General features: G+C 33.2%; 13 protein-coding genes, 2 non-coding genes and 1 pseudogene across 28 annotated transcripts; 8 read left to right on the forward strand and 8 right to left on the reverse strand.

Moving 5' to 3' along the window:
• Positions 1-3,076: 3,076 nt before the first annotated feature.
• Positions 3,077-4,907, forward strand: LOC100785802 (phosphoglycerate mutase-like protein AT74H). Of its 3 annotated transcripts, none has more exons than XM_003538644.4 (5): positions 3,077-3,854; positions 3,935-4,054; positions 4,154-4,367; positions 4,438-4,518; positions 4,618-4,907. In XM_003538644.4, the coding sequence occupies exons 1-5, from the start codon at positions 3,332-3,334 to the stop codon at positions 4,733-4,735; spliced, it is 1,056 nt and encodes a 351-aa protein (XP_003538692.2). In that variant the 5' UTR covers positions 3,077-3,331; the 3' UTR covers positions 4,736-4,907. The 3 variants fall into 3 exon arrangements, with proteins under 3 accessions (XP_003538692.2, XP_040862485.1, XP_006590506.1); XM_041006551.1 differs by having other exon boundaries at positions 3,146-3,854; positions 4,690-4,907; XM_006590443.3 differs by having other exon boundaries at positions 3,146-3,854; positions 4,711-4,907.
• A 392-nt stretch (positions 4,908-5,299) lies between these two features.
• Positions 5,300-5,372, reverse strand: TRNAA-AGC (transfer RNA alanine (anticodon AGC)). The gene has a single exon. It is a non-coding gene; the product is annotated as a tRNA-Ala (tRNA).
• An 11,084-nt stretch (positions 5,373-16,456) lies between these two features.
• On the forward strand, positions 16,457-17,448 carry LOC102665617 (brassinosteroid-responsive RING protein 1). The gene has a single exon (XM_006590444.3). It carries the CDS (start codon positions 16,841-16,843, stop codon positions 17,321-17,323), a length of 483 nt encoding a protein of 160 aa, XP_006590507.1. The 5' UTR covers positions 16,457-16,840; the 3' UTR covers positions 17,324-17,448.
• Positions 17,449-18,762: 1,314 nt separating this feature from the next.
• LOC100786320 (uncharacterized) lies at positions 18,763-22,012 on the reverse strand. 2 transcript variants are annotated; one of them, XM_006590445.3, is made up of 8 exons: positions 21,727-22,004; positions 21,622-21,643; positions 21,021-21,077; positions 20,838-20,919; positions 19,880-19,975; positions 19,651-19,775; positions 19,519-19,537; positions 18,763-19,421 (listed from the first exon to the last, which is right to left on the reverse strand). In XM_006590445.3, the coding sequence occupies exons 1-8, from the start codon at positions 21,824-21,826 to the stop codon at positions 19,416-19,418; spliced, it is 507 nt and encodes a 168-aa protein (XP_006590508.1). In that variant the 5' UTR covers positions 21,827-22,004; the 3' UTR covers positions 18,763-19,415. The 2 variants fall into 2 exon arrangements, with proteins under 2 accessions (XP_006590508.1, XP_025980125.1); XM_026124340.2 differs by lacking the exons at positions 18,763-19,421; positions 19,519-19,537 and having other exon boundaries at positions 19,647-19,775; positions 21,727-22,012.
• A 1,796-nt stretch (positions 22,013-23,808) lies between these two features.
• On the forward strand, positions 23,809-26,050 carry LOC100786853 (uncharacterized). 2 transcript variants are annotated; one of them, XM_006590447.4, is made up of 5 exons: positions 23,811-24,156; positions 24,283-24,615; positions 24,953-25,105; positions 25,359-25,493; positions 25,637-26,050. In XM_006590447.4, exons 1-5 carry the CDS (start codon positions 24,067-24,069, stop codon positions 25,676-25,678), a joined length of 753 nt encoding a protein of 250 aa, XP_006590510.1. In that variant the 5' UTR covers positions 23,811-24,066; the 3' UTR covers positions 25,679-26,050. The 2 variants fall into 2 exon arrangements, with proteins under 2 accessions (XP_006590509.1, XP_006590510.1); XM_006590446.4 differs by having other exon boundaries at positions 23,809-24,615.
• An 8,576-nt stretch (positions 26,051-34,626) lies between these two features.
• On the forward strand, positions 34,627-34,698 carry TRNAT-UGU (transfer RNA threonine (anticodon UGU)). The gene has a single exon. It is a non-coding gene; the product is annotated as a tRNA-Thr (tRNA).
• Positions 34,699-36,321: 1,623 nt separating this feature from the next.
• Positions 36,322-41,242, reverse strand: LOC100808415 (uncharacterized). 5 transcript variants are annotated; one of them, XM_006590450.4, is made up of 4 exons: positions 40,435-40,870; positions 40,036-40,096; positions 39,790-39,921; positions 36,322-39,512 (listed from the first exon to the last, which is right to left on the reverse strand). In XM_006590450.4, exon 4 carries the CDS (start codon positions 39,468-39,470, stop codon positions 36,444-36,446), a length of 3,027 nt encoding a protein of 1,008 aa, XP_006590513.1. In that variant the 5' UTR covers positions 39,471-39,512; positions 39,790-39,921; positions 40,036-40,096; positions 40,435-40,870; the 3' UTR covers positions 36,322-36,443. The 5 variants fall into 5 exon arrangements, with proteins under 5 accessions (XP_006590513.1, XP_014619260.1, XP_006590512.1 ...); XM_014763774.3 differs by lacking the exon at positions 40,435-40,870 and adding an exon at positions 40,234-40,381; XM_006590449.4 differs by lacking the exons at positions 39,790-39,921; positions 40,435-40,870 and adding an exon at positions 40,915-41,242.
• A 9,128-nt stretch (positions 41,243-50,370) lies between these two features.
• Positions 50,371-53,171, forward strand: LOC100787393 (uncharacterized). Its single transcript, XM_003538647.5, has 2 exons — positions 50,371-50,721; positions 51,474-53,171. Exons 1-2 carry the CDS (start codon positions 50,608-50,610, stop codon positions 52,596-52,598), a joined length of 1,239 nt encoding a protein of 412 aa, XP_003538695.1. The 5' UTR covers positions 50,371-50,607; the 3' UTR covers positions 52,599-53,171.
• Positions 53,172-55,885: 2,714 nt separating this feature from the next.
• Positions 55,886-63,733, forward strand: LOC100787920 (mitogen-activated protein kinase kinase kinase YODA). 3 transcript variants are annotated; one of them, XM_006590452.4, is made up of 13 exons: positions 55,886-56,133; positions 56,248-56,315; positions 57,870-58,631; positions 58,931-59,608; positions 60,280-60,367; positions 60,623-60,685; positions 60,965-61,125; positions 61,246-61,321; positions 61,486-61,545; positions 61,628-61,735; positions 61,870-62,106; positions 62,397-62,488; positions 62,907-63,733. In XM_006590452.4, exons 3-13 carry the CDS (start codon positions 58,102-58,104, stop codon positions 63,346-63,348), a joined length of 2,535 nt encoding a protein of 844 aa, XP_006590515.1. In that variant the 5' UTR covers positions 55,886-56,133; positions 56,248-56,315; positions 57,870-58,101; the 3' UTR covers positions 63,349-63,733. The 3 variants fall into 3 exon arrangements, with proteins under 3 accessions (XP_006590515.1, XP_040862486.1, XP_003538696.1); XM_003538648.5 differs by having other exon boundaries at positions 55,894-56,123; XM_041006552.1 differs by lacking the exon at positions 62,397-62,488 and having other exon boundaries at positions 56,248-58,631; positions 62,907-63,044.
• Positions 63,734-64,891: 1,158 nt separating this feature from the next.
• Positions 64,892-66,922, reverse strand: PIP1-4 (aquaporin PIP1-4). The gene is made up of 4 exons (NM_001254219.3): positions 66,552-66,922; positions 66,008-66,306; positions 65,364-65,504; positions 64,892-65,275 (listed from the first exon to the last, which is right to left on the reverse strand). The coding sequence occupies exons 1-4, from the start codon at positions 66,874-66,876 to the stop codon at positions 65,180-65,182; spliced, it is 861 nt and encodes a 286-aa protein (NP_001241148.1). The 5' UTR covers positions 66,877-66,922; the 3' UTR covers positions 64,892-65,179.
• A 3,313-nt stretch (positions 66,923-70,235) lies between these two features.
• LOC100815915 (signal peptide peptidase-like 2) lies at positions 70,236-75,825 on the reverse strand. Its single transcript, XM_003538285.5, has 14 exons — positions 75,361-75,825; positions 75,009-75,167; positions 74,793-74,904; positions 74,495-74,614; positions 74,154-74,305; positions 73,865-74,047; positions 73,582-73,616; positions 72,873-73,029; positions 72,663-72,716; positions 71,563-71,655; positions 71,329-71,471; positions 70,926-70,996; positions 70,659-70,742; positions 70,236-70,522 (listed from the first exon to the last, which is right to left on the reverse strand). Exons 1-14 carry the CDS (start codon positions 75,505-75,507, stop codon positions 70,401-70,403), a joined length of 1,632 nt encoding a protein of 543 aa, XP_003538333.1. The 5' UTR covers positions 75,508-75,825; the 3' UTR covers positions 70,236-70,400.
• An 886-nt stretch (positions 75,826-76,711) lies between these two features.
• On the reverse strand, positions 76,712-80,640 carry LOC112998369 (uncharacterized). Of its 2 annotated transcripts, none has more exons than XM_026124343.2 (3): positions 80,338-80,640; positions 77,725-79,595; positions 76,712-77,341 (listed from the first exon to the last, which is right to left on the reverse strand). In XM_026124343.2, exons 2-3 carry the CDS (start codon positions 79,582-79,584, stop codon positions 77,030-77,032), a joined length of 2,172 nt encoding a protein of 723 aa, XP_025980128.1. In that variant the 5' UTR covers positions 79,585-79,595; positions 80,338-80,640; the 3' UTR covers positions 76,712-77,029. The 2 variants fall into 2 exon arrangements, with proteins under 2 accessions (XP_025980128.1, XP_025980127.1); XM_026124342.2 differs by having other exon boundaries at positions 77,725-79,603.
• A 3,976-nt stretch (positions 80,641-84,616) lies between these two features.
• LOC100788457 (uncharacterized) lies at positions 84,617-89,196 on the reverse strand. Of its 3 annotated transcripts, XM_026124344.2 has the most exons (8): positions 88,914-89,196; positions 88,767-88,829; positions 87,864-88,622; positions 87,582-87,716; positions 86,801-86,884; positions 85,359-85,415; positions 85,182-85,268; positions 84,617-85,089 (listed from the first exon to the last, which is right to left on the reverse strand). In XM_026124344.2, exons 1-8 carry the CDS (start codon positions 89,187-89,189, stop codon positions 84,982-84,984), a joined length of 1,569 nt encoding a protein of 522 aa, XP_025980129.1. In that variant the 5' UTR covers positions 89,190-89,196; the 3' UTR covers positions 84,617-84,981. The 3 variants fall into 3 exon arrangements, with proteins under 3 accessions (XP_025980129.1, XP_040862487.1, XP_025980130.1); XM_041006553.1 differs by lacking the exon at positions 84,617-85,089 and having other exon boundaries at positions 85,176-85,268; positions 85,359-85,420; XM_026124345.2 differs by lacking the exons at positions 84,617-85,089; positions 85,182-85,268; positions 85,359-85,415; positions 86,801-86,884 and adding an exon at positions 86,957-87,095.
• Positions 89,190-96,269, reverse strand: LOC100788985 (glutamate--cysteine ligase, chloroplastic-like; annotated as a pseudogene).
• A 722-nt stretch (positions 96,270-96,991) lies between these two features.
• On the forward strand, positions 96,992-115,086 carry LOC100789512 (lysine-specific demethylase 5A). The gene is made up of 33 exons (XM_006590457.4): positions 96,992-98,521; positions 99,764-99,821; positions 100,972-101,094; positions 101,500-101,557; positions 101,651-101,787; positions 102,078-102,239; positions 102,325-102,411; positions 103,739-103,912; positions 104,176-104,328; positions 104,421-104,612; positions 104,698-104,763; positions 104,933-105,028; positions 105,774-105,860; positions 106,193-106,309; positions 106,394-106,601; positions 106,708-106,772; positions 106,950-107,008; positions 107,108-107,239; positions 107,531-107,681; positions 107,772-108,101; positions 108,705-108,878; positions 109,156-109,217; positions 109,880-109,958; positions 110,475-110,624; positions 110,703-110,836; positions 111,522-111,639; positions 111,741-111,814; positions 113,253-113,397; positions 113,494-113,643; positions 113,806-113,901; positions 113,992-114,087; positions 114,191-114,378; positions 114,457-115,086. The coding sequence occupies exons 1-33, from the start codon at positions 97,200-97,202 to the stop codon at positions 114,701-114,703; spliced, it is 5,490 nt and encodes a 1,829-aa protein (XP_006590520.1). The 5' UTR covers positions 96,992-97,199; the 3' UTR covers positions 114,704-115,086.
• Positions 115,087-117,052: 1,966 nt separating this feature from the next.
• LOC100790045 (putative pre-16S rRNA nuclease) lies at positions 117,053-118,829 on the forward strand. Its single transcript, XM_041006778.1, has 5 exons — positions 117,053-117,250; positions 117,514-117,588; positions 117,672-117,726; positions 118,090-118,182; positions 118,768-118,829. The coding sequence occupies exons 1-5, from the start codon at positions 117,053-117,055 to the stop codon at positions 118,827-118,829; spliced, it is 483 nt and encodes a 160-aa protein (XP_040862712.1).
• The last annotated feature ends 1,523 nt before the right edge of the window (positions 118,830-120,352 follow it).

Raw genomic sequence — 120,352 nt, forward strand, 5'->3', positions numbered from 1 at the left:
AAGTGTTTGCTGGCCCAACGACAATTGGAATATTTGGGCCATATTATCTCAGCCAGAGGAATCGAACCAGAGCAGACGAAGATCACGGCAATGCTTTCTTGGCCCGTGCCTTCGTCACAAAAGGCCTTACGTGGGTTCTTGGGTCTCACCGGGTTCTACCGCCGCTTTATTAAAGGATATGCTTCCATTGCCTCAGCCTTGACGCCTCTTTTATGCAAAGATAAGTTCCTCTGGTCGTCCACAGCTCAGGAAGCTTTTGATCAACTAAAGAAGGCTATGACCCGTGCCCCTGTGCTCGCTCCACCGGATTTCACCATTCCTTTTGTGCTAGAAACGGATGCGTCCGGCAGTGCCATGGGTGTCGTCCTTATGCAAAAAGGTCACCCTATTGCTTTCTTTAGTAAGCAATTCAGTCCACGCATGCAGCGAGCCTCAACTTATGTGCGCGAACTCCATGCAATGACCACTGCCATTCGAAAATGGCGTCATTATTTACTGGGTCACCAGTTTACCATACTCACCGACCACCGGAGTTTGAAGGACCTCATGTCTCAGGTAATTCAAACCCCTGAACAGCAATATTACCTAACTAAACTTTTGGGTTATGATTATCAGATTGCCTACAAGCCAGGAACATCTAATGTAGTGGCTAACGCGTTATCGCGCATTGACACTGATCACGACAGTACCCTCCTCATCCTCTCATACCCTCATTTCGACTTTATGACCCAACTTCGTCAGAGCCTTCAATCGAGCCCTGATTTTCAGCAAATGCGCGATTCCATTCTTCGTGACCCCTCTGCTTACCCAGACTACCGGATTCAAGATGAATTGATTATTTGTAAAGGTAGCATATGGTTGGATTCACGAAATCCTTTCATTCAAACTCTTCTTTCGGAGTTTCATTCTACCCCTTTGGGAGGGCATCTTGGTGTTGCTAAGACTCTGCATCGTCTCCAAGCCAATTTCGTATGGTCCTCCATGCGCGACGATGTTAAACTTTTCGTCCGTCAATGCTCCACCTGTCAGCAACTTAAGCATCTTACTCGTCGTCCGGCGGGCCTCCTCCAACCACTCCCGGTGCCGACCGGAATTTGGGAAGACCTCTCCCTTGACTTCATCACGCACCTACCAAAATCCCACGGCTACACTGTCATTCTAGTAGTTGTCGACCGTTTCACGAAAGGCGTCCACCTCGGTGCTTTGCCGGCCCAATTCACGGCGTCTAAAGTTGCCACACTGTTTTTTGATATTGTATGCAAAATTCATGGTTTTCCCCATAGTCTCGTCTCGGATCGCGATCCCGTGTTTGTCAGTGCATTTTGGCGAGAACTGTTTAAACTCAGTGGCACCCTCCTTCGCCTGAGTACCGCGTATCATCCTCAGACGGATGGTCAAACAGAGGTTATGAATCGCGTGGTGCAGCAATATCTCCGTTCTTTTACTCATTCTCGCCCGTCAGAGTGGTATCAGTTTCTGGGTTTAGCCGAATGGTCATATAATACTTCCTTATATTCCAGCACCGGGATAACCCCTTATGAGGCAACTTTCGGCAAACCTCCTCCTTCTATCCCTGATTATGTCTTTGGGTCTTCCAGAAACGAGGCCATTGATTCCTTGTTGACCAATAGGCAGCTTATACATGCCTCTTTGACTCGCCGGCTACTCAAAGCACAGACCGATATGAAGAAATATGCTGACGCTAAACGCCGGGACGCGGAGTTCACAGTCGGACAGTGGGTCTATGTCAAACTCCGGCCTTACCGACAAGGCTCTGTTACCAAGACCACAAATCAGAAGCTCGCCAAACGCTATTTTGGTCCTTTTGAAGTTTTGGAGCGCATTGGAAACGTTGCTTATCGTCTCAAGCTCCCGGCTGACTCCAGGATTCACCCCGTTTTTCACTGCTCCTTGCTCCGTCCTCATTCTGGTCCGCTTCCCTCACACCACCATGATCTTCCACCCCACGCAGTTGGTAATCAGCCACTCCTGGAACCTCTGTCCATTATTTCCTCCAAAATGGATATGAACACCACTCCTCCCACACCCTTGGTTCTGGTCCAATGGGTGGGTCTACCACCCGAGGAAGCAACTTGGGAGTCGTGGAGTACTATTCGCGATACCTTCCACCTTGAGGACAAGGTGGTTTTTCCGGTCGGGGGTATTGATAGCAACCACCAGAACCCAACTGAGGACATACCAGTACCACAAGGAAACAACACACCCAGCGAAGTCGAGACCCATAACGAGAGGCCCAAACGCATTACCAAACGCCCCACGTACTTAGAGCAGTATACCTGAGCAGATGAGATAAGATAGGAGTTAGTTACAGATATTTTCATTCCATTATAGCTAATTCTGTTAGGAAATTGTTAGGCAATCAGTAGTGCAATTGTGAGTGTAATTTTGCACGTGTAATTCTATCAGCTCACCAATTGTATTTAAATAAGATTGCAAAAGGAATGAAAAAGGAGACAAGAAGAATTATCCATTAGCTTATCTGATAGTGTAGTAAGGAGGCCCCCTTGCCCTCGAATCCAAGGAACTCTATCCTCTAGACTCTATCATAGACAGTGTGTTGTTAAGACTTTTGTTACACCTTTTGAAAAGGCTTGTACGCCAGGTGCAATAATCAGCAATCAAAAGATTAGACAAAACAAGCCATTCCTTGTTTATCGTAAGTTCTTGTTGTAGTATAGTATTTTAGTTAAGCTATCTGTTTGCAATCTGAGCCATTCCTTGTGTAAAGGAAGGAGGGCTTATCTGTTTGTTTGCAAGAGATGAAACTGAAAACGATCCAATATAGCCATAGGTCAAATCTAGTGAAAGTCTCTCAACACTGAATTAAACAGAACAGAACAGGGGCCCAAACCAAAGTGGAGACTTAGATTGCACAGAGCTACGCATTAAGTAAATCCCAAAAACAGTGGGTCATCGAGACTTTTATTCGCTATGGCCCAAAATGAAAGGCAAACACAAAAAGGCGATAAGTTTGTCCTCCAAAAACATAGCAACAAATTAGGAGCCACACCTATGATGCCATTTGTCATTCCATGATCAGGATCTGGGACTAAGTCTCAGTACTCAATACCCATCATCCATAACAGTACATAATCAATCACACCGCAAACTCAATAGACACCTATGAGGCTGTTATTGCTTAACAACAATCACATTTGGTTGGTAGCTGAAAATGAATACCACACAACACACAGGAATTCAAGAAAGAAAAAAAAAATATGAGTTGAAGGGCAATTGGAACATAAAATAAACATATTCATTTTTTTGAGGCTCTAATAAATTTACCATCATCATCCACCAATTCCTGGGCATGGCCGTGCTACCTTTCTCATACTCAAGATCTCCCACTTTATCTCTACCATCATCTCAACAAATAAGGCCTAAAACAAAACCAAATTCCAAGACAAACACATGCTCTCTAATCCACTGCTGCCACAGCCAAACAGAACCAATCGAACTAAATGGCCAAGCCAGATTTCGAGAGAAGAACCCTGCCACTGCAGTTGCATCCCCCGTGGTTGTTCCACCAAGGCCTCGAAGGATAATCCTTGTTAGGCATGGAGAGAGTGAAGGAAACGTGGATGAGAGCGTGTACACAAGAATACCTGATCCAAAGATATCCCTCACTGAGAAAGGAAAGGTCCAAGCAGAGGAATGTGGCAACAGGATAAAGCAAATGATAGAAAATGACCATGACCAACATTGGCAGGTTTACTTCTACGTCTCTCCATATAGAAGGACACTTCAAACCTTGCAGCACCTCGCTCGTCCTTTTCAACGCTCTAGAATCGCTGGCTTCAGAGAAGAGCCTCGCATTCGAGAACAAGATTTTGGTATTAGCTAAACTTACCACTTTTCTTGTGTTTGTGTATGTCTTTTATTTCCTTCACTAATTGATTCTGTGATTTAAAAGGGAATTTTCAAAACAGAGAAAAGATGCGAATGGAAAAGGAATTACGCCAGCGTTATGGTCGTTTCTTTTACCGGTTTCCAGATGGAGAATCCGCGGCTGATGTATATGATAGAATAACAGGTAATAATAATGATAATAATATCAAATATGTATTATGTTTTTGGAAATCAAACATAAAAAAATATAGTAGTAATTATAGAGTTTTATGTATGGTACAAGGATTCAGAGAAACGCTGAGAACAGATATTAATATTGGACGGTATCAGCCACCTGGGGAGAAGAAAACAGACATGAACTTGGTCATTGTGTCTCACGGTCTAACACTTCGAGTTTTTCTCATGAGGTGGTACAAATGGACGGTTCAACAGTTCGAGGGTCTCAACAACATGGGCAACGGAAATATGCTTGTTATGGAAAAGGGTTTTGGTGGAAGGTACGTTTTGTATGCATATTATTATATTAATAGCTTATGATGGAAATCTAAAAGGAGTGAGCATGACCAGGTATAGCTTACTGATGCATCATGGAGAAGAGGAACTAAGACGGTTTGGATTCACGGATGAAATGCTGATTGATCAGGAGTGGTAAGAATTATGATACTATTAATTGCTCCCAGTTACTTTTGCCCTTTTGATTTATCTGAATTTGCTGTTCTATGTGGTGCCTGATATTATACATTGAAGGCATAAATTTGCAAAGCCTGCTGATCTGAATTACGATTGTCCAATGGTGAATTCCTTCTTTCCCCACCTCAGTGACAGTGAAGAAACATGCAGGTACGATTACGAACAAGGAGGGTGATCAACAATTTATACCAACTTCATAGTCAATGCATAGGCTACAACTACAAAGAATATTTTTTAGTTAAATAACGATAATGAGGAGTACGTTCTTGTAACTAATTAGTAGAAAAAGTTGTACCCAAAAAATTAAATATATATATATAAAGGAAGAATCAGATGTCTGTATGTGATACTGTACACAATGCAGTTCCCGTATGAGCTACTTCATAATCACGTGGGGCTATCTAGCTCCTTAATTATTCACTTACAGTTGGGTAGGATAATTGGTTCGTTACCATCCTAATTCGGCAATTGTACAGTACATAGCAGGTATAATTACAAATTCTTATAAGATTTCTCAAATCACGCTCTTAACAAGTAAATCAGAAGATTTCTTCATCTCTGTGATTAGAAAAAGGAAATCAAACTTATTTGAATATAACACAAATCTGACGCTGTACAATAAAATACCTCGTGTTGTCGAGGAAGTGCAACATTTCACTTGTGCTGAGATGATGATCTAGTGCCGCTATCTTCAAATGTATAACATATAAAAAATCAATAAATCAATAAATGAAAAATGTGGAGATGCGGGGTATCGATCCCCGTACCTCTCGCATGCTAAGCGAGCGCTCTACCATCTGAGCTACATCCCCGATTCATAATAAAACTTCGTCAATATTTTTATCTTTTATCTATCTACAAATGCATGCCACGTATTCACGTATCTACTTCATTTTTTCTTAAAAATTAATGTAAAAAGCTCAATCAGAAAGTACAATTGCAAGTGAGTAGTTTTTTTTATATACAATATGATCTTATTAAAAGTTATTTAATATCGTTAATGTAAACTTAGAATTCTTTTTTAAGTATTGAAAATGCATTTCGACTTGATGTATTTAAATTTCTTTGAAAATTTTCATAAAGTGATATTTGAATTTGATGATCAAAATCACCTTTTATCAAAAAATGTTGAATTGTGACAAAGATTAGAGTGAAGTACTCTAGTGGAAGTTGTTGACGCTACCAATAATCTCATCAGATCAAGACTTGTCAAATATTGTTAGTTTTTTCAAGTTAGTGCATGTACTATTGTATTTCATTTCTAGCTGTTGAAATACTTGGGCAAAATACTTTCTAATGCATATCCTGCATCACACATCAATGACTATTAGTTTGATGGGTCAACGTATATTTCTAACCTTTATTTAAACAAAAGTCTTTATATTTTTATAACTCATTCTTCTGTTAATTTATTTTCATGTTACTTTTCCAGTACTTTTATTCTTTGCTCCCATTCTCCTTTAATTTTCACTTAAAGTTTCATTTTTAGTCATTTATCTTGTTTAAGATTTACTTTCATGCCACTTAGTTTCACAAGTCATTTACTTTTTTTTATGCATACTTCACCTTCATTTCAAAGTCTTAATTAAAATATTAAAAAAAAAATTACTCAAACACATGTCATTCAACTAAAAATCAAATACTTCTAGCTTAATATAACTCAAAATAGATCTTGATTCTAAATTCCTAATTATCATTAAGAATCAAATAGTGAAAGATATATTAAAATTTTGAAGTCAAATATAATTCGAAACTACACAAAACTCTTGGAGCAAATTTTATTATCGATAAATATTATATAAAATATTTGTATGTTATTTTCAAATTAAAAACTAGACTAGATAAGATATAAGAATTTTTTTGTCCATATCAAAGCTCTGGCTGCATCGAGATATACGGTGAAATTCCAGCATGTTTTCAGGGAGGCTAATCGTTCTGCAAATGAGTTAGCAAAGCGCGGGTTGTCCGATCAATGTAATTTACTTGTTTATTTCTTATCCATTAACGTGTACAATTGAAACTGAACACTGAAACTAGTAGATGATGGAACTAGAGTTTGTTTCTTGGACCAAGCCCAAAGCCTTTGCGTATAACATCATAAACCCTGACTAGGAAAACAAGACAGGACAGAGAGAAAAAAAAAAAGACAAAAGAAAAATTCTTTTGTTTTTAATGTGCAGCAAAGATATTTTTCAGTAAGAAAACAATTAAAAGAATAACTATTTTTTAGATGTAAAGATATTGGCTCCAAACAAAGTTTGTATATATCGATAGAAGAGATCGAAATTAATTTGGCATTTATACCAAAATATGAAGAAGTTATCAAGATCCGGTAAATTTGATAGTGCATATATACACAAATATAAATATATAATAAATTATTAATATAGGTGTTGTGTAACTATAAATAAGCAAACAGTATAACCCGCCCAAGAAAACAGCAGACATATCCCACTTGCCTACATGATCATGACCTACGTTTCAAAATGCGTCTCAATATCGTTACCTCACACTCCCAGTATTGAGTCCATTCCTAACCCAACTGCTTAGACCTACAAATCTAACTCCTACATTGATACTGGCCTTTCAAAGTGAATAAATTGCAATTGCAAATATGCACACAATTTCATATATACGGATATGTTGAAAGCCTGATATACAAGTCAAAGAAAAATTATTAACAGGGGCATTTCCTGCAAATCTGATAGGAATACAGTTTCTGATATTGCTGAACCTCAAGAGCTATTTCAATTGAAGTGCCTCAAATAATAGCCTATTTTCTGCTTTTTGCCTTTTTAAAGGAGGTCCTCCCCCCCGCCAAGAGATGATTCTCACTTTTCATTCTATCAAAATCACTGTAGATAAGTTTGCAGTGCATCATGAATCACCAACAAGATCACACTGCTACGTATTACTTGTTTTTCCCACTTGGAAACATCTTCAGATACAAATAATATTGTTAAAAAAATAAAAAGTAGTAGCACATTGTACTAGCTAGTGATAACTAATGCCTGACAAGGACATTGTACTAAGGTGCGTGGAGCTAGGCCAGATATTGTACCCGTATGTTGTCCATCAAATGATCACACTACTCGCTATAGTTTCATTTCAGTTATTGAAACGTGCGCATTATATATATATATATATATATATATATATATATATATATATATATATATATATATATTAATCAGTTCTTATTCATGAATGTAGTAAGCTTTTAAGGATTTTAGATGTAGTCGACAATTTTATTTTTTCAGAAATAAGAATTATTCCAACCACAAATAAGCCATTATAGCAGTTGAAAAGCAATTCATCCATAAAAACTACCACGGATATCTCACTAGACACAACCTATTTTTCTTTCTTACGTTTTTACTCTGTACTTCAATTCACCTTTGAAACGCTCGTTGAAAAGAATGTCATGATGCAAATGCATAAAGCCAATGGAAAGAAGAGGCACTAAATAAAGAAAATGGACTACATCGAAGGCAAAAAGTATTCATGGAATTAAAATTTATATGATTATAGCTTAAGTTAACAAGGATAAGTGATTTCATGTGCTGGAATTAACTAGAATGATCATGTGTTGCATTAAACTACAATCCCAGCTCATTCGTTAGCTAGAACATGCTGTTGTAGCTAGTTCTGTGGAAAGATTCCACTATTTCACGGGTTCTCTTCCACAAACAAAACGTGCAGACACAGTAATATTCTGCTTAATTAAAAATGATTTCAGAAGCAAATCCTGGATCGTACAAGCATTTATCTTATTTACTACAGTACTTATTGCTAAGATTCATGTAGGATTATTTAAAAACACGTTATTAAATATACCAGCTACCGTAATTTCAAGTAAATGTTTATTTGTTGAAACGACTTGTAACTATCTTTTATATTGGATAAAAATTATGTTATGCTAAATTTTATTAGTATTAACTTATTTTTAAAATAAAAGACCCAAATATAAATAAATTTTCATCCAAATCAATTTTGAAATACTCAGCCAAAGACATATCTAGTTCGTATATAACCACAAGCCAACAACCGAAGCAAGCAATTTAATTTATGGACAATTTATATATATATAGTTAAGTCACTTTCTACCTAGCTAGCGATAATATTATTAAAAGATGCCCGTATAGATATTTATTTTACTTAATTTAGCCAAGCTTTTTAAGAAAAAACTGTTTGGCATATATGCTTCATGGTATGGTTAACTAATGAAATTTTAACTCCAAACGTACTTTTTAAGATGTACCTAATGAAAACCCAAACAGGCTGGCCAAAAGTTTTTGGAGATTTCTGAACTGCAATACAACCTCAATTGTGATCTTATCAACTGCATTTATCTGGTGTTTTTTCACAATATATATCAAGGATCACAACGAAACAACACAGCAGTTGTTCTTGTTACAATAATCCAGTACAGACATGTTTGTACTTAATCAATTGAATACCTACCTGCTCGCAAGAAGTTATTTTTTTTAAGATAATTAACAGAGCTAGTTCATATTAATTAATACGCTAGCTATATATAGCAGCCCCCCTTATACTTGTTTCTATTTCGGGATCCGACGGAGCCGTATCATTGTCAGCAGCGCACGTCTTGCTTGACTTGAATGCTTCATTATTTGTTATGACTCTGATCGATCTGAGTGCGTACGTGGGAGTGCCTATATATGCCTGTGCTTTTAAAAAGAGATAGATGGCAGTTATGAGAAGTACCATATGTATTATATAGCTAGATTTATTGCATAGGAATAGAACTTTTTGGGTTAGGTAGTTGTTTTTCACTCTATCATGTTATTTTGAGCACCACCCTTTTCCAGAAACTTATAATTATTCAAGACGTATGCACGTTTTGTATTACTAAAATGTTTACATAAATTAATGCCGTCCAGCTCTCACTATGTTTGGTTGTGAGGAAGGAAAATCAGAAAATGGAAGTGAATAAGTGAGAGAGAAAAAAAAGATGGAAAATAGATGGAAATATTTGATATTATTTGGTTGAAAATAAATAGAGTAAGATAAAAGGAAAAATATTTAAATTGATATATTTTCATTATAGTAGTAATTTTAAATACAGGTTTTCTATTTATTAATTCTTTATAATTTTTTGAGCACACGTCAGTAGGATTGAATTTTAAATTATTTTATACTCCTTTAATTTATTTCTTTTTATTATATGTCCGCTTTTGAAAGCAAAATTTATTTTTATGTAATTGATATATTGGTCCTGGGTCTTATAGTAGAGCCTTAAATCTGAACCAGATGTTAAATTGTTAATACATGGCTTCTTAGCTAGGATAAAGAGTATACTACTGGTGCTACCAAGTTAAACGGTATAATTAAGATGGATATATCCTGGCATTGATTAGTGTTTCAATATATAAACATAAAAAAGAGAGGACTACATACGAAGGAAGAAAGTGCATATACGTGGTCCTTTTCTGCCTTCACATCTTGCTTTGTCTTTTTTTTTTTTTTTTTCTTTTTAAATTCAAACATTCTCTATATATCTTCCTCACCAGTCACCAATCATTAAACATGCTCTCACATGTCAATTTAAGAGTAACGGAAAAAGAAAATAGTGACGGCACAGAAGCAAGTTGATTTGCGGTATATTATTAAGATATGTGCAAGTTGATGTTAATTGTCTCCTAAGGCATTTCCTTGCCTTTGTGGATTGTCATGACTCATGAGTCATGAGGCACAGAAGGATGTGACAAGTTTGGCTGATTGGAATTTCGGCTCCAACTTCTCTCACTAACACACACAGGTTACCATGCCCCGTTTCTTAACTCTTCAACCTAGTGGCAGGCAGCTTCTGATACACAAACTCAAGGTTTTGGCATTAATAGGGAACAAATCCGGCTTTTTAATTAACTTTAGAATGACCAAATTGACTTGGCATTAATCGATCACAAGTAAGAATCAAATTAAAATAATACTACTACAAACATAAGTGGGAAATAAATGATTAAATGCTGCTACTTTTCGTCCTGGTGCAAAGTCATCATACTTAGACTTAATTAGCTGGCCTAGTGACCTGCTACGGTGCTCCTCTTAGAGTAAGTTCTATGTGGTTAGGGAATATCTAAAAGACTAAGAATTTCATTAGAGTAAGTTTTATATAACACTAAAACCGAAGAATTTTATTAAAATGTATTAATAACGTGAAGATATTATATATAACATTTTTAATAATTACTTTTAAATTTATACTTAAATTAATGATATAAAAAATTAGCCAGTGTATTAAAATTTACTAAAAAGTCTAAACTTTGCATTTCATGTTATACTAAATATGACCACAATTATGTCATTTACATTAAGAATGTACTAACTTTTTTTTAGTAAATTTCATTTTCCTCCTTTTAGAAATGTAAATAATATTAAGAATGTACTAATTTTTTTTAGTAAATTTCATTTTCCTCCTTTCAGAAATGTAAATAATATAGTGTGTCATTCATAACTATAAAATTTGAGTTAATTTGATATTCAAGAATGATTATAATTTATTTACTTTACTGTTGTTTTTAATGAAATAATAAAGAAATTAATATCTTTATAGTTTTTATTAGCAGAAACTAAAAGAAGATTATTTCAAGTGTTTTGGAGAAAAATTGATACAAAAACTTGAAGAAAAAATCTTGAAAAAAAAGTTGAAGATTGAGACAGCTCACTTAGCGCCCAAGACATGTCCAGCGCATCTCCTCGCTTAGCGGCTAGCTCACGTTTAGCACGAAAAAATCTAAAGGCGTGCTTAGCACGAAAGCCCATGATAAACACAAGGTCACATGAAAATTAAGTTACCTTAAGTCTATAAAAAGAGTAGGAAGCAAAGGAGAAAGACACCAATCATATCTCTGCACACCACACCTACAGCACGAGCTCTCTAATGAATACATCCTAAAGCCTGAGTATCTCAAATAGGAGAAACCCTCTATTTATGTCCATTATCCCCTTCTCTTCCTCTATTCATCTGTCTTCTTCTATATACACATTAGCCCCTGTAATGTAAAGTTTCTCATGGTAATGAGAGGCTAAACCTTATTGTTGGGAGCCTCGTAGATCAACTCTTGTAATGTAACTTTTTCTTCTTATCTATTTAATGCAATTCTGTTTGTTTCTATTGCTCTTTTTTGTGCTTAATTGTTTATTATGGTCTGGTCATCCATATAGTGTTTAGGGGATAATGCATTGAAAAATTGTTATTTTTCTAAAGAATTGAGAAATGGTATCTAAATGAAATCATTGCTAGAGATAGATTGATATTCATTTAACATATTGCACGCATCTCTAATCTTAATGCGATTTATTATTTTTATCTTTGCAAAGAAATTTGGGAGAAAAAATAGATAAATTAGGTACCAAAGATAGAGTGTCTTAGTAGATGTGGGTGAAAACAATAATATCATTAGATAGAGAAAATCATTAGTTTTGACATGTTAGGCCCCAACATATTTGCATTATGAATTATCTTTTTATCATCACCTTTATCTTTTACTTTTCTTATCTTTTCTTTTAAATTTTTATCTTATCTCTTACTTCTCTTTATCTTCTATTTTAAATTCCATATCAATCTAAGTAAAAACAAAAATTCTTGTGGATTCAAACTTTTGAGTATTTTACTACTTGAGATAATTTGATTCACTTGTTAATGAGTTAACAATTATCTCCTTTTATACTGAAATGTACCGTATAATTTAGTACTACATTTAACTTAAACATTATTAAATATTTTTATAAAGATGAGCTAATACAGTTTTCTCCCTCCAAACACATAAATATTATGCCCTCTTATATTAAAATATACAATCTAATTTAACACCATTTATGAATATATATTTTTAAAAGATTTTAAACTATATATTAAGATATTTTAAATTTACTTAGTTATCATTCACTCATATGATGTCCTAACATTTCAGCTTTCTTCCGGCTTTGTTGTTGATCTTCTCCATGTATTTTTGTTTCCCTTTTAAGCTTTAATGAAGAAAAAAATCATGACAAAAAACAAATATTAAAAAATCAAATAACTTAGTAACGTATATTTAAAAAACAACGATACACAAATATATAATTTTTTGAGAGGGATGCCCAAATATATTAATAAATACTTTTTTTGTTAAAAAAATTTTCAATCGAAATTTTTAAGTTTTTATAGAAAATATGCAAATGGTAATAAGCGTGGTGTACTTTTATCTATTGAAAGAGAATTTATGTTATTTAAAATAAGAAAATAAAAAATGATATTTAGATCTCACGGGATAAGAGAGTTTCAACCATATTTTAGTCATAAAATCATTTTAATAAAAAAATATATAGTAAAATGTAACATATTTATATTTGTCAATGAAGAGGAGTATATAATTTAATAAGAGCAAAGGATAATGTAATACTTGCATAGTAAAAAATATTTTGATAATTTCTCTTAACAATTTTTTTTTTTAAAAATAGAATAAAGTATCATATATTTAAATCTATTCGAAAAGATGAGTATATATTTTAACATAGAATAGTATAATACTCATATTTTCAAAAAATATATATACATATTTAGAGAACAACTATAGTACCTAATATATTTTTCTTGACAGACTATAGTACCTAATATACTACAAAAAGAACCCACCAACATTATTAAAGGTTTTTATAATCAAATGAAATTAGTGGTGGGCTCGGGTCTCAAACCTTTTATTCCAAAACCCCTGCTACCATCACAAACCCCAAATAATTTGTACGTATCATCAACTCTAGCACAATTAATATTTAAAAGTGCTGCAGGGCATGTAGAAAATTACTTGAACAAATATTTCACCTAATTTTTAGGCTCCAGCGTCAAATTGTCGTATTTATATAAAGTGTCGTGTTGATAGTTGTGGATAATCAGTACCTTAATTCAAATGTATCATATATGAAGATGAATAGGCAAGGGCTAACCATATATAGATGAATGACCGAAAACTAAAAGTCGATGATAGCAAACAATTGAGAAGAACCAAAGTAGAGTAGAGAGAGTAGCAATATAATGTGATTGGGATAGAGAGGGTAGACAAAGGATGAGACAAATTAAAAGGAAAGATGATGGGTGGTGAGAGAATGGGTACGTATTAGTAAAAGTTGGAGTGTGATTAATTAATTTTGGCGATTGAGAAACAATGAATGTGGACCTATAGTGTCTTGGCGGCATCAGACAGCAATGTCAGAGAAGATTAGAAATAGGGACTTTGGTGGGTACGTGGTGGCCGAAGGCAATGCACATTCTTACATATGTCCACTTTGGCCAAAACTGTTGCCACGCCCACGCCTTCTCTTCTCTTCTCTTCTCCTTCCAGCCCATTCATATATGTTTGGACAGAATTTTAAATTAAAATTAATTGTTGCTAGTGTAAAAGAAAATCAAGAATATTGTCACCATCAAGTCAAGTCTGGTTGATAATTATCTCATTCAATTGAAAGCCTACCCCAAAATAGGCAAAAAGGTAATATTAATGTCTTCACGGGTTTTGCTCGTAAGTGAAGTGACTTCTCGCCATCAATCTTTTTGTACCTAAAATTTAACGCTACTTGCAATTCTGAAACATGCTTTAAACGCATACGGAAATATGGCTAAGTGATGGACCCCTCCCCCCGCAAGCTAGCATTTATTATTGGCTAATGGATCTCATTCATATGCGTCTTCATGCTCCTCTCTACTCTCAAATGGTTTTCAAACGATATATACATAAAGTAATTTCCTTAGATCTTCTACATTGACGTGGGGTTCTCCAGATTATGATATTTAAGATGCTACAACTACAAGTGAAAGAAAGGGATAAAGTGATTGGGGACAGAATTCTTTACTTTTGCTAAAAAGAAAAACAAATGGAAATTCATTGAAAAAGACTAAACCGAAGGCAATATAGTATGTCTCATCAGAGATGCATATGAGTGTCAGAATAAAAAGAGAGGATAAAAACTTTGAAACATGGTCTGAGATCAAGCCAGAAGTCCATCTGTGATGCCCCAATAGAGATGGGACAGCGACTCAATGAACAGTGATGTGTTAAAAAAAAAAAGGCCCCATCTTTTGTACATCACCATCGGTCTCACACCCCACCACCATGTCAATTACTGTCACTCGTGTCTTCCTTTCCCATTCTTTGGCGTATTCATGACCTGCTTCATCGGCCACCACTCTCAAGTAGAGAAGTGGTCTTCCGAAGAGAAAGATTGGTGGAACCACACTAATTACCTTCATTTTCGTCTACAAATACCAACTAATTAAACTCCGTTACGCTCACCAATTCTCCATCCCCGTTTTTCTATTCATTCAGAAAGCTCATGAATACTACTATTCTTTAACATATTATTTAAAGAGCTGAATTCAGTAGTAAATTGGCTAATGACTAGTGAGTACTATTTTGATAATCTTTTGATTTTTTTTTATAAGGGTACTAAAACACAAATTGGTGTGAAAATAACAGTCTCGATTAGGAACTGTCCTCAAAATTTTACATTTGATTTTCTCAACTTTGACAATACAAAATTTAACATTACATGCAAATAACTTCTTAATTAAATGCAGAAGGATAATTCGATCCTTGTGTTCTATTTTTTTCTTATTTATTTTATCACATTTGTACGCCTGTACCTTTATAATAATGCATGTAGAAAAGGGAAAGTAACACATAGCGATAAGATGGGGAAAAAAGCAGTGACAAATTTCATCGTCAGGTGATCAAAATTGGTAGTCAAACACTCGGATGGATTAATGATCTTATCTGGAAATTGATTATAACTTCCAGGCCCCTCTCCGACCCAAAAATTGATGTCGCCAAGAAGATATTTCAAGTATAGCTAGCTATATATATACCTGGCAAAGCTATCATGCCAACTGATCAAAGAAATCATCCAAGTCGTTGTTTTCAATAGAAGAAACTTTATTGAGTTTTGACATCTTCCGCTCAAAAAATAAATAAATGCTCCTAATGCAATTGAATATCTTGTCCAATTCAACCAGTAGAATTAAATGGCCGAATTTACTGTGCTTCTCGTGTGTGTGTGTATGCACGATGTATACAACGCTGAGCGGTTAAGATTACAGACAGTAATATATGTACCCCAAAAAGAATTTAAAAGACAGAATGCATCCCAAGGTTCCATGATTTTCGTGGAAAATCTTCCTGTCATCGTGACAATGTTTAGCGTATTTCTTGATCGTTATTGAAATTATGATAGCTGTAAGTCTGTTCATTCAGAAAAAAGAAAAAAAAAAACTGTAAGTCTGTTACTTAGCCAAGTCCTAACATTTAGTTACCAAATTAACCAAACCATCACTTCACGTTAAATTTTTGCATACTTTTGTGTACAAAACTACAAATTATTAAAGCTGATCCTCCAAACCTTTTACTATAGTTTTATTGATATACATAAATATCTTGTGAGGAGATGTTATTCTCTGAGGTATTTAATGACATGTCACTTCATGAGCTAACGTAGTTCTTTCATGTAGTAATTACAAACGTTGACACGGCGACATGACTACTTTTGAAACTTATCTACAACATCATCTAGCATTTTTTTTTTCTTTTGGTGAGGAATTTTACTCGGTATGATTATTGAAAGGTATTTCGCATCAGTTTCTTAAAATATTACTAGCTAGTAATTATTTTCAATGACTTAAAAACACTGATTTTTTTGGTAAGTGTTTTATATATATATTCAGTATATTTTTATTGAATAATTTACTTTTGTTATTCTTTATGATTATTATTTTACTTCAAATACCGACTCACAGGACCTCAGAAGAAAGTGGTGTTTAAATTTTAATAATAATATAAAATTTAGATTTTAATTAGATATACAAGTATATGCTAAATAGATGAAAGAAAAGGAAAGTGAGGAGAACGTGAAATGGAGGGAGTTGGGCGCAGAGAATCGATAAGAATATTTTTTTGCCTGGATTGAGTAGAACAATGATTCAAGCAAGGTGCGAGAGAGACATAAAATAATGAGAGAAACCAACGAATAAGACAGCAGTTAAAGGTAGAACAAGGCACAGTGTACATACTTTATGATGAAAAAAAAAATATTGTCCCATTTCATCTCATCCATGCTCCATGGGTCATGGGTGTCATTCTCAATAAAACCAAAGCCCATTCTTGGTATTTCCGCATCTCCCAAGTTCTCGTCTATTTAACGCCTCCATCCATGGAAACTCTAACCTCTTGCTCTTGCTTATACTAACTAACTCTTCTTGAGAAACTCTTTCTCACACGCCAAGAGTAACATGGGATTTCCAGTGGGGTACACAGAGTTGATGCTGCCGAAGGTGTTTCTGCAGGTGCTATCCGTATTGGGCTTGATAAGAAAACTCATCACCGTCCTCTTGTGCTACATGGGCTTCCACGATTTCTTCGAATCCGACATTGCGTGGCCGGAGAGGGCGCCGGAATTCCAGTCGGTGTGGGCGGTGCTCATAAGGGAAATCCTACCGGTGGTGAAGTTCTCGGAGATGGAGATGGAGATGGCGGAGGCGCCGGAGAGCTGCGCGGTGTGTCTGTACGAGTTCGAGGGAGAGGACGAGATCAGACGGCTGACGAACTGCCGCCACATATTCCACAGAGGGTGTCTGGACCGTTGGATGGGATACGATCAAAGAACGTGTCCCCTGTGTCGGACACCCTTCATACCCCACCATATGCAAGCTGCCTTCAATGATAGACTTTGGGCTGCTTCAGGGATTCCTGATTTCTATTACAATCATGAATGACTCTAGGGAAAAAAAATCCTAGATTTGGGGACGGGAGTGTTCTGTTTAGGTTGTTGAGTATGTGTTCAGTGTTCAATGTTCGTGTAAATATTATACAAAATGGAAAGCGGAGAATTGTTGTTAAATATATCCATTTTATTTAGATTGTTAATTAATTCCAGCTAGCTGCGTTGAGATTTTATTTTTAGTGTTAGGGTCTTTTTGGATTACTACTATTTTCAGTGTTAGGGACTGATCTTACTATTGTTAATTATTTATTTGTTTATTAACCGATTGGTAAGATTTGCAATCGTTTATTGATATAAATGTTGATGGAACTTGATTTGGATGGAAGAATTGTGAAGACGTCTTTGATTGGTTGGAGTGGATGGCACATGCCAGATTGGGTAAACTGAGTGTTAGGAAGAAGGGATAGCTGTGTGTTGCGTAGAGGTAGCCTATGAGAACTTTACCGACACTGGTAGTGGTAGCTTACTTTTCCAGTTTTATCTCCATGCAAGTCAGAGAAAACTTAGCGTTTTGCAACTCCAAGAAAAATAATTCACTACGTACTAATAATTATTATAATCAATTATTTATACTATAATTTTAAAATTATCTTTTTTTTTAATTCACTTACTTATTCTTAATTTAGAGGAAAATAATTAATTAAGAATATTTAAGAAAAAATAATTAATACATTTAAAAATTATAAAAAAATCTTATAAAACGTTTTTTTTTAAATTATAATTAAAGACAAAAAATTACAATTAGAGAAAAAAAATAATCATACATTTACACCTTTTTTTAAGCAAATCATACATTTACACCTTATTTCAAGATACTCACACACTACTATTTCCCTTATACAAAAAGTAGAGAAAAAAGAATTCATACCGTTTCATTTTATTTTCATATCATACAATTTTATCTCTGAACTTCATAAAAAGATGTTTTTAATCCATGTATTTATTTCTTAATTTTTACACGTAATTTAACTTCATATCGTGAGAAGGAACTTAAAACACTTTTTTTCCCATAAGATTCAGGAACTAAACTACGCAATATAAATATTTGGAGACTAAAAATAGGATTAAATAAAAATATAAAAACAAACATATTTTATCCTTTAATTTATTTATAAATGGACTAAAAATATATTTTATTCTTTAATTTATGAAAAAAAATTAACTGTTTAAATTTTATTAAGTTGGATTGATGTGAATTATTGACTTAAATATAGTTAATTTTTTTTATAAATGATTGAATTTTATTGTAATTCATAATAAAAAAATTTATTATTTTAAATTTTCAATATATTAAAATTTTGTTTTAAGTCTCAACACAATCAATAGTTATCACTTCATCATTTAATTAATGACTCAAAACAAAAGTTTTACTATATTAAAAATTTAAAACAATCAAAAAATTATTATCACTAAAAATAAAATTCAATTATTTATTAGGAACCATAACATATAAAATATTTATACAATTCCACGAGGGAGGTCACCGGTCAGCCCCAATAGGTATTGTTAGATACTAACGCATTAACAGACCAAGTGATCACATTAATAAAAGAAAAAAAAAAACCTGAATGATCACACCACATATTATATTTGATACATGGCACCCATTGCGCACAAGAATAAATTTAATACAACCATGGGTGAACAGTAATGAGTCTAATGACAATATGACCTCAATTTATGCATAGAAGGCAAAGTATAATATGCTGGTCTTGTATAAGGGAAACGCAACCTGATAATCAATGTGACTAATTTTACCACACATGTATGACTTGAAGGAAATGCAACCCAACCAATCCATGCTACAGACCAACCTAAAGCATTCTTGTGAAAAAAATCACCAAAAGTAGCTAGCCAGAAACGGGATATATATCTATAATCTCTCTCTCTATATATATATATCCTGGTGGATGATGAGAAGGTTCTAGGAATGTGAATAACCATAGCCCTGCCCGTATGCTGGTTGTGGTGCATACCCAACAAAAGGGGGGACTTGCTGATCAAAGCGTGACATTTGTTGAACACGGGGAACACCCATTACTGATTGGGGTCCAAATTTCCCATCACGTTTGTCCATTTCAATCTTATGTCTGCAAATCATATTCATTTCCCATTTATCATGTAATTCTAAACACTTACAACCATAATCATTAACCATTTGCGAGTAATTATAAATAACAATTTTACCTGCATGCAAGCACACACCCTACAAGATGAAAAACAATAAAACATAAATTTAGTAACAATGAATTCCACTATAAAGTGCACAATCAAAGGAAAAATAAAAATAAGCAGCAGCTAAGAAAAGAGAAGTCTTACGTGCAGTAGACGAAGTCAGCCAAACAAGATAGCAATTGAGAAGCCTGTCGAATTTCACTATTTCCCACAATTAAAGCAATAATAGAAAATATGCAGGCAAGTCGTTGAAGGACAAACATGAAAGCCTAAACATGAGAATTAGAAAATCAGTAAACAAAATACATAAGAAATAGTAGTATATTTCAATGTGTAAGTGTGTGGGTGGGTGAGAGAGAGAGAGGGAGAGTACAATAATGCAATTATCACATTGCGTAGTTTGAATATTAAATTCATCTTGTAACAGAAATCGAGTTGAGGCGACTGAATTTCCAAAACAGCAGACAACCTGAAGAAATGAATGACAGAGTACATGTAAAACGTAGCAGAAAAATGCCATATAAAATAAGCACAGAAAATACATGTAAAGTGACATAGATACCAACATAAAAGAAATCTTGCTTGCTCTTTATTTAAATGATAAATACAAACTTCAAGATAACAGCTCAAATGCTCTTTTTCTAAATTTTCTAATTCATCGACAAGTTTAAACATATATCTAAATCTATGGACCTGTTAATTTAAACCTATTTCAATGCATTTTCATCTTTTTAACTGTGGTAACCGAACAACCAAAACTTAAAGATGAGAAGAAAGGTTAAATATAAATGTATTACATTACAGCTTATTAAACATAATAAACTAATTATAGATGGGTTAAGTTTAATTGACTGCTTATATATCATCATTGTCACCACCATGCACCATTGATTTTGTAATACAAAAGAATGAAATAAGGATTTCCAGAGGGAAATCAATAAATTTATTATAGAAACTAGATAGGTATAAACAAAGGTTTTAGTATGTCAAATTTTTAACAGTATAAGAGGAAAAAATTATCAGTCATGATCATGAATTTATTGATCTATTAGCACCAGTATGAGAAAGAGAAGATTGACCTTAATTTGAATAGCAGTCGAAAAGGAAGGCGAATCGGGTAAAACATTCTTAATTCACCAATAAAGTTTGTGATCAGAAAAAAATCTATTAAGCCTATTTTTATCTTTTCCTACCTCAGCAAAATACTGAGTGAACTTGGCGTTTAAATATGAGCTTGACTTCTTGTCTATGAAATCCAAATATATACCTCCGTGGCATATTCAGATATTCGTTCTAAAATGAAAGCAAAACATGTAAAAAAAATGCTATACCTCCACACCAAGGCAGAGTTCAGGACATTTACTTTCTCCACACCGACCACTGCAGGGCATGTAACCAGCACAACAAGTGTATCTGGAGCAAACAAAAGAAAACCATATCAATCATCACACATTTAAACCATATAATTCAATTTTGAAATTTGGGAGAACTTGAACAGAATTAATTATTATTACCTTGACAGATCATCGTAAAGGGCTCGTTTGCGGAGCAGATATGATACACACGGTGCACTGTCATGTGACAACAGAAAATTAGCATGAAAATTACATGAAATAATTACTTTTATGCCATGGATAAAGTCCATTAAAATTGTGATTCAACTAACAAGGCATTGGAATGGAGAAGCAAAACACCAAAATGTAAGGTCAATGAATTGACAAGTAAAAAACTGAGATGATTGACACAGGCCGATCATTATATATACAGAAATCTAATTTTGTATAAAGAATACATCCTTATTAAAAAAAGATGGGCAAAAAAGCACCTCAAAAGAACATAATAACATATTTTTCGCATGGGATAAGATTATTTTCCAATATTAAATGTTGGTCAAAAGGCTCGATGTGTAAAATAAATCCTGTGGAGGACCAAATTCCCTTCTCAGGCGATCATTTACGAAAATTGGTTAGAAGTCAACCATAATTTGTTACCTCAAAATATCAAATAGAATTTAGAAAAAGATGCAGAAAAATTTGGATAGTGAGGATAAGTCAATGCAAGTCAACGTTGATCAATGACTGAAAAATTGCAAGCAGGAAGGCGGAGAAGACTTACCACCACAGAGAAAAGCAACAATCTGCATATAAATGAAAAGATTGAGAAACAATGTTAGACACTGAATATGTGTGTGTTTGCAACTGCAAGTTAGAATGAACTTACAAGGGGTGTCAGCTTGAATGGTACTAAAGAGATCAGAGTGCCAGAGATTGCGGAAGTTCTGGCGGAGTTGCATCTTCTCGATGTGCTGCTGTGAGGCCATTTCCTTCCACTGTTTCAGGAATCAGGAATTATCACAATCCTAACAACAACAAGTGTTACAACCACAATGATTTAATATAAGGAAATACAAGTGACAAAAGTCTGGTATGTGCGTTTAATTTCGACGTTCACAACTAGGATGACTTTGAACTTTTCAAGTGATCTCCAATTGGCCTATTGTTGGATCATAACGAGTAAACTTTACGATAAGAGGAATGCAAATCTATTGGTTTAATTTTTTAACAAACTAATGTCTTTAAATTAGAAAATAATTATCAAATTTATTATTTTGAGTTACAGTTTTTTATTTTTCATAAAAGTAAATATTATGATGTTTTAATTTTTTTTAAATAATATAGTTAAATTTTTTTTTACAGCATTAATATAGTTATAGTTATTGTTATACCTTTTTTTAATATACTAAGATCATTAATGTAATTAATTAATAGAGATAAAAAAATAACGATATAAAAATACGATATAAATAATATAAGTCAATTTAAAAGATTACTTCCAATGTATCGAGAGAGAAAAAATTACTTTGTACACCTATGGCCTTTTCTAAATACGTAATCAATAATGTACTTAATACTTTAATTACAACCCGATCAGACTACAAGTGAGCCTTCGTATGTGGTTTCTTATTTTTTGAACACCCAAACTAATGTACTTTATACTTTAATTACTGTGAAATTAATTTCATAAAATAAAATTTCTAAAATACTATTAGTGACACATTGATTTTTAGACAACGAAATGTAAGCTTCGTTAAAAAAAAAAAAAAAACTTCTTCCTTAAAAAGATACTTCTACAAAATTATTTGAAAAAGGACTTAACAACCTAAGTTTACAATAGCAAGATTAAAAACTCAAAGTTGGGTAGTTGGGTTGGGCCCGCCACTAAGTTTTTTTGTGCTTAATTAAGTGTAAGGGTCTATTAAGGTGTGCGTCGCTCTTATATAAATGATTATAAACGACTGCTTCTGCTGTTAAAAATAATATTTACTAAATTACTACTTTAAAGACATCACTTAGTAAAAAAATAAAAATAAAAGGCAACTAATAGTTTATTTCAGTTCGTTGATAAATGATTAAATTTTATTTTAAATTCTTAATAAAAAAAATTATTATTTTGACTATTTGATATATTAAAACTTATATTAAGTCTATGTTATGTGATGACGCCATATATAAAGATTAACTTTTGTGTTAAATGATCAAGATGATCTGTTTTAATATATGGAGAACTCAAATCAATAATTTTTTTTATTAAGAATTTATAATAAAATTTGGTTATTCATAAAACCTTTAACATATTTAAGTCTTTAATATAATTAGGTTTATTTTGATCAAAATTGTAATAAAATAATTATAATTCATCGTAAAATAATAATATTTTATAATTTAAATTTGCGTAATGTGTGCATCTTAGCATATTAGAGTGCGTTTGCATAAGAGCTAAAAGCAATACAACCAGCATTCACAGGAGAGCTTCAGCATCCTTGCTTTAGTATTTTTGCTTTGGAAAACATTTTTTTCGATGAACATAGATACAATACATTTCTAAACACATCCTTAGTCTATATATATTGTGAAGTTGACAAGCCTACTTGAATTGAATAGCACCATCGTGGATAACAATTTTTTTTACTGCACATGAATAATAAAATCTTCATCCAAGTATTTAAAACATACACAATGTTTAACATGCGAGACCTCTAATTAAACTTTAAAAAAAAAAAAAAAACTTGTGTTAATTAATCCTTATGCTCAGTAGTAAAAGATACATTCCTTTTAATATTAAATACATATTTCTGTAAACATCCATTCTTTTGTATTTAATTTCATTTGCTTCAAAGAAATAATTATTTATTTTCAATGTCTTTCTAAAATAATTTAAAAACAATAATGTTTTGCTTAATATAAAATAAAAGGGCAATATTATTCGGAGAAAATGACTTCTTTATATAGGGAACTAAGAAGGAGAAGCATGGACTCACGCACGCACTCATTGTCTCTTCCTGTGTCATGCCATTAAAGAGAGACAGAGATGTGTTGTTGCTGCAGGCCTTCCATTAAATAAGTCAGAGCTCTGCAGCTTCTCATAAACAAACACACAGAAAACAGCACTCCCTCACCAGCCAAGCTAAAAATAACTTTGTTAATTTTTATTTTTATTGTTATTTTTTCATTGAGGCAAGCAAGGCAAGGCAACTAGTAGTTTCTTTCAGTTGTAATTTCAATGTCTTCTGATCTCTATACTTTTGACATTTCTTACCAAAGACATTCAAGCCCAGACAACATGGTCTCCTATGATGGAAATGGAAACTTTGTATTTTTCTCTGACCCTCACTCTTTCCCTTTCCTCACTGGCTCACCAATTGATGATGTTGTTCAAGGGAATTTTAACACTTCTCTTGACCCTTTTTCCTCTTCTTTCTGCTCCTTTTCTCCTCAGGAAAACCCTGTGCAACCTCTGTCTAATATAAAGGGTGAGTTTAGAAGTTTCTCTTATTTGCATGGCTCCGAAGTGACAAGTAAGGAATGCCAAATGGGTGTGGATTATACCTACAATCAGCACTTTATTTCTCAAACTTGTCATGGTTCTGAAAGTGCATCAAAGTTAATTCAAAGGAGCTTCAGCTGTACCTCTTTTGATGAGAAGCCTCGTTTCCCCTTTGAACCTCACCCTGACACTCTCATGGATTTTCAATGGCATGCTTTGAACTCCCCTGAAAACACTTTCTTCGCAGCATCAATGAGGAGAGTGTGCAGTACAGGAGATTTGCAGGTATAGTATTTCTTTCATTGTTAATTTTTATTTGAGAAAATAGTTTATGTAATCAAATAAAAAATTTACATGTATGGTAAATTTGTTCATTCCTGTACTAACTACTTTTAAATTTATATTCATCATGATTTATGATCAGATTTTTAATTAGTTGATAGTATAAAGTCTTGAAAACATAAATGGAAAGTGTAAAAAAAATTACCATAAAATTATATCAGCTGTAATTTCTGATTCATTGATAATGTATAACAGTTAAACTCCATAAATTTTTACACTCATAATGCATAGAAATTAAACTCTATTTAGTTTTATTAAACTTTGTTTAGTTTTTGTTCAGAACATGAAAGCAGCAGATATGTCTCAAACGGAGAGCCCCTTGTTGGAGGAAGGAAACTTCAAAGTAAGGCGTTATAGTGCCGAAGAAAGAAAAGAAAAAATCTCTAAATACAGAGCTAAGAGAAGCCAGAGGAAGTTCAATAAGACTATTAAGGTAAACAAAAAAGCACCAGCTATTTGACTATTTTGATTATTTATTTATTTATTTATTTGGACGTGTATTTGACTATTTGTTTAGTGCTAATAATTGAAAGACAAGAATGAGAATGATGTATTAGTTTATAAAAGATACGAAGGAATTTTTAGGCAAATATATACGAATGCATGATTAGGAGAAGAAAATAGATAAAAGAAAAGAAAAAGGTCTGAATGTGGCTGCTTTGTTGTTTTGTGTGGGTACCAACCAGTATGCATGCCGAAAGACACTAGCCGACAATAGAACCCGCATACGTGGCAGATTCGCACGCAACGACGAAATCAGAGAGATTCCGAAAGCACCTTGTTCAAGTTCAACCACAGAAGAATATGAAGACGAGTTCTGGGTAAATAAGATTTTAATTTATTGCTCTTCTTAAATCTCAAGCTATATACATTAGAGTTAGACAACACATATTGACATACTCCATTGTTGACCAGTTAAATGGGGTGTCGATATTTATGATTTTTATTTTTTATTTTTATGAAGGTTGAATTCATTGAAGGATTAAATGAGGAGGTCAACGGTTAGAGCAGAACAATGTGCAGAGATAGTTATGGAGCTCCTCAGTTTCAGTAGCTGTGTGTGTCTTTGGAGTCTTGACAGAAGCATCTTTCTTTTTATGAGTTTTGGCTGATAGTCACTTGACAACGAAACAGCCTTTTTGTATGCAAAGGAAAGAATTCCGAAAGGCTTTTCAATTTTAATTTTTTTTTAATAAAGTCGCTATATTTAAGATCATAAGCTATGGAAGTCAAATGTAAGTTGGGTAGTTATAGGTTGCTTCCACTTAGCTTTTTGCTTAATTGTATTTGATTTTGATTTCTCTTGGTTGCGATTTGTTCAGTGTATATAACCATGTATCATATTCAATAATCAGGTAATGTATTTTATTTTCTTGTACAGAGTAACTAAGGTTATTCTCTTTTCTATGTTGTGTGGATATTACTACAAATCCAATAGGACTTGAATCTTGACCCAACAATTATGTAAATAAGGATTAAAGTTGTTACTATGCATAAATATGAAGGCAGGAGCACGTAATTTTTTTCAAACACATATAAAAAAAAAAATAGCATGTAGGGGTGCTTTTTTTCAGACACAAATTAAATATTATAATACCCTAGTTGCTATTAGCATTCGTAATTAACCAAGAGCATGTAGGACTCATAACCGCAATTCTGCCTAATTCCAAGTGATGTCTAGTGAGTAGTGAGGAGCTCCAACTTTCCAAACAACAAATATGTCCGCTCTGTAATTAACTAGCCCGTTGCTGACAGTCGCAAACGCAATTAAATATTATTCGAATTTATTGTGTGGAATTAATATACTGAGTAGCTTCTACATTCAGCTATTTTGTTACTGTAGTTTTAATCGTCAACTTGGCTTAGTTAGAGGAAAAAACCTGTTGGTCTACACAATTTGTTGGCAAAGGGATTAAAAGATTTTTGTTGAATTTTTTAAAAAACTATAAATTTGAACAGAGATTAATTAAATATGAAGTGAATCTATAAAAATTTGTGATATTCCATAAATAAATTTATTTCTATCAATAATAAAGTGTATATTCAAAATAATGTGTTTTTTTATAAGCTAAGGTTTTATTATAAAAAAAATGCTGGAACAAAACATAAAATAATGTGTTAAAGAATATAATGTTAATATTTCTCAGTACTTTTAGTCTACTTAACCAATCTGTTAAGATTATGAATAAAACATAATTGACTATAAGAAATTAATACTAAAAGTGTGCTTCATTGTGTTTTTGTTTGTTACTTTTAAAATTTATCTTAATTTTTTTTTTCAAAAATCTAATTGATAGAGAGTAGAAATGAAAAATAAGATGTAAGGGAGGAATGAAAATCATGAATAATAAGAAATTAAAAGTAAAAAATTTAAACAATTACGAAATTATCTAGTTTCTTATTATTTCAAAATAATTTCAAAAACTAGATTTATCAAACATTTTTTATTTTTAAAAACATGAAAAAACAACTTTATAAAAATGAAACAAACAGAACCCACTACATAAAATATTTGATTGTGCAGCAACTGGCTTAAAGCATAAAAATTTGGCAACCAACTGCACAATTTGACTGCCATAGCCCATAGCATATGATGCTATTATTGCAGCAAAACAAGGCTCGGTTGGATGCAATTCTTGTTGGTTCTTTCCTAGAAACAGGAACTGATAAAGGCTGAATACCTAAGTTTTAGGGGGCGCCAAAAGAAAAAGAAGCATCCACTTAAAGAAATCATTCGTTTTCTACTGTAGTGGCAAATATAGTATTGTTGCATTAATTCAAGATATCAATTTTGTTAAGTGGGATTTTCCTTTTCCAATCAGATACTAGTCAAATAAATTCCAAGGATAAAGGACGGTTAATCAGTAGTTTATGTTTACACATTTTTATGCTGTCAAATCGTTGCCCATAATAAGCATATTTAACACACAACAATCTCAGGAAAAAAAAAAAAAAGGGCTACTTATAATTAACTTCAGTTTCAAAACACACAATTTTCAATCCTGTTCGTCTATAATGGCACTTGATTAATAATCTAATATATCTTGTTGAAAGTGAAAGTCTTTTAATTTTAAATATAAAACAGTCATGAACTCAGTATTGATTTTTTTTTTTGAGAAAAATCCAAACTTCTCTGTAAATATTTAGTGGTGAATACTAAAAGCATTATTTATAATGCAACACAAAAAAAAAAAAACTCATTATAATTCTTAATAACTACAAATGAATCCTTTTTTTAATATAATTAAAATTAACTTGTGATTTTTAAAAATCAATGTAAAACTTTTTGTTCTCAAATATTAATTTGTCCGTTGTCAAATTTTTAAAAGACAAATTTGAAGATTTATTCAATACTTTTTCGTCCAAAGGATTTACTCATTTTCTAATTATGGACTTAAAAAGAAAATATAAGATAGGAGGAGCTGTAACTTAATTCAAATATTCTTTAGGCCATTAGACATTAGTGTGAGTTTACCAAAAATAGATTTTTTTATTTATTTTTGTTTACAATTCTTTCATGACAGCTCAAATTTAATTAAATTTAAAGGGGTGATAAATGTTTTTCATTTGACTCATTTTTGTTCCCATTTATTCAGAATTTTAAAAGCATGCACCAAAATATATGTACTGTTGCTCTCGAGGTCATAAAGACACAAATAGGCTACTAACTAAAACCATGCCTAGATGATTATGCTGTATACAAATGTACCATATGTTGAAACAGAGGTTGGCAGCAATGCTCACAATCACAAAGACACGATATTACATGAACAGTAGAATAAGAGAAAATATGCTGTATAATGATAATATAAAACAGTTTATATTAGTATTAATCAGGTTTTTTTTTTCAAACTACAATAAAAAATAATTTATTAATCTTTATAATAATTATTTTGAAAGACATAATAACAGTAATTTGTTATTAGTTTATAGTATAAAAGTTTTTATAATGAAAATACATAGCCATTAAATTTATGGAATAATGAAAGGAAGCTCCATCTATCTGTAGGATAATGTCACTTTATAATAATAAAAAATCTTGAAGATATATCAACAGACGACTAGATACCAGCACTATAGATTCTCTTCTTAAATAATGAGGTGTCAGTACAAAGAGATGCTTCTGATCGTAAAGTTTATATGTTTCTTCTTTTGATAATATCCATTTTCATAGCCCTCTTCAAGTTTTGCATCTTTTTGTACGTATAATTTCATGCAAGTCATCAAGTTTTGCATTTTTTTTTGTACAATTTCATGTAAGTCGTCATGTTTAAACTCGAAGCAATTAGTTGAAAATTTAAATATACTAAATTCATATATTGATTATTTTTTTGCAAAAGTATATTAAATTAAATGATAAATATTTGCTCAAAATTTTTTAAAAGAATTACATGATTTTCATTCTCATCAGGATACGTAAGTGTCATGTGCAAATAATTCTTTTTTCTTTCAATTTTCCCCTTATTTTTATTTACATTTCTTTTTGTTCTGGGATATATATGCATTGTCAAAATTTATTAATGTGATTTGAAAAGAACAATAGTAAGTTACTGTAAAGTTAATAGTTTTATCTTTTTTTTTTTTTATTTCATGTATAATCAACTCTTGAAAAGTTATTGTAAAGTTAAAACCAACTCCTGAAACGAATTAGTTAGCGACAACTAATTCTAATGTTTTTTTATGGACTCTTTATTAAAATTAATAAAGTTAATGACAGGTCATTATTAATTAAAAATTTCGAAATGCCTTCAATTGCGACCCTTTCGAATGTGATCAAGGTTTAAAGGGAGATGGACAGAGAAATTAAATAGAGATTATAATGCTGATAAAATTAATTATGATGAGAACCTAAAATGATTCGAAAGACCCCACTTTTGACCATCACAGCCTAGCAAAAATGAATAATGAAAACTACTTCAACACCCTATGATTGCAGTGCTATAAGATGAAAAGTCCGATTAGCCTTTAACCTTGGCTCATTCCAGAGACCCCCAAAGATCGAATTTTCAAGCAAAAGGAGAAAATGAGTGCTAAGGAAAGTTGTCCACTGGATCTGTCCTGTTGTCAAGTCCAACAAAAAGCCTTTTGATTCGTATTTACTCATTAAGAATATTTTTCTAGCGATAATCAAAGACATAGAAAAATGTTTTATATATATTTTGGCACACGAATGGCACGGTTAGTGGACCGGCCTAGAGCAATATAATATGTCACCGGCAGACAAAAAAAGAGGTTGTGCACTATTGACGATAGAACTTTTGTCTGGGGTAAGATTGGAAAAAAAAATTAGAACTTTATAATTACCCATTTTAGTTTTTATCTTGCATAATGGGTGGAGAATCCAGCAAGATGGATAAATATGAGTCAGATAATACGGCAAACTATGGATATGATATGACAAATGGTTCCGGGCCAGGTGCACAATTTAGGGCAGTAAATTCATGCCCCCCCCCCCCCCCCACACACAAATAAAAATAAAATCGTGTTACTTCCATGTAAAAAGTTTCTTACTCAACTCACATACCTCACAAATCACAATAGTGCAAAATCAATCTCCTGTAAATATTTCTATTTTTTAGCTATCTTTGTTTGGAAAAACTGTGGTGGATTCTGATATTTGATATTTTGCTCCTTCTACGCATGTGCTTGACAGGAAGTCTGACATAAGATTGGAACTACCACAGCCATATTCTCTTAATCTCTTCCCCGCAACATAAGTTGTTGGATTCGAGTATGTTACGTATATATTAGTGCCTCTTCTTTTTGTTTTCATGTTTTGGCAAATATGTTGATAATAAGCTTGAAAGAACTAGGATGGAAAGAAAGAATAGAGAGGGAAAAAACATGAATAATAATATATTTTCTTTTATTTTGTTTAAGAGAAAAGAAAAAGAAAATAAAAAGAAAAAATGATTTCTAAAACAAAAATTTAAATTTTCTCTTCTAGCTGTCTTACTTTTCATCTACCCACCACTCCAAAAATGATAAAATCTTAAGAAGAACTGTACTACCAAAATTAGCCACCATAATTAAAGAGTTCGGAATCTAATTAATTCCATAGTAGAATCTCATATTTCTAATATAATTTGTAGTTATTAAATCCTAACATATATGCCCTTGAAGGTTTGACTTTTTGAAATCAATGATGAGCAAGCTAGAAAATAAAATCGGAGCACTACCACGAATGCTAGCTAGGGAAGCTCTTTGGCATAGGTTTGATGGGTGTTTTTGTTTAGTATGAATATTGAATACATTATACGTAATAATGAAATACAAATTACATAAGCTAAAGGAAGAAAAAAAGAATATTCGAGGAGTCAAGTGCTATATGTTCCTAGGTCTTGGCATGCACAAGACAAGAGGTTCCTCGCGGCCAACGTCTAAAGTATCCACAACTCGTTTTCAATTCAGAACTCTTTCTCAACTCTTACCAAATGTCTGATAGCGACACGCACTTGTTTCTTTATTTTTATTTTTGTTTCAATTCAACTCCATTACTAATTTTTAGTCACGACACAAAAATAAAGGAAAATCTCCACAACAAACTTACCAACATGTGCAAATAAGTGAAATGAAATGACTACGCTAGTGACTTTTGATGTTGGGGCGCAATACAAATTCCTCTTCCGCTTCAGCAGGTAGCGACAGAAGCAATCCTGTATGGTGGTAAATCACGCATTCTAGCATTCTATGTAAAACAGTAACTTCCAGACAATACCAGCAACCTGCTCCTCTCAATTCTCAAGTCTGGACTTCGTTCTTGACTAATTATGGCATTTTTTCTTAAAATTCCTATTTAATTTAAATTTTATTTGGTTTCAATTCTTCAAAGTTCAAACTTCGTTGTGTTTTCCTCCCTGTTAGTGTGGCCACGTAAGTTATACTTTTTCTAAGAAATACAAGGACTGAGATAAATAAAGTTTAAGGACTAAAAGAAACTCATTTTTAGAGATAAAAGTATATTTAACTCCACATTTTATTATATTAGGCAGAAAATGCTTCTGATTTTTTTTTTTGTTGAAGTAGAAAATATAATATATCATACCAATAAGATGACAGAGAAATGCTATAACACTTCATTTGCATCTGCAGTTGTACTCTCTCGCATCCAATCACATTTACTCGTTTGCTAATTACTAGTTTTGAATGGCTTTAGAAATTAAAGGATATGTGTCCTCTCCTTTTATATATATATAATCAGACCCGACCCAATTATTGATCGGGCCACACTTACATAAACAAATAGTATTGGGCTGGCCCACACTTGTTAAAATTCCGGTACACGTAGCTAGCCCAACCTTTTATCTCTCTATTCATATTCATTGCTGTTTCTATTTTCAATCCGTTAACACTTCTTGATCAAAACGCACGGTTTTGTTATTATTCATTAATTCGTCGTAATTTCATTCTCCATGCATCTGTTTATTTTTGTAGCTTAAACGTAATCAATCTTCTTGGATATTATTATATATCGAAAAGCTAGTGTAAACTTTTGGATGGAAACGAAACGATGCAGGTAGTGCTAAATTGTTAATAGTTATTTTGGACACTGAGGAGACGATCAATAAAGGGGTTCTTGTTTCGAAGACACTCCAGCTCCACAAGTATTCTTGATTTCCATTTTCTGCTTGATCGTTACATTTTGTTGTTGCCGCACATGCATGCATGTATTACTTTTTACTGCTTATTTTATCTGATTAAAGTTAGAAAGCGTCTCCATAGTTAATAATCTTTCTTTTGTCAAAAACTAAAAGCAAAGAACATTTAGCTTGCTCCAGGATAAAAACACATATATACAGGAAGTGAGAGCGTCAAAGTTCAGAGGAGTTAATTTTGATCGTTTTATTATATCAGGATTAGATTTTTGATAAAACATGCTTGGCCATGATCAAGATTAATTATTTTCATCTACCACTCCCATGATACATATTCCTATGCATACATTTATATGTGTGTGATCAAGATTATTATACTTAAACCTAATCATAACCAATCATTTTTATTACATGACCAAAATTTGCTCCCCTGGCATTCTCATTTTTCACTTAATTACAAATATATCATCTTCAAAGTAGTACAGTTTATGACAATTGTTGGAGCTGGAAAGACCAGAATGCTTTTCATCTGACCGAACCAATGGTGGGAAATGAGACTGCATTGCACAACTTTGAGTCCCTTTACCGTAGTATTCCAATTCCAATTTTCTTGCATCAAATTAATACCAATAATTCCCATCAAATTTAAGCTGGACTTTGTCATATTCTAAGTTTTTGAATTTGTTTCCCTTTGTTTTACCCTTTCTTTCTTTTACCAATGCAAGGATCAAATTTATTCTTAAATTCTGCATGGTAAGTAGTCTTGGTATGGTTGCCTGATCAATTTCACCTTTGAGTCGAGTTTAAGAAGCTTTGGTAACTCTATTAAACTGGATTAGTTGTAGCAGTTAAATATGTTTGATTATCCTTTCTTATTGAACAAATGCACAGGGAACATATAACATTTGACATTTCTTTTTGGTTTATGAGCTCTCATTTGAAGTCTACACCTTGTAACTAAGAATTTACAATTGCCATCGGATTCTCATTCTCTAATAATAATTATGTTGTCAATCTGTTATGGCATTGCTTCATTTGCTGCATTCTCTCTGCAGAACCCAAGAGTAGGAGAGGAGCATGTCAAGCAATCATCTCACCATGGTGCTGCTCCAGCTGTTCCCGGGGGACTCTCAGAAAATGTTCCTTTAGGTGTCACTGAAATCTGTGGTGACCAAGTCAGTACTTCGCTGCAAACTAGAGATTCTAATTCAACTCAAGAAACAGTTGCTGGTGGCAATTATGAGATTGGGACCTCATCTAACTCAGAAAAGCTGAAGGAATCGGACACTGCTGTAAAACTTGGCTCGGCAAAGGATTCTGAAATTGAATTTTCTAAGTTGGAAAAAACTGTCATCTTAGAGGAAGAGGAAGAGGAGGATCCATGCCTAATTTGTTTAATAGGTGATGTAGCCACAGCTTCTTTATATATTCAACTTCTTTGGCTTTCAGCATTAACTAAGCTTTAACACGCGACAGTTATCCTATTTTCGTGGGAATTTACAGTTGTTGATGTATCTTCATCTTTTTATCCTCAGAGTATGATGCAGAGAATCCAAAAAAAATATCACAAAATGTGGCCATCATTTTATCCTCAGATCAATAAGTATGTTTTTTCCTTCATCTCTTGCATCTGACACTATCACTTTTGATAGCAGATTGGGTCCTCTTCTTCGCTATTTTGCTTTCATGTTTTATATTTGAATCAAGTTTTATTGGCGAGTGTCTGATTTTAATATAACCCAATGAAATGATATTCCCATCGGTGGATTGGCAAACCACCACAATAATAGACAAAGCAATATTTTTTTCGATGATGGATTTTCCTGTTAAGCTTGCCTTCTATTATCCCCATCGTTTTTTGCTTCAAATGTTCAGATGAAAGACGTGCATTAAAGAAAGTTTAGTCATGTGATGATTCATATATACATACATCGCATCAAGTAAGAATAATATTTATAAAAAAAAATATCGTTTGTTTTGTTATCCAAGAACAAAGAAGTTTCCAGTCAAAAAAAAAAAAAGAACAACGAAATTTGTGTTATTTTTTTCATTCGATAATTGAAGATTAATTTTCTTTGAGATTTAAAAATTGCTGAAATAAACTTCACTTCTCCCATTCATAACAACTCATTTATAAATTTTTATTTTCTTTTAAAAAGCACACATTTAATATGTTAGAGAATTGAAAACAATTTTAAAAAATTAATAGTATATAATCTCTAATAATAAAATCATAAACCATGACTAGAATAGAAATTTAATTTTAATAATTAAAAATATGAAAGATCTCCTCATTAAAAAATATAAACGATTAAGGTAATAGGTTATAAATAGATTCATTCAGAAGTTGTAATAAGAAGCCCCTATAGCTCAGTGGTAGAGCGTCAGTCTTGTAAACTGAAGGTCCGTAGTTCGATCCTGCGTGGGGGCAGGAGTTATATTTTTAGCAAATGGTGGCGTGGTTGTCCCAAATTAAGTTCAACTGCATTTGACACTTTAGTAATCTTAAGTATTTTGGTAATTCATCCTTTAGTTACTATTTAATAGGTACCACTTAACGAAATAAGTAGTAAATAGTACTTAACATATTTTTTGAAAAAAAATTAGTCTAACCAAATTTGATAATTAACAGCTATTTTCCTTGGTGCCCCAGCGCCCCTCGAAGATGCTTTAAAGCATTTCAACAGTTAAATTATAATACTACTCCGTATAATAGTAATAACTATATGGCCAGCAGACCAGGTGAAAGGAAGTCTTTGGTTACACTAAATTATTAATAATAATTATACTATCAACTTATTCATTCATTTATCCTACATACATATAACTGAAGTCTTTCGTTACTTTAATGCCTCCAAAATTATATTGGAAATCCACAGATCATAGACCAAAAATAAACTGAGCTAATCCAAAGATAAAAACTGGGACCTTACGGTCAGTTATACTTCAAAAGGCCTGAGTAACACAAAAAAAACCTATCCTATAATAAGATACTATATTTTTAGTGCGGTTATAGGTCACAAATGTATGTGTATCAATACAACCCAGTATATTGCATAGCCAAAATGGACGATAGAACGAAGGCGTTACATGATTGCCGTTAAATATTACTCCGTAGTATGTGCGTTTGGTGACTCTAAACACTTTGGATGCAGTGAATTGCTAACCACTGAAGTCGACTAATTATTTATAGGTAAAATAAATGATGATCGCAAGTATATTCAGACCACATTCTGTTTTAAAATTCCCAATGTGTATATATAATCACTTAATTAGTCACTAATTATTACATATAAAAAGTTTGTTCAGTCCAATACATGAGATAAGACTTCCACCTTTAATTTGGGGTTTGAAGACGATTTGAACGTATGCAGTCGTACCCCATAAATGAAGAGGATCTCCCTTTTTGTTGCACCATGGATCACCTCTAATTGAATCAACTTCTATTATGGCAAAGCAAGTACAACTGTAGTTTCAATTATTCATAAATTTAATGATTTCACAGAACAGAACCATGATTACACACAATCTATACAGTAACTATAAAAAGAAAGAAGATCGAGCAAAGGAGAAGCTTTTATTGAAATTTGTAAAGCATTGTTGCAAAAATATCTTACGTCTGAATAAATAGCAGTATAGCACATAATAATAAGAAAATTTTGTAACTCAAATAACAGGGAACAGCTACTTGTATGGTGTAAAACATAACCAAGGAATGATACGGCAATGATGACATCTACACTGTCATCTGTAAAAAGCATTAGAAAAAAAATATGAAAATGCGTCCTCACATGCATACACTGTAGCTAGAATCCCATCATGGTGGCATCAATGTGATAGACCTTTCATCTTTGAATCACTTTCCAGATTATGCATATCAAATTATCAATGCCTCAGACTTCCGGATAAAAACACAAATAATTTGATCTTGTGGGTCCCTAGTATAGCCGTGGGAATTGAAAAAATAACAAAAAAAAAAATCTACAGAAGGATCATCACAGAATTTCTATAAGGATGCATACTAAGTATGTGAGGATAACCAAAAAGAAAATACTTCCTTAAAATTGAAGGCATCTCATTTCAGATTTTCTAAAAGTACTGTAGAAAGAACCATATGCAGAAATTTTATTACAAATCGTTTGTATAATTCTAGAGTTTCCTTACAAAGATACAAATCTAAGTTGAAGTGTGAATTTGGACATTTGCATTAAGCCTGGTAAGTTTGCTCAGTGTTTCACGAGCAGATATGGTATCTGGATGATCTTCACCACAAATTGAAGCCCTAATAAAAACAGCCTTCCTGATCAGGTCATCCCCTATGTCAAATTGAGCACCTCTTAGCATTAGCTTGGCCCTAGTCTCGAGAACAGTGGCTCTACACAATGCTAACTCTTGCCAAAGACAAGGATTCAACTGAGCATTAGTCTGGATGGATCTCCAGCAAAGTGATTTGTCCAACCACTTGTCAACCGGGGTAACAAATGCTTGGTCTGCAGCTTCCAATGCATTGGTGCACAGACGCAGAAGCTCAAGAGCGGCGGTGCATCGAGAATAAGTAATGAATGTATGAATTGCAAGAGGCAGAACTACTCTTTTGACAAGATATAAAAGCTCAGACACCTTGACCTCAACAACCACAGGATCATGACCAAATCCAAATAACAGAAAACAAGCAGCCCATAAATGCTCCAGATTTTGTGATATTGGCCCGTGATTGATGATAGCTTGAATCATTGCTTGTGCAGCTCCAGTATCGTCTCTTCTCTGAGCATACAGTTTGATGAGATCATTGATATGGATATAGCCTTGCTTAGTACTACTTCTTGCAATATTAAATCTCAGCAGCAAAGAAGATGCTTCTAATTCTGATTTTTTGGCATACGAGGATGTGAATCCACATGTTAATAATTGCTTTACTTTTTTCCAAAAACATTTTCCCTGACATCTTTCCGGTACCTTTTGAGCAGCAAGTGACAATAGGGAAACAGGAATAGCACCAGGTGCAAACCATCCACTTACCAGCACCATTCTGGTGGCCAAGCTTCTTGGACCATCTGCATGATCAAATATGGAGAAACAAACATCAAAAAGTTGCAGAAGGAAAGTATTCTTCCTGAACGAGTGAGCTTCTTTACCACTCCATGACATCTCCTTCAAAGGCATTCTATTTATGGTATCTAGGAGCCTGCTTGGTGTTATGGGTAGTTCAGACAAAATTGCACTGATAATGGCAAGGCCAAGAGTTAACCTTCCAACTTTCTCCTCAATAATTCTCAGGGCATCAACCTCGGCAACTGGATAGTCCTTGCCACTACCTAGCATTAAAGACATTGCTTCAACTCCAGATAAGTATGAAAGTTTCAAAGGCTCCAAGTTCATGATGCGAGGAAGGCATGTTGATATAATTACATGTGTCTCTCCCCCAAAACGAGGGAGAAGATCCATAACAAGTTTGTGATCCCACCAATCTTTTTCACTTTCCAAGTTATCAATGACCACAAGATACGGTATGTTTCTCATCAGTTCCTTGCGAACTCTAGAAATTGCTGCTACTTCCTGCTCTTCGAAGCCTCTTATCTGTGTTTTCTCCAAACCATTCTCAACTCCCACATCAACTTCTAAAAGAGATCTGATATTGAGATAGTTTTGCCTTATGTATCTGCTCCCTCCTCCTATCCATAAAACCATCTTGTATCTCTGATGAAATCTGTAAGCAAATTCAAGAATAAGTTCTGTTTTTCCAATTCCTGAATCCCCAGAAACACAAGCAATTCCTTTCCCATACAAAATCTTCATTCCCCTTTTCCTCTTACTATACATTCCCCGCTTGAGCCTTAGATGGTTGTGCCTATTAGAAAACTCAATACCTTGCAGTTCAATCTCCTTCTCTGATTCCTTCCATACAATTGGTTCTTTGTCCTTCCTGCTGCCATTTCCCATATGTCTTTCCCTCCATCTCTCATCTATCACATTACTCTTTCCCCAACCAATTCTCACACTCTTTCTCCTGGGTCTGGCCTTAAGTTCAATATAATCTTGTTCTGCATCTCCTGTGACATCACCAAAAAGTATAAATTCCAACTGTGAAAGCTCTTTCTTCCTGCCAATGAAATTCTCATTTCTAGCTAAAGGAAACTCCTCTTTTTCTACCTTTTCTCTCCATTTTGTCAAACGTTCTGCAACACTTCTCCTTCCTAATCTCATTGCTAATAATGTGACAGCCCTCAGTATGCAATCTCTCCAGTTGCCATCCTGAGCTTCCAATTTGCACTCATCAAGCCGAGAGAGGCCATGCACAGCATCTTTCCACTCTTGTTCCAACCCATCATACGACAGCCAAAGTTCCCCTCCATGTTTTTCCCACAGCTCACCCCTCTTTTCAATTATATCCCTTACAAGACAATCAGCTGGACTCAAATCAAAGTAGATTGGGATCAAATTCTTCTTGCTACAGAAAAACTGGAGCTCCTCAATGGTGTATTGGTTCTTGAAAGACTTCCTTGTTATAATTACTATCCCAAAAGAAGCAGCATCCATTGCTCTCTCTGCAATGCCAAGTTTGCGAGAGCTCCTACTTCGAGCCCTGTCTGAAACAAAGCAACTGATGCCTTGAGTCTCTAACTCAGCACACAGCCACTTAGCAAATCGTAGTAAAGGAGGTTTGCAGCCGTGCAATCCTATGAAAACATCACAACTCCTCAGCCTATAAGAAGAAAATGATGTGGAACCTGGAGTGGAGGATGTTCTATGGTTTCTGTCTTTTTTAATTCGCTTTTCTTTCTGTCCAGAATAACCATCCTCATGGCGATTGGAGTAACTAGATATGCTGCTACTTGAGATGCCAACTGAGGAAGATATACGATCAAGTTTCTGCAAATCAACTGAATTACATCCAGCTGGAGATGCAGATACATCTGACAAAGTACATCTAACATTTACAAGTGAATTTGGTTCTGGAATCTCTGAAGTGGTGCTTGAGGGAGCCAAACCTAAATGAATTCTGTTACTTGGAACATCAAGCCTGGCTGACTCTGATAATTGACATGATGATGGTGATCTTGGAGAGAAGAAGGGTGACTGGTTCGCGGAAAAGAAAGCAGAAGATGATGATGACATATTCCTTGTAGTCATGGCTTTCAAGGACCCAAACATGGGGCTCTCTTCCTGAATATCCATGCCTGCACTGGTAAGATTCCCAATCATGCAAGATAGCAAATCCCATGCACTCAACCACACGATTTATATCTGAAGTTGGGATTATGTCAAAGTCAGTCACAAGATTTATTCCAATAACCAATAAGCAAAAATGAACCAAAATTGAATGTTCTACATTGGTATGTTCATGCTAGTGCTGGGAAAAAAAATATAGAAAAATGGTTAAAGTGGCATGACCATCTAAGTTATAAATCTCAAATTTTATAGGGGAGGTAAACTTTACAGAGAGAATTAAATTCGTCAACTCGCAAAACAGAAAAAATGATTACTAGGCAGCAAGAGAATCAACTTAAACGGAAATACTTACTTTACAGAAAGTAAGGTTTTGGAGATGGAAAGGAAAAAGTTTTCAAAAAGAAATTGATTCTGAACTGTGAATACTCCAAAAAAGATGGTATCTCCTTGGGGCATACACTCATTTGATGCTCAGGATTCTTGTCTAGTTAATTCATCATCATATAAAGAATAAAATCAGAACCCCATATCGGAGAAACAGAGAGGGGTGATTCAAAGAATCACAAAACTGCATTGGGATTCAGATCTGAGTACTTACAAGGATACCAAACTGAAACACAGTTTCGTGGATTCTGTTTTTCGCCTCCAACCAAATCAATCTGAACAAACGAGGAAGGTCATAAGACTAACACTTACAAGTACAGCAACAGTAATGAAATAACTAACACCAATAAAAATTAAGAAACACATCATTAGCAGAACAGTGTATAAATTAAATAAAATACATGTTACATACTATTCAATATTACTACATATCATTAACGCGTCAACTGGATCACAACTATTGAGTGAAAGGCCAACACACTTGGTGAGATATTTGGATGAGAGAAATTTATGAGCTGAGAGTATTTGGGAGATACCTCACACTCACACTCACAACGGTTACAGAAAAGAGGAAAAAGGACAAACTCGTTGAAAATGAAGGCAAAAACTGTACCTTTTTTTTTTCTCAGAAGGGGAGTGAACAAGTCTTGGGGGGTTCAGAAACTCTAGCTGTTTTTTGATAAGCACGCTGTTTTGTAAGTATAGTATAACTAAAAACCTGTCTCTGACAGTCTTAACTTCACCCTTTGGTTTCACACTCTGTCTACTATCATTATTTGTGTGACTTTCTTCAAACTTTATAAGACATTTGCCTTTTAATTTTCCTATGATTCTTATTTCTTTGGGTATTTTTAAATTTGTGTCTGCAAGACTGCGAAACTAGTGCAGAAGGGGAAGGAAGGAGCACAGTGAGAAGAAAGCAAAGCAATGGGACCAAAGATGGGATCTGACTAGGGTATGGTTGGAATGGAAGTAGGCTCCACAACCATTTATACCACTGTTAAATTTGCAGATATTCAGCACTGTGATTTGGGAGCATTTTGCATTCACTTTGTTAAAAAAATGAAAAGAGAGAGAGTTTCCTTTTTTTTACCTGTGGGGTGCTTAAAAGGCAACTTCGATTAAGATAGTCAAAAGCAAAACGTGGTGTTTTGTACTTTGTGTGACTGACGTTTTGAGGTTCTTAACTTCTAAGGAATCATCTTCTCTGCACTGCCACCCTTTCATGAGTTGTTTTGTTTTTCCTCTTCTCTTCTCTGCTCCTGCACTACTACTTCTCTAGTCTTTTTTCTTTTTTCTTTTTTTAACGTAGAAATATACACTCACAACCTCTCACTCTGACCTATTGGAATGAAGAACAAACAACGCTTACCTAAACTACATGTAATTTCTGAAAAAGTTCGACTACAATTCGGTTTGGAATCAAGCAGATTTCAAAATCCTTTGTAACTGTCTTTAATTCTGGTACCTTCCATATATATTATTTTGCTGAAAAAAATAATTGTGAGAAATTGTAACTCACGACAGGATTACCATTTTTTAGGATATGATTACCTCATTTTGTTAATACGACAAAATAAACCTTAATCATAAATTCCATATCATTAGACGTGATTTTTTGTGATAAGTTACCAAGTTCAAGTTCTGAGGTAAACTCTTTAAATAGATTTCATTGCCTCTGTGCAGTATATTTTGATGTTAGTTACTTAAATTTTAAGGAGTTTTTTTTTTCATAAAATTATGTTGTATTTTCGAGAATCACATTCTTAAAAATATTGTGGTTAAAAATATTATTTCTTAGCATATATAAAAATATTATATTAGTTAGTTTAGGAGATACACGCATAAAAAAAACACATGATTTTATGGTAAGTTAACAAGTTGTGATTTTTTTTCTACCACTCTACGGGTATAATTAAATAATATATTAAGTTGATGATTTCACAGTATTAAGTCCTTTACGGGTAAAACTAAAATGGATATATATCCTTAAATTTAGCTAGGTGATAAGTCCTTGATTTGTGGAGTTTTAAAGGGCATTTCCATCACAATTTGTACCTGAGTAGTCATTACTTGGGGAAAAAATTATAGAAGTCATATGTATTTTAACAAAAATTTATTAATCTTTTTTTTACAAAGAAAATTCATTAATCTTAAGAATTGTGAAAATCATGAAAAATACATGTTACTTCAATCGTATTGCTTCCTCGTTGATGAACTTGGTTTGTGAATAAAGAGATTAAGAGAATGAAAGGACTGAATTTAGAAAATTGAATAACTAATAAAGAAAATAGTCGCAACTACATCATGAGAATAAGTTGAAGAACATATATTTAAACCCCTTATAAAATTCTGCTACAAATTAGGCGTAACTACACACTTGCTTGTAGATGTTGATTGAATGGCTAATTTGTTGGCAAAATTAACCGGAAAAAGAAAAGTTAGCTTAAAGATTGAAAAGTTAACTTATTAAATTATATGTGTTTGGTATAATTAATTTTTGAAGTATATGAATAAATTTAAAATAACTGTAAAATAATAAAATTATAATTTATTTAAAAGGATGAGCAAAAAAAATTAATAAATATATTAAAGATAAAAATATATATATATATAAAAAAAACTAAAAATGAGAAGTTAACATTTTTAAAAATATTATTTCAAGTAACGTTTGAAATAACAATAAAAGTTATTTTAAAAAAATATTTATCACAGTCAAATAAACTTTCTAACCAATGAAAAAAAATTAGAAGCTGGTTGAAATGTCTTGACATTTCAATCAGTTTTTAATTTTTTTTACTAGCTGAAAAGTTTGTTTGATTGTTTGGTAAATAAATTTTTTCAAACAACTTTTATTATTTAGTAAAAAAAATTAAAATGTTAATTTCTAGCTTTTTATATTTTATACTCTTTTTATCTTTAAAATATTTATTCAATTTTCTTATTATCCCTTTTAAATAGGTCATTTATATTTTTCTATATCCAACGCTTATAACTTAATAAATTAGTTTTTTAACTTCTAACTATATATGCTAGTTTTCTAACTTTCAACTAATTTTATTAAAAATAACCTTACAAATTGATTGAGTTTCTTGCATAGAAAAATTGCTCGTGTTTCTACTTTCTATGCCCAACTTTCATGCAATGATAACATAATTAATTGATACTGTAGATGATAGATCAAATTATATTGGTATAATTTAAGTAATTATTACACTATTTTATAACTTAGTATAGAACGTGATTTTTATCGATCCAATCATTAAATTATATATACATATTATTAAAATTGTTTGTGTAAAATTTTGTTAAAATTAAATAATAATAATAAGGTAATCAAACTATCTATATTTTAATATATTTTGAAAATTTTATATTACGTGAATTTTAATTTGTATAAATGAGGTAACAAATAATTTTGGATTAATATGAAAGGAATAAGGATTAAGAAAATGAAAGAGTAAGGATTCGGTTAGAAATCTACATGGGGTTAAGAAAACAAAAAACAAAATTGTGGAATCTCAATTTATCACCACGTAATTTCTTGGATATTTTTTCTTTATTTTCTCTTTGCCACACTATGAGGAGTTGAATTCTCTTATCACTGATGCAAGTTTATCTTACTGCTTGCTTTTATTCTTCATGCATCCATATATTGACAACTCATGGATGATGTTATATCTACAGTTACAGTCGAAAAAATAGGTTAGAGATTAGAAACGAGGCTAAATACATACTGTAATTAGTAATGTTTTAAGTTCGATGAGAATAGGGATGGCTAATTATGATATCTTTTGAATTCTTAGTAGTATTGCTACCTCTAATAAAGGATTTATAAGGAATCGGGTGATTAATTGATGGAAAGAGTTTTGATATACAGAAAACTGGATCCTAACTAATTTTAAGGGAGTCATCGATCCTATTGTTAGAACTTGCGTTAAGATAAATCTTGGCTAGTTGATGTGAGTTAGGAAGACATATATTTGCAAAAAAAAAGAAAAAAAAATCAAAGTGACTACAAAACAAACAAACTATGGCTTAAATATATTTGATGAATAAGAATTTAATTCAGTTGGTTAAATAAGACGTATAAGTATTATAAATTTTTTTATATTATATTTAATTTCTATTAATAAAAAAATGTGTAAGATCTATAATAAATGATCGATTTTTATTTTGAATCTCTAATAAAAAAATCAATTATATTAAATTCATGATATTTTAAAATTTGTATTTTAAGTTCATGTTATTAGTTAAATAATAACATTACATTATCTCAAATATTGATTTATGTCGAGAAATTTAGGTAAAGTTGAACTTTAAATATTTAAATTGATTTTGTTTGTTGATAACCCTCATTTAAAATTTAAATATGAATTTTGACTAATTTTGTGTGTATTGTATGAGCATTTATATATTTAATAAAAATTATAGAAGTAATAAAAAAATATTTCTATTGATAAATAATTGTGAAACCATATGTTTTAACATATTTAGGATTTTATTTTATCGGATATATATATATATATATATATATATATATATATATATATATATATATATATATATATATATATGGGAGATAAATTTTTTTAAAAAATATTTGGATTAATATATAATTTTATAGTTATCCTTTTAATGTAATGAGTCAAGCTTCAAAATTAAAAAGAAACTAATTTTAAAGAGTATTTAAGAAGAGGAAAAAATAGAATGAGATATTTAATATAAGAGAAGTTATATAATTTTAATAAAAATAGGTTATAAAAGGTATTTTATTTAAATAATAAATAAATAAATTTACAATATAAATAGCAAGTTAAACATAGTTTGTAATGGTATTTTTATTTAAAATAAAAATTTAATTTATATCTTACAATATAAAGATAAAGTTGAATAAGATAAGGAAATCGATGAATGAAACAAAAGATAGAATGATGAACTTGATTTTGCAATGTGTACAAATGACTTGAAAGGAACGACATCATGTTTCAGTCAAGGGGTACGGCAACGAATCCATGCACATAAAACACGAGGAGAGGACAAGAATACATCAAAAGCAGAATTCAAAGTTCAAACAATAAATTAATTGGTACTTTTTTTAATATATAATTGGTTATTTGAATAAATTATTTTATGCTGACATTTACTTTAATTAATAAAACGTGTAGTATAGAAAAACAGCATTATGTTGGCATTTTAGTAAATATTAATATATATTTTTTCTATAAAAAATATTTTACATAATTAATTAAAAAACTAAATTGATATGAAACAAATATATTTGCGGCAATAATACATAGACGTATTAGCTTAAGGATTTTGTTAGGGAGTTGATATTGCACTCAAGTAATTAAGTATAGTTAATTAGTTAGACTAAGAAATTCATAATAATATGTAATGTTTTTAAAATATAACCAACATGATTAGGTCTATTACTCATAAGATGTGACACTACTCACACTAATAACTAGTAGTTTGTATCATTTAAATATATAACAAGAGTTTGATTTCCTGATTATATAAATAGAACATTATTTAACAATATTTATGAGAAGAGAAATTATCCCTTGGTGGGTACTCTACTTCCTCTAGGATTAATGTGGTGAATCAAAATTTAAATTTCAACTAAAAAACACTTACATTTGATGTTTGGAAGTGTCTCGAACAATTTTTTTAAAAAAATACATATAAAGAAAAAATGATAAATATAAATATATAGAAGTTAAATAGAATACTTCATAACTTATCCTGGGCACATGAATAAATAAAAATAAAAGGCATTGGAATACCTATTTTATTAAAAAAAACATAATGTTTAAAAATTGAATTGGTTAAGGTAATGGTTATTTCTTATCGAATTGACGCTAATAAAATTAGTTTTGAAATAAATAAATAAATATTAAAGGATCATCATAATATTATAATACTGAAAAATAAGAATAAGACATGTAAAACAAAAAGGAAATGGAAAATATCTTAACTTTTTATTATTACTACCGAAATGAAACAATTTTTTGGGCAAGTTTTTAGGTCATTTATACCTATTTTTATTATTTTATAATTTTTAATTGATTTTTCTCATAGTTGGCCATGTAGTTTATTTACTATTCCCCCCCCCCCCCCCCCCCCCCACCCCTTTAAAAAATAAAACGTTTAATCTAGTGTTGACAATTTTAACAATTAATTATTTCAAGTTATGATCAGTGTAAAAGTTTTTGTGATCTTACTCACTTATATGTTAAAAGATTATAAAAACAATTCGACTTTGAAAGTAATTTTGTTAGGATCAAGTGTTGGCTGTGTAATTAGAAATAAAAAATTTGGTAAAATTTCAGAAACTCGCATAATTAAACGTATGTAATTGATATTGTGTAAATAATTTATTTGTATGTATGTATAAAAAAGAAAGACAAACAACGTGCTCGTGGTGGTTTTATTTCAAGTATTGGCTGTGTTCTTCCGAAAATAAATAAATATGAGGATCCTGGGACGCCAACACAACACACTGACCGTTGAGTTGACTTAAAGCAATGGCATTGATGTTTGTAACAATTAGTTAGTGTGAAAGGTTCTTTTGAGTTTTGAGTGGATGAGAGCACATGCTCCCATGTGAGACCAGGTTTATGGTCTTTCCAATGAATGGCTTGGATTAGGACACATCCTGTTACTAATATACTACTACTAGTAGAGTATAAAAAGACAAAAACAAGTTTGAAATTGAGCTGAACCAAAACCCATGTTCAGTGATGCTCCTTATTACCTTCCCTTGTGGCCAAGGCGGAAGGTAGCAAATTCATCATTAATGGGACCCAAATTGTGCAAATATAGGGAAAATGTCTTTACAAATACTACTAGTAAAACCAATTTTATAGTTTCCCAAGAGTGTGTTAATTTTAGGTTTAGGGTGCCTTTGTGTTTTCGTTTGCAAATCGCGTATTGACAAAAGCATCCAAAATTTTCTTTTTGCGTTTCATTTGTGATTATTTATTGGACTTGTCTCAAAATGTGTGTGACAACAAGTTAGACGGACAATTAAGATATTCTGGATTTAATATAATTTACATTTTTTTTCAAACATGTCCTCCACTTAGTTTAGTATTTTTTTTTTATCAATTCTATAAAGACCATATTCTTTATGCATTGTCTAAATAAAAACTGTTTTTTTATATAGAATTAAATGATTATTTATCTAAATTTAAATTGAATCAAACATGCTATTAATTAAAACTAAAACCACTTTTTTTCCTCTCCCTCTAAAACTTACAATGTATATCACCTATAAAGGATATCAGACTAAGGATGGAATTAGGAGTTGCAATTTTGCATGACATTCAACTTCTTATATGCTTGTTAAGATAGTTTTGAAACAGAAAAGTTACATTTACAAATGATTGTATCACGCATAATATAGTTTATTTTATATTATTAATTTTCTGCACATGCAATCATTATCTTTTAAGAAATTTGGCTTCCAACGTCTCATTCCCACACTTTGATCCTATAGAAGATAAATTCCGCAAGAAAGAAATTGATATTTGTGTTTTAGGACAGTAAATATGATCTTGCATACTTTGTCCCTACTTAGCATATACTGCGTAGCACATTATAATAGGACTGGATAATAGCTAAACTGTGTCATTGTCTTGGAGTCACATCTTGATGGGGTCTTCTAATATGATAATAGCTAAATACTATAAGATAAATATGTATTTATCCTGTGGGCTTTTATTAAAAAGTGGGACCTCTCTTCTTTTTTTTTTTTTATTTAAAAAAAGTGAGACCTCTCAAAGAAAAATGATCCCCAATTGTGCAAATTCACCATTTAGAAAAAAATTCAATCAACTCAAAATTACATTTTTTTACCTCTTGAGCGGCTTACTGGTCACAACTCCTGTGGGAGCAATGTGTTACCTTGCGGATTGGTAAATGAGAATCTATGTGGTAAATATTTCCCTTTTCTTTCTTATAATGATGATGATCCGTGACTTGATTCAAGTGGTATAGATTTAGTTTTTTAATAAATAAATTGAGTTCAAATTGTGTATATAAAAAAATCTTACTAAAAAAATGATTTCATCATATCATAAATATTTCCAACTCAAACAAAATTAGCAGTACATTTTAAAAAATATACATGTGTTCTAAGAAAGAAGTAATGATAATAGATTAATACAGTAATTATTTAGTATAGAGAAGAATATTTCGTTATAAGTGGTGGGTGGCAAAGCCGTACGTGTGCAGGAACCTACCTGGAAAGTGTTGGTTTTTAGGCTGCATTAGTGGTTCACAAACACACCCTTTACTTTAATTTAATTTGATATTTTATTTTAGGCTGCATTGATGAGCGCACTCTCGTGGCTTTGATTGCATCACTCATGAGTTGTGACTAACGTAATGATGAGACCCATAAACGGGAAGCCATGTCGATTTTGATTACATTTATAAGTATAATTTTAGTATTTTTTTTATTTTATAAAATTATCGATTTTTATTTTATTTTATGTTAATGAACACATTATTTTTAAAAAAGAGTCGTCCATTGTAAATGTTATTGAACACATTTTAGTTCATACCCAGATTTAAAATTTAAAGAGTGAAGTGTAAAGAAGGAGAAAGGAAGTGACAGAAAAGAAACAGGTTTGAAGGTTATTTATTAGTAGTAATATATAACTAACTAATTATGTGCAGCTAGACCTTGGATTTGTGTGTAGAATTAAGTACATGATGTAGGAGTTGGGCAATCTCTATTTTGGTGCCAATATTTGGAGGCATGTCGGCTGAAATTGGGCAACCAAGGTCCATTCAAGTCCAAGCATCATGATTTTGTGCCACGGACACAAGTTAAATAGTAAGTTAACTTATGACCAAGCACACAATCAGCTGGGGTGAAAATAATCAGACAAACCAAATTCGCCGCCAAATTATTGTGGTGTGAAAGTTTTAGTTAGTATTAAAAAAATAAAGTATACATCTTTTTCGAAAGGTTAAAGAAATTTCTCCGACAAAAAAAGAAGAAATAGGGAGGCATTAAAAGCAAGAACATATCTTCTTTGTTTCTGGTCTCTGCTTCTATTTTTCTTAGGCTGCAGTTCTTCTCTAGACTGTTAACACTCAACACATAACTTTAAAAAAAAAAAAATCTGAGCTAAATTATAACTTCGATCATTATTTCTATTCAAATTCACAATTTCATCTTCTAATTGTTTTCGAGTCATTTTTTTGTCTAAATTTAACCCCTTTCGTAAAATTGTCAAAAATTATTTTTTAACTGCTACTTCATTGTCTTCTTGGCGGTAAAAAAAAAAGCTACAATTAATGAAAAAAAAACCAAAGTAAAATTTAAAAAAGAGGTATAGAAAAGTTTTTTTTTTAAAAGAAAAACAAAAGAACTTTGCGTTTGTACATACAGAATTAACATGTCTATTGGAAAAAAAGCCCAACGTCAAAGAAGTCTGTCTATCAAAGTTAATGGGCCAGTTTGTTACATATTAAAAGAAAGTTATCTTGGTATAAAATGATCAAGGGATTATTTTTTTAGAGAATTAAAAAATGAATAAACTAATTTATACTGTTTAGAAATTAGAATTATTGTAAATGGTTTTAAAAAAACCGCTAAATTTCATGAGAAGTTATTTAAAATACCTTCTAATCTTAATAAGATTTTTTTTTCATCTTTTGATTATTTTAGGAAGCTGAAACAAACATATGATTTTTTTAAAAAGTAATTATCTTTAAAAAATAACTTTTTATGAAAAAATCTGTAAAAAAACAGATTCAGTATCTCACAAGAAAATCTGCTAATTGATCCACATTAGCATGCGCAGACTAAGCTGACCTTAAAAGTCCAGAAAAATAGTTATAGTTGATTTCCAATTTGGCATGTTTGGTTGGGTTCCAAAATCCCTATCTTGTGTTGTTTTGATACTTTATTTTCCCAAGCATGTAGTTGAACAAGGCAAAACTTCAACCTCCTCCGATAAATTAATACGAAAAAGAAAAATATCTCACGCTAGCGAACAAAGATTTAACTGATAAATAATTTTTCTAGAAAGCGACAGAAGCACGGTTTGGGCATAAATTTCAGAGAGAAAAATGTTAACAATATCCTCTAATACTTAGATAATAAATTAAGAGTAAAATATATGTTTTATCTCTAAAATTATTTAAATTCAATTTTAGTTTTTCAAAATAAATTTGTCTTATTCATATTCCTCTCATTTTTTAGTGATTAATTTTGAAAAGAAAAATCGATTTTTTTATTCTTCCCATAAAACTATTTTTTATGAAGAGAAGAAAAAAAGAATTAAACGACTAAAGTCAAATTTAAATAATTTAAGAAAGACCAAAACATAGCCTACCCATAAATTAATAATGATTCTATATTGTTGTAGAAGAAGAAAAAATAGCAGGGAGTGAGAGATTTGGCTGCGTTGGACCCCGAAAGCCTAGTCAGTGGTGTGCATGAAAGCTTTGGAAATGGGTAAATGCACACGTGCGCATGCACTTGATTATTAGGACGACTTCAGTCATACTCTGGTCTTTGTTAATGCACACGTGTTTTGACCTCTTCAACACCCAAGCCAACTATACCGAATATACACAACAAGCTCGTACCATAGGATATACAAACTATACAGAGATTGATTTTATTTTCAATTGATCTCTTAGCAAAACAAACATTTGTCAAGTATCAACTTTCACGCCTCTACGATTTCAAGCTTGTTTGTTTTTGGGTATGTAGTAAATCTAGAAAAATCTGCTTTTGTAAAGAAAAAAGGTACTAGAGATGAGAGGTGCTAATGGAGGCGCTGTGAACAACACTTTGGAGACTATCAACGCTGCTGCAACTGTCATCGCTTCCGTCGAGAATCGCCTTGATCAACCCCATCCTCACGTCCAGGTCTAATAATTAATACCATTATCACTTCTATCAATTTTATTTTTTTTAAGCTTCAGACCTGTCGCTTCTCTGTTTTCCCCCCTAACTCTGTTTTTCTTTGTCAATTTTTTATTATGCACTTCATTTTTGTTGAATGTTGCTCTGTTTGTTTAAGTGGCTATAATCAATCTCTTGTACAAAAAGGATGGTCTTTTTTTTTTTTAAAAAAAAATCTTTTTAGGTTGAACAAATGAATTTAACAAACATTACTTTTTGAAAAAGATATATGAAGTTTATGAAGAGTTAAGTAGAACTCCACTTCATAATATTTGATATCATATAACGAAGAGATAATACGTTTATTTATCACCGCTTAGTTATTTATTTATTTTCTGAGTATACTGAACTTTTCATTATTCAACTAACGATAATCTGGTCTTTGAAGACAGCTACCACTGCAAAACTGTTTCCAGCCAATGCCATATGAATTAGACTCTCACCTTTGCAATGAATATAAACTTTTAGCCTGAATTAGACTCCACATACTTTTTATGTCTTTTGGGTACATATTCAATTTCCAAAACGGTTATGTCTAGTTACAGGCTAATAGTATGTATCCTCTGATCTGGACCCTCTCTCATGTATGGCACATTCATTGACTTCTTACTTTCTTCATCCTGCAAGCAATCATAAACTCTTGTTTTTCCATTGTGTATATGTTTCTCATTCAATCTGTGAGTTGGAGAACATAACTCAATGTTTGTTACTTGCAGAAGAAAAGCTGGGGAAACTGGTTAAGCATATATTGGTGTTTTGGACATCGCAAAAACCGACAGCGCATTGGGCATGCAGTCCTTGTTCCCGAAAGAATACCTTCTGGCACAGATAATGCAACAGTAAATTCAACACAAGCACCTATTATCCCATTCCACTTCGTTGCACCTCCCTCATCTCCTGCATCTTTCCTTCACTCAGAACCTCCTTCAGTTGCACAATCCCCAAGTGCTATACTATCTCTCACTCCCGGTGGTCCTTTCTCTATCTTTGCCATTGGACCTTATGCCCACGAAACACAATTAGTTTCACCACCTGTTTTCTCAACATTCACCACAGAACCATCAACCGCTCCTTTCACTCCCCCTCCTGAATCTAACCACTTGACTACACCTTCTTCACCTGAAGTGCCATTTGCTCAACTGCTTGACCCCAACAACAAAAATAGTGAAACCTATCAGAGGTTCCAAATACCTCAGTATGATTTCCACTCTTATCAGCTTCATCCCGGAAGCCCGGTTGGTCAACTCATTTCACCAAGATCTGCTTTCTCAGCTTCTAGCACATCATCTCCTTTCCCTGACACTGACACTGAGTTTAATTCTCGCGCCTCCCTCCTCCTTAACTTTCAAACAGATGATAAACTGTCTACTAATGAAAACCATAAGTCACATCAAGGTTCTGGCTCTCTAACCCCAGATTCTATAAGATCCACAACTCAAGCTAGTTTTCTTCCAAGTCACTGGGTCTCTATTGAAGTGTCTGCCCAAGAAGTATTCAATTGTGTGGAAAACAAGGCAGTGGCATGGACTAAACCACTTTCAAAACTCAAAACTGATGCACCGGGAGAAGATAATTCAAGAGAAGTCCTTGTCATCGAAACTCCCAGTGATGCACCACAACAGACCGCTGACGATGGAGATGTGGAAAGAGTTCATCATAAGGATGAATGTATAACATTTTCTGCTGCTAAAGAATTCAACTTTGATAATGCAGAAGGAGGGGATTCTCCTACTCCTAATTTAGTTGCTGACTGGTGGGCTAAGGAGAAAGTTGCAAGCAAGGAAGGAGGATCCTCTAATAATTGGTCTTTCTTCCCAATGATTCGACCCGGTGTTGGTTAATCGCCAATAAGGACTCACTTAGTTTAGTGACTTTCACTTAACATAGCCTTGCTGGAATTTGACATTTTTTTTTTTTTATAAAAAAAATTGTGCAATTGTGTCACAGCAGCCAACACCAGTACACCACCCCTGCTAAATTGAATCATAGGCAACTAAGAATTTTACATTGGTAGATCTAACAAATAGAAAGGTGGAGATAATTTTGCAGACTAGCTATAAATTTTGCAGGTAAACCTACTTTGGATTAGGAATGGCTTTACATTTATAACATCTCCATTCTCCACACCCGTTCTTTATCCTTTTTGTTTGTAAGTGTAATACAGTTGTCATCAACACATTGGTTACCAATAACCAATGATGATTTTGATTTTTGACTATGATGTGTTTTTTTATTGCCCCTTGCCTTGACTGTAATTGTAGGAATGCAATTGCAGAACTTGGAGAAGGGGAGGAAACCTTGTGTGAAACATTTTAGCAATGTTCTTAAATTCCACTCTAGTAATTTCCAGAAAAATACAATTGTGATAAAGTTCGATATGGAGCTGATGGATCCTACTGAATACATGGACAAGTAAGAGGAAAATGAATACTTTTTTAGGGAGGTGGTGTTCAGAAGAAGATAATTAAACCTCATTAAAACAATAATAATAGGCGTAAAAAAACAAGAATAATAATTATATGATGGCTTCATTGACTTGAAACAGTGAGGTAAAATAGTAAGTTTAGTAATACAAGAATGACAGAATATCAAGTGTACCACTAGAAGGTAATAAGAAAATTTATCTATACAATAGAAGTTACTAACATATGTGTGATGCTGATTAAAAAACACTGATTTTGTGCGAGGTATACATAGGAGTAAGTATCACAATAGCAATAGCTTTCTTCAGCTAAATCCTACGCGAAGTGAGTAGTCCCAACTCCTCACCGAGCAGCACCAACATTGCATTTAATTTAATTGCTATTTGCTACCATCCGGACAAAACTCGTGGGGTTTTTCTTGATTCGTTAGCCCAATGGTCCTGTTTTCACTTCGTGCCTCGAATCACTCTCTGCTTGCCTTTTTTTTTAGGTTCTTTATTCTTTAGGATTTGTATTTCCAATTTGTAGGTACATTTTCTTTTTCGGCATTGAATTTTGTAGCTAATTTATTCAGTTACATTTATCAATACCAAACCCTTTTGCCGGTGGAAGATACTGCCAGTACTATAAAGGGACGGGGTGCGTAAGGTGCTTTACAAAGTTTTTTTGGCGGAAAAATTAATGCAACCACCTTAATTTTTCTCCTTTGTAGATACTAGTAGGTAATTCAGATTTACATTTCATACGGAAGATCCCTAAACGGCAAAATTCTTATTATCGTCAACGCATCTGATGCTGATTGGTCTTTCTATTTATTTTTTCTATACATATATATAAAGAAGTTTATTCAGGCCTAAATCATTTATGTGTAATGACAATCTCTTTTATAGCTACGACCTCAAGAAATAGAATAATTAATTAATTAACAACGTCAAATTTTTTAATACATGTCTGTTAAACTAAAACAAAAAGAACCATAACTTCAATCCCCTTTAAAAGAGATACTAGTATTTTAATATGTGCAACATATATGATCACTTTATATAACTAAAATCTATAATTAAAGTTATAGCAAATAAATATTTTAAATACATAAACAATATTTTAGATTTGTGGTAAATAATTTGTATTTTGATTTTTTTATATCAATTACAAAATTCATATTAAAACGTGCTTGGAGTGAAAAATTAGTTTTTTTTTTTTTTTTTGCTATAAATATTAGTTGTTTTGTGTAATAGAGGCTGTGTCATACGTGCATGTTGCACATTATAAAAATAAAATAAAAAATACTTGCATGTTGCAGCACACGCAGGCAAGTAGGATGACCAAAACCAATAACAAAAAATAAAAAAGGAGGATGACCAAAGGTGGCACAGCTACAAAACTTTGGTTGACCCCACACATTCTGGAAACTTATTTTTCATGGCGACGCCAACAACCCACTTCTCCGCCGTCGACTCCCTCCTCACCCTCTCTCCTTCCCTTGCCGCAGCCGCCGTCAACGACTTCTCCGGCCTGCACATTCTCGACTTGCAAAAACAATCGAATAAAAATACAAACAAAACAGCTTTCTATCTGTCTCAAAAGTTCTATCGTCGAATGCCTTTGACCTTCTATTTTTCCCCCCGAAAGTTCAGCCAAGTCCAAGAATATTGCATGTCCAAGTCAACACCTGAGATATTGAAGATTGCCAGAATATTACTTATATACCGTATCTAAGGTTGCTAGACCATTCATTAAGCGCGTAATTCGTATATACAAAAGTTATTACTTTCAAATATTAACAACTTGTATATGGTCCGGAAAAAATATTCATTTTTTTTAGGACAAAAAAAAGAGATATATTCATGTAATGTTAGAAATTGAGATGGAACAAAGAGAGAAAAGAAGTCTTATATACGGTATATACGTAATAATCTCGCAATATTTTGAACAAAACAACTAATTTTTTTAATTTTTTTTAACGTCTTTTGAAATTATTTTATGACTCTAAATTTTTAGAGTAATAAAATAATTTCAAAAGTTTTAAAGTTAGAAATATTGTAAAAATTCAAAATAAAAAATGAAATATTTTGTAAGATATAAGATTAAATTTGTGTTTATTTTTTTATATAAAATTTTCTTAAATTAGCGTTAGTATAGTTACTTAATGTGAATAAGAATATGTATTCAAAGCTGATTTTAATATTTAGTTAATACTTGACTTGTTAAATTCTTTAATTGAAATTAAAAGTATATATATTAAATTGATTTATAATATTTAGTTATAACTTATTAAATCTTTTAGTTAGTATAAATAAAAAAATATAAGAGAATATATCATTTCATGAAAAGAAAATATTCAGAAAAAAAAGAAAGTATTCAAAAAAAAAGAGTAGAACCTTGAAGAAATAGTCAACAGGGGTTAAATTTTTTATTTTTTTAAGATAACAGGGGTTAAAGTTAAACTCAAAAATGATAATGGAATAATATTATAATAACGCCCTTAAGAAAATTAGAAAGCAAGAAGCATTCCCTGTTTAAGGATCCACTCCAATCCCATGTTCCCTCTATCACCGGCTCTGATCAATGACGCGAGACAAAACATCTCAGCATAGCGAAACTTGAATAGACGACCACGATTTTGTGTTCCACTTTGTTACCGGACAAGACATCGCACCGAGTCCTTTTATTAGTAATTTAGCATAGTATTAGTAAGTAATCTCATTAACGCAGAGACACATAAACATAAATTAGTGTATTTGTTGCGGTCGGTGTCTGGTCCGTTCTTTCACTCTTCACTCTTCACTCTTGACTTGAGTCTTCACTTCCTCTTCTCTATCTGTCCCTTTCCTTTCCTTTTTCTCTGTGTCATTTTCAGCTTATTGTCGCTGTGTCTGCGGGGAAGGAACAAGGCACCACACCATCTGCTTCGAATCTTCACCAAACCTTCGTCGTTTATCAGTGAGTCACTGTAGGTTTACACTTTCTTCCACTAAATTCAACACTACATTTCCAGCATTCAACTCTGATGCTTCTTTTCGAATTTCAACTTCCTAGTTTCTCATTTCGTGTCTTTCCTTGACAGATAAGTCAGTAATTACAACTCTTGTGCTCGTGTGTTCAGTTGAATTTCAAGGTGCTTCATAGTTGCTGGTAATTTCTTCGTAAATTTCGTTGATTGTGCATTCTTTTCGCTCCAAGATAATTGATTAAATAATTAGATCTGTGTTTAGAGCATTTTCCTTAGGGCTCGTTAACTTCTCATCTTTAAATGTCATGCACCTATACAAAGCTGGTTGTCCTAGTTCCAGAACAAAGAGGTAGGAAAATTGAGAAAAACAATTGAGATGATTACTTTTTTTTTTTACACAGTGACAGGCTTGTCGTCATCGATTGAGATGATTTTGGGTCAATTCTCATTTACTAGTTAGGGTACATGAGAAATAGGCAGGAAGAAATTTGCCTTGTATGTTTGGATTGTCATTCTTTTAATTGCCATTTGCAGAAAACATAATTGCCTCCATAAAAATTATGGTATGCCAAATGCAGAGTTATGTAATGTATCTTCTGAATCATCCAACTCCACGTGTGCTTTTACTATGTTGAATTGAAATGCATGTCTTGCCTAAGTGCTTCTTGCTACATTATATCTTCTAATACCCATTTATAGGGCATACTTCTTTTCATGGGTTCACTTTTTTGTATTCCAAATATAAAATGAATGTGTTTGGAAATATGTTGAGTTGAAGGCAGTGTTAACAGTGGTGGAAGGACATAATTCTGCCACATAAACCCACCATTGCGACCTATTGTGTCACCATAGCAGGTCTCCCTTCACAAATTGCCTATGGTAGCTGGCAAAAAATCTGCCACACCATGGCGGCCGGCCATGTGCTGCCATTTAACAACAATGACCGAAACGTCAATCCATCCTTGGGGTTCCTTCTACGTTTGGTGCATTGAAACTCGGAAACCTTCATTGAGCGAGATGCAAATGGGTTTCCAAACACAGGCGTTACTGAAATTAACTTTGGTTGGTGTAAATGCGGTATAAATGTGTTCACCGGGTATTCAGGAGTGTGACGCTTTGGCATTAATTGTAGACTAAATCAATAAAACTTCCACGATACTTTGTCTTTAGTTATGATATCGTCAGCAGGCCTGCTAATTTTGAAATAGAGGTATTTTAATGGTTTTTCCTGGACTTATCTTTAGGGTCTGAAAGCATTTGATGTGCTATTTTCTTGGTAGTTAATTTTTTAATGCTGTGTATTTTTTTTTTTTATGTAATTCTGATCTAGATACCTTTTGGAAGAACTTTTACTACTTAGTAATAATGTTCGGCTGCCAGTGTGAAATAACCTGTCATCCATTGTGTAAATATTCTATTATGGATATTTTCCTCAAGATTGTACCTTTTGATATATATTTTCTTCATCATTGGAATTTTTATTATCCTTTCCATATTTCTACTGAAGTGTCCAGTGTTTCACTTGATACCATACTTTTCCTAAAAAAGATTGTTGAAGTTTATCTTACACTTTATGTATACATTTATCCTAAATCTGAACATCTAACCAGAAAAAGGCTTCTATGAACATTGATTATCAATTATCTGATCTCAGTCAACTTTACGTATTATATGTTAAAATTATTAAATGTTTATTTTGGGTAAGAACTAAGCTAACATTGGAACTTTCTGTTCAGGTTCTTTTGGTACGATACATTCCTCTTTTATTGTCTATAATGTGGAACAGAATAGTTCTCTTCAGTGGAGATTTGGATGGCATGTATGAATTTGCCATTTTACAGACAAGAATCATAGATTTGTCCCTGTAATGCACATACGACAGCTGGTTATTGACAAATGTTAATTTGCACAAGTTAGTAGATATTTTTTGTCATTTTTTTGTGTGTTTTGCAAGTTTCTCTAAAAGACATGTCATCATGGTGGGAAAAGTCTTCATCCAAAGATGTAAAGAGGAAAGAAAAAAGGAAAAGTATTATTGATACAATACAAAGGAAATTAAATAAATCAAGAGGGTCTAGGAGAAATCATAGTCACACTAACTCAGAGAAGGGAACCACATCCCTTGTACCTACAACATCACCATCACCCTCAACACATGTTTCCCGCCTACAAAGTTTTGCGGAAAGACCTCTTGCTCAGCCACTCCCACTCCCAGGGACGCACTGCTCCTCCACCAATCGAGCAAATTCTGGAACTAGTGTAACATCAAAACCACAAAGCACCTGGGGCTTGAAATCATCTCTATATTTCCCCTTACCAAAACCTGGTTGTGTTTTTAACAGGGGAGAACCTACAGATGCCGAGGAAGATATTGCCACTGCATCAATTTCTAGTGGCAGCTCTATTGATAGTGATGACCAATGTGACTCACATTTCCTTAGTCCTCTGGCATCTGATTCTGAAAATGGAAACCAAGCTACCGTTCACAATACCGTCAGGTGGGTTTATATCCATTTAAATGCATATTTTCCTTTTTAGTCCTTTCCATGCATTTGAGGGCGAGCCCTGGTGCAGCGGTAAAGTTGTGCCTTGGTGACTTGTTGGTCATGGGTTTGAATCCGGAAACAGCCTCTTTGCATATGCAAGGGTAAGGCTGCGTACAATATCCCTCCCTCATACCTTCGCATAGCGAAGAGCCTCTGGGCAATGGGGTACGCTAGTTTTTGTTTTAATCCCTTCCATGCATTTCCCTTATTTACTGTTCCTTCTCTTATTGAATTTATTTCAATACCTAAAGTGTGGTTCACAAGGATCAACCACCCATTACTATCCAAAAAAACTCAAGAGTATCCTCAAAACCAGCTCCTCAACTGTGTAATCATCAACTTTTATATAACACACCCAAAGGGGCTTCTTTGCATCTGCCGAATCCGCAAATAGCTTCTTCAGGTGGTTTGTGGAGTGCTCCAGACAGTTCAATGTCAAGTCCTTCTAGAAGTCCACTGAGAATGTTTGGTTCCGAGCAAGTTTTGAATTCTGGATTCTGTACAGGAAAGCTATATCCAGATTTAGCTACTAGGCACTGTTCTAGTCCTGGTTCAGGCCATAATTCAGTTGGTGGGGATCTGACAGGGCATAATTCTCCGATACCCAGTCCTGGAATGAAAAGTCCTGGTTTCAGTTCCAGGATACACAGTGGTGCTGTCACCCCTCTTCATCCACGTGCTGGAAGTGCTGCATTAGAATCGCCCACAAGACGCCCTGATGACGTGAAACAGACTCACCGATTACCTCTTCCTCCAATAACAATACCTAATCATTGTCCATTTTCTCCAACATATTCTGCAACTACTACTCCTTCAGCGCCTCGTAGTCCCAGCATAGCAGAAAATCTAACATATCCTGGCTCGCGCTGGAAAAAGGGGCAACTGCTTGGAAGGGGGACATTTGGGCATGTATATCTTGGTTTTAACAGGTATTTTGTAATTGTTATTCCTAGTTCATATTTATGTATATTTTCTACAGTTGGGTCTATGATGATATTATTCGTATTAGGATTTTTTTTTGTATGCATGATTTAAGTATTCTGAACTTAGAGTTAGAGAATTTCCAATGAGAGATGCTTAACCAGTTCTTAAAAATAAGAACTTGTTCTTACAAAGTTCATGATTGGAGCAGATTGACATGGCAAGACAAGTGTAAGAACCATTCTTTTGTAAGCAACAGTTGCTTCTGATTAGAAAAGAATTTTTCAGCTACTGTAACAGACGAAATGAAACCAGAATTAGGGGATGGTTCAGCATATTAGTTGTCCAGAAGAAATGAAAACCAGAATCAGAACGATTCAGCAAAAAAAAAAAAACACAAACAATCAACAAGCAAAAGACCCAGAATGAAAGTAAAAACAGGAATCAAAATCAAAACTGACACTCTATTAGAGTTGCAACATTGAAGTTGCTCTTAGCTGATTTTGTTGTATTATTTGACTTATCCTCAATCAATTAATGTCACACTGGGCATGATTCTAATTTGATATTGTAATTGTTCTGTTGTTTTTGTCTCAAGGTGCGGGTTATCTATCATTCGTGCATTAAATAGTTTTTACTTTTACATCTGATTTGATTTAGTTTAACTTCTGATCCATAGTGAAAGTGGTGAGATGTGTGCAATGAAGGAGGTAACTCTTTTTTCAGATGATGCTAAATCAAGGGAAAGTGCTCAACAACTTGGCCAAGTAAGCTTGCTCTATCGATTAACACACCATTACATATACCTCATTTTTAAAGTGGAAAACAACCTAATTTACCCCCCCCCCCCCCCCCCTCCTTTACTAAAAAACTAAGGATAAAGAATTCGACAATTATGCATAGTCACTCTTGTATAACTAATCCATTTAGTTGTACAAGAGTCTCTTGATCCTCTCTGTACATACATACTGATAGATATGCACCAATTATGCATAGTCACTCAAACCAGTTGCATCTTGCAGGAAATTGCATTGCTAAGTCACCTGCGGCATCCAAATATAGTCCAATATTATGGATCTGAGACGGTATATTTATTGGACTCTTTGTTTTATTCTAATATTGGTGTAACAATTTTGTGCGTCATTTTCCAATTTTATACAAACAATTGGAAACTCAGCAACTATAACTAAGCAAAATACACATTCTCATCACAAAAAAGTCAGCAACTATAATTGCTACTTTGTTCTGAGAAATACACAACTATTTTTAGAAATTCGACAATCTACTAAAATACTAAATATTTAAGAGAAGATGTTGATACTTCAGATTGTTTTTAGTGATTCATGGTTCTTTATAATAAACAGGTAGATGATAAACTTTATATATACTTGGAGTATGTCTCTGGTGGGTCAATCTATAAGTTGCTTCAACAGTATGGCCAGCTTAGTGAAATTGTTATTCGTAATTATACTCGGCAAATTCTGTTAGGTCTTGCTTATTTACATGCTAAAAACACTGTTCATAGGTGAGTCTTGTTGATCATTATAACCACATGCCTATCTTCAAGTTCTGTTTCAATCATCAACTTTACTATTAATGTTCTTAAACTTATTTTCCTCTTGTCCAATTACTGGATTTTACTCAGAGACATTAAAGCCGCAAACATATTGGTGGATCCTAATGGGAGGGTAAAATTGGCAGATTTTGGCATGGCAAAGCATGTAAGAGCTTTTAAAATATATTTTTATGTATATGGCATGTAACATTTATCTTCGTGTTGATAAAGTGCCTCTAGGGCATTGGATAATCTGACTTGAGTTAAATATAGTCTGCGCCTCGACATGAGACCATTGCTTACAACACTACTTATTGAAAATAATTGCAGATAAGTGGGCAATCCTGTCCATTATCTTTCAAAGGAAGTCCTTACTGGATGGCACCTGAGGTCAGTATGATTTCTTTGTTGAGTTTTTTGTAATTGATGCTTTTGATGTAATATTGTTTGTGTCACTGTTTTGATTGTCTAGGTGATAAAGAATTCAAATGGTTGTAATCTTGCTGTTGATATATGGAGCCTTGGCTCCACCGTTTTCGAGATGGCTACTACAAAACCTCCTTGGAGCCAATACGAAGGGGTGAGGGAATTTTGACAACAAACTAGAAAAGACTGAATACCGTTTAGAAAATATATGAATCTCTTTGTTGGAGCACATGTTTGTATACAATGTTCATTGCTCATCTTTCTTTCTTCTGCCGTACTACATGTTAGGTTGCGGCTATGTTTAAGATTGGAAACAGCAAGGACCTTCCTGCAATGCCAGATCATCTATCAGAAGATGGAAAAGATTTTATCAGGCAATGCTTGCAAAGGAATCCAGTGCATCGTCCCTCTGCTGCTCAACTTCTGCTGCATCCATTTGTTAAAAAAGCCACACTGGGAAGACCTGTTCTGTCTGCTGATCCTTTAGAAGCAAAACCTGATTTTGTAAATACTATGAGATCTCTGGTAAAAGCAATTAGAAGTGTTCATGATACTGTTTCACTGAAGTTCTTAGTTTCTTACTCTTGTTTTTCCAAAATTTGTGCAAGTATATGAAATAAATAAAAAATTAAAATTTCTGGCATAAGGATAATTAAAATTAAAATTAAAATTTGATTAAAAATTGTTGGAACCTCATTATGTTTGATTCATGGGAAACACATGAATACTTGTTTTGTTTGCCTGTCTTTTTATTCAGTTTGGATTTTCACAGATTTCTTGAGTTCGATACTATCATTGTTCTACCATTCTTTTAGGCTATTGGACCTGCAAAACATAATTTAGGCTTAGTTTCAGAAGCAGCTGGTACATATCTGTCTAGAAGCTTGAGAACTGGCTCAGGATCAAGGTCTCTCTCTCTCTCAAGCACACACTCAAGCATGAGAAAAATCACATGCATAGATGAAACTAATATATTGGATATACACACACATATGCATATTTGTGTTATAGCTCATGCATCCTTGATGATTGTTGTAACTTGTAATTTTATTATTAAAGTCATGTTACAAAATCGCCCACTTGTTCTCTTTTCTTAAAGGAAAATTGAGTGTAAGCATAGGTACCTGCTGTGCTTTTAATACTCGCCTGATAAGTATTTTCATAATTAAGCTTCAACATTTTAATAACCTGGAAAAGTGACTATTATGGTACTGATGTCATGGCCATTAAGGAAAATTGGTCAAATTTATTTATACAAGGGCATGAGAATTGTCTCTGTTGTCAAAGAAAATGAACTAACGTTTTTTCCCATCCCATATTTCCAGTGAAGCCCATACACCAAGGAACATTTCATATCCTGTGTCTCCTACTGGGAACCCACTTTTGCCTCCTAGGTTACTGCATGTGAGTGGAAGGCTGTCTCCATCTAGTCCTCACACTGCATCTGGCTCATCTACACCGCTCACTGGTGGCATTGGTGCAGTCCCTTTTCATCAAACAAAGCAGCCAATGTTCTCACATGAAGGTATCAGTGTAATACAAAGGCCTCAAAGTTATCAGGAGCCAATGCATGACCCACTTTGGGGGATTCTGAAAAGCACTCTTGCTTGCCCGGATATAGTTTCGTCCAATAATGATGCTCTTGGAAACCATAATAGGAGGGTTGGCCAGGGACTCCCAAGAGATTTTTATGATGGGAAGTCATATTTAGCGGATCGTGTATCGCAACAGCTGTTAAACGATCATGTAAGAAAATTTCATTCCTAGAGCTTAACCCCAGTGCTTCAATGCTGATAGCTCATGGAGTGTAGTTATATGTGTACTCTTTGAATGACTTGGAAGTTACAAACTAATTTTGGATTGCATAGCCTATATATTCCTTGGGTCCACAAAGATGGTGCCAAATCCTCAATTTTAGAGTGGATGCCCTTGGGGATATGCAACTTTAGCCTCAGTCTTATTAAAAACATTTTTTATTTTGGCATTTTTGGGAAATGTACATTAAACTTGGTCCGGTCACTATGTTATTTGATCATTCTAGCTGAAAATAGTGGTGGCGCCAAAAGCCTCAGTGTACAAAAAACAAAGATATGTTGTACTGATGGTTAGGAGCCAAATTGAGATTGAATTGAAGCAACATTTTCCCCCCGTATGTGCTTGGATTATTCATTATTATAGTCAACTTGCTTTTCTGCTGGTTGCTGCCATGTAATGTTTTTATCAACCTTCTTTATTATTATTATACGAATGCCATAACAGCTTTATACCTGCACGATGCATCATATTGATTTTTGAAGGACATTTATTTTAAGACACTGAATTACTGAGTCACGGCTATCAGATGGCAGATGACTTGTCAGATTTGCAGCTCTTGATTTTGACCCTCTTTATTTGACCCCATCCTTCTTACAACGTGGCCTCATTTGAGTAAAATTAATTATGTTTTTGGTCCGTTTGTTTATGGGAAAAGAAAACAGAAAAAAAAAGATAAATAAACAATAAAATGAGGCCATATTCATATTTTTATATTCTATTTTTAATTCAAAATTTTAATCTCAATTCACTTTTTTCTATTTCTTTCCTCTTTTACTTTACTTAATATTAAGATTTGACATCTGACATTATCTTTTATAAAAAAAAAATTGACATTAAACTGATTGGAATTTATTTGTAAAAAATAGCAAGCGAGTGAAAATTGAGAATATATGATTAAGCAAGAAAGTTTTAGTATATTTGGTTGCCAGATGATAGTTTGTTCGACACAGGTTGAAGACACGTTTTTCCATAAAATTACGTTACACGGAAAAAATGCACAAGCTATATTTGTAGTTTTGCTATGATCTGCATCAAATGGTGGTCCAAATCCAAAAACATGCGAACAGTAAATTGAGGAACCGATATAGAAAATTTTAACGGTTAAAGTTTTCTCAACTTTCGAAACACAATTGCTACGATGCAACGGTCATAAACACAACTTTCTAGCTTCTATCTTCTCTCCCTTGACTATTGATACTTCTACGAGAATATCTTCCAGCCACGATCAAAATTTTTTTTAGCTACAGATCAAAAAGTAATTTTTCTTGGCGTAGAGATAAAATGAAATAAATGACTAAACAAGACACGATGCAATTCACGTTGCCCGTTGTTTTACAATTTAATCCCTAAAATTATAAAAATAATATTTTAATCTTTAAAATTATTAAAAACCAGTCATTTTAATATTTAATAATGAAAGAAATTAACTTAACTGTTATTTAATAATTTAAAAACGTAAAATAATATTTCTAAAAGAGATGCTTCTTGTAATTTTAAGGCTAAAGTTTGTTTGTTTTCCACATATTCTGCTCCTCAACATAAATTAAATACCGAGTAATGTGCTTTTGAGGGTAATAAAAAGGAAAACAAAAGAAAATTAACAAGCACTAGGCATAAGGGGCATAAGCAGGCAAAAATCTCCACATCCTATCGAGTTCACAAACAAGGAGGTAGTAATTTACACACATGACATGATGGATTTAAACAAATAGATATTCCATATAAATTGTGCAAATAGACACATGATTGAAGATAATTCAAACACAGATGGATGAAGTATTGATTAACCCCTTGTCTTGAATGGAATTGCTCGGATCACTATCTGGTGATATAAAGCTGCAAGGGCAGCTCCAATGAAAGGTCCAACCCAGAAAATCCACTGTAAGCCACAATTAAAATTAAACAGTTAAATAAAGTCACTTTCATGCAAAACAAAGAGGCACATAAGTGAAAGGACATGTATATACATGGTCATCCCAAGCATGGTCTCTGTTGTATATTATAGCAGCACCAAGACTCCTAGCTGGGTTAATGCCAGTTCCTGTGATTGGAATGGTTGCCAAGTGGACCAAAAACACAGCAAACCCGATTGGAAGAGGAGCCAAAATCTACAATTTTATCACACAAACACCACATTATTACATAATAGTCCACACAAAAAACATTCTAATTAAGTGTAAATGTATAGGTAATATGTAATTATATGTAGAGACCTTCACATCACAAAAATTCTATTAACACCCATATAGTTCCTCTCTATATTTGACTTTCTGTCATATAATATTATATATCATACCTATAGCATAGTAGTATTTTAGAGATCAGATGTATCTTTATGGGAAGCAAATCTGCTCTAAAACTATTACAGGCGAAAAAGTTTAACTCTTCTCTCAAGCATTTAACACAATTGCATACCAAGACTCAAACTTGAGAGTTGAGACCTTTGGTAAAGCTTTTTCACCATTTTTTCTAAGAAAAAGTAAGTTCCAAACATAAACTTTCTGTAAAGGAAGTTTAGTCTCTCTCTTCTACCTAGCTAATAAACCTGTTTACACACTTTGGCTTAAAGTTGCACGAATGAGAAGAGAGAATAAAGATGATAAATAGGTACCGGGACGTGAGAGTCTCTAGCGTTTCTCTTGGCATCAGTGGCGGAGAAGACAGTGTAAACAAGAATAAAAGTGCCAACAATCTCGGCTCCAAGGCCATCACCCTTGGTGTATCCATGACTCACAAAATTGGCTCCACCTTTGAATAACTCATACCTGGCATTCCCCTCAAACCCCTTCACCACACCAGCACCACAGATAGCTCCAAGACACTGCATCACAATGTAGAACAGCGCTCTTGTCAGGGACAGCTTCCTAGCCAGAAACAAACCGAACGTCACTGCCGGATTTATGTGCCCACCTGTCCCAACCCAACAATTCAAACATAACTAACTTGAAAAAACAACAACAATAAAAAAACCTTATTCAAGGGAGATATAAGGTAAAGGGCGAAGGGAGGAAGTGATAAGTTACGGATTTGAATCTCCCGCTAATAAACTAACAACTAATATTTGCAGATAAAAAATAAAATATAAAAACTTATTCTACTAGATGAGGTCGGTAACATGAATAACTTCAAACATGAAACTAAAATATTATGTAAACCTGATATTCCAGCAGTGCAGTCGACGAGGGCAAAGATCATGCCACCGAAAGCCCATGCAATTCCTTGAATGCCAACAGAGGAGCACTTGTTGGGTGCCCTGTTGACACCCATGACAGTCAAGACAGTGATGTAGAGGAACAAGAATGTGGCCACAAACTCTGCAATCCCAGCTCTGTAAAAAGACCATGACTTTAACTCCCCTGGCTCAAACAAGGGTGCTGGTGGTGCCTCCTTGTAGTCCTTGTCACCCTGAGCTCCTGTCCCCAATGCTTGCCTCTCTGAGAATTTCTGTGCTCCAACCTTAACATCTTCCTCCCTCTCCATGCTGTTAACTCAACTCAAGAAAGCTTCTTTCTTTTACTTGTGGTTTGGTTTCTCTCCTCAAGATTAGTTGTTATATAGTGAGTGGAGATTGGAAAAAGCTTACCAGTCTATTATTATTTGCTTTGCTGGCAAATGATGAGAATAATAACTTTTGCTTTTCCTTTTTTCCCTTTTAGTTAAGTTATACGTAGCTTTTTTCTTTTCTTTTTTTCCTTTTTGGATAGAAAAATATTTCTGGGTTGGACAGCCTTATGGTCTTTGGTTGGAAAGAAATAAATAAACAAATTTTGAGTTGAAAAAAAAAAACAGTAAAGAAAATTTTCAAATTTTGTTTTTAGAAGTAAACTTTCTTATCTTTTTCCTTTCTATTTTTCTTCAATCAAATAAAAAAAATACTTTCTCATATGTATTTACTTTTCTCCTATATTCTCGTCAATGAAATATACCATTAAGTTGCCTACAACTTAAGAGAAAAAGAAGGAGATAATAATTTATTTAATTAATGATGCAGTATAATAAAAAAAAAGATAAAGAAAAAATATTATTAATTGAGTGTTTAAATTTTTTAGATGTGAAAATATAATGATTCATTTGAATAGGATCCGCTTTTACTTAAAAATTTGAGAACAATAATTTGGAGGCTAAAAGTGTTTAGGATCAAGATAATTGCATTTTTAGTGAAAGATGGTTCTGGAAAGGGAGAGAGGATATTGACAGGCTCTGGTTGGTATCTTTCCGTTGTTCTTATCTTCCGCCGCAGACAAACAGGGTGCTATAAATGATTTTGTTATTGATTTTTTTGGTATATGCGTTGTTGTGATTAGCTGTTTCGAGACATTTGATTCTTTACATGAATAATCAAGTTAGAGAAGTCACGCGCACTGTATAAGTTCATAAACAATGCCACAAAAGACGTATACAGTGGCAAGGACAAAAGCCATACGTGTTTAAAAGGAAGTTCATGAATTTTCATGCTTCAAGTTCTTGAATCTTCATCCGGGTCCCATGAACCTCACAAACGAGCAATATTACTTTAGTTCTTCGAATTTAATAAAGTCAAATAAAATAATTTTTATATTGTAATTTGTCATTTATGTGATATACACGTACACATGATATGTACATATAATCTACGTTGTATAGGAGCTATTTTGAAAATTTTAAGACTAAATATGAAAAATTATCAGATTCAAGGATTAAATTAGGAGTTTGCTCTAACTAGAGTAAATTGATTCACTAACCTAGCTAGGTAGAGACGGTTTTTTTTTTTTTCAATAGTATTGTTAGTTACGTGACCATATAATAGTATTAGTGAAGATAGAGTGGCAAATGCAAAATGGGATTTTAACGGTAGGAAAGGAGAGTCGCAGGTTTGGTGACAGCTTCAGCCCTCAGCCTCTACCAGACACATGACATGGGCAACGGCTATCAGCCATTCTGTTGCAACACTACTTCACAACGTCCTTGCGTTTCAAAACTACACTCTTTTTTTGGTATTAAAAAAAATAAAAGGAGTGAAAAAACGTTTATCTACAAGTTATTTCTCACGAATAGCATAGCATATTGTTGGTCCCCATAATCTAAATTAGTCCTCATTTGACTTCCGAATCTATTTTTCATGACTATGAAACTATATATATATATATATATATATATATATATATATATATATATATATATATATATATATATATATATCATTTCTTAATTGAATAATTGAATTTAAACCTTCCACAAATAGATGGAGATTTTACAAAAAGGAAGTTGTTTTTTTACACCTGTTACTCCAAATTAAGCTTTCAAAAACACAACATCCATCTAACCTAAACCACATCAACATGACTAATATTTGAATTTTGGCAAGTCAAATATGGAAGCAAAAATACGAAAATCAAACACAACATTGAAGATTAACCTTGAGGTCAAAACACCCTTCTTAAGCAACTACATTCAATTCTTATAAACAATTAAAGTAATTGACAGCAAGTTTAATTAACCAACAAAATTCACATTTGCAAGACAGTGATATCATAAGTTGTATTGAACTTTAGTCCCAAGAATAATACAGTGCAACAAAGCATACAAGACAAAAAAAATGACACAAAGAACTCACCTTGGAATCCAAGGCTTTAACAAAGCACTCACATTAAACCAAAAGACCCCCAATAGCCTTCTTCAATGCATCTTCCATCTTGAGAACAAAACCTCATATTAGTGAACTTAGGTAGGTAAAAGTAAGAGAATAAGTGATGAGAGCAATAAATTCCTTAAATTATATTAATATAACTTTAAATAATATAATAATTTATAGGATAAATTATTTTAATATCCCTTAAAATTTAACACTGTCACATATGATATTTCTATTTATTTTTTTTACATTATATCGATTTCCCTAACTTCATGAAATAGTATAATTAGAAGAAAAAAATATATGTCAATGAGAGATATCATATTATATTGTTATATAAGTTATGAGATTTTTGTGTAATGTTAATATAATTTACCAAATTAAGTTTTACATGATGGACCATGAATGAATTATAAAGATGGTGTTATTCTTCTTTTCTTCTGTCAATAATATTCTAACTTTGGGTGGGTCTAGTCCTCCACCCTAAGACAAGGACTCAAGGAGTATGAGTGAGTGACAAGACTAGCAAGTTTTACTGTGTCTTACACCTCACACCCAGAGGATACCCTATTCATGTTGCGTTGCGTGGACTCACATGCAGCCGCAAGCCTCTCACTTACAATTCTAAACCTTTCCTCCTTGACCTGCCAACTGCAAATATTATACAGATGAAACGAAACAGGTGTTAAATTTTTTATTAACAAGTGTTTTACATTCTTTAATAAAAAGGAAAAGAAATATGAGTAGCAATGATGAGCACCCTCTTCCCACGCCTCACCTCCAGGCTATAACTCTAGGCCACCCAAACTTTTTCCATGAAGCATGGAGGAGATGCCATCAGTAAATAGAAATTATACTGATACTAAAATCCTGTACAAAAAGTTAAGCGATAAAGAAAAATAAGAAAAGGAGTGTGCAGATTAAGATGGTTAATGCGATGGAAAGAAATAAAAAAATATTGCATAAATTTATTGTAAAAATAAGTGCCCTAAAAGTGAAAATGGATAGTCTCAATGATGTACAAAAATAATGTTTGCAAGCGTCCTTATGATGATATGATAGGAAATCAAAAGTTAAATCTTATGAAAAGATGTTATCAATAAATTCATAAATTTATGAAAAGGTGTTATCAGTTTATTTATTTTTATGATGAAAAGATGTTATCAATAAATTCTTATCATGAAGTTATTATATGAATAAGTCATCTAAAGATTTCTATGTCGAACAATTTGAACAAACTCTACATTAATTGTAGACATTTACTATAAATGTGAGCCCCTGCTTTGTTTAAAGGGGATTGGTTACATGAAACTATGGTGCTTAATTGAAGATAAGCCATGCATTGCATACACCGAATTACATCACACAGGTACAAAGTTACAACGTCATTCACTCATTCAAGGCTTAATTCTCCACTGTGTTGGAGTCTTATATGTGGGCAGGGTGTTTCAGGTTCTCCACTTGTCCACAAAACCCTCAAATCTCCTCGCTTCCGCCCCAATGTCATCAGGGTCCCTGCATTAATGCATGAAACCATTAGCACCTAACTATATATAACTACTAAGCTGTTCAGAAATATCCTTGATAGTAGATGATTTCATTTTTTTTCTTGATAAAAAATGATAAAATAATATTTTTTCATCAAAAGTACCAAGGGTAAATGGAACGATGTATAGTAGTGCCGGTTGGCCATGCCCGTCCATCAAGTTTAGTGCCACGTACGTAATTAAAAGGCCTACCAACATTAGGAACAAGTCAGGTCATTTGTATGTACTCAATCAATCATGTAACTTTTAAATCAATAATAAAAAAATGATTTTATATTGAAAAAGTTTCTCATGAATATTTGTTTTTATAATTTGAAAAAAATAGTTATTGAAGTCAATAACAGACAAGGTGATTGGTATTTGGTTCTCACCAAAGCCATATGCAACCATTGCCCACAAGAAATATCCACTTCTAAGGCTCTTATTTGCCAGCCAATCGTACCTGCAAAAACATTTTGATCAGGAAAGCTTTTTCATCAACTAAAAACTTGCTTAAAAAGTATACTGCAACAGCCTTGCTCTTCCATTTGTTTTTAGAATGATGAATTACGATAATTCATCCAATAGAAGGACTAGAAAATTGCTGGTTTAAGAACTCAAAATTCCTTCATTCTTCTACCTTCTCAGGTTATAAATGTGAAAACAAAATTCCTGATAAATAGGCTGAAGCAACATTCCAATCCATAAAATTTGGACCTTGTTATTCAAATCAAATTTTGGGTTGACATAAGTCATGCAAGGGATAAGGGGTAGAAAGGAGGGAGGAAATAAAACCTGAGTGAGAATGCCACCAGCATTCCTGGTAAAAGGATGTCTCCAAAACCTATGATGCTGTAACCACCCCATGGATCAAAAATACGAGGGAACTTCAGTAACATGGGAATTCCATCTTCTCCACTTCGATCACCTCGGGCTACCTATGGTGAGTAAAAAGTAAGAAAAATTAAAATTAGTAAATACATAGGGTGATAGTGATTGTCATGAATTAGAATAGAGCATAATACTAACCACAATCATGACACTTTCCTTGAAAAACTTCTTTGAGACAAACACCCAAAAGATGTCGTAAATGAAGGCACAGCCGAGAAGTACTGTACCAACCTAATTCAGGAAACAATCAAATCAAATAACACAAGTATCTTAGGGCCTAGTCGAGATAGTTGCTAGTTTTAATTTTTAAAAACTAAAACCAATTTTTAGTTTTAGTTTTTTGCGATGACTGGTGGTGTGGTGACAATGATAGTCAACGGTAGAGATGTTAGTGGTGATAGCAGTAGTGATGGTGGCAACAACAATCATGATCGTAACAATGTGGCATCAACAATGGTGTTAGTAGGTGGTCATGGAAGTAATGACAATGATGATGGTAGTGACAATATTGGTTGACTAGCCATAGCAGTAGCGACAACAATGGTAGTGGTGGTGGTAGGTGAGTGTGGACGGGGGCAATGGAAGTGGAGATGACAGTTGCAGCGATGACCAGTGGTAGTGGTCATAGTGACAGTAATGATGATAGTGGTGACAACCAATGGTGGTGGTCGGTGGTGAAGGCAGCAGCAGCTGATCGGTAGTAATGGTGGTGACTGTGATAGTAGCAGTAACATGTGGGCCTTTTAGGAGAGTTGGGAGATTTGAATGGGTTATTTTTACAACTAAAAACCAATTCTTTTTTAGTTTTAAAAATTAAGTTAAAAATGTTTTGAAACTTGGTTAACAATCAATTCATTTAGCTAAACACATTTTGTTTTGAAATTTGCATTTGAAAAAAAAAATTAAAAACTTACAATCACCCAGAACAAGCCCTTGATTTTCATAAAGAAACATTTCATGTACCATAAATATATCAAGACAGACTCTAACTTGACAAATTACAGATGTGAGTCTTTGCTGAAAAAGCAGGAGTGGAAAATAGAAGCAATGCAACACCAGATGCACTTACCAATTAAATATGTTGTTAGTTCATTTCTTCCCAATAAAAGATGTACCAAAAAATTGACTAAGTAAATATCAGAGTGCCCATTAAATGGCTTCTACTGAAAAGTAACAGTATTCAAGAATAATTTTATCATAAAGTGCAGGACAAACATAATATAAGCTTAAATAATTACCTTGAGATTTGGTACATGTACAATCTGTAGAACTGTGATTATCAGTGCAATTCCCTGTTAGAACAACCAATGAAAAAGAAATTATGATTAAACGGACAGTGACTGTCTTTGAAAATGACAAATTTCCTTTAGACCTTGAGTGTCTGTCTACATGATATGTTTGAACGAGAGGAATAACACATTTAAGACTGGAGAAAAATTTATCCTTACAAGTATATCTTGACCAATCCAGGCAAAGGATACGTTGCGATAAACTGCCCAGAGAACGGCAAATGTTATACAGAATGGAGAAACAGCCAAAGTCAGGTATGAAATGGCTCCTAAGAAAGGTACTTTGATGTATGACTCTCCAGCATGCTTGAACCACCTGCACAGGAAAACAAAATAAGATTCTTCTACAACATTGTGGAGGAAGTGAGGAACACAACGACAACTTCAATTAAAAAGGACATAAAAGAATGCAAGGCTGGAAACTCAAACATTCTAGAACACAGCATCATCAATCTTTGAAATTTGAAAATTACTCTCAAACGTGAGGAAAGAAGAGACTAATTTACCTTATGACATGATTTTCACCAGTACAAGGTATTAAAGCATCCTGATCCTATATCATTTGAAACATTTATATAATATATAATATACTTTATGAAAATAATTAATGAAATATACATTTAAATGAAAAGGTAAGATAATTCCTTTAATGCTTAAGAAATCAAGCTGATCACAAAAGGCAACCCATCCAAATTCCAACAGGATTTGTTATTATCATAAAACACATGTCCACTCTCCCCGAATCCAATTTGAGCTTCTCAAATAATTAAAGAGGAATTGCTTTAAAAAATAAAATATGGCAACCTTAATAGATGGATACTAAGACTAAAAATTATTAATAACATTCATTAAAGATGATACACCACACCTGGACAAAAGAGCAACCAAGCATGTTTGCAAGCCCTACACATACAAGAAAAAATGTGGTTAGTGATGACTTGGCAGAGAATAACATGGCAAATTGGCAGGAAAGACAGAATTTGAATTCGGTTATGGAAACAGAGATTTTTTATAAAATGCACTCATGCAATATCATAGACATTAAACTGTTGGCTTCTTTTTCCTACATAGACATAATAAGCATAGATTTTTTTTTTTCCTCACAGATGCAAAATTATCGAATTTTAGACTGATTTAGTGGAAGTTCATACCTCAATACCACCAATACAGAAGAGAACAACCAAGACATCAATGAACCACGACGACATCAATTTGTAAAGCATAAACAGGAAACATGAAGCAAATACAACAAAAAGCACTGCAGCTTTCACATTCATGTTTACAACTCCGCTAACACTAGCATATTTAGTGTTTGGGATTTCATCTGAAGCATCCTATAAAAAAGAAAAAATTAACAGTAAGTAGTAGCATCAACAACATATTAAGAAAAGAAATGAGAATCCAACTTGAGAAAATACTAAAAGAATAGGAAAAACATACCTTTAGTAGCTTATCCTGTTCAATAGCTGCTTCTCGGGTTGTCCAAGCTGACCAATATGATGCACACAATATTGTAAGAACTGCCATCATCCAAAGAAATACTTCTGCTATGTCAACAGCTGGTCGAAATGGTGAGTACAGCTGCACAGACACTGCAAAACGGCAAAAAAAATAAATTAGAAAGCTCTCCCCTCCCCTTTAAACAAACAACTAGTAGTTACATTGCAATTAAAGAATCTGCTCATAAGTCATAAGCATTAAAGATGTTGTGACTATCGCTTAGCTAGCTGCATTAAATAGAAACTATTACAAGTCCACAAAACATGCACAAGGAAGCTCACCAGATGAAGTAGTCGTCAGCATTTTTTCCAGCCTTGTACCTGCATCTAATGGAAGCATGACAGCAGGTATGTGTATGTTCAAATCAGTTTCATCAGGTTCGCAAACCATCTTGTACAGTTCTGCAAACAACAAACACAAATAAACTTGACATGAAAAGAGAATTTAAAAAGTGTACATACTAGACATGACCCACCCAACACAACAGTGAAGCAACTTCTCCAACTATTTAAAAAAAAAAAAAAAAAAAACTACCATAAGTAAAGTTGCCTCAATTAAAAAGGACAAAGGAATTTTTACCTTTTTGGTTATTTATGATGAGGATGGCCGAAGCATTAGCATTCTGTGCAATATTTGCTTTTTTTGTGAATGTGCAGTTGCCTCGATCCACCATGATGACATCTCCCACAATCTGACAGTTTACACAACACGGTTGTACTACTAACATTTAGTACTTTGCTACACTCACTGACCAAAGTAAAGTACAATACAACATGTCACACATGAAGAACGAACCTTATTCTTTGGCGGAATACAACAATCCCGAGGATCTGAAAGAATAAGGCGCGTGTGCTTTGCATTTTTCTCTTTGGACACAATAGCTCTGCCAAATCTGGCACCCACACCAACAAATTCAACATCCTCGACACCATTGACCCAAGTTTGCACTTTTACCTGACAATTATAACAAGTTAATCAGCAGTCGAATTGAACTTGGGACTTATTAATTATTCAGGAACTAAATGTCTAATTGTGGACAATATGATTTTGATACTCCATGACCATGCATGCTTCTAGAATGAGGAAAAGGAAAGAAACCCAGAAATGATGAGAGAAAAAGAAGTGAACTTTGTAACGTGGGGTATACCAGAACGAACTGGTTCTCGCAACCGGGCTTTTTGGGAGTTGAATCGTCGTCGTGAACTATGTCCCCAGCTATGGCAGAAGGAGCATCACGGACAAGCAAAATTACAGCAGAAAACAAGAGAATCGAGGAAATCTTCTCCGAAGCCATGGATGCAGTGAGATTTATGAAACCATTACCAGCTCACAGTTCACAGTTGAAACCGAGAGAGACCGACGCAGCCGCGTCTTGGAACAATCAACTTTTGATTTTGATCCATTCAATAAAATAAAGAAGAAATCAAAGCATATTACTATTACTATAGTATTTGTAAATACGAAAGGGAACTGGTGATACAGTCAATTAGTCATATCATATGCATATTATTAGAATCAATGTAAAAATTAATCATAATTAAAAGAAGACGAAGAAGAACAACAAAATGAGTAATGCGGTAAAGTCACGGCAGCAACGCAGACTGCTGTTGGAGGACCAAAATGACACGCCATCCATAAAATTAATTAGTTAGTTAATTTAATTAATAAATTTATATTTTATTTTTAAATTATTCACAAAATTAAATAATTTATTGATAATAATTAATTACTTTGCAAATAATTTAACGAATAATTTTTTCATCAATATATATATTGTTTATAAGTAAATAAATACATTCATTTACATAAAAAATGAATAAGCATACTATTAATAGATTTACAATAAATTAAAAATATAAAAATAAAAATAGTTAAAATTTAAAAGTAGTTCATATTTCTTAAAATTAAGAAAAATGAATTTATTTAAATCTTCATATATTCATAATTCATAGTAGTTGATAATAACGTATTAGTTGATGAAATATTAAAAATACAATTTATCAAAAAAATATTACAAATGACTATCACATTAAACTTTTTTATATCATGACAAGCTCAATGATTTGTCAATATCATTATCACGCAACCAGTTTTAGTAGAGGAAAAAGATTATATCATAATATTATTACGTAATTAGTTAATAACGTAATTATTTGACAATGTAGACTAAGATCAAATTTTAAATTTTTACAGGAATTAAAAAATAAAGGACTAAAAAACCAAATATTGAGTATTTTATAGGAGGACCAAATATCTAGGTCAAGTATATTTGATTAAATCCAATTAATAATTAATAATTATTATAAAGTTGAAATCTCCATCAACAAGCATGTAGAGTTAAAGTGTACATTATATACAGGGAGAGAAAGAGGGATTGGTTAGTCCAGAGGTTCAGCGGGGTTTGATCCCCGGCAACGGCAAGTTTCTTTTTTTTAAAACAAATTACTGGATTGATTTCCAGTATCATGTTTACATACAGAAAGGACTGGAATCCAGAATAGAATCATTTCCCTCTAATTATCCCATTACTTTATGGACAATAATATTCTGTTCTATTTGGTGTTACAAAGTATGATTCCAACATTAGCAGCAATCATCCACATTTTCTTCATGCGACAATATACACATTCTTTTGACTATCGTGAGTAGTAACCCAGTCTCAGTTCAAATAAGCACAAGCAGAGAATGTAGCACTTGCTACCAACTTTAAGGTCAAACCAGCAACAGCAATGGCTTAAATTATGGATTACTGCAGTAGGTTTTGGTCAAGTGCACACTACACTTTTAAACTCGTGCAATAGGAGAGAAAGGTGGGTTTAGCACGTAGGGTCGAGGAATTCCCTTATGAATCTTGTACCTCCTCCTTTTAACGAGTTCTTATTCCCTTCTTTTGTGACTGAGTTGATAAATAATTCTACCTCCTCCTCAAGAAGCATTTTCAATGAATTGCATCGAGATATCTGTTGGTTTTTCTCCTGCCCCGCCCCACTGAAGGTGGAGTTGCCATGCAAAATAGCAACACAAATGGAGAAAGCTTGTAACGGGGATAGGTTTGCATGGAAATCAACTGCATATTGCCCCTCTTCAACCATCGTCATGCCAAAGGTAGGAGTTCTCTCTTTGGCTCCCTATGCACCAGAATGAGAGATAGGTAACATAAAAAAAAATCAAAATCTCATAAATGAACCATGATAAAAGGGCAGCACTGAATGAAACAGAAAAGGCTTCAATTGGAATCACAACGGCATTTGACATCTTATGAAGATGCATGCCTCATGGAATTAGATCATCGTGCAATATAGAGACTAGAGTCAGTATCATTTTGATTTTTATCCTATTGTAGATGCATATATGTTCATTTGGGAAGAGAAAATACTAAAGTTAAATTCAGACGAATTAAACCAACAAAAAAAAAAAAACATGAAAGGAAAACTTGAGGCATGACTATTTTTCTATATAAATCTATTTTAAGTCCTTTAGTGAAAGAATTTATGAGAAATTCAAGCTTTACCTGAGTGAAAAGTTCCAGTGTCTGATATCCCTCCATAAGAGTGCGATCTTCAGCAAATTGAATGCTAGGATTGCCTAAAAGAATAAGGGGACAAGCCATGTCCCAGCCGCCACAATCACAACCTCCACCATGTTTCCATCTATCAAGTAAGGATGAGGGACCCTGGCTTTCAGCACTTGGCAAACCATGGCTCCCGGTTGGTAGCACCACCTTCACCTGTTCTAGGACTTTCCTATCATGAAGGCTCTTTCTACTCTGATCTACACCTGAAGAGAGATCACCTAATTTTGAATGCGCTTCAGCATTTATTCTATCCCTTCTTTTGTATTTCAAGCTTTCTCTCTTGCGAAATGGAATTTGCAAAACAATGGCAGCCATTTCAGGGTTTGAATGCAATTCTGTGGATGACAAAGGATAGGAATTTGAATTATCAAAATCTGCATTGCCTGATAGAAGCTTGTTTTTAGTGGACAAAGTCTCTTCATCTGGCCTGAAAGTTTCTCCCTTCATTCCTCCATGAGAAGCTTTTAGAGTTTTAGAACAATGCTGCTCGCTGTAACACTTTTTTTCAGGAGAAACGTGTTTGCTTGAGTGTGTAAGATCATACAACACAAATTGTGTTACAATAGAGTTGTCAAACACTCCACCTTCTAATTTCGAGCATGAATTAGAGGAAACCAGCATCTGTGCTACCATTGATGAGTCTTCGTCACAATAATGGGATCCCAAGTCAGAGGCAGTACTTTTCTTTCTATTATCCATTGAATGAAAGGTATATACCCAATTGAAAGCATTGCCTGATTTCCATGTCTTGGCCACAAAGACATCTTCAGGGCACTTTACCTTAAACTCAAAAAATGGAAGTCCTTGTTTGTTTTTCAACTTGAGATTGCCATGAAGATGAACAGGAGAACATGATAGACCTGAAAACTGGATATCTCTATTGATAAAATCAGAAATAATGTCAGAATGCTTTGCTGTGTTAAAGAAGTCATTCAGCAAAGATCTCTGATAAGTCCTGTTTCTTGTACCATTTCTAGTGTCAGTTAATTTTACCACAGTAGTTTCCAGAACACAACTCACTGGGCTTGTCAAAGATTTTGACTTTGTAAATGAATTTAACCTTTTCCTGATGGAGGTGAGTGAGACTTTTGGACTTGATCTTGGTGAGCAGTCACTCTCTGATGGAGATTGCATGTGAGAGATTTCAACCATAGAAGAGAGTGGCTTTTGTAATCCATGAACTGTCTCTTTTTTAGGATGAAAATTACCATCAATTGGTGAACCAGAAACCTTCTCACTTCTGATTTCTGTAGAACCAATCCCTTCTACTGCACCATATTTTTCATCCCAAACATCTGAATTTATGCAAAATTCAATATAGCCATTTGAAGTGTTGTTCTCTATACTAGTCCAGGAACCAGAAACAGATGGAGATGGTGAGTCACTCAGATTTTCATCATCTGAACCACACAGAGAATCAACAACACTACCTGAAAAAGAGGCATCACTACTCCTAGATGAGATTTCTATTTTTTTCCTTCCCCTCATGGTGCCCATTTTCTTTATATTTATAACTTGCTCTGAACTCGGATACTTGGAACCTTGCGTCATTTCTATGTTACCTTCCAGTCCATGAGATCTACAGGGAAGGCTCTTTGGTGAAGTACTGCGGAAGCGACCAAAATTGATATCGGCAAAGTTCTCTTTGAGTTGCAAAAACTCATCTTTCCCAGTGGGTTTCCCATTTTTACATCTTTTCTTCACATTCAAACAATATTGATGAGGTGGAAGAACAGTATCAGGACTGAGACCCACGCAAGACTTGTCATTCAGATCAAACTCCAATTCTTGTCCCATCCTCAAGAACCCTGCAATACTATTAAAAAGAAAAATGAAAAAAAGAATAATTACTTTGCAAGAGAGAGATCCAATTGCATTTGACACAATGCTACATTTGCTTTATAATTGAAAGAGGTTTAAATCTTATTTTTACAACTAATCTATGCATGTTTAGCTCAACTTCCCAATCAGCACAGAAATATCATAATATTGCAGTCATTTTTGAGTTCACACTATATTTAATAATGGTTTGCCTCATAATTTTGAGATAAAAAGAGGAAAATCACAATTGAGGCAGAATGTGATAATATTTCACAAAACAAATTGTTAATTGCAGGTAAGAAAGGGCACCTACAATACACAACAGATATCTACATTTTTTAAAATATCAAACTTTACAATGCCAATTACAAGCTCGCAGCAATTGCAAACAACCATTATTGGAAAGGAAGGAAGTGTACCAAACAGTGAAATTAGAAGTTAAAAATGGGATTGCTGAAAACTAAAAAGTAACGATTTTGATTCCCAACACCCCCACTTCCAAAAAATTCCTATATGATCTGTAGCTTAAAAAATTGCAAAAGCAAAAGGTAAAAACATGAATAACACCCAGAATTTGAGTAAAAAACATGAATAACACTAAAATTGAAGCACAAATGTTAAGTAATAATATTCTAAAAATGAAAATAATGTTCACTTTAATACCAAAACCATAACCGTAACAGTAGAAAATTAAAAAAAATGAAAAGCAGTGAAAGGAAAGGGCCATACTGTAGTAGATGTTGCAGAAGTGAATTGAAACCGAAGGAAGAGCTTCAACACATACACACAATCATCGTCTCCAAACTTGAGCAAAAGTGTCCAAGAGTATATATAACAGAAGAAAAGAGCAATCCTTCATGACCGTTGGAGGATGAAGAAGAAGAAGTGAAGCATGATAAATGGTGCCAAAAAGTGAAAGTGGGAACAGAGAATAACACAGAACTCTCTCACACACGAAAAGGAGGGAAAATAAGAGACAGCAAGCAGATGATCCTCTGTACATGTCTCTACTGCCACTTGCCACTGTTACTAAAGCTATGTCCTTTCATCAAGCGCCATCATTATGTCAAATGCTGCGGCTCCTTTTTTTCAATAAATATATTTTTTGTTTTTGTAAATATTAAAAAATTTATAATTCATTTTTATAAAAAAAATTAATATATTTTTTGATCTCGTAAAATTGAAAATTATTATTTTTTGGATCAGGCTTGGACAATCTAAGCCTACGTGATATTTTTAAAACTTAAATTATAAGATAAAATATATTTTTTATCCATATAAATATAAAAATGTTCGGAATCCGTCTCTACAAAATTTTGAATTTTTTTTGTCTCAAAAAAATAAAATTTGTTACTTTTTTATCCGAACATAGGTTTAAATAAATTCAAATCAATGTGTCACTCTTTCATTGATTCTATTGATGACTATGAGAGTGAGTGATTTCTAAGGGTTAAAAATTGGGAAAAACAATCACAAAATTATAAATCTCTCTTTCCTAACTTTCTTTATCTTCTTCGTACATGAGGCTAGTCCGAGAGAGAGGTGAATTCAGAAGTCGGATTGTTGAGTTTGTCGGCAACATTTGATTCCGATCGAACATTGAAATTAATATTGTAATGTTAAGTTTGAGAGTGAAGATCTTATATTTTCAGAAGGAAAGAGAATTCAAAGAGGAAGAAGATGACACGGTTAATAAGGTGATTTGATCAATACATTTGAACAGATAATTTAAAAAAGAAAAAGAAAAAAATATTTATTTAAATTCGAAGATGAAGAAAGTTAAAGAATCAGGTTAGGAAAGAAAGATTTACAAATTTGTGGGATTTTCTTCTACCATTTTTAACTCCCATAAGTCACTCACTTCCACCGTCATCATTAGTGAATGAAAGAGTAACACGTAGGTTCAGGTGATTCCGATACCTGAACCTATGTCCAGGTAAAAAAGTAATAGATTTTAATTTTTTTGAAAACGAAAAAAAGACTCAATTTTATAAGGATAGATTCTAACATTTTAATATTTATAGAGACAAAAAATATAATTTAACTTATAATTTAAGTTTTAAAAAATGTCATGTAAGCTCGGATTTGTCCAAGTTTAGTTTTAAACCAAAAAATAACACATTTCAATTTTATGAGGATGAAAAACATACCGAAATTTTTTGCAAGGACGAATTCTGAACTTTTCGATATTTATAGGGACAAAAAACATATTTTAACATTATTATTATTATTGAGAAATGTTAGCAAGTATTTTTGACACACTTTCACTGAAATTTAAAATAAAGTATAAAATTATTTTATAATTGTATGAGTTAATAATCAAAATTGTTCAAGAAAGTGTGAGAAACTGAAAATAATAAATTAGTATTATAGATAATTTAATAATAAATTAATCACTAAAATTTATAATTTATTGTCAAATTGATTCTTAAATATTATAATTTAATAATAAAATAACCTCACAAATTTAACGACAAAATTGATTTGTTGAACTTTTTATTCATTCAAAAATTAAATTTATATTTGTTTTATTTTAATGATCAATTTATCACTGTGTCACATTAATTTTGGTTAAAATTTAGTTAATAAAAAATATGTTAATATTTTCTTTTTCATATTAATATTTTGTTATTTAAAATATATATATATGGGTCTCACTCAGCCATCAGAATGTGGGACCAGTGACACAGGGCCTAGTCAAGCTCAAAACCGAGCAAGACTGCGAGAGAATAAATGAGCGTGCACCCACGGTTAAAAGACAAATAACCTCATCATAAAGGGCAACCTCTTCCACTGAGACTGAGTGAATAAAAAGCAAGGATGATAAGAGTAAGACCGCAATCCCATGAAATTAATAATTAATCACTGTACATATGATGATAAGATAATAAAAGGCATTTTGATCATAAGATAGGTCGTGTGATAATGATAATGTTTTCTGTTGGTGTTGGGTCAAAAAGTGTTGTGGTCATTTTTGGGAAGCAGAAGGTAAGAAATGAAATATAGTGGCATCTTGCATGTTCTTGGTTTGCGAGGCGGCAAACCAAATTCAATGAGTGTCGGTTGGTCAAATTCTGTTTCCGTTTATCACGATTCATGTTACGTCATTTTATAACATTATCACCTAACTAGAACATAAGATAATGTTATGGTTACTATTATTGCTAAAACTGTGGTCGATATCAAATTCTAGGTCTTTTGCCAAAAGGTAAGAGTTAATGTGTTATGTCTTCGAAATAAGTTGATTCTTCTAAAATGATCACCTAACTACCTAAGGTCTTTTTGGAAGGAGTCTTTTTTTAGTGATTGGCATGGGAGTATGGGACAAAACGCTATACATAATGTAATTGGTGTGAGTGATGGGTAATTAAGGAGAGATAATAGAGTCGTCCGTGGGACCTTGCATGTTTTGAATTTTGATCATTAATCAATAATCATAGCTCGCAGTTCTTTGAACAGGTAAGATAACTTTGATGAGTAGCACTCCAGCGAACTCAAAAGCTCCTTCTCGAAGACCACAGTGGCGCCAACGCCAACCAACCACCATGAAGAATAATCCAAGTTGCCTCAACCGTACAGCGTTGCTCTGTGGATATTTGGAAGCCATAAATAGCTCTTCCATTAACGAATTGAGACAACTTCATTGCTGAACAAAAATGTCAACATGTTTCCCAAGATCAGTAGGTAAAACATTCCATTGACTTTACTTTTTCCAACTGTGCTCGCTCAAAATTATACAGAACATCTCATGCAATCAAGAGACACGTGTGTCATGTCAAGGTCAAGGCTCTATTGGTTCAACTTCAATTGAGGCAACTATAAAATTTAGTTGGTGAAAAATTGAAAACTGTCACCATCGCACTAATGGTGGTCATGATGTTGCAACCTAATTCATGTCATGTCACTATTTGTTTATCGGTAAATAAGTTGAACTTTATTTAAATGAATTACTTGGGCAAAAACATTGAATTTCCACTAAGACTTGGATCATGTCATAATAAGAACTTGCCAAGATTATTTTCTAAGTTCATATTGCTTTAGTAAATGTGATTGCAATCTGTTGAGTAACTTATGCTTCTTTGGTTGGGGTGATCATGAATTAAGGTTAATGTAGCTGTAACTGCTGATTTAAAAAAATGTAGCTGTAACTTCAAAAATAGTTTTCTAGCTGGGCAAAAAGAGAAATGAGAGAGCAAAGATAAGTGGATCCCAAATTTGTCACAACTCACAACTAGTGATTAACATTATATCATAGCCATTAAAATTTCTCAATAAGTAAATTAAATTCATCACAAACAGAATAATGCCACCAACAATCCTTTATTTGGTTCAAAATAAAAGTAATCAACAAAGGACTGACCATTAGAATGGTGAAGGCTCTTAAGTAGCTAGTATGTAGTAAAATAAATTTCCTGTAAGTTTACAACTGATATAATTAAAACACTTGCTTACAAAACATATACAACATTATTCTGTTTTCAAAACGAATGCTGACTGGCTAAACTATTCAAAAGATTTTGGAGGATACGGTGTGGTGGAGTAAACCACAGTTTCCAATTATATGATGTTTTCTGTTGGAGACAAATACAATAACTTTTAGTTTAAGTTTTATTCCATTGAAAGTTTTTTTTTTTTTAGTGAAATAAGCTTTATTTCATTTCACTTTCACGAAGAGCAATCAAGTTGGAATAGTATCAAAACTATGGAGACTAGTTAGAGTAATAGCTGCCGGCCTTGCTAATTCAACTTTAAACTTCGGTTTAATAACTAAGAGGCTCCTGCAATGTTTGATGATGGCACCAAATTCTGAAATATCATGCTTTGGATGCTTGATCTTATCAACCACTGTTTTAAAATCAAGTTCGAAAATAACGCAATCCAAATGTTACCCACTTAATGGCTTCCAGCAAAGCCAGAACTTCTCCTTCATAAACTTGCAGCTGAAGCACAACTAAGTTTGGAACTAGTGTTTTCTTTTTTTTGCTTATTAATGATTTGAACAAGTTAATACTACAAAATCAAAGTCAAACTATGAAATTTAATGCTATGGCTAATACAACCTTTATGATGTATGAGGTAAAACCAGCTAGTTCATGTGAAGTATTACACAAAACCAACCGTTTTTTTGTATGCGATGCGCAGAGTCAAATAGGAAGAGAACTATATCTATTCATAAACAATTTTTAGCTATGACTTAACACTAGCCGGGATAGATACACGTCTCATAGCCTCAATATCGTCACCTTTCCTGGACTTTCCAAATCATTTCTGGGGATATACAATTAACTTTTCTTTTAAAAGATGTCATTGGCTGACTTTGGATTCACGGGGGCTCAGTATCTTCATCGGTACATCTTTAAATTTTGCAGTGGCCTATGGCGCTGTGCCTATGTTTCCCTTTGGATCTGATGCATCTATGGTCGGCATAGACACCTCATCCCGGGAGGCATACCAGGAATGACCACAGGAAACACATTCCAGCTGTAAAGGCAAAGCTCCAAGCAATCAAACCAAGCCATAAAAGTGCAGGACACAGTTTTGGAACTCTGGACTAAAGTAAAAAAAGATGAAACCTGATAACGTTCATTATTTCCAGCTTGGATAATCTCTCTCAAGCCCACCTTACAATCCATACATTTTGAGCAGCGGGCATCTGTCATCTGTTTCATGGGAAGGAAAGCTGAAGTCAGCAGATATCATCACACAACTTAACAGTTAATGGGATAATGATTGTAGCAGGGAAAATTTACTTGCAAGTGCTGGGTCTCGTCAGGCTCCTTGGTTTTTTCCTCAGCAACCAAACCCTCCTGAACTTCATACATTTAGTATGTGACCATAAGAAACTATCCATCAACAAGCAGTTTAATCTTTTCAAAATCAGCTTTCAGAAATTGATGATAAGTTACCAGTACTTCGATTCATAGTTGCTGTTTCCATAAAAGACAGTGCAAATAGCTTTTTTAAACATCAAACATTATTTTAGGGAACCGTTTGAAAAGCATGAGCCATGTTTAGAAGTAAATTCTCAGAAATTTTATGTAATATATACATTTACTACCCCTATGCCTTTAGTAAGCAGACTCGATTCCTACAAAGCAATTCCAAACAAAACAAGCACTAAAATGAGGACTAAAGTTCCTATGTGAGTGGTCTCAAAAGGCTGAATGTTCATCTGCAATTGATTATAATACATGTTGGAAAGTCACTTTAATTGCAATCACCCCTGGCCAACCTTAATCGTGGCTTATTAGAGTTGGTTGCCAATGTCTCAAAAAGGGCTATAAAGGGGCTGACCAGAAAGACTGAATGAAGTGTTGTAGTGTGCCGCTGTTGAAAAATCAAATCTTAGGGGGTTGATATCCCACATCAACTAGAGACAAAAACTAGTGTTTATAAAGCTAGGGCAATTCTCACCGTACAAACTGATTTTGTGGGGGTTAAGTTAGGCTATAAGCCCAAATTTTGATATGGAATTAGAGTCTGTCCTAGATCTATTGTTGGTCCACCTACATTGTCACACTCCAGACCCATAGCCTTGAATGTGATGGGGTATGTTGAAACTTGAAAACTCTCCTTAATTGCAATCACCCCTAGCCTGCCTTAATAGCAACCTACAAAGGAGCTAATAAGAAAGGCCGAGTGAAGTGTCGTAATGTGCAGCTGACAGGATAGGATATTGGCTTTTAGGGATTGAGAACTTGAGATCCCAAATAACTAAAGAGAAGGCCAAAGTAGTGCTTATAAACTTATAAAGCTTAGGCAACCCCATTGTACAAGTCGATTTTGTGGGGTTAAGTTATGTTTTGTCGTTTTGAGCCCAAATTCTAAGAATACACCACACCAATAATTAAATGAACTATTAGTGGATGAGTTATAAAGCTTAAGGCTTGGCTCATTTAAATAAACGAGCCTAATCTCAAACTTGAGTTTATGTATTCAAATAAACAAATGAGCTTGATCGAGCATTTAAAGAGTTGAGCTCGAGTAGTTCACGAATAACTCGGATCATTTACACCCCAAGTTGAGCCAATGGCATTTGACTGATGGGAAAAAAGATAAGATGTTTCCTAGCTAAAATAAGAAAATAGTAGTAGAAAATCTAGGAAACAAGTTCATCATTTCATCACAAGCGAACAACTCAATAGTTCAATTGATTTTTTTGTAAAAGATTAAAGCCTATCAGATATCATACCTTTAATTCATTGGGTGTCATATTTAATATTTTTGAAGGCTCCAACTCTCCACTCAATAGACGGCGTGCTAACACTGCATTTTTCTGCAAAGAACAATATAATCAATACATTATAATTGCAAGAGAGAAACATATGCACAAATGTTGGTAAGTTGCCTTAATTGCAGTTACTCCTAGCCTGCCTTAATTGCAGCTTCTCATAGTTGGTTGCCAATGTCTCAGAAAAGGCTACCACAAAGGGCTAACCAAAAAGGCTGAATCAAGTATCCTAGTGTGCAATCATCGGGACATTGGACTGTGGGGGTTGAGATGAATTAGACCTGTATTAGCCCCTAAGTCCAAATTCTAAGAATAAATATTCACATGGATTTCTCAATACAAAAATATCTCAAAAATCATTTGTTATGATGATGGTGAATATACATATAAGTGACAACTGTTACAGCTAACTAGTTTTCCCTTTCTTTTCCATCATAAAAAGAGATAATTGCACAGAGATATACATAAATGTGTTTCTAAATATATAAATAAATAAATTACTTAGTGTGCAACACCATGATCATCCAACCTTCCAATTTATCAGTTGTGTTCGACTTGTAACCTCTTATCTTAGTCTTAGACATTAATTTTAATAATAGATAAATATGAACAAAGATCAATACAAGCTTAAAAGTCCAACATAAGAATTTAGCAGCAATATTTAGTTTTTTTAAATAACTCAATGCAGTAGTTAAAAATATCTCAAGCATATAACTTATATATGCAGAAGCCACCTTCTGACCTGGAAATTAAAAGCTAATTGCCGCAACTTTTGGTTGTACTTCATAGAATCTGATGAGAGAGCATCATGAGAAGCTTTTTCGAGAGCAACCATGGCTGAAACAGCAACATCTGGCCAGTTAAAAGACTTGGAACTCTGTAGATTTTGGGGGCAGGGGAGGGGGGGACAGAATGAGGGAGTGTGAGACAAATTCATATACCCCTTAAGAAAAAGGGAAATATAGAGAACAAAAAAGAGAAAATGATTAGTTGCTAATGGCCTAATAATACAGATTAGTCACACCTTCTGAACCTTATCTTGACAGTCAGTTGCTGATTCTGAACTTCTATGCTTGCTTTCATTGTTGATTTCATCAGAATTGGCATTCCCTAATCCTTTGTCCCTTTCTTTGCTATCATTAGAATCACACATGTACTGAATGCGTTGAAGCAACCTCTCCAACCATTTGTCTCGATGGCTATCTCCAGTTAGTGCATTGAAATCTACCAATATCCGATAATACTCTGAACCATTAGTTATGCAACCCGTTGGTGTTTCAGATTTTGGATGTTGTTCACTCTTAAGAGTTTCTTCCTCCTCTTTTGAAACATCAAGAGGTGAAACACTCTTTCTCCTGAAGCTTTTTTTATTTTTCAATTGATCCCCATCGTCATCAGGGGCTTCCTCGGGCTCAAGGTCAAGTAGTTCACCAATACGTTGCTGAGTCTTCTCAACAAGCACATCAATCTCTTGCTGCTTAAATTCCTCATAATCCTTATCAGTCAGCCTCCAGAGTTTTCTTTCCACAGTGTCATACACCTTCTGTACAATAAACCCGGGGTGATCCTTACGCTTTGGAAGCTGTTTGTGTCTGGGAACAAAATGCACCACACACTTGTGCATAACAGCCTCTGCAGGAACATCGTCACGGTGGAAACTATAAAACAGCTCTCTGGTATCACACGATTGCCAGTTTCCACCACCTTTTTTCTCAGCTTCTTCTGGTCGGTAAAACCACTGCCCCGTCACTTTCACGTTGCCATTGATAGACTGTGTAATGTCCTGAAAGCAGAAAACCCTTCATAACATGAATGCAGCACAAACAACTATTTATTTATTTATCTATCGGGCATGAACCAATCGAATTGATTAAATATCTAAAATCACAATGAATAGCAATTGAGAAGGGAAATAGATAAGAGGTACCTTAATAATTGCAACATAAGGCTTTTGGCCTTTCTCCTCGGGTACAAGAAGAACGGGATCCTCCTGCACAAATTGAAACGAGTTTTGGTGTTCAAATCCCTAAATTCGAAATAATTGAAGAGAGAAAAAAAAAACTAGGGAACTTACGAGAGTATATTGGATGCCATCGAACTCGAAGGAATCATGGTGCCTCTTCCTGCCTCTTCCTTTTCCCGAAACCCTAACGGGTTGGCCAAGAGGTTTAGCGTCCTCCGCAAGCTGAGGCGGCTCCGGCACCTCCTCTTCTTTTTCTTCTTCATTCTCGTCATCATCGTTATCTTCCTCGATAAGCCTCATCCTCTTCCGCGTGCGTTGTGGACGCGGCGGTGCTTCGTCTTCATCGTCGCTCGTCGCCACCCGAGTGAGGCGTCGACGATTCACCATTGCCAATTTTCAGTTACGATCACCGCCTAAATGGCAATATAAACTCTCGCCCCCGTCAACGAATATTCTCTTGTCTGGTCATACGTATATATAACCCATGTGATGTCACTCGCCTGACCCAAACCCACTGTCGTACAAATGTACGAAAATATAATTTATAAAAAAAATAGATTATATCAATTATTAATTGTAAAAGGAGAAACTCATTAATAAATTAATTTTTTCGGAAATATTAATCATCACAAAATTAATAATTGTTTCATAAAAAATATTAACATAATAATCAAAAAGGGTCAATGGTAAGAAATAATAATATAAAATTTAAATTTGAAAAAAAAAATTAAATTATATCAAATGTCAATGATAAGAACTGTGAACATGAAAAACAAAAAAAATGTTAATGATAACAAATAATATGAAATATGATATATGATATATATATATATATATATATATATATATATATATATATATATATTCAAATTTTACTATTGAATGATATATAAACTTGATGATAATTATGTATGAAATCTTATATGATTTAGATATTTATAAATCTACAATCTAATAATAATAATTTGTTTGAGATTTTCATAGGTTTGTTTGATTTATGTTTATGATAAAATTAGATTTAAATTGATCATGGTTTGATTTGATTATGTTATTTTTTTTAGTTAGTTCACATTATCTTAATGAATTAAAATTGGGTTGATTTGGTATTTGTTATTGAGTTATGATGATAAAAATTAATTATTTTAAAATGTAAAATGTTAATAATGTTAGTGTGAAACTAACAAAAAGATGAATTTGACTCTATTTTGAAACTAAGATTAGAGGTTCAAAATCAAAATTTTAAAACAAAAAAAAATCAAAATAAGAATTAGTATAAACATAAGGAACTAAAAGGATATTTTAGTAAAAATATATTATCTAAAAACATGCACTGCATGATGGTGTAAAATAACTTACATTCTTGGTGCATAGCCTATTTTCTCATATACATATATATAAATGCTTTAAAAAAATATATCATATTGAAAACTATTCCTAAGTTTATGAACACATACATAAATGCAGTGACGGATCCAAATCCAAAACACTCCAAGAGGGGGGCTAATTTTATTTTTCTTATTTTCAAGTTATTTGAATATATGTTTTAATAATTAATTAATAAATAAATAATAAATTCCACAAAATTTGACCAATTTTACTCATGACATTAAAATTCATTTTTATTTTAAATTATAAAAAAATAAATATAAATGTAAAAGCAAAATTCCATCAACTAATCAGTCAATCAAAATTATGGGCTCAACCATTTCTTTAAAAATTTATACTAGCATCCAATCACAAATCAAGTTTATATATTTTTTAAGATAATTTTATAAAAATCAACAAAACTTATCATAAATTGTGGTTTATAATTGAATGATAGTTATTTTACATTGATCTTTTTCTCAAAAATTTAAAATATAACATTTATTATTAGTAAAAATCAAATTCATTAAGGAATTGGATGAAGGGTACAAGTGGTACCCACCCTTACAAACTTGCAAACATCATTTATACTTGGTAAATATTGTCACCTAAATGATTTAAACCTAACTTATATAAAAGTTCTAAACACATATGTTGTCAATACTAATGTGAATGTAGTCCCATAATAGACCTGTAGAAGACAAAAGGAATTCCCACAGGGACTATTTGACTATCTACTCCCCACACATACACATGGTATACATAAGGTGTCAAGGGAGGGAGGGCTGTTCGCCCCTGTTTGCCCCCACACCATTCGTCCTTGCATAAATGAACAATAAAGAACATAGCATATATCAAAACAACATGTTGACAGAGCATGTATATGTATCAAAATAGCATGCATCGAAGTAATTTAGAGAAATACAAGCATTACATATTATGTCATAATTGTCAAAAACAATAAAATAAACTGAAAAGTAGACAAAAACAAGAAATAAAAAATAGACAAAAACAAATAAGTTGTTTAGGATTGAGAAGGTGGTTAAGGTGGATGACATCCCAGGACAACTTGTTGATTTTGGGTTGGCTATGGGGGACAAACAACTAATGATTGCATATAAGTTGGTGAAAGTGGAGGTGCAAAAGTGGATGAAGGGTGTGAAGGACTTGGTGGTGGAGTTTGAATATCCACGTAGATCACTTTTGAAACATCAAGAGGTGAAACACAAAAGCGTAAAATAAATAATTTAAAAGATGATAAACAACGGGCAAAAATTCCTTCATAAGATCACTGCAGCACAAACAAGTACTGATAAAGGAATAGTCATTATCTATTAGGCATGAATCAATCCAAATGATTAAACTCTTTTTTTTAATCTAAAATCACAATTAATGGGAATTGGAAAGGGGAAATAAATGAGAGTACCTTAATAATTCCAGCATATGGCTTTTGACCCTCTTCTTGGGTTTGAAAAGAACATTAAACAGTTCAGATAATAGGTTCTAGTATTAGTGGTAGATTGTGCTCTATTCTATCTCTTTCTATCAACCCAAAGACAACATACAAATCTTGAGACAAAGTTCTTAATCTAATATTGGATTATATTGTGCATAGACAAATCAATTACCCAAAAAGCCGGCAGAGCACATAACATTTCCAAAGGGCCATCATCAGCACCCCTCATTTCCATGTATCTCTTTAGCCTGACCTGCACAAAATTTAACACTGGGCCAACTTAGTATATTGGCATTTGGAGAAATTCAAAATCCTTAACATGGTTAGTGTTGATTAGTAACCTCAGGAAATATAGTTATTAGATGATTTTCCCAGTCACCAAGTGTTGGCACCTGACCAGGAATGGCAGGGAGTTTACTTGCCATGAAGTCCTGCATAACAAAGCATCAACTAAGTGCAAATATACTACATATAAAACATTAGGAAAAAAAAAATGCAAGTGGAAGGGTAATGAGATGTTTGAGACTTGTGAGACAAGAAAAGAAAATAACCCTGAATGACATGCCGCGGCAGTCAATGTACTTGTTTTTTTCGATAAACAAACAACATTGGCACATCGAGAGCGTAATCAACATACTGCTCAAACCTATAAGAGTAACAGACAAAAAGTCAGACTTGATAAAAGTAATAGTTCCATAAAAATAAAAGTGAAATTAGAAATAACTAATAACATACCCAAAAGTGTCATAAAAAACAAAGGGGAGTATGCCAACGCGGCGTTTGTGAATCTGACCCACCCTATGGCTGTTTATAACACGCCGACAAGTTGAATATTAATGCAGTATATAAAACAAATATTTGGATGTTAAGGTGAACAATAATTCAAAACAGTCATAGACCTTCTTATGGTGAGATAACCATTTGGAACCCCTTCCTTGAAAGGTGAATTAGCGAATAAGGCTGCTGCCAACTGGTTTAAATTCTAATTATCATAGAAGTTAATCATGTCTGCTTCAGAACTGAAGTCCAGGTTGACCTAAACCCATAGTTAAATTTTTATTTTTGTTATTTTAGATTGCACTAAATATATTTCAAATGCAAAAAAATTGAACACTAAGAAAAGGGATAAATTTGGCAAAGGATTTAGCTTATAAAAATAATTTATCGGCTATAACTAGGAATTGAAGTACAGAATTTATCTCACCTGAACTGAGCATGTCATGAACAATGATTCAATTGCAGGTGGGCCAAATTTATGTAAGTGATTTTGCATAATGTTATACCGTACCTGGAAGAAGTCAATGCATTAGCATCCCGCTCTTAATTCAAAAGTTTGAGATGTATGTAAATATTACCTTAGGCACTCCAGGTATGTCTTCCAGTCTCCATTTAGGCTGAAAACCTAATCCCAAAAATCCAATTCCCATTTCCTCAGCAACAGTTTTAGCCTATCAAGCAAGGCATAAAAAATCTGTCACATGAAAGTGTTTAAACATTGCTGTATAATTCTCAGTCTCATAACCAAAACTGCCTTCAAAATGGAGATGATGCTGCAGTCCATGTATGGTAACAGTAAGTAACACATTGCATGCTTCAACTTTTAACAGTAAAATAGGATGAAATTATGAATTAAACTATCTTAGGATTCTTGTTATGCCAAAGATTGCACAGACTGACCTGATAGAGATGTGAATTAATCTCATCACAAGTTTGATGCAATGTTTTCAAAGGCATACCACTAAGCTCAAATTGACCACCAGGTTCTAATGATATACTTTGCTTGCCCTGCAGTAGAATTTTTTACATATAAATGTCACATTCCGTTTAATTGAAATTGGTCTCAGATTTCAAATAGAACTGTTGTAAATAAAATTTCAAGTACAATTTCTGCATATAGTCACCACCAAATCCCAAATTCAGAATACAAGGCATAAAATTTCATAAAGAAGAATAAATTGAATATCAAATGATTAATCGATCATTATAGGACTTACATTTTTTAGTCCTATGATGTTGTCTCCTTCCATTATTTTTTCCCAATCAAATCTTGCAGCTATGCGATTGAGTAAACTGATATTTGTTTGTAATTAATTGGACGTAAAGTCTTAAGCTCAAAACCAAATTTCTCGTGCTCTGTACCTATTCTGCAAAGACCATATGCAAACTAGGTAAATCACCTAGCTAGATATACTGTACAAATTTGTGGTTTTGTCTTTGAGTGAGAAAGAGATAAACCTGATTAATTTGTAACCACCAAACAAGCTTGTTAATCATTAAAATCATGATTTCTTAACAAATGGAAATTACGCAACTCAGAGATTTTGAGTTGAATTGAACACAAGAAATTGAATATGGAGCTATAGAATAATTGCACTAGTCCAGTCTTAATACCAGACAGTGCTGTAAAACAGGACAGTCAAAGAAATTAATTGATCTATTGCCAGAGCTGGAACGATCATTTCCATTTACAAGTTTAGGTAAACTTTAGGCACACGCATATGTTGGATAAATTATTGATGAACAAAATGTGCTGAAGGTAAAAAGAAATAGCTGTGACAAATAAACCATGTATTAAAGAGATACTAGTACGAATATTGAGTACGATAAGATACATGTGATAATTTTTTATTTATTAATTACTTATATTTTATACCAAATAAAACATAATTATATTTATAAATTACTTATATTTTATTAATTTTTTTCTTCATTTCCTTAATAAAGCTGATATTTATATTATTTGTTATCACTATGGTGATAAAATGGATATGACTTTATGAAAGGCAGCAAGCTTGGAAGTTGAAACACTGGAGCAAACAATTTCCCCTCATTCCTCAACCAATCTAAAATGACCACTTTGACATTGTTCACCCGCTTTCTCATAAATAAAAAACAGAAATGCTAATTGGTAACAAATATTTTTGTAAAAAAATAATGGAAAAAATTATTAGACCGTCTGAGATTATCATGGTTCTCACTAATTTTCAAGTTGAAATACTTGGTTATATATAATAAAGTGTTATTAATTAAATTTGAATACACATCAGATAAAGATACATATTAATACTTGGCAGAATTATTAATACTATTTTTAATAATTTTATATTATATATAATCAAGTATTATTAATTAAACTTGAATACATGCATGTCACAGATTGTGAACACGGATACATAGTGATCTGAAACTACTTATCTAATAATTTTTCCTTCTCTACCGGCATTTTACAAGTTGTACGTGCATATTTGATATATATATATATATATATATATATATATATATATATATAATAACAAAAAGAGTATAGAATATATATGTAGGTCACCTCCAGTTATGTTTGGGCTTGCAACCAGATATGAAGTAGTTAATTAAATTAGATCATCTTTTGTCAAGGGCTTGGCAATAACAGGAGCATGATCTATGGCTGGCCCCGTAGTAATAATATTTACTCTCTTTGCCCTCGTCGTCAGCATCTTATTCTTCTTCCCCTCTCTTTGTACAGATAGGCTGAACTTGCGCATGCACAAGGAAGACATATCTTCCCCTTTAGCTTTAGTACTTGACTCTACCTTCCCCATAATTATGCATTGGCGTGAAGTCCTGAACTCCATTTCAGATCAAGGGATACCATATATTCTGCACCCTACTCAATTAATTAATTAAACAACATATATACAGTTAATCCTTGAAGATGAAAATTAATTAATTAACTAGCAGTTCCAATCCATAGACCATATATTTTTAGCTCTTAGCCTCTTATATATATACGCACACATGAGAGAGCAACTACATGAAATACGTACGTTAATTTGTTACGAGCTAGCCCATCAGTCATCACATCTATTTCTCACCAACGTACTTACGTGTATGTAACACGGTGATTCTTACTTGCGGCAAATTTTCTATACATTTGAACTTTATTTGAAAAAAATCTAATTAAAAGGAAAATAAGTTACCAATGGCTCAAAAACAATTTAACCTCTCGTTTCTTCCTTTGAAAATGATCAGCTAGCCAGCAGGCATGCATATAAGTTGATTAATCAAGGTACGTAGAAGATACTGAGTTAATTAGCATGCATGCATGCATTACGAAAAAATTAATGCTTTGAGCATAAATATTGCAGTTCAATATAGAAAGTAAGTAATCACCACAAGCGAAATTGTTACGAATCCAGAGACAGAGAACATACCAATAGAAGCAGAACATGAGGTTGATATAGCAAAGCAGGAGGTACAAGTAGAAGTCAGGCCCAAGAGGAGAATTGTCAAACCTTCTCACCTGAATGACTACGTCTGAGAAGGATCCATGAATCAGCAGAGGCACTTTGAATTAGGAATATCCTTGCTTGATGTTGTTCACCTTTAGGGAGACAACAAATAACAAATTCTGTTATTCCAAATGTTCTAGAATGAATTTCGGTTATAGGAAGGCTATATATATATGTAAATAAACAAAGCAAGGAAGCAATGAGAATTATATACCTTATTTCCCAAATAGTCTCTCCTCTGTGTCTTCTTCCTCTTTCTGGAGGTTCTGGGCCTCTAATCCCAGTTCTCGGGTGCTCTAACAGAAATGCAGTGGATATTGCTGTCCTCGCGATGTTGAAAAGGAAAAAAAAGTGAAGGGATAATTACGGATATATATGTTAAATTTCGAATTTGGTTCGGAGGTTTGAAACAAGCAATATACGTATATATATCGTACAGATGGTGCAGTCTTGGTTGAGCTACACGTGCCATGGTAGGGGGACACTTCAGTTTGATTGGTCTATTTTGGTCACCTTACATTGACACGTGTCATGTTCCTCTCGGTTAAACTCTTGACCTCCGTCAGCTATCGGTCACCCAAATATATTAGTTTAACGCATCCATGCACCTTCTAGTTTTAGTGAATTCAATTTGAAGTTCCATCTATACTCTTAAATATTGGCCAGAGGAAACCTACAAGCAATTCACTATTTCTAGAGGAAAAAATAAAGGCAACAACAAAGGGAGAGGGGATGAGGAATGGCCAAAAAATGAAACAAGTTAGAGAGAAAAACTTGGGAAAAGAAACCAAACTTGTTTTTATCTACTCTTAATTATTAATTTAAAAAATACTCAGTAAAATAAAATAGACAAAGAGTACAAAGAGGAAAAATGAGGGTGTAAATAGCCGTCCCCAAAACAACAAAAATATGGCCCAGTTGGCTGGCGGTAGAACTTAAGTCCAGAAGATTGGTCCGGGAAAGAAGTGAAAAACAAGTTTGGGCCTGAGCCTGAGCCCGAGCTCGAGCCCAAGCCTGAGTGGACGGGTAGTGTGAATGTGAACCTAACCTAACCAAAGGATCTAGTTGAGTTCAGTTATCTTTCCAAAGAAGCTTTCCCGTGTGATACGGTAGAGGAAGCTATTTAATAACAGACGAAACCAAAATGAGTGTACACAAAGACACAAAGAATCCAACACTCCGTCTTCTTCCCTGCACTTCACTGCACTGCGGCTCCTGAAAAAGGTAAACTAACTTTGCTATTCGCTACTCTGCTTCGCGCTTAGTTAGTTAGTTACATTCATGAATTGGCGGTGCTCATAGTCATAGATGGGGAAAGGAAAACCTAGGGCTGTTGAGAAAGGTGTGGTAGGACCTAGTTTGAGTGTTTCATCCTCGACTATACCTTCGGGGCCTGTGTATTACCCCACTGAGGATGAATTCAAGGATCCTTTGGAGTATATTTACAAGATTAGACCCGAGGCTGAACCTTTTGGGATTTGTAAGATTGTGCCTCCAAAGACTTGGAAACCCCCTTTTGCTTTGGATCTAGACACTTTTACTTTCCCTACCAAGACTCAGGCCATTCACAAGCTCCAGGCTCGCCCTGCCGCCTGTGACTCCAAGACATTTGACTTGGACTACTCCAGGTTTCTGAGGGACCACTCTGGTAAGAAGTCCAGGAAGAGGGTTGTGTTTGAGGGCGAGGAGCTCGACTTGTGTATGCTATTCAATGCCGTGAAACGGTTTGGCGGATATGATAAGGTTGTTGATGGGAAGAAATGGGGGGATGTTGCTCGCTTTGTGAGGTCCAGCGGGAAGATTTCGGATTGTGCTAAGCATGTGTTGTGTCAGTTGTACCGGGAGCATTTGTGTGATTATGAGAATTTTTATAACCGGATGAATCAAGGGACGGCTCAGAGTTGTAAGAAAGCTGTGCATGATGACCACAAGAGTGATCATGGGGTGCAATCTGTGGTATCCAAGAAGAATCACAAGAGTGTTGATGGTTCAAACCATAAGGATAGTAAGGTGCAAGAAGAAGAGCATGATCAGATTTGTGAGCAATGTAAAAGTGGTTTGCATGGGGAACTCATGCTATTGTGTGACAGGTGTGATAAGGGTTGGCATACATATTGTCTTTCCCCGCCATTGGAGAAAATTCCTCCAGGAAATTGGTATTGTTTCAACTGCTTGAATTCTGACAGGGACAGTTTTGGTTTTGTGCCTGGGAAGCATTACACATTGGAAGCTTTTAGACGCATAGCGGATCGGTCAAGGAGGAGATGGTTTGGATCAGGACCTGTTTCAAGGGTGCAAATTGAGAAGAAATTTTGGGATATTGTGGAGGGATTGGTTGGTGAGGTTGAGGTTATGTATGGAAATGACTTGGATACATCTGTCTATGGGAGTGGTTTCCCACGTGTAACTGATCAGAAACCAAAATCAATTGATGACAAATTATGGGAAGAATACTCAACTAACCCATGGAATCTTAATAACTTGCCTAAGTTGAAAGGCTCAATGCTTCGAGCTGTTCATCATAATATCACTGGTGTCATGGTACCCTGGCTATATATTGGGATGCTATTCTCATCCTTTTGCTGGCATTTTGAGGATCACTGCTTTTACTCAATGAATTATCTTCACTGGTATGCCTTACTTTTATTTATTTGTGCTGTCCTGGTACAATTATCTTAATTATGAAATAAAATAAAACCCTTTCTTTCAGAAATTATGGCCATGTAGAGTAGGAATCTCAGCAATTTATGAAGATGGCATGTTCAATGAATAATAACATGATCACAGAAACAAGGTTTGGTTGTTTTAGGGAAAAATTAACTGTAGCAAACTTGATATTAATCATGTGCACTTTTAATGTTCCACTTAAACTTGTTGATTTAATAACAAAAATATTATGAAAGGAGTCACAGAGTCCAGAAAAGTCTACGATATCTACTAACTTTTTGTGGTATGATTGTCATAAGAAAAGAAGGTTTGAACCTATGAACTCTGGCAAATTATCCAAACCCCTCACACTAGCTCAATCCTAGTGGCTTTATAATATCCTCCATTTGAGAACACAGAAGCTTTCCTAGCAAAATCTGGTATCAGCAGAACTACAGAAGTGCTCTTTGCATTCCTTGTTAGTTCCAGCCAGAGAGTCTTATACAAACCAGTAACAGTCCTCCAAAATTTCTGCCTGAACCCATTCTCATTTGGTATTGGAGCAATTTGCCTTAAAATATACTTTTCTGAGCATGGCTTATTACATGGAAAATACAATGCCAATCTGCCAAAAATTTTGTACCAACAGGATAACAAATAATCTTAATCATCAACTACTTCCTTCATTTAATTAACATGGATGTTTAGTTCAAAAAAAGAAGAAAGAACAAATAGGTGTTCTATAATATTGGCATATGCGTTTTAGTTTCGAATTTTCTCCTACTGCAGAAACATGATTTTTGTTTAAATTTGTTTGGCTTCTACATTCTAATGCAGAATTCTAATAATTTAGACTTTGTCATTTTTTTTTCTTTTGGAAAGCTCAGAAATTTCTACTACACTCAATCCAGGGCCTTACTTTACCTGAGACTTAAATTTGGCTCAACATTTATTTTCAGATCAAAGAATTCATGAACGTGGCATTTTCTTTACTCTGTTTTTCTTTTATTCTGTCCATACTTCTGTGGTTTTGCTTATCCTTTGGCCAAAGTGTGGTGGAACCTCAACTGCTAGCATTTGCAATGTTTTTATGATCTTGGGTTTTTTAAAATATATATGTGTGTGTGTATATATATCTTTAGATTCATGAGTGCTAAGTGCCTCACTTTATTCCCCCCCCCCCCCCCCCCCCTGCAATTTTGGTTCTGATTTCTATTTTGTTCTAGGGGAGAGGCAAAGTGCTGGTACAGTGTGCCTGGTAGTCAAGCCACTGCTTTTGAGAAGGTAGGTATTGGGTTCTTGTTATATCTATTGCACTTGTAGGATTAATGATTTCCAGAAGAACGACCAAATTTATTTTGTAATACTTGCAAATAAACACTTTCATGCACACTGTAACTGTGGGTGCACATGATGTGTGTGCATGACAAAAAAGTAACCTTTTTTTTATAACAGAGAATTTAAGAAGGACTAGTTTTAAATGGATTATACTCATTCATCAAAATCATGTTATTTTTAATTTAAAGTGAAAAACAAGAGAAATGGTGGAATACTAAGATAACCATAAAATTGTCGGCCACCTTTTTCTAAATAATGAATACATGTATATAGAGTTTCTATGTAGAGGAATTTTTTAAAATAATTAAATAATTGCATTGAAGTGATGATGGCCGTTTATTGTTTTATTTGCATAATTTTGCCTATCCTATTGAAGTTTCAATTATATAAACAAACTATTGAATGAGATTATTATATTTTGGCAGCTATATTATCAAAATTTTATCTAGTGGTCTCCTGTGAAATAAAATACAAGTGTAAATTTAGGTGTTTTTAGAAAATGATTTTTTCAATTAGATAAATCTGTTGATTATCATAGCTAATTATGGAGTCATTTCTATTTTTATTTAATTCATGTTTTGGTAGTACTGATCACATTTCATTTTATGTGATTTTTTTTTAATTACATGTTGTGTATTAAATCTCCCATATTGAAATCCAAAATCTCTCTCTCTCTCTCTCTTTTTTATTTTTTATTTTTATCTTTTGGACTAGATTTATCTGTATAGTTCACTTAAATTGGTGGTTTTCATAAGCTATTTTTAGATGGAGGCATTTATAGGATTGGAAAGGGAGGGTTAATCTTTCAATTTGAATTAATACTTTATTATCTGAAATTTTGAACATTTTTCAATATGAAATATTACCATGTATCTAATCATCCATTATTCTTTTTCAAAATCATTTTATCATTCTCAGTTGCAAATTGAAAGTTAAAACACTAACCCTCCCTTCCCTTTCCTTCCAAACCTCACTATCCAAACATTTCATAATTTTTCAATTTTAAAAATTCATTACTAATTATTAATAAAAGTTCTTAACTATGTGAGTGGACAAACATTTGTTGACAACAATAAAATGATCTACCTCCTTGTAGGTGATGAAAAGCAGTCTTCCTGATCTTTTTGATGCACAACCTGATCTGCTTTTTCAGCTTGTTACTATGCTAAACCCATCTGTCTTGCAAGAAAACGGAGTTCCTGTCTATAGCATACTTCAGGTTTCATTTAGCTTGGTTATCTTTGGTTTTTATTTTTCTTAATAGTTTGCTATTGTAAATGCATTATTTCATTGAAATTGTAAAATTTGAAGACAAAATTGTTAAATTTTTGCAAATGATATGATATTCAACTCCAAGATAAATAAGCACTACACAATAAGTGGATACTTATAATTTAATTTGGTGGAATATTGTGGGTTGCAGTTGACGTTCTTTTACACTGAAAGCTTATAAAACAGATTCAAGTTCATTTGTGGCCTAAACTTCTGATTGGTCCTTTTAACCGTCTGTCCATCATGTTTTGCAGAAAATCTATGCAGCAGTACTACTGCTTTTGCTTGTCCTTTGCTTCTCTTTTTTGCATATTTAGTCTTTGACTTTTTACTTTTCATTGATGTTTGCCAGGAGCCTGGGAATTTTGTTATTACCTTCCCTAGATCTTATCATGGAGGTTTCAATCTTGGTATGCCGTTTTATTTCTCTCTTCATCCAAAATTACCAGCTTACATATAATCTGAAGTGTGTCATTCTCTGTATGATTTGTTTGTGTTCTCAGGTTTAAATTGTGCAGAGGCAGTCAATTTTGCTCCTGCCGACTGGCTACCATATGGTGCTTTTGGAGCTGATCTGTATCAGCGGTATCACAAAACTGCTGTCTTGTCTCATGAGGAGCTTCTTTGTGTGGTAGCCCAGGTTTGCACATTGTTCTGACTTTGTTACATTTGTTAAAGTAATAATTTGTTAATGAGATAAAAAGCTAAGAGGGTGTTTGGTTTTAATAAGTGCACTAATACTTTAACGAAAGTCTGACTTTGTTACATTTGTTAAAGTAGTAATTAGTGCACTTTTAAGTTTGAGCAAGACATTCTATTATCATATTTTTACTCAAACTGAAAATTGCACTAATACTTTTCACATTAGTAAAGTTTATTTGTTGACTAGTCTTGCTTACCCTCTTACATGTTGATTTTCATCATTTTCAGTATGGTGATGTTGATGGCAGAGTGTCTTCTTATTTGAAGAAGGAAATGTTGAGAATATCAGATAAAGAAAAATCTTGGAGAGAGAAACTTTGGAAAAATGGTATTATTAAATCTTCTCGCATGGGTCCTCGAAAATGTCCCCAATATGTGGGAACTGAAGAAGTATGATTTTTTTTAATCCATGGTAATATAAAATGATAATGCAATGTTTTCATCTTTTCTGATTGTGTTTACTGGTGTGTTGTAGGATCCATCATGCCTTATATGCCAGCAATATCTCTATCTCTCTGCTGTTGTATGTGGTTGCAGGCCATCGACTTTTGTTTGTCTGGAGGTAAATGAATGTGATTGAGCCATTGTGGTATTGATAATCAAAATGTAGTTGCCATCAACAATTCACCTTCCACCATTGCATCAATGTCAAAGCTAAAGAAAAAGTGTAACCAGCACCTAGAATGTATGTATATCCATTTTCACAGTTGAATCATTCAACTTATTAGTTTCAACCTAAGATTGGAGGTACCCAATAGGTTTTTACGTTTCTTAAGATGGCCACTCAATTTATATGGGTTCTCTTCACATATTCTGCCTTATGTGTGTGAAAGTATCTGAAAGCCAGCCTGTCCCTGGAAAAGAGTATATGGGCTGTCTGTTTATGCCTTATGTAAGTGAAAATAAGTAAAGTGTATTATTCACTTCTATTTGTGTCCTTACTATTAGAGTAATACACAGACAGACCTGCAGTTATCAACTGCAGCTGTCTCAGTTAGATTTAACCATAGTGGTTAAATGTCAGTTACAAAGTCAGTTAGACAGTTAGAATTTAGTTAGACAGTTAGAAACTTGTACTTGTGCTGATAAGGGGTAAAGGGAAAGGAATTGTATTGTTGCATGACATGACAAATATAATGATCACTAATCACTATCATTCTTTGGATTTGCATAAGTCAGTTAGTTGATTATGGATTTGTGGTATTATGTATCTGTCTTCTTCCTCATGGTTTTATTTTGAGTAAATTACCCTAACCACCCTTGAAGTTTTATGAAATTTCACAAATTCCCCCTGCTTTTTCTACTCCTACACTAACTCCCCTTAATTGTTTGAAAAACATTACACTGACACTCCTTTATACATTAAACTCACTCCCTTAACTGTTTGAAAAATATTACACCGTGTTCCCCTATAAGAGAGGTTACTGTAAATGTTAAAAAAGCAGGGGGAGTTTGTGTAGTTTCACAAAACCTTAGGGGTGGTTAGTGTAATTTACTAGTATTTTATTTGGCCCCCTCTTTTCCTGTGTCTCTAACTGAAGTTAGCACTGTCTTTGTACCTTAGGGGTGGTTAGTGTAATTTACTAGTATTTTATTTTCCCCCCTCTTTTCCTGTGTCTCTAACTGAAGTTAGCACTGTCTTTGTACCTGCTGATTGTTTGTTCTTTCAAACTGAACTGGACTTTGTACACACAAACATGGGTAAGATTCCAATCAATTTATCTATAAAGTAGGATTAGGCATTATAGTCGATAGAAAATATTTGTATTGTTGATATTATTGTGGTTGGAATTCACTTTGACAGATTCGGATTTCTAGGATTTGATTGGTTTGTTCCCTTATGGGTGGTGTTTTTATGGATTGACTGAACTTAGTTTTCTCTTGTGCAGCACTGGGAACACCTCTGTGAGTGCAAAACTGTAAAACTACGTCTTCTCTATCGGCATTCACTTGCAGAATTATATGACTTGGCATTTTCTATGGACAAATATACTTCTGAGGACAAAGCTGAGTGTAGTAGTGTGAAAAGGAAGCCTTCATGTCTTAGTGCATTGACCAAAAAGGTCATATATGCATATTTCTTTCTAACCCTCCAAAATTTCTGAATTCTAATATTGTTTCCAATAATTAGATTTACTTATCTTTCTGCAATCAAAAGATATGATGTCCCCATGCTTCTATATCTTTGACTGTGGTGCTCTCCTGTAAGTGGTATTATGTTTTTATTTTTTCATGAAATTATCTAAAATGATGTTTGTATTGTTGTGTATATGTTTGTGATTTAAAAAAAATACTATTGTTTTCTGACACTCTTGGATGTGTGCAGGTGAAAGGTGGCTCCATTACTTTTGCTCAACTTGCTACAGAGTGGCTTCTGCAATCTAGTACTATTCTTCAGAATGTTTTTTTGCATGATGCATTTGTTACTGCACTAAGAAAAGCTGAACAATTTCTTTGGGCCGGTTCTGAGATGGATTCTGTTAGTTCTATCTATTTGTTACTTTTTAATATACTCCTGTATACACACACACTGATATACTTAACTAAACTCTGCTTCTTTTGGGAATGTAGGTTCGAGACATGGTAAAGAATTTGATTGAAGCTCAGAAGTGGGCAGAAGGGATAAGAGACTGTGCAACAAAAATTGAGTTATGGTTGTGTCATCAAGACTTTAATGTCAAGAAAGTTCATTTGGAATTCGTTGATGAGTTACTGAAGTTTAGTCCTGCACCATGCAATGAACCTCTTTATCATAAATTGAAGGTGCTTCTCATAACAAACAGTTAATAGTGACTTTGGTGGTTGCATTTTTCTGCCATTTTTTTTTGGTTAACTTATGTTGATGCAGGACTACGCAGAGGAAGCAAGGTTGTTAATTCAGGAGATTGATACTGCTTTGTCAATGTGTTCAAATGTACTTTCTCCTAGACTCATCATATTTCCTTTCTTCATAATTTTATTATTGATAGTACATATGTCTGGTACAATTTATGTTCTTGCTACTTATGATGACATCTGGTAAGTAGTAATATTTTGATTCTTCTTTTCAGTCCATTAAATTTGACTAAAATTATTTATGCCAGATGTCTGAGTTGGAACTTTTATACTCCAAAGCTTGTGGCTTACCCATCTATGTGAAAGAAAGTAAGAAATTGGAAGGGAAAATTTCTTCAACCAAGGTAGATGTTGCCATATATGATAGTTTGACACATTATTTTACTTTGCTGGTTCTGTGCTTAATCTTCCATTTATATTGTTTATATTTTGAAACTATTTTTCACTCCAAAATGCCATTTTTTGTTTACAAGGTTAGGGATCTGTAGATACATTTTTCAGAATGTGCTTGTCACAACTTAAAATAGCATGAGAAACTATCTTTCCCCTCCTGTATTTGACACATACACACTGAACCTTCAACCCAAAAATGGAAAACAAAAACAATGACCTGTATTGGCTTTTACGAAAGCGATTGCATTTGGTGTTTCCTATCTCTGTTCTAAATTTCTGTGAGATTCAATAGAAGACCAAATTTTATTTTTTTGAACTTGAGGAATGAGGATTACAAATTCTTAGGAGCAAAATTGAATCTGATCTGGAAAGTTACCACTGCTGGTTTAGTTGATATGAAATTTCAACACCCAGCCCCCTCACACCCAGAACTAGACATCTAGAGTGTGGACAAATGTGACTGCCAATAACTCCACCTGTTCATGCCTATAGACTTCTTATTTTCAAAATATGAGGAGCTAATGTTGTGGAAAGAGTTCATCTCTATTCTCAGGTACAATGAGTTTTGGCTCATGTTCTGAACTGCCCCAATTCTTGTGCTTGAGCAGTTGTGCTGCACTCTAGGGTTTAAAATTGTTGATTTATGTGGTGTTTTATTTTTCATGTTGCTAACATGATTTCTTTGAGACCCTTCAGGCATGGCTGGATAACGTCAGAAAGTGCATCTCAGCAAGACAACCTGCTGCACTACATGTTGATGTTCTTTACAAGCTAAAAGCAGAGGTAATAAGAACTCAGGAAACTGCCCTGGCTTTGTTAATTTATCAAGCCCTGTTCCTGTGAACATAAAGTTCATGTGTGACAGGGCAATAATCAACAATAGAGGAATATAACTGTTATTATTTATGTATTAAATTAATATATTAACTTGCATTTGTTTCATATAATAATGTGATAATGAAGTGACTTATAAATTTAATTATTTGGACTAGTCACGATTGTTAAATTATTTCATGTGTTTTGCATTTATGTGAGTAGTATATATCATACACAGACACAACACCCACATTGTGAAGTACATGCAGATTATAATATGAAATTCATGTTTTCAATAGTTTGTGGATCTTCAAGTTCAACTCCTGGAGATAGACGTGCTCCAGAATCTATTAAGTCAAGTGGAATCTTGTAGTGCTCAATGTCATGATATGTTAGAAGGTCATATGAATCTCAAGGTTTGCGTTTTGAATCTTTTTCACCTTTTCTAGTTTTCTTTGTTGGTTGAAAGGCATAACTTTATTAACTCAGAAACCTTGCAGAATGTTGGTTTGCTGCTTAAGGAATGGGACGGTTTCGCAGTTGATGTACCAGAGCTCAAGCTTCTAAGGCAATACCATTCAGATGCTGTTTCATGGGTTTCTCACTTCAATGATGTTTTAGGGAGAGTTCAGATGCAGGAAGATCAAAATAATGCAGTTGATGAATTGAAGAGCATTTTTGAAGAAGGTTTATCTTTGAAAATTCAAGGTATTGAACGTTGTAGCTTCATTTTTGAAAAAGGTTTATCCTTGAAAATTCATGGTTAAGATTTTTTATTCAAGATCCATGCATTTGTTTATTTTCTTCTTGTCAGTTGATGAGTTGCCATTAGTTGAGATTGAGCTGAAGAAGGCTAATTGCCGGGAAAAGGCTGTGAAGGTAGGATATTATATTTATGCATACTAATGTTGTTCTTTCATCTCTCTCCCTGCCTTTGTTTAATATTTAAAAATAAAAGGTTTCTTAGTATGCAGGGGCTAATCAACTTGTATATTAAATGCTCAGGCAGTTATTGTAACAATGAAAACTGATTGAAATTTTGTGAAATTGGTACAGGCACATGATTTGAAGATGCCTTTAGAATTCATTCAGCAACTGTTGAAGGAGTCCACTATGTAACTTTTAACTCCCTTTCCTCATCTGAACTTGCACATCATTAGGTTTTTATTTATTTTAAGTTTCAACCATATATGCTTTTGTTATTGATTTTTCAGGCTTCAAATTGAGGGAGAGAAACAATTTGTCAATTTATCTTGTGTGCTTGCTGTTGCCATTCCTTGGGAGGAAAGGGCTAGAAAGATGCTTTCACACGAGGCTCCTATTTCAGACTTTGAGGACATGATCAGGTTCAACAATGCTTGAGAGTTGAGATGTTTATGTTTATAACTTCAACAAGATTATAATTGTAAAGAACTTAAAAAATAAAGAACTGAATATTATTCAGTATGTATATTATACAAGTTCTAATCCCCTTTTATGGGCCAAACGGCTAAACCTATTACAGGAAATAGGGAAACAAAACATAAAAAGGGAAAGTAGAAAAGAAAATAGATCTATCCTAATAATAACGAGATTTTATCTTATTTACAACAATTGTTTTGGCTGATGATAACTTTGCTTTTGGTTTTCTCTTACAGAGCTTCAGAAAATATATTTGGTATTCTTCCTTCACTTAATGATGTCAAGGATGCTTTATCCGAAGCTAATTCCTGGTTAAGGAATTCAAAGCCATATTTAGTCTCTTCTACGTGTGCTTCAAATTCTGTGCGGAAAGTAGAGGACTTGCAGGTTCATGTTTTGTTCTGTTTGATTTGTGGTTTTATCTTTGCTGAAAACATGATCATTATAAAATATGACAATTTGATTATATACTTTTAGATGTTGGTTTCTCAATCGAAGCATATTAAAGTATCTTTGGAAGAAAGAGGGATGCTTGAATTAGTTTTGAAGAATTGCAGAATATGGGGGTATGAAGCATGTTCTGTACTAGATGATGCTCAATGCTTATTGGATAATTCTTTGCATGAAATAAACAGTGGTTTAACTTGTAAAGTGGAAGATTTGATTGCAAGAATCCAATCTGCCATAGCATCTGGTGTATCACTTGGTTTTGACTTCAATGAGATTTCAAAACTCCAAGCATCGTATTCTACACTGCAATGGTGCAAAAGAGCCTTGTCTTTCTGCAATTGCTCTCCTTCTTTAGAGGTTACTATTTCTCTCTAGTTGCAATTTCTTTTCGACTCTTGCCTTTTCGCAAATGTCTTTTCTTGACTTCATTTTGCATAACCGTATGCTTTCTTACTCCACCCTCCCTTTCAGTGTTTGACACTTTGACTGCTGTCTTGATCATGTACACGCTTCTAAATATACCCCTCCACAACACACAATTTTCAGTGTCCACCTAATTTGGTTTATTTTGATCTCTTGACCCTGGTTATATTATGTCGTTCATCTGGATGCCTTATAGTATACCTGGTTTTAAGCTCATATCATATCAGATTACTTTCTTGTTTCCTTTCAATTACAAATGAAAAATTGTACTGTGTTGCTACGATCTTAATTATTCATTACATGGGTCATTGACTTTTTCACCTTAAAAATTTTTCTTTGACAATTACTTTTTAAAAATTGCACTTGATTTGAGATATAAGATCAGTTGTTTGACAACTATTTGGGAGTAAAGCACATGGCTTTTGTAATGGGGTTTCGCCAAAGACTCATCATATTGTATTTCTTTTGTTATAAAAAAAAACAAAATAAAGGTTCTCCATAGTACTTATTGATGAGGGATGCTTGCTAATCATGTAGGACGTTTTGGAGGTTGCAGAAGGTCTTTCTCATTCCTCTGTATCTGGTGCTCTGTTGAAAGTATTGATTGATGGGTTTGAATGGCTTAGGAAAGCATTAGAGGGGATTTCTGGACCTCGCAGTTCTAGAAGATGTAAGTTGACTGACATACAAGATATTCTTACCGATTATCAGGTACTAGTTTATAATTTTCTGCTTTGTGTATTTTTGTTATTTTAGCCATTGATTACCCTTATTGTTTTGTTTGATTTATTAACTATATAAAGCAGAATGAGAGGTCAACTTATATTTTCTCTAGTTCAGAAGTCAACTTATAATTACACTAGGACATTTAAGGAACTTTGGAGAGAGAAAAAGTTGGGGAGAAAACTTTCTAGCATTTTCTTAATCATAATAGTTAAGAAAAATTGTTTTGGCACATACAGCTTACATTCACAACTTTTTTCTGCAGACTATTAATATGACCTTTACAGCAGTAAAATGTCAACTTGAAGATGCCATTGGAAAACATAAGTAAGTCTCGTTTGTTGATTGTAGAATTACGATAATATCTTAGGTTAGTTTTGTTAGAAAGTTCCACATCGCCTGCCTCAGTTCTTGGGGTGCAGCTTATATATCTGTTGGGCAACTTCACTTAGGGCCAATTGGTTTTAAGTTGAAATCTAACATAGTATTAGAGCCTATAGCCCATCTTAGTTCTTGCCTATTCTAGTAGACTCTCTTGTATTGGCAGGCATCTCTGGAGGGGGGATGTTAGAAAGTTCCACATCGCCTACCTCAGTTTTTGGGATGCAGCTTATATATTTGTTGGGCAACTTCACTTAGGGCCAATTGGTTTTAAGTTGAAATCTAACAAGTTTGATTTGTTTCTAGTCTTCTGAATGATAGTTTACCCATTAACATTTCAATTAAATTTCTAGATATTTAGGTTTTGCACTTTTGAATTTTTTTTATAAGCTTTTATTGAAGCCATTGCCATTTTCAATTTGATTCTATGCCTTCCAATATTGCCTTCTGAACTACGTCTGTCTCCCTGTATGCATCATCTTGGTAAAGAGCATATTGCTTAATCATGTAAAGAACTGTTGACTGAGTGAATGAAGACTGTTGCCTTTCCAATTATTTTTGTTAAATATTTGATATGCGTACTTAATTGTATTTTATTTCTGCTTTAGGTTGTGGCAAGGGCAAGTGCATCAATTTTTTGGTCTAAGCTCTAGAGAACGTTCTTGGTCTTCAATATTGCAGCTCAAGGTAAATTTTCTGGGTGTATAGTAGGTGGTCTTTATGTGCGTGATTACTGATTATTGATCAACTGATTGACTTAGGCTGCATTACACAGCTATGGTTCTCTTTTATTGTGGCTATGTTGCTGTGTAATTTGTAAAAAGTACCGGTCACTGTGGTCGGGATTTTCCTTGTATTTTATATGAATTGTTAGTGGGGTGGTTTACTCTCTTCATTTTCTCTAATCGACTAATTGTAGATTTACTTTAAGTCTTAACCTTTGTTTTGATTTCCTTTATAATTTGTCCCTTATATTTTATAGCACCTTTCTGTTTAAGCATTTTCTTTCAATTGTTTTTAATTGTGTGTATATTCTTAGTATCCAGGAGTATCAAGCTTAATCATTCTTCAGTTGTGATTATTTTGATTGAAAAAATGAAAGCTTTCACAATTGTTGTGAAGCCTTTACCAGTTTGTTTATTTTATTAGGACTTGACATATCACTGGTCACTTGCATAACACTCGTGATTTGCTTACATTCAGGAACATGGAGATACCATTGCCTTTAGTTGCTCCGAACTGGATTTGATTTTATCTGAAGTTGAGAAGGTGGAAAATTGGAAGAATAGATGCATGGATAAATTTAGAATGTTGGTCCAAAATGGAAATTCGCTACTTCATGCACTGGAGAAGGTTTTGATTTTAGAATATTTTCATTTGCATGCCCATTTGTGTATCACATATACTTAGTACCTTGCTTGATATTTTCAGATAAACCAGACTCTAGATAGATCATTGTTTATATATGACAAATTGCAAGATCTGAAGGAACAAAACCTATGTATATGCTGCTATGATGATTCTGAAGATCAGGAATTTCTTACTTGTTCCACTTGTATGGACTGGTAAAGTACTTGTTACCTTGTTTCTAAAAATAGCAGTTCCATAGCTCTGAAAAATAAATCTGGCAATAGCTTATAATCTTCATGTAAATGGGTTCTCTCATTATTCCGGTCACGTCGTAAATGTTAAAATATATTTAAAATTTAAATATCTTATCATATCTTAGATTATCCTCTAGGATTTGTTTCCCTAATTAGCTACGATTATGATTAGTATAAATAAGGATTACTGGTATAGGTTTTATGTGCATATCAACACATCAGCACATTGTACTACATCAAAGTTAATATCAATTAGTGTTTCATTCTCATTCATCTCTCTTCCTCCCTCTATACCTAAAACCTCAGAATTTCAACATGGTATCAGAAAGTTACCATCATCAGTGACCAATGGGTTACAATTCCACTGCCATGTTCCTGAAATATGGAACTGTTTTTGTGTCCAATGACTTTCTTCTTTAATTCCAAGTAGTCGTCTAACCTGCCCTGTTGTCATTCCGTCAAGATCTTCCTTTCTTTTCATCACTGCTTCCATTAAGATCTACTCTCTACAATTTTAGTTTTCTGGTTAAGGAAATAATTGTCATTCGGTCTGGAAAAAAATTCATTTTTTTTTTACTTCTGTTTCATTGTTAAGAATAGACATTGATTTATTTGTTTGATGCATCAATATCTTTCATATGGACAGCTATCATGTGAGGTGCGTTGGACTAACAGAAAAAGACGCAGGCATTGAAAACTACAAGTGCCCTTATTGTGAAATTTTGAGGGGTGAATTCCATTATCAGAATGGAGGTGCCCTCCTGGTAGGATATTATGTCATTTTAGTAGTAGTTGACTAGTGTGTGTTTGTGTGTCTCTCTCTTTTTCAGAAACTCACTTGTCCACATTATTTTGCTTTATGCAGAGGTTTGTGAAGAAGCGTGTTGAATTGAAAGTTCTTACTGAACTCATGTCTCATGCTGAGCATTTCTGTTTATGGTAATGTGGTTCACATTAAATCTTTATGTACAGCATGTATTAATGACCTTTAAGTTTTCTTCAATAAGGTTTATTGTTACTCAATAGAGACTAAAGCCCCTCTTTGGAATTGCTGGATTTTCAAATGCTGATATGCTGTGTATAATTACAAAATAGATATTTTAAGTTAAATGGATACAATTTTAAAATAGAAAGAAGATAATTGGCAAAATTTAAAAGAACTCGGGGATTTTTTTTAGTCTCAATTTGTTTGTAGAGCATCTCCTAGCTTGCTTGTCAAATCATTTGTGGCACTCGAAGAAGCTCCTTTGAAAACATTTCATCAAACAAATTTTGCAGCTCTTCTCAAAAAGCACATGCATCAAAAGCCACATTTCCAAACTACGTGTAGATGCATTATATTTTGGGAAAACTGTCTTCTACACTCTGCATTGATAGTTGAACACCCTTTCTACTCAATTCCCTAGTCCATTTTTGCTCATGATTTGCTTTGGATGGTTTCAACTTTTTTTTTTTTTTTGGATTTTTTCGTATGATCCATTAATTTAAATGTAACATGTTAAGGCTAGCAGAAACATTACTTTCAGTTCCATTTTAAGTCAGAAGCAGAAATGCCTTCACTGTAAGTGATATTACAAATTTAGGTACATAAAACATTAATGGTACTATTACTGTCTTTATATATACAATTTTAACTTTACAAGTACTACTATTTGTAACTAGATTCATTTCATACTACTCATCTTTTAAAGTGTTTTCTGGGAAGAAGGTATTATGAATATTTGAGTGTATGATTAGATTTTTTTAGTGAGGGGTCTATTGGTGTGAGGTAGATCATATCTTTATAGAAGGGAGGGAAGAAAAGGGTGGGTTCTGTAGATGCTGGAAAACATTGAGGACCGGACCCTAGCAGAAATTTATTGGCTAAGTTGCACGTGGCATGAGCAGAGTTCAGACATGTGTGGGATACCTGAGGAGAATTTTAATAATGTTTTATATATATATATATATATATATATAATATGCTGTTTATAAGTTCATTATAGAAATTACAAAGTTCATTTTGGATTAATATTAGAATGAGCTCTGCAGACTGCCACTCACGAAATTACATATATTTCTGCAGTTTCTTTCATGCTTCTCTCTTGTTTTCTATATTGTTAAGGGGGTGAGTGTTCTATAAGAGTCTTGGACTTCATCTTTGTTGGAGAAAATGTAAATATTGTCTAGGTTTATTGTATAGGCCAACAAAATCATGTAGTAATTAGGATGTGGGCGTATTTTTTTTTTTTGTCTACATAATTCAGGTGTGCTATGCAGTTTGGACACATGGATTCCATCTTGTGCCTCTTGTTTTCTCTACCTTTTAACAATCTTCACTTTAGATTTATGATTTTGGTAAAAGTTGTAATTCATCTAGCATTTTCTTGTTGTGCAGGATTGATGAAAAAGATTTTTTGTGCCAACTTGTTGAGAAAGCCCTTTCATGCAAATCTTGCTTGAGAGAAATTGTGATCCTTGCATCAGCTAATGTTGATGAAGATATTAGCATTGTCTCCGAAAAATTGGCCACTGCTGTAAAGGCATGTATTTATTTAACTTTATCTCTCTTTCTTGTATTATTTCATTTAACTGGAACGCGATTGTTACAGTTGAGTTAATTTTGCTTATTGGTATAGGCTAGCAAAGTGGCTATTGTCTATGATCAGCATGATACTTGTGACCTTGAGCTGACTTTAGCAAAAAACTTTTGGAAAATTCAAGTCAGTAGATTGTTAAATGGTGTACCAAAGCCCACTATCCAACAAATTCAGAAGCATCTGAAGGAGGTATGTGCCGTTGGCTAGGTTTATGTTTTTGTGCGTGTATTGCAAAAACAAGTAAGCCTGTCCCCTTATTTATGTCTATTACTAATTCACTTTTCTACTTTTTAAAAATTATTGCTGATAAGAACAACTTTGAACCTACTGAAATGTTGAAGTGCATGACAGGGACAGGCTATGGACATATCACCTGAAGATCACTATATGTTGAAACTTACGAATGTGAATTGCTTGGGTTTGCAGTGGGCAGAACTAGCCAAAAAGGTTCTGATATTTTTCTTTTTTGGGTGATTCCTCCTCCTCCATGTCCTTTTTTTGCTCATGATGGTTTTTATATTTAAATATCATGGACAGGTGGCAACTGATTCAGGGGCACTCAGCCTGGATAAAGTTTTTGAACTTGTAGTGGAAGGTGAAAACTTGCCTGTTGATATGAACGAGGAACTAAGGGTTAGAGATTATTCATTTTTGTATTATTAAAATCAAGAGAATTTTAATTTGTATCATGATTTTGGTATGATTATAATGAAGTATTGAATTTTGTTCACAACAGACATTAAGGGCACGATGCATGCTTTATTGCATTTGTCGAAAGCCCTTTGATCCAGAAAGGATGATTGCATGTTATCATTGTAATGAGTGGTATCACTTTGATTGCATGAAATTGCCTTGCACAGAAGAGGTCTACATTTGTCCTGCATGTAACCCGTGTACAGAAGGATTGCCTTCAAACCATGACAGGTCAGTCTATTGTTTGCATTGCTAATTTGTTTTATTTTTTTTGGTATTTTTTTAGTGATTATCTGTTATGCTTTGCAGATTAACTAGTGGTAAATTTGAGGAGCCTAAAACCCCATCTCCGAGGCATTCAAATCCTAGAAAGAAACAGAAGAGAGATGTGCCCAGTCTCACTTGCAACATATTCGCTAGCAGGAATCAAGATAAGCTTAGGTATTCGAGTGGGATAGAATGTCTAAGGTGGCAAAATCGAAAGCCTTTCAGACGAGCAGCTAAGAAACGTGTTGAACTTCGAAGTCTTTCTCCATTTCTATGCATACAACGATAGCTAAACATAGGAGAAATCATTGGTCATTAAATTGATTCAAATGATTTTTATGGTGTCATCTCGGTCATTTTTAATCCATCTTAATGCGAAAATTCCATTTTTAATTTCTTGTTCGCATTTCACCATTTGAAGGCTTGAGTTATTAGGATAAAGATGGCGTAAATTAACGTAGGAAGCATTAGTTTTATACAGCTGACAAAAGTAGGTAGGATTTTTTTTTTAATAGAATTCAGTTAGTTTTTAACTTTTTATGGTGGAAATTAGATAAAACAGTGGTAACAATCATTCATCCATTGTTGGATTAAATCTTCAGTGTCTGTAAATAAGATGATGTTTACATTTATTTTCTAACAAATAAATTGTCTCCCTTTAGTTGTTGTTTATACAAATGTGTCATTATAGTCTTTATTTCTATAAATGAATCATAATAAAAAGATATTTTTTAAATGAAGAATATCACAGTTAACATTTTTTGTGATTTTTTTATCATCATAAAAAAGACAAATTATTTTTGAGATATTAAAATAAATAGTCATATTTGCTTGATTAGAAACATATATAATTTTATCAAGGCTATAGTTCAATTGGTTAAATATGATATAAATTATAATTTTTCTTGTATTTATATTTAATTTTTATGGATAAAAAAATACATATAATTTTTTTAATAATGTTACTTATGAAAGTTTTTTGTTTTTTTGTATTTTTTTTATTTTGTTACATTAATCATGTTTTTCTATATTTTTTTCTTTAACTCTTTTAATTTGTAAAGGTTTAAATATTTTTTAGAACCAACATTTTGGTTATTGAAGATGTAACGTGTTGTCACATTAGTTACTTCCTAAAAGTGAAAATTTTCAATTAAGTCTTTAAAATTTAGTTGTATCATCAAAAGTTCTAAACTTAATTATATTTTCAATTGATGTGATTGACTTTTTTTTTAAAAGATTTGTTTGGGATTTTTTTTAGTTTTAGAGAATAATGTGATAGGGATAATTTTTAGGGATTAAAATGGTGATTTATTTAATGATATTATATAGGAGTAAAATTTTTCTTTTGTTGAAGACGGATAAAGATGAAAAAAAAAAACTAGATCAAAAGAGAAGGAAATAAAATGAGACCTCATTGGAAACAAAATAAAAGGTTGGGATGGATGATGCATACCCATTGCTCTCGTGGAGAACTCTTGTGACCTAAATTATCAAGAAGGTTTGCTCATTGATTAGCTTCACAAAATGCATGTTATAACTTAGAATCACTCTCCACTCTTGCCAAAGAGTTTTGATCTCCCTAGTTTGAGACAAGGGTGGAATGATCAGTAACCAATTTCTAAGCAGTTTTTGTGTCCATCTCAATAATTGGTTTGTTGAATATAATATTAAATAAATAAAACTTAAATAATCAATAATGTACAAAGTATTTTCAAATATAAAATAACTTTCTCGTGATCAAGACAACACATGTCATATAAATTTGAGTAAAATATAATCAATATAAATAATAATATTATGCTCGTCAAGTTTTAGATATAAAAATATGTTTAAAATTTTAACTTTTCTCTCTATCATTTCTTTTTACAAGTCTAATTTTTAAATTTTCTCTTATACAAGTTAGTAATTTATAAGATTCATAGAACATTAAATATTTTTAAATACGACTGTAATATCTAATTAGATAATTTATTTTTGTGTAATGAGAAGGTATTTAAGATTTTTATTTGACATCCAATTATTCTCCTCTAACTTGGTTGGCTAATTTTGGATAAAGTGGTATCTTAGTTACAAACCCCTGACTATTTTTAATAAAAAGATTATTATATTAAAATATCGATTTAATTATTTATAGTAACAACTAACAATGAAATAATATTTTATACTATCATTTTTAATTTTTATAATAACAACTTTAAAAATCCTACTAATTTCTAATTAACTGTTACTATAAAAAAATACATTGTAAGTACTTGAAAATTAAAATCTAAACATCTAAAATTTATTTAATACTTATTTGATTGTAGATTAAAATATCTAATAAAATATATTTTAATATTAACATAGTAGGAGAAAGTAAATAAATATCTAAATTGTTAATTTTATATAAAATAGAATTAGAAATACACCTTACAGTAATTTTCAATATAATTCTACTGCAATTTTTAATAAAAAAAATTAAAAAATCTTGTATCTACGGTGGTAACAGCCATCACATAAGGAAACCTGACACCACACTCTAACCCAAAACTTTAAGGTTCAGGTTTATGAGTCTTCTCCTCACTTATATGGTGTTCAACCTTTCCACTTCTACCCGATGTGGGACTTCACTTCACACTTGTAACTCAACATAGATGAAATGAGGTACATGAAGCCCTTGCAATTGTTTCATGATTTGAAGAATCAGCAGCGCGGAAGGTTGCTTGGTTTGGATGTCGGGGATAAATATGTTGGGCTTGCTCTTTCTGACTTCGATAACAATATTGCTTCACCTTTCAGCGTTCTCGTCAGGAAGAAGACAAATATCACTTTAGTGGCTTCTGATTTTGAGAGTCTGGTCACCTTCTTCTCTCCTTTTTCTTTCTCATTCAATTTTACAATTATCATTTTCTCCTTTTGCCTATAAAAAAATGGTCATTTTATCTGTTTGTAATGATTTGTTTTATTGTGTGAGATGTCTCTTCTATCTTAGATTTTCCTTCTGGTAATATAAGTTTGCTTTTGTCAAGTCAAGTCTAGTCAGTAGTCACAAAATTATGTTAGTTTTTCACTTGTTCCGTATGAATATGATATATTTATTTTTATCATTTACTGGTACAGTGTAGTGATTTGAGCAATAAAACTTCCAAGCATGTTATTGGCATCTCGTTTGACAAACATCAAGTGTCTTCTGATGTGAGTTTCATTTCTTTGACCATCCATGTACCTTGTATTACTGTTTTTCTTCTACTCTTACGTTTTTCTCTACTTGTTGTCAGGCTATGCAAGTGAAGGTCTTCACTGATCACCTCTGTAAAACAAAAATGCTTGAAGGTGTAAAGTATACATAATGGAATGAGAGCTTCACGTCAAAAGTGGATTAACATGTTTGCTATTATGAATTAAATATTATCTCAAGTCTGATTTTCCAACATGACTACAACCTTTCCCTTGTTTGGTGACTATCACTGTTGAAAGAATTAAATATCCATGAAGTGTGAAACAAATGTTGCTTATTGAAGTTGAACATTGCTATATGGGACGGAAAGATTTGCATGAACGATTAAGTTAATGAAGGAAAGAAAATTGAAAAACTGGATTGAAATCACAGGCCACATTGTTCATAAAGTTACCTATTTCATCCAGCAAAATAAACTCAAAATTGAGACAAAATCTGAAGTTAAATTTTGTTTGCAGAATGTGGAGTTGCTGTTAAAGCCTTTAAACTTGAATCATTCAGTTCTCTCCAAGACTATGCTAGACAAGTTTGCTGCAGTAGGAATACTTCAGGTGAGTTTTTTGGCCTGCTTCTTGACATAATATACTATTGTGCTGTTATACTTCTGGTCTCATGTTATTCATTTTGTTTAAGGCAATGTGTTCTACTGTTCTCTTCATTTGCAATTGTGTTGAAAGCATAATAAGAATCCATTAAACCAGTGAGGCCTCAAATTGATTTGTGCATATTTTCTCTGAAGAGTAGGAAATGGTTTATTTTTTTATTTTTTTGCAATTCTTTGTAAGGGATATTTATGACAACGAGAGCCCTGAACTGAAGAATAAATAGCTTCCATCTCTGCAATTATTGGGCCACATCCTCTACTAGATGGCCATCTGACTATTTATTTTCTACTACAGCAGTGTTTTCTGTCTGGTTTTCATGGTTCTGTTAGGAATTAAATTCAATTGAAAAGTAAAATTTTTGAAGGAAGCAATTGATTGAATGGACCCTCTTTTATTTGTAAGGGACTCTGAAATTTAATCCAAACTACATAAACATATTGTTTAATTTTTTTTTATATTTTAGGTTGTATGTTATGTTGAGCTAAAGGATTAGGCTTACTTTACATCTACTTATATGTTGGTATTTTCTAGGGGTACATGGATTTTGTCAACAGGAAAATGAAGCTGACAGCAATGGAGTAATGAACTCTTAATAATGTTACTTTTCAAGCCTGCTAATGTTAGTCTCAAACTCTTTTTCTTTCTCTCTGTCTTTACATGATTGCTACTTCTCAAAACTAGTAATTTGCTATGGTGGCTCTTTTCCTTTTCACTTTTATGTACCATTTCTCTTTATAAGTTTTTCAATATTTGACAAATTAGTGCTCTTTCTACAGCTGGAGGCATGCATCAGAAATCACAACTAGATACCTCTGAATTTAAGGTTGGTTGGAGGACAGTAGGGGAAGGGAAAAGTTGCTCAATGGGAGATCAAACATCTATCATCAACATCACATTCATATTTTGTAGACCTGAGCTGATGTCAATTTAGATGCAAGCACCGTGCTAGCTAGATTCATTTAATTTCATTGGAGAATGAGAGGATTCGGGTTAAACTATTAGAGGCATGTTGAAAATTCTCATGTTAAATGTGATTTTGTAGAAAAAAGAAAAAGAGAGAGAAAATTCTCGATTTTAATTTATTCATTGAAATAGACTGTCAGAAAATTTTTATGAGAGATTAGGCATCCAATTATTTTATCAACGGAACTGTTCGTTCTTATTGCAACTCCATCATGCTAAAAAGCGTCTTTGGAAAATTTTCTCAAGTTAAGCTCGATGCATTGTTCCTTGCAATTTCCTTCTTATTTTTATTTTTATTTTTTACGTGTAAACTGAGATATATATCTCGACCGAAAACTAAGGAATAATTTTTTTTTCAACATATATTTTTTTCATTTAATCCCAACATATAATTCTCTGCGCGATGTAAAAGCAAAATTTCACTTTTCAGAAATGACCGATCAACAAAAATATTAGCAAGTGAAAAACTTTTAAAATTTTAATGAGATTCTTTTTCAATTGACCGTGTCTTACTTTCATGCGATTTTTAAATTATTTGTCTTTTATGTTAGAAAATTAATGGTGATTCATGATTTTCTCGCAGATGAATTCAATGGGACAATTTTTTATATTTTTGAATAAATAAATAAAAGTTTGAAATTATACTCTAAAATTGAAAACTACTACTCTATTGAAAGAACATTATTGACCCATATAAAATACTAAAATAATTTTTCTTTATCAATAAAAATGTATTTGTTAATTTGTAAGTAAGGAGATTTGAATCTCTTTCTTTTTTCGTCTTTTATTATCAAGTTAATTTTATTTTTTAAAAATGAATCTTAAAAAAATAAAAGATTAAAATAACTTTTTATAAAAGATGATAGTAACATTTCCCGAGGTTTCGTATAATGACATAAATGCCTCATAATTTTTTTTAATTATTACATTTGTTTTTCTTTAGAGGAATATTAGTATAAGATTTGAAGAAATATTAAAAAGATGTATTAGTGTTATATTTTAAATCATATAAAGAGATATTATTGTAATATTTTTAAACTTAAAAGGAGGTTACCGTAAAAGAATGAAAAAAAATAAAATTATGTAATTTGATAAAATTCAAGAAGTGATATAAGGATATAACTTGCCTAGTTGCTCTAAATTTAAAAAATAA

Source organism: Glycine max, chromosome 11 (genome assembly GCF_000004515.6).
Source record: "Glycine max cultivar Williams 82 chromosome 11, Glycine_max_v4.0, whole genome shotgun sequence".
NCBI classification, from domain to species: domain Eukaryota; kingdom Viridiplantae; phylum Streptophyta; class Magnoliopsida; order Fabales; family Fabaceae; genus Glycine; species Glycine max.

What these genes read in the sequence shown, in the direction of transcription:
- LOC100785802 (XM_003538644.4), top strand. Translation starts at nt 3,332, where the DNA reads ATGGCCGTGCTACCTTTCTCATACTCAAGATCTCCCACTTTATCTCTA. An exon ending in CATTCGAGAACAAGATTTTG is followed by an intron (nt 3,855 to 3,934) that starts GTATTAGCTAAA and finishes GTGATTTAAAAG; the next exon opens with GGAATTTTCAAAACAGAGAA. An exon ending in TGTATATGATAGAATAACAG is followed by an intron (nt 4,055 to 4,153) that starts GTAATAATAATG and finishes GTATGGTACAAG; the next exon opens with GATTCAGAGAAACGCTGAGA.
- LOC102665617 (XM_006590444.3), top strand. Translation starts at nt 16,841, where the DNA reads ATGGGATTTCCAGTGGGGTACACAGAGTTGATGCTGCCGAAGGTGTTT.
- LOC100786320 (XM_006590445.3), bottom strand. Translation starts at nt 21,826, where the DNA reads ATGGCCTCACAGCAGCACATCGAGAAGATGCAACTCCGCCAGAACTTC. An exon ending in CTTTACGATGATCTGTCAAG is followed by an intron (nt 20,920 to 21,020) that starts GTAATAATAATT and finishes TGTTTGCTCCAG; the next exon opens with ATACACTTGTTGTGCTGGTT. An exon ending in AACTCTGCCTTGGTGTGGAG is followed by an intron (nt 19,976 to 20,837) that starts GTATAGCATTTT and finishes TCATTTCTTCAG; the next exon opens with GTTGTCTGCTGTTTTGGAAA.
- LOC100786853 (XM_006590446.4), top strand. Translation starts at nt 24,067, where the DNA reads ATGTCTTCTGATCTCTATACTTTTGACATTTCTTACCAAAGACATTCA. An exon ending in GCAGTACAGGAGATTTGCAG is followed by an intron (nt 24,616 to 24,952) that starts GTATAGTATTTC and finishes GTTTTTGTTCAG; the next exon opens with AACATGAAAGCAGCAGATAT. An exon ending in AGTTCAATAAGACTATTAAG is followed by an intron (nt 25,106 to 25,358) that starts GTAAACAAAAAA and finishes GGTACCAACCAG; the next exon opens with TATGCATGCCGAAAGACACT.
- LOC100808415 (XM_006590449.4), bottom strand. Translation starts at nt 39,470, where the DNA reads ATGATTGGGAATCTTACCAGTGCAGGCATGGATATTCAGGAAGAGAGC.
- LOC100787393 (XM_003538647.5), top strand. Translation starts at nt 50,608, where the DNA reads ATGAGAGGTGCTAATGGAGGCGCTGTGAACAACACTTTGGAGACTATC. An exon ending in AACCCCATCCTCACGTCCAG is followed by an intron (nt 50,722 to 51,473) that starts GTCTAATAATTA and finishes TGTTACTTGCAG; the next exon opens with AAGAAAAGCTGGGGAAACTG.
- LOC100787920 (XM_006590452.4), top strand. Translation starts at nt 58,102, where the DNA reads ATGTCATCATGGTGGGAAAAGTCTTCATCCAAAGATGTAAAGAGGAAA. An exon ending in GCTAAAAACACTGTTCATAG is followed by an intron (nt 61,126 to 61,245) that starts GTGAGTCTTGTT and finishes GATTTTACTCAG; the next exon opens with AGACATTAAAGCCGCAAACA. An exon ending in ATTTTGGCATGGCAAAGCAT is followed by an intron (nt 61,322 to 61,485) that starts GTAAGAGCTTTT and finishes AAATAATTGCAG; the next exon opens with ATAAGTGGGCAATCCTGTCC.
- PIP1-4 (NM_001254219.3), bottom strand. Translation starts at nt 66,876, where the DNA reads ATGGAGAGGGAGGAAGATGTTAAGGTTGGAGCACAGAAATTCTCAGAG. An exon ending in CTGCACTGCTGGAATATCAG is followed by an intron (nt 66,307 to 66,551) that starts GTTTACATAATA and finishes GGGTTGGGACAG; the next exon opens with GTGGGCACATAAATCCGGCA. An exon ending in ACCATGCTTGGGATGACCAT is followed by an intron (nt 65,276 to 65,363) that starts GTATATACATGT and finishes TGTGGCTTACAG; the next exon opens with TGGATTTTCTGGGTTGGACC.
- LOC100815915 (XM_003538285.5), bottom strand. Translation starts at nt 75,507, where the DNA reads ATGGCTTCGGAGAAGATTTCCTCGATTCTCTTGTTTTCTGCTGTAATT. An exon ending in GCGAGAACCAGTTCGTTCTG is followed by an intron (nt 75,168 to 75,360) that starts GTATACCCCACG and finishes TATAATTGTCAG; the next exon opens with GTAAAAGTGCAAACTTGGGT. An exon ending in TCTGTATTGGTGGTATTGAG is followed by an intron (nt 73,617 to 73,864) that starts GTATGAACTTCC and finishes TTGTATGTGTAG; the next exon opens with GGCTTGCAAACATGCTTGGT.
- LOC112998369 (XM_026124343.2), bottom strand. Translation starts at nt 79,584, where the DNA reads ATGGGACAAGAATTGGAGTTTGATCTGAATGACAAGTCTTGCGTGGGT. An exon ending in CACTGGAACTTTTCACTCAG is followed by an intron (nt 77,342 to 77,724) that starts GTAAAGCTTGAA and finishes TCTGGTGCATAG; the next exon opens with GGAGCCAAAGAGAGAACTCC.
- LOC100788457 (XM_026124344.2), bottom strand. Translation starts at nt 89,189, where the DNA reads ATGGTGAATCGTCGACGCCTCACTCGGGTGGCGACGAGCGACGATGAA. An exon ending in ATGGCATCCAATATACTCTC is followed by an intron (nt 88,830 to 88,913) that starts GTAAGTTCCCTA and finishes CAATTTGTGCAG; the next exon opens with GAGGATCCCGTTCTTCTTGT. An exon ending in TGACACCCAATGAATTAAAG is followed by an intron (nt 85,416 to 86,800) that starts GTATGATATCTG and finishes TATGAAGTTCAG; the next exon opens with GAGGGTTTGGTTGCTGAGGA.
- LOC100789512 (XM_006590457.4), top strand. Translation starts at nt 97,200, where the DNA reads ATGGGGAAAGGAAAACCTAGGGCTGTTGAGAAAGGTGTGGTAGGACCT. An exon ending in CGACTTTTGTTTGTCTGGAG is followed by an intron (nt 102,412 to 103,738) that starts GTAAATGAATGT and finishes TCTCTTGTGCAG; the next exon opens with CACTGGGAACACCTCTGTGA. An exon ending in CTGTTGAAGGAGTCCACTAT is followed by an intron (nt 107,009 to 107,107) that starts GTAACTTTTAAC and finishes TTGATTTTTCAG; the next exon opens with GCTTCAAATTGAGGGAGAGA.
- LOC100790045 (XM_041006778.1), top strand. Translation starts at nt 117,053, where the DNA reads ATGAGGTACATGAAGCCCTTGCAATTGTTTCATGATTTGAAGAATCAG. An exon ending in CTTCTGATTTTGAGAGTCTG is followed by an intron (nt 117,251 to 117,513) that starts GTCACCTTCTTC and finishes TTACTGGTACAG; the next exon opens with TGTAGTGATTTGAGCAATAA. An exon ending in TAAAACAAAAATGCTTGAAG is followed by an intron (nt 117,727 to 118,089) that starts GTGTAAAGTATA and finishes TTTTGTTTGCAG; the next exon opens with AATGTGGAGTTGCTGTTAAA.